The sequence below is a fragment of the Pongo abelii genome, chromosome 20 (genome assembly GCF_028885655.2).
Source record: "Pongo abelii isolate AG06213 chromosome 20, NHGRI_mPonAbe1-v2.0_pri, whole genome shotgun sequence".
NCBI classification, from domain to species: Eukaryota; Metazoa; Chordata; class Mammalia; order Primates; family Hominidae; genus Pongo; species Pongo abelii.
Window position 1 is genome coordinate 37,852,751 of NC_072005.2, and position 121,896 is coordinate 37,974,646.

General features: G+C 47.0%; 3 protein-coding genes and 1 non-coding gene across 13 annotated transcripts; 2 read left to right on the top strand and 2 right to left on the bottom strand.

The window, feature by feature from the left end:
- The first annotated feature begins 29,854 nt into the window (after positions 1–29,854).
- PDCD5 (programmed cell death 5) lies at positions 29,855–36,175 on the top strand. 2 transcript variants are annotated; one of them, NM_001131967.1, is given in 6 exon segments: positions 29,970–30,056; positions 30,949–30,986; positions 33,708–33,769; positions 34,549–34,640; positions 35,607–35,678; positions 36,002–36,175. In NM_001131967.1, coding segments are annotated over 6 exon segments (378 nt in total). In that variant the 5' UTR covers positions 29,970–29,990; the 3' UTR covers positions 36,050–36,175.
- A 3,444-nt stretch (positions 36,176–39,619) lies between these two features.
- On the bottom strand, positions 39,620–118,007 carry ANKRD27 (ankyrin repeat domain 27). 9 transcript variants are annotated; one of them, NM_001131293.1, is given in 29 exon segments: positions 39,620–40,982; positions 42,317–42,389; positions 42,585–42,663; positions 44,621–44,732; positions 46,917–47,078; positions 48,498–48,617; positions 50,274–50,471; positions 58,220–58,342; positions 60,141–60,185; positions 62,735–62,854; positions 62,969–63,028; positions 65,900–66,097; positions 69,366–69,458; positions 70,197–70,312; positions 71,535–71,617; positions 72,181–72,308; positions 74,874–74,966; positions 82,781–82,913; positions 83,741–83,819; positions 85,461–85,582; positions 86,578–86,654; positions 86,742–86,807; positions 86,886–86,939; positions 87,027–87,086; positions 87,766–87,920; positions 89,882–90,038; positions 93,305–93,415; positions 102,882–103,013; positions 117,858–117,955. In NM_001131293.1, coding segments are annotated over 28 exon segments (3,153 nt in total). In that variant the 5' UTR covers positions 102,984–103,013; positions 117,858–117,955; the 3' UTR covers positions 39,620–40,748.
- Positions 50,971–51,103, bottom strand: LOC112130292 (small nucleolar RNA SNORA68). The gene has a single exon (XR_002912558.1). It is a non-coding gene; the product is annotated as a small nucleolar RNA SNORA68 (small nucleolar RNA).
- A 963-nt stretch (positions 118,008–118,970) lies between the features above and the next one.
- RGS9BP (regulator of G protein signaling 9 binding protein) lies at positions 118,971–120,972 on the top strand. The gene has a single exon (XM_002829018.5). The coding sequence runs from the start codon at positions 119,051–119,053 to the stop codon at positions 119,756–119,758; it is 708 nt and encodes a 235-aa protein (XP_002829064.3). The 5' UTR covers positions 118,971–119,050; the 3' UTR covers positions 119,759–120,972.
- Positions 120,973–121,896: the final 924 nt, after the last annotated feature.

Consider the following 121,896-nt stretch of genomic DNA (forward strand, 5'->3'; position numbering starts at 1 on the left):
TTTATTTTTATTTTTTTTAGACGAAGTCTCGCTCCATCACCCAGGCTGGAGTGCAGTGGCACAATCTCGGCTCACTGCAACCTCCGCCTCCCAGGTTCAAGCAATGCTCCTGCCTCAGCCTCCCAAGTAGCTTGGATTATAGGCACGCACCACCACCCCGGCTAGTTTTTGTATTTTTAGTAGAGACGGGGTTTCACCATGATAGCCATGCTGGACTCAAACTCCTGGCCTCAAGTGATCTGCCCAACTCGGCCTCCCACAGTGTTGGGATTATAGTCACAAGCCAATGCGCCTGGACTATACTTGTTTTTTTTGTTTGTTTGTTTTGTTTTGTTTTTGAGACAGAGTCTCTCTCTATCACAGGCTGGAGTGCTGAGCAATCTCAGCTCACTGCAACCTCCGACTCTGTGGTTCAGACAATTCTCTTATCTCAGCCTCCCGAATAGCTGGGATTACAGGCACACGCCACCACGCCCAACTAATTTTTGTATTTTTAGTAGAGACGGGGTTTCACCATGTTGGCCAGGATAGTCTCGATCTCCTGACCTCATGATCCACCCGCTTCGGCCTCCCAAAGTGCTGGGATTACAGGTGTGAGCCACTGCGCCCGGCCTGTTTTTTTTCTGATTGACAATCTGGTCAATGATCACATTGCCTTTAATTGTTACACCTCTTTAGGCTGTTTTAATACACAGCAGTTCCCCAAACCTCTCTTGGTCATTCTCGATATTGACATGTTTATCTGGGCCTGTTGTTTTCAGAACGTCCCTAAAATGTGGATTTTCCAAGGTGATTTCTCACAACTAGTCTTAGGTTAAACATTTTTGGCAAAGGTACTTATAGGTATTGTGCTTTCCACCAGGATGCCAAATGGCCCCATTGTTGGCGGAGAAGCTTGATTATTTGGTTAAGGTTGGTATCTACCAGGTTTCTCCATTGTAAACCCTCTTTCCTCTTGGTAATTAACAAGTCTTTTAAGGTGATACTTTGAGACCACACACGTGTCTTGTTCCAACAACATATCACTCAATGGTTCAGCATCCACTGGTAAATTTTGCCTAAATCCAATTACAGCAAAAGTTTTTGCAAAAAGTGGTTTTCTAGTTTTATCATTTCTTCTACATATATTAATTGCCATTTTCTTTTTGTGTGTGAGGGGTAAGGGGCACTATTACTATAATTCAAAAATATATATAAATATATATTTTATATGTAAATATGTATAAAGAGTATAGTAATAATTATAAATGTATAACTCAAAATGTATATAAATAATATATATAATATATAAATATAAATAATATATATAAATAATATATATTACATATAAATAATATATAAAAATAATATATTATATATTATATAAAAATAATATATATAATATATATTATATAAAAATAATATATATAATATATATTATATAAAAATAATATATATAATATATATAATATAAAAATAATATATATAATATATATTATATAAAAATAATATATATAATATATATTATATAAAAATAATATATATAATATATAATATAAAAATAATATATATAATATATATTATATAAAAATAATATATATAATATATATTATATAAAAATAATATATATAATATATATTATATAAAAATAATATATATAATATATATTATATAAAAATAATATATATAATATATAATATAAAAATAATATATATAATATATGTTATATAAAAATAATATATATAATATATGTTATATAAAAATAATATATAATATATAAAAATAATATATATAATATATATTATATAAAAATAATATATATAATATTATATAAAAATAATATATATAATATTATATAAAAATAATATATATAATATAATATAAAAATAATATATATAATATATATTATATAAATAATATATATAATATATATTATATATAAATAATATATATAATATATAAATTATATATAATATATAATATATAAATTATATAAATAATATATAATATATAAATTATATAAATAATATATAATATATATAATATATAAATTATATAAATAATATATAATATATAAATTATATATAAATAATATATATAATATATAAATAATATATAAATAATATATATTATATATAAATAATATATATATTATATAAATAATATATATAATATATAATATATAAATAATATATATAATATATATTATATATAAATAATATATATAATATATATAAATAATATATATTATATATATAAATAATATATGTAATATATATATATATTTGGAAACAGATCTTGCTCTGTCACCCAGGCTGAAGTGCAGTGGCACAATCACGGCTCACTGCAATGTCCAACTCCTGGGCTCAAGCGATCCTCACACCTCAGTCTCCCAAAGTGCTGGGATTACAGGTGCACACCACCATGCCCAGCCTCGAACTATTTTTTATTTAATGTGTTATAATTCATTACTGTCATAATTCCTCATGCTCAACGTGTCCCAGTGGGAATACCTCCGAGCTAGCTCCTGTGTCCCTCAGACATATTCCCATCAATCGTGGGGCATGTCCTTGCATTTAGAAATAATATGTTGCAGGCTCAGTGTGTACATTTCTTGCTCCAGACCTGGAATCCACCATTTTCCATGAAGCCTTGGTTTCTTCTAGTAGGGAATGGTACTTAGAGACCACAGTGTGGGTACCCCAGGGTTTTATGGCTTCCAGGCCCTTTTTACTTACTCATTCTGATAAAGAACTGGTCTTTGCTCTTCAAACATCTCTCAACCATTTCTCTACCCCACCTTCATTTTCCTTTCCTCTTCCTTTGGGCATCAAATTTTTGACAAAACGTTGGAAGCTCTGAAGACTAGAAACCGTGAACCTTAATGGTACAACATTTGAAATGAGACAACTTCATTTATTTCCCAGCACTCCCCACCCCCAAGTTGAAATGGGTTGCAACCAAGCTATTTTAAGGACTACTTATAAAGAAAGGAGCCACAGGCAGTAGTCTCACATTCAGATCTTTTTCTGGGAAGGGAGGGGAGAAGAGGAGGAATTTCATCTAATACAAATATCATTTGCATTTTAAAAGTCTATGTCTAATTGCTACTTACAGCTATAGTAAAAATTGATTTAATACACTGTAATTGTATGGTTTGAATATGTAATCAGAAATGCAAAGCTTGATGTCTTCGATTTTAATTTTCATAACTAAAACCTCTCCGTTCACATATTTCAGTAGTTTCTGGGCTTGAAACACATTTTCTAATTAATGATCAAGATGTGTGCAATAGTTCAAGACCTTTTCAGGATTTGGACCACCCTGAATAATGCATTTTATTCCACATCATAATTAAGCTTGTCCCTTTATTGAACTGGTCATTACCTTGGCCATAGGGAGATATCCCCCAGAGAGTCAGTTCGTGAATTATTAAGTGGCCTAAGATTTGCATCATCCTGACAGGTTAAAGGGCCAAATTTACTTGACTATCAAACAGTTATAGAAGATTTAAAAAAATTACAGTTTGCGACAACTGGAGCTGTACTCCTATGTTTTAATAAAAGCTCTTTCCTCAAGAACAGAGTCTCAGAACAGCACAAAACTCAATGCATGACGCTGTAAGACGAAGGACAAGCCAGTGGGTACCTGACCTGTGAAATCCAAACTCTGGCCACCTCAACACTTTCCTGTTCAAGATCAGCCTTGGTCAACACTGTATGTCAAAGTACATAAGGTGTATCAGCAGCCACCAAAACTCAAAGCAAATGGTTCAACCAAAAATGGGAACCTTCTGGTTAATTGAGAAGCCTATAGGCGACTCTAACTTAAACTGCTTACGTGGTTTTAAAAAGTAATAATAATGATATTTGCAAATCCAAGAAAAAATATTGTATGGTTTTAATTGAACAAAACAAACTCAAGGGGCCTTATATGGTTAAATAACACATTCGGTGCACCTATATAAATGATCAGCTTTTGGGTGGTAAATAATTTTTGACATGACTATCAATGTAAAATAATGGTGACATTATTCTCACCATGAGAATAGAGATATTGCCAGAAAAAAAGTTAATGATTTTGAAATGGCCCCAAAGAGTTTTGAATGTCCTGTGTAGTGAACCATTCAAGTCACCTGCACTTTTTCTTACCTTTGAGTTATTTTATAACTTTGTAAATTGTTGGAAACTGGTAGTAATGAAAATGATTCCTTGCTATAGATCTGCAAAGGAATTTTGTTTGGTGGAATGTAACTGATTATGGCCCTGTGGATATTCACCATTTTTGCACTTATTTCAGCATTCCTGGAAAAAAAATTAAAAAAAAATAAAACCTCTTTATGTGCTTTTTTAAGTACTCAAGGAGCAACTCCTTCCCTTCAGGCAAAAGGCAACCTGCTTCAAGCCAGCTCTGTAAACCTCTGTCTGCCCCAGTCCAGAGGCTCCTCATCCTGAAGCGTTCTTACAGCTCTCAGCTCTGTTATGCTCCTTGGTTCACAACACTTTTTGATTATTTCCATATATTTCCTTATGCTTTGCTGTTTCTTTAGTCTCCCCAAGTCAATTATGAAAGTCCATCCACCAACAAAGAAGTACTTCACATTGTCTTCAATATTCCTATGGCATTCTTTGAAAATAAACTCTCCTGTTGCTGTTGTGATCATTGTTAGGGGTATGAAATACAGAAAGTTTGTGTTTGCATTTTTCATATACCTTCCATCAAATCAAGAGTTACCCTCCACCCCCAAGATCAGCGATGGTTACTATGAAAATCATCATCGTTTGATTTATTTCAGCTCCTCTTCACCCACCCTACCTAATGACCCCCAATTCTGACTGCCACAAGGATTCTGTAGGAAAGCACCACAACAACCTAGAGAAGTAGAGAACACAACAGATGTGGATATAGAACATTTGAATAATATAAACTGATATCTCTGTCAATTTCTGTACTTTTTCAACAGAAAAAAAGACACAACCTTTTCGAATGTTCACAGTATATTTACAAAGGTCATCATATCCTGAGCTACAAAATTTAAAAAAAACCTAAATTAATGTCCAAAATAACAAAACGAGGTGGGAGGCAGGACTCCACTCCAGAAGTGGGGCTCAGACACAGGACCAGACTGAGGACAAAAGTAAAACAAGGAAGAGATGAAAGCGCCTCTCCGTAAGACACGCCCACCAGTGTGCCATGTCAGTTTACCATTGCCATGGCAACACCCAGAATTTACCATGCCTTTCTGTGGCAACAACCCGGAAGTGCCACCCGTTTTTCTAGAAAATTCTGAATGGCCTGCCCCTTAATTTGCATGTAATTAAAAGTAGGCATAAATATGACTGCCAAACTGCCCCTGAGCTGCCACCTCCATGCACTGCCTAGCGGGCAGCACTGCTCTGCTACCCTCATGAAGCACTAACACTACCGCCTCAGTAAAGCTGTTTCTTCCACCCCTGACTCGCTCTTGAATTCTTTCCTGAGGGCAGCCACGAACCTTCCCAGGGTAAGCTCCAGCTTTGGGGCTCTCCTGCCCTACATAGAAAGCACATACCCTTACCACCATGGAAACAAAATAGCAAAGTGATCCAGTAAGCCCCCCAAAATTGAATATCTTGTAAACTGAAAATCACTCTCTTGGTCAAACTAGAAATCAACAAAAATCACCACCTATAAATAGATGACAGCAAGAGTGATACATGTCAAATGTCAGAAAAAAATAGCTGTCTAGACTGAAAAATAAAGCCACAATGTTGTATAGCTCCATCCATTGAAAGGTGGAGTTTTTTGTTGTTGTGGTTGTTGTTGTTTTGAGATGGAGTCTCGCTCTGTCGCCCAGGCTGGAGTGCAGTGGTACAATCTCGGCATGAGTCATGGTGCCTGGCCTGAAAGGTAGAGTTTGTTACTCGGCCCTTGAACCTGGGCTATCCCCTGACTTGCTCTGGCCAACAGAACCTGTGGGAGTGACATTGCATGAATTCCTGAGCCTAATAGTCTGTTTTGTTTCGTTTTTTGAGATGGACTGTCGCTCTCTCGCCCAGGCTGGAGTACAGTGGTGCGATCTCGGCTCACTGCAACCTCCACCTCTCAGGTTCAAGCGATTCTCCTGCCTCAGCCTCCCGAGTAGCTGGGATTACAGGCACCCACCACCATTCTCAGCTCATCTTTGTATTTTTAGTAGAGACAGGGTTTCACCATGTTGGCCAGGCTGGTCTCGAACTCCTGATCTCAGGTGATCCACCCACCTCGGCCTCCCAAAGTGCTGAGATTACAGGCATGAGCCACTGCGCCCGGCCAACAGTCTGTTTTTGCTCTCTGGGAATGTTGTCCTGGCACCGCCACTTAAGGAAGCCAGTCTAGCCCACTGAGGATGAGTGGCCAGGTGAAGAAGAACACAGGGCCAGCACGCACTACAGGACACATGAGTGAGGCCCTTGGACCTTCCAGCCCAGCTGGCCCAGCAGCCAAATGCCACGCATCAATGACCCCGGGTAAGCAGAGGAACCACGCAGCCAACCCAAAATATTATCAGACATAAACTGTTGACAGATTAAGCCGACGTGTTAGGGTGGTTTGTCATGCAGCATTAGTTAACAAACAATAACTTTAATTGTTTTCATTATTTATCATGGTTTTTTTTTTTTTTTTTTGAGACAGAGTTTCACTCTGTCGCCCAGGCTGGGGTGCAGTGACACGATCTCGGGTCATTGCCACCTCCACCTCCCAGGTTCAAGCGATTCTTCTGCCTCAGCCTCCCGAGTAGCTGGGACTACAGGCACCTGCCACCAGGCCTGGCTAATTTTTGTATTTTAAGTAGAGACAGGGTTTCACCATCTTGGTCAGGCTGGTCTGGTCTTGAACTCCTGACCTCCTGATCTGCCCGTCTCAGCCTCCCAAAGTGCTGGGATTACAGGCGTGAGCCATCGTGCCCGGCCAATCATGACATTTTTAACACATCACACACACGCGCGCGTGCACACACACACACACACACACACACATTGCAGAGGACGTCTGCTGTTTTGGCCCACCCAGGATCCAGGTCCCTTTCCTCTGGTCACAGGTCTTCTCTGGAGGATTGTGGGTCTCCGGGAGTTGGGTGAGACTCAGGTGAAGTCAATCCGTGTTGTTAAGTTTTGAAGAGAAGGCAACGGTTAAAGAAAGACAGAGGAGAGAGAGAGAGGTGGCTCTACAACAATGCAGGCTTTAGGTCCAGAACAAGATCTGCAGGGAGGTGGGGGACCAGCTTAATGCCAGAGCCCACTGCCAGTTACAGGCTGGGGTAATTTACAAGTCTGGCCGGGGAGAAGGGGGATCTGGACAGTACGGCTTGCTGCCCAGGAGGATATCGATAAATTGTTTCTGTGATCAGGTGGTTTGGCTCTTTTTCTGGTGGGATGTTTTCCACGCCCGTCCTGGAAAACGAATTTTTTTAATGCCATTTAAATTAGGATCAAAGAGGCCAGGCACAGTGGCTCACGCCTGTAATCCCAGCACTTTGGGAGGCCGAGGCAGGTGGATCACGAGGTCAGGAGATCGAGACCATCCTGGCTAACACGGTGAAACCCCGTCTGTACTAAAAATACAAAAAATTAGCTGGGCGTGGTGGCGGGCGTCTGTAGTCTCAGCTACTCAGGAGGCTGAGGCAGGAAAATGGCGTGAACCCGGGAGGCGGAGCTTGCACTAAGCAGAGATCATGCCACTGCACTCCAGCCTGGGAGACAGAGCGAGACTCCATCTCAAAAAAAAAAAAAAAAAAAAATTAGAATCAAAGATAATCTACAGGCCAGATGCAGTGGCTCATGCCTGTAATCCCAGTAGTTTGGGAGGCCAAGGCAGTAGGATCGTTTGAGGCCAGGAGTTCAAAACTAGCCTGGGCAACATAGTGAGACCCCGTCTCTACAAAAAATGAAAAAATTAGCTGGGTGTGATGGTGCACACCTGTAGTCCCAGCTACTTAGGAAGCTGAGTTGAGAGGATTGCTTGAGCCCAGAAGTTCAGAGGCTGCAGTGAGCTGTGATTGCACCACTGCACTCCAGCCTGGGAGAAAGAGCAAGACCCTGCCTCTATACAGAAATTTAATTAGATAAACTTACAACTAAATATGTTAAAAACAAACATAAACATAATAAATACTCAGATCTTCTTTTCCCCATCATCTATCATGTTTTGACTTTGAGGTTACTTGCAGCTATTGTGTCTGTACGGTAGAAACGCTATAAAATGGTGCCATCTCTTCCTAGATCCACATTAGGTGACTACATGTTGTAGCTGAAAATCTGCCTTGGTGTGAGTTTTGGAAATTGATAAACGCTACAAATCAGGCTTGAAAATATTTTTTTTAATTGCATAGATCTCTGTTATCATAGCATTTTGGGAGGCCGAGGCGGGTGGATTGCCTGAGCTCAGGAGTTTGAGACCGGCCTGGGCAACATGGTGAAACCCGTCTCTACTAAAATATAAAATATTAACTGGACATGGCGGCGCGCGCCTGTAGTCCCAGCTTCTGGAGGCTGAGACAGGAGAATTGCTTGAACCTGGGAGGTGGAGGTTGCAGTGAGCTGAGATTGGGCCACTGCACTCCAGCCTGGGTGACAGAGTGAGACTTCGTCCCCCCACCTAAAAAAAAAAAATTGCGTGGATCTAAGAAAGTGGTGGGAAAAAATGTTAATGCCAATTAAACTTAAAAGTGAGTAGTATTTATAGCTGTCACATTATGCATAGCACAGACAACTGAGAAAATAGTCTTCTGATATTCAAAAATTATTATCTGATTCAGCAAAGAAGTTGCTTATGTCATTGACAAACAAGTGATATACCGACATATGTCTTATTTCACTTTCATCTTACTCCTTAAATAAAAATAGCAATCAGCATTTATGTCATAAGTATACTAGTTGATTGCAATCATTGGTTGGCTGTAGATATAAGACGTCAGCAAAAATTAACGTAAACCTTTTGTTATAACCAACTGGCTATATGAAATTTACAATAAAGAATACCATATACCATATATTTTATTACTATTTATAAGTTATATAATGGATTCTTTTTTTTTTTTTTTTCTGACACAGTTTCATTCTTGTTGCTCAGGCTGGAGTGCAATGGTGTGGTCTCCGCTCACTGCAACCTCCGCCTCCCGGGTTCAAGTGATTCTCCTGCCTCCGCCTCCCAAGTAGCTGGGATTACAGGCATGAGCCACTGTGCCCAGGCTAATGCATTCTTTAGTATCAGTAAAATTTATAAAATGTTGATATATTAAATAATACTTCTCTACCCATGTCCAGAAATAAAGGTAAAAGCCAAAAATAATTAGATAAATAAATGTTAAATATACAACATTTTCTCCAGTCTCCTGATAAATATTTACCAGCATCCAGCATACTAAGTGGGCACAAGGCAAACTTTTGGGTGATGGAAATGATCTGTATATTGACTGGACTGATGGTTTCATGGTATATACATTTGTTAAAATTCATCAAACTATGCACTTAAAATGTATGCATTTTATTATATGTAAATTATACCTCAGTAAATTTGATTTTTAAAAAAACATAAAATTGGCTAGGTGCGGTGGCTCACTCCTGTAATCCTAGCACTTTGGGAGGCCGAGGTGGGTGGATCACAAGGTCAGGAGTTCAAGACCAGCCTGACCAACATGCTGAAACCCCATCTCTACTAAAAATACAAAAATTAGCCGGGTGTTGGGGTAGGCGGTTGTAACCCCAGCTACTCAGGAGGCTGAGGCAGGAGAATCTCTTGAACCTGGGAGGCGGAGGGTGCAGTGGGCCAAGATCACGCCACTGCACTCCAGCCTGGGCGACAAAGCGAGACTCCATCTCAAAAAAAAAAAAAAAAGCATGAGAAAACGACAACAAAAAAACATAAAAGTGGAGACAAAGGATAAGATGATGAAGACTCCACAGTACTTGAAAAATTATTTGGGGTCCAGGCATGGTGGCTCACGCCTGTAACCCCAGCACTTTGGGAGGCTGAGGCGGGCAGATCGCTTGAGTTTAAGAGTTCAAGACCAGCCTGGACAACATGGTGAAAACCCGTTTCTACCAAAAGTACAAAAATTAGCCGGGCATGGTCTCACGAGCCTGTAATCCTGCTACTCGGGAGGCTGAGGCAGAAGAATCGCTTGAACCTGGGAGGCAGAGGTTGCAGTGAACCAAGATCATGCCACTGCATTCCAGCCTGGGCAACCCAGCGGGACTCTGACTCAAAAAAAAAGGCGGAGGGTGGGGGATTACAGTATTTTGTTTGTTTGTGTATTTATTTTGAACTTCATTTAAGCCTAGAGAAGGCAAAAGTCACAGACGCCTCCCCGACAAACTGCCAGCTCCACAGCCGATGCATGGCTGATGCTCTGGGCCCTTGGTCCTGGCGCCAGCACGCCTCTGTCTCTCATCTTCTGCAAATACCCAGGAGATCTTTCCTCTGTTAAAATAACAGCTGAGATTAATAGCTTTTGCAGTAATTATTGGTGACAGTAAAGGAAATGTGTGATTTGCACTTTTTTTTTTTGTGAGACAGGATCTCACTCTGTCACCTAGGCAAGAGTGCAGTGACACAACCATGGCTCACTGCAGCCTCGACCTCCCAGGGCTCAAGGGATCCTCCTGCCTCAGCCTCCCAAGTAGCTGAGATTACAGGTGTGCACCACCATGCCCGGATAATTTTTGTATTTTATTTATTTTGTAGAGGCAGGGTCTTGCACAGTCACCCAGGCTGGAATGTAGTGGTGCAACCACTGCTCACTGCAGCTTTGACCTCCCCAAACTCAAGCCATCCACCCACCTCAGCCCCTCCGAGAAGCTGGGATTGACTACAGGCATGCACCACTATGCCTGGCTAATTTTTGTATAATTTTTGTATTTTTATTTACTTAGTTTTTTTCTGTAGAGACAGTGGTCAGTGGTCCCACTATGTTGCCCAGGCTGGTCTTGAACTCCTGGGCTCAAGTGATCCTCCTACCTCATCCTCCCAAAGTGCTCGGACTACAGGCATGAGCCATCACACCTGGCCTGAATTTGTGCTTTTAAAAGCCTCTCTAAGTATTTGGTGAATTTTCCACAGAGATATCCTTCTGCCCTTAGCTCTTCTGTGCGGGAGGTGGACAGGAATGAGCCCATTCACTCTGGAGTCATGTCTTCGCCACTGTCTGAGAACAAAAGCCAAGTCTGAAAGTCAAAGTCACGAATATAGAGGGAAAGTCACATATCTGGACATTCTGTCTGAATGAAGATCGGCATTCACAGAGCATTCGGAAACACTAAAACCTTTATTTTTTCATCCAGATATGTTACAATATGTTATAATATGTTACAATCACATCATTCTCTTTATTTACGTACACATCTGTATATGATATATATGTCATATTCATATTGACCTATATGATATATATCATATATACATGCTTTTATAGCAAGACAAATGCTTGTTAAGGACAAATTGGTTTTACTTATTTTTGTGAATTAAAATCCTACCACTAGACTTGCCTTTAGCACCCTAAGCCAAGTGGCTTATGAGTTATCAGTTAACACCAGTTACCAATCAGTAGGCACTTATGGAGTAGTGACTACGTGTTTATAACGCCCGCCTTTCTGTAAAGATGGGCATTTATTGCTTTGTGTTTCTTTAATTGATGTAATTAATCCTGGCTCATTGTTTCCAACCTATTCCTCTTCTTGGCCCAGCTGAAGAAGTATTAAGTTGGTACAAAACCAATTGCAGTCTTTGTCATTACTTTTTTTTTTTTTTTTTTTTTTTTTTTTTTGAGATAGAGTCTCATTCTGTCGCCCAGGCGGGAGTGCAACAGTGCGATCACGGCTCACTGCGACCTCTGCCTCCCAGGTTCAAGCAATTCTCCTTCCTCAGCCTCCTGAGTAGCTGGGATTACAGGCACCTGCCACCACCTCTAGCTAATTTTTGTATTTTTAGTAGAGACAGGGTTTTGACATGTTGGCCAGGCTGGTCTTGAACTCCTGACCTCAAGTGATCCACCCGCCTCAGCCTCCCAAAGTGCTGGAATTACAGGCGTGAGCCACTCGCCCAGCCTTTGTCATTACTTCTGATGGCAAAAACTGCAATTAATTTGCACCAAGCGAATACATGTCTTGACGTATCTTCATTATCAGTTGACCTTTGGATTTTCACTCTGAAATGATTCTATCACAAAGAGAATCTTTAAGTTTGTAATTAATAATTTAATTGAGCTGGGAATGGTGGCTCACATCTGTAATCCCAGCACTTTGGGAGGCTGAGGTGAAAGGATTGCTTGAGGCCAGGAGTTCGAGACCAGCCTGGGCAACATAGTGAGGTCTTGTCTCTACAAAAAAATTTTAAAATTAGCCAGCCATGGTGGCATGCACCTGCAGTCCCAGCTACTCGGGAGGCTGAGGTGGGAGAATCGATCGAGCCCAAGAGTTCAAGGTTACAGTGAGCTATGATCGCACCACTGCCCTCCAGTCTGGGTGACAGAGTAAGACTCTGTCTCTAAAATAATAATAATAATAATAATTTAATTAATCTTATATTAATTGAGAATTTGGGTGATAGTAGTCCATTGTAGCAAATACACTATTATTTAAGGAGTAAGGGTTAACTTTCTCATCAATCAAAACATTTCAGTACAACCCCAGGAAGAAACAGATCTGTGTAAACTGCAGGGAAGACGATTGAGCCCAGGAGGGTACTTAGCTCAGTGCCGTCACACAGGAGAGGTATAGACACTCTGACACAGAGTTTTGCTGCTCTTTCTTTCCAAAATCAGCCCTGGTCACACCGCTCCATGCTCCTTGAGCCCAGAAAGTCACTTGGGCTCCCAAAGACAGCCAGGGCACTTTAGAATGCCGTAGCCCACAGGCCAGCCCATGGCTATCTGCATGCACCCAGAAAGCCCACCTAGAACCACTCAGTAAAATGCACAGTAAGGGCACGGAGACAAGGCTTAGGGTTGTCTAAGAATCAGAGTGCAGCTGTGGAATACATGGGAACTGTTTCATGGCTCTGGCGCGGTTTGCTCACTCATTCCCATGGGAGGATTCCAGATGGTTAGTGTGTGTATCCCCAGCCCACATGGCCTCCCAGGCGAGGGTCATTTGCTCACCACATTTACCACTTTTGCTGTATCCATATACCATCCTATTCTACCCAGAGGATTTTTACCCTCACTGTGTGCTGGATCCAATTCCTACTGGATTGCAAGAGTCAATTGTTAAATTTTCAGAAAATGTGCAAGCTGTATTTTGTTTTGTTTTGTTTTGTTTTGTTTTCTTTAATTTTTGAGACAAGGTCTCACTCTGTCACCCACGCTGGAGTGCAGTGGCGCAACCTCAGCTCACTGCAACCTCCACCTTCTGGGCTCGAGTTATCCTCCTACCTCAGCCTCCTGAGTAGCTGGGACTACAGGTGCATGCCACCATGCCCAGCTAATGTTTTGTATTTTGGTAGAGATGGGGTTTTGCTATGTTGCCCAGGCTGGTCTTGAGCTCCTGAGCTCAAGCAATCCACCCGCCTCAGCCTCCCAAAGTGCTGGGATTACAGGCATGAGCCACAGCACCTGGCCCATAAGCTGGTTTTTAAACATAGTCATTATTTAAAAAAAAAAAAAAAAAGAGCTTATAATTAAGTATTGTGTTAAAATATGAAGGTACTAAATACCTAAAGCGTCATTCCTGACTATTTTACTGTGTTCTACTCCCACATTTGCTCTGATGTTAGTTACATCTGTTGCCTCTATGGTGGGAATACAATATAATGATGTGCTACTGTGCCCAACTCAGCTCCCTGTTCAGTGACCTCACATTGGCAACCTGAAATTGGCCATGGTGGAAGAGTTTACACCACAGAAAGCAGCAAATGTGACAAATCAGGGTTTCTTTTGTTTTGTTTTGTTTGTTCCAAGAAACTTTGTTACGCATTTCCCAACGCACTGCCAGATATTGGCATATCCCTTGTGGGGCTGGAGTGGGATGAATAGCAGTTAGTCTGGTGAATAGCAGGAGACCTTCCTAGCAGAGTGGATGGTCTGCACAGACACCTGGAGATAGCAAAGGGCATGAGCCAGGGCCAGCCTGAGACTGTTAAGAGGACCTGGGTACTGCCCAGGTGTCAAAGAAAATGAGGACCGAGGGCAGGCGCCATGGTCCGTACCTATAATCCCAACACTTTGGGAGGTCGAGGTGGGAGGATCGCTTGAAGCCAGGAGTTCGAGACCAGCCTGGGCAACAAAGCGAGACCCCCATCTCTACAAAAGTTAAAATAGGTCACAGTGGCTCACACCTGTAATCCCAGCACTTTAAGAGGCTGAGGTGGAAGGATCACTTGAGGCCAGGAGTTCAAGACAAGCCTGGGTAACACAGCAAGACCCCATCTCTAAAAAGTAAAAATATCTCTTGAATGAATGAGTGAGTGAGTAATGTTACTAGATGAGACCAAAGAATTGCCTTCTCAGGACGTTTTTTGTTTTTTTGTTTGTTTGTTTTGGTTTGGTTTGGTTTGTTTTTTTTGAGACAGAGTCTCAGTCTGTCACCCAGGCTAGTGTGCAGTGGCGCGATCTCAGCTCACTGCAACCTCTGCCTCCTGAGTTCACGCCATTCTCCTGCCTCAGCCCCCCAAGTAGCTGAGACTACAGGCGCCCGCCACCACGCCCGGCTAATTTTTTGTATTTTTAGTAGAGACAGGGTTTCATCACATTAGCCAGGATGGTCTCGATCTCCTGACCTTGTGATCCACCCGCCTCAGCCTCCCAAAGTGCTGGGATTACAGGCATGAGCCACTGCGTCCGGCCAGGATGTTTTTAAGGACAGGTGAGTGTCCTTCTAATTTTATTTGAGGAGAGGAAGGTCTTCCTCATCTCCTTTGAGGTTGGTTCTCTTTGGATGAGGCAGGTGGAGGCTACGATCAAATTTCATCTTGGCCCCCAATCATACAATACCCCTGTCTGCATCAAGTTCCCCAGAATTAAGACCCAGAACTGAGAGTTATCCAAAGGCCCATGGGGGCATAAACAGCCAGGAATGAAAAAAAAATTATTGGTGCCAAACTGTAGAGAAAAAAATGCAAAATCAAGATGAATACACTTGATGAAACTCAAATCCAAGCCCTTGCGTTGTCATTTATTATTTTTATATATGCATTATATTGGATGTGGAATGGGGTGCATTTCCGTATATTTAACATTTTATGTAATGGGTGCTCCAAAACTAAAGGAGCCCAGGAGGCTCTTAAAATAGCCCGCTTCCTGTTAGCCAGCAAACTTTCATTTCTTTTCCTTTCTTTTTTTTTTTTTTTTTCTGAGACAGGATGTCACTCTGTCTCCCAGGCTGGAGTGCAGTGGCACAATCATAGCTCACTGCAGCCTTGAACTCCTGGGCACACCACAATTCCTGGCTTATTTTTTAATTTTTTTGCAGAGACGGGGGGGTCTCATTATGTTGCCCAGGCTGGTCTCGAACTCTTGGCCTCAAGCAATCCTCCTGCTTCAGCCCCCAAAGTGCTGGGATTACAGGTGTGAGCCACCATGCACAGCCAGTCTGTGGCTTTCTAGCCATGACAAGGAAGTCCTGACGAGGTAATATAGCCATCTCCTCACCCTCCTGTATGGCCATCTCATGGTAAAGAAAGCTGTTATCCCAGAAGTGGCCACAAAAGCTTGGACGGAGCTCCTTCTCAAGTGAAAGACTATAACTAGTTTTCAATAAGAAGCTTTCTTTTTTTTGAGACAGAGTCTTGCTCTGTCGCCCAGGCTGGAGTGTGCAGTGGCGCGATCTTGGCTCACTGCAACCTCCCCGCTTCCAGGTTCAAGTGATCCTCCTGCCTCAGCCTCCCGAGTAGCTGGGGCTACAGGCACCCACCACCACACTCTGCTATTTTTGTATTTTTTTTTAGTAGAGATGGGGTTTCACCATGTTGACCAGGCTGGTCTCGAACTCCTGATCTCAGGTCATCCGCCCACCTCGGCCTCCCAAAGAGCTGGGTTTATAAGCGTGAGCCACTGCACCCGGCCAGGTTTATTTTTTAATGGACCAAACTCTGCTTCTGCTCCTTGCATTTCAGTGAGTTCCACGGCACAGTTTCCATGATATCACGACTGATCCATGCAGGATCACGGCTAATAAACGGCTCTAAAACAACCTGTGAAGACATAACCTTCAAGTGTGCCAGGTACCAATCTGCAATTCCACATGCTGCACACACAGCTCTGAAGCCCACGCTCCCCGCAAGCCCGCCGTGGCTTTCTCAGAGAGAATCGGGCATATGGAACCATAATGGAGCATAAATTTACAGCAACAGAGATGGACGAGGGAGATTAAAGCTTCATCTGTAAGGACATACTGCATGGCAAAAAAAGAAAAAGAAAAAGAAAAAAGAAAACAACAGTTATTGTAGTTTCTGCTTTGTAGTATAATGAGAAACTCAATCGCTTTTGATAGAGTGTGGGCTCCCTCTGCTGCTTGCAGGAGACACCAGGACTCCAGGCATTTGGGGTTCCTTGGAGATCAGCGCAGAGGAGGTGGCCTGACGTGGGAAGAGAAAGATGGGGCTGAGCGTTGCAGACGGACCGACTTGTTCTGCAGGCGCTGACCCTGTGGGCTTCTCAGAGTACTTGTGCTGCTGCTGCACCAAGAAGCAAGAAATGGAAATAAGAGAAAAACGCAAAGAAACTGTAAGATGCACTGGCCACATCACCTGTGTGCACAGTGGAATGCATCACGGAGCAATGCAGCCTGCCCAGAGCAGCTTCTCCTTCCCTCCCTCCCTCCTTCCCTCCCTCCCTTCCTGTTTAAATTTTTGCAGAGATGGGGTCTCGTTATGTTGCCCAGGCTGGTCTGGAACTCCTGGCTTAAAGCAATCCTCCCGCCTCAGCCTCCCGAGTAGCTGGGACTACAAGTGCAAGCCACTGCTCTTCCTTCCTTCCTTCTTTCCTTCTTTCCCTTCCTCCCTTCCTTCCTGCCTTCTCCTTTCGTCCCTCCCTCCCTTCCTTCCTTTTCCCTCCAACCCTGCCTCCCTCCTTCCCTCCCTTCCTACCTACCAACCTTCTTTCCTTCCTCCTTCCTCGTTTCCTCCCTCCTTCCTCGTTTCCTCCCTCCTTCCCTCCCTCCCTCATTCATTTCCCAGTCACAGGGTAGGACTGCACTTCCCCACCCGCTTTGATGTTAGGCATAGTCACATGATTCACTTTGGCCAACACAATATAAAGAGAAATGATGGGTATCATCTCTGGCTGGAAACTTAAAGGGACTGGTCGGGCATGATGGCTCATGCCTGTAATCCTAGCACTTTGGGAGGCCGAGGCAGGCGGATGACTTGAGGTCAGGAGTTCGAGACCAGCCTGGCCAACATGGTGAAACCCCATCTCTACTAAAAATATAAAAATTAGCCGGGTGCAGTGGCATGTGCCTGTAATCCCAGCTACTCAGGAGGCTGAGGCAGGAGAATCACTTGAACCCAGGAGGCACAGGATGCAGTGAGCCAAGATCACACCACTGCACTCCAGCCTGGGTGACAGAGCAAGACTCCATCTCCAAAAAAAAAATTTAAAGGGACAGTGTGCAGGTCACTAGGTTATCTCTTCCATGGTACTTGGTAGCACTGAGATGACAGCTGCTCTGTCAGCCTAGGTCTCAGAGTGAGAAAACGAGGTAGGAGGCAGAACAGATTCCAGAGTCGGGGCTTGGACACCGGACCTGATTGAAGACTAGCTAAAACAGGGACGTGCTGGAAGCTTCTTTCCATAAGACGCGTCCACCAGTGCGTCATGTCAGTTTACCATTTCCGTGGCAACACCCAAAAGTTACTGCCCCTTTCCATGGCCATGACTCAACAACCCGGAAGTTACCACCCCTTTTCTAGAAATTTCTGCATAATCTGCCCCTTGATTTATATATAATTAAAAGTGGGTCTAAATGTGGCTGCAGCACTGCTTCTGAGCTGCTCCTCCAGGCGCACTGCCTGTGGGGTGGCCCTGCTCTGCAAGGAACAGCCCCTCTGCTGCTGCTGCTGCGCATGACCGCTTCAAGAAAAGTTGCTATCCAACACCACCAGCTTGTCCTGGAATTCTCTCCTGGGCAAAGCCAAGAAACACTCCCGGGCTTAGCCCCAATTCTGGGGCCTGTCCTGCTAAGGAAGGAGGGAGGGTGAAAGAAAGAAATAAATGTGTAATTAGTTTGCTAGGGATACCATATAAAACTACCACAAACTGAGTGGCTTAGAACAAAAGAAAATTGCTGGCCATGCAGAAAGAAGTACTGCAGTACCTGATGGTAATAATTTTCCTTTCTGAAAAAATCAGGCTGGGCATGCTGGCTTGTGCCTGTAATCCCAGCAGGGATTTGGGAGGGATTTGGGAAGCCGAAGTGGGAGGAATGTTTGAGGCCAGGAGTTTGAGAGCAGCCTGGGCAACATAACAAGACCCCATCTGCAAAATGTTTAAAGAGCTGGACATGACGGTGCGCACCTGTAGTCCCAACTCCTAGGGAGGCCAAGGCAGGAGGATCACTTGAGCCCAGGAGTTTAGAGTTCAGCCTGGGCAACAGAGTGAGACCCCGTCTCTTTTTTTAAAGAAAAAAATTGTCTCACAGTTCTGGAAGCTAGAAATGCTCTTTACTCTGTTTATGCAACATTATCGTGCTGTTTGAGTACTATCTTGTTCTTGATTTTTGAATGTAATAACTCCGTAAATATTGTTATAATAATACTTGGAAAACATTTAAACATCCTCTTTCATTTCCTGAGTTAGTCCTCTTTCTTTTGAGGTTGTTTTTATTCCTGATTATTTTTCTTGGCCTCTGTTGTAAGGGTACCCAGGATTTGTTTAAATTAGATATGGGAAGACATACAGGCACGGAAATGACTGTCAAGGTGTCAGCGGGGCCACACTCCCTCTGAAACCTGCAGGAAGAGGCTCCTTCCCCATCTCTTCCTAGCTACTTGTGGTTTGCTGGTAATCTCTGGCACTCCTTGGCTTATAGATACATCATTCCAATCATGGTCATCTTCCCCTGTGCATGTCTGTCTCTGTGTCCAAATTTTCCAATTTCCCTCCCTCCCCCCACCTCTCACCTTTCTTTCTTTTTTTTTTTTTTTTTTTTGGTTTGAGACAGAGTCTTACTCTGTTGCCCAGGCTGGAGTGCAGTGGCACGATCTCAGCTCACTGCAACCTCTGCCTCCTGAGTTCAAGAGAATCTCCTGCCTCAGCCTCCCGAGTAGCTGGGATTACAGGTGTCGCCACCACACCTGGCTAATTTTTGTATTTTTAGTAGAGACAGGGTTTCACCATGTTGGCCAGGCTGGTCTCGAACTCCTGACCTCAGGTGATCCGCCCTCCTTGGCCTCCCAAAGTACTGGGATTACAGGCGTGAGCCACCGTGCTTGGACCAAATATCCACTTTTTATAAGGACACCAGTCATATTGGATTATGGCCCGCCCCCAATGACCTCATTCTAACTTGATTACTTTTGTAAAGACCCTATTTCCAAGGTCACATTCTAAGATACTGAGGGTTAGGACTTCAACGTATCTTTTTGCAGGGACATAATTCCACCTATAACAGCAAGTTCACATAGCTCAGCCTTTCAGCTGGCTTCTTACCAGTCAATAAACCCACCCATATACTTGGAGCTCCTAATCAAATCTTTCTTACTTTCTCCTTAAAAATGAACAGGTTAGGCCAGGCGTGGTGGTTCACACCTGTAATCCCAGGACTTTGGGAGGCCAAGGCGGGTGGATCACCTGAGGCCAGGAGTTCAAGACCAGCCTGGCCAATCTGGTGAAACCCATCTCTACTAAAGATACAAAAATTAGCCGACAGTGGTGGCACCCACCTATTGTCCCAGCTACTCGTGAGGCTGAGGCAGGAAGGCAGAGGTTGCAGTGAGCCAAGATTGCACCACTGCACTCCAGCTTGGGCAACAGAGCGAGACTCCATTCCCCACCCCCAGCGCAAAAAAAAATGAACAGGCTAATCAAGGACCACCAACTATCTAATGAGAGCCTATGGCATGTGGGAGAGACTGTAATAACCATGTTTTCTTTTTTTTTTTTTTTAATTTTAGATACAGGGGTCCATGTGCAGGTTTGTTACACGGATATATTGCATGATGCTGAGGTTTGGGCTTCTATTGATCCTGTTACCTACATAATGAACATAGTACCCAATAGAGAGTTTTTCAGCTCTTCCCCTCCTCCCTCCCTCCCACTTTCAGAGTCCCCAGTGTTGGTTGTTTCCATCTTTATGTCCATGTACACCTGAGATTTAGCTCCCACTTATAAGTGAGAACATGCAATTTTTGGTTTTCTGTTCTGTGTTAATTTGCCTAGGATAAAGGCCTCCAGCTGCATCCATGTTGCTCCAAAGAACATAATTTCTTTCTTTTTCATGGCTGCATAGTATTCCATGGTATCTATGTACCATGCATTTTCTAGTTTCTGTTTTTGATGCTCTGACATCTTGGGGCCTTACTGACCCTGAAGGGATGGTCCCTCCCAGGGCTAGCCAAATCCTAAAGATAGTAAATGACTCTCCTGTAAGCACAGCTTTCAGATGCACACCAGCCAATCCAGAGGTCATTCCCCAACCACCTCCACTTCAGGGCCCTCACAGGGCTGTTACACTCAGGGCAACTATTTCTCTGCCCTAGTCACCCCAGGGCCCAGTACCAGACAATTAGAGGCAGAGCCCACAAAAATTACTCAAACTAGCCAATCCTGAGCCTGCGTATCTGCCTCACCTGTTCCTTCTCACAGAACTCACAAAAAAGGCTCTCATCCACTTTTACCCTCTTCCCTCTGCCTCGTGACTGCCCCTGGCACCTGTGTGGTGTGCCCTGCCTCCTGTTTCTGGCGGTCTGTGAATCTAAGCTTTTTCCTTCATGACAGTCATTTCCGTGCCTGTATGTCTTCCCATATCTAATTTAAACAAATCCTGGGTACCCTTACAACAGAGGCCAAGAAAAATAATCAGGAATAAAAACAACCTCAAAAGAAAGAGGACTAACTCAGGAAATGAAAGAGGATGTTTAAATGTTTTCCAAGTATTATTATAACAATATTTAAGATATTACATTCAAAAATCAAGAACAAGATAGTACTCAAACAGCACGATAATGTTGCATAAACAGAGTAAAGAGAATAAGTAAATAAATAAATTTTTAAATGGTGCAATAAGGGAACAAGAAAGTGTTCTTATAAAATAAAAATATAATGGCTTAAATAAATTCAGGAGAAAGGTCAGATGATAAAACAGAAGAAGGCTTCCATAAAGTAGGACAAAAAGACAGAGATGGAAGACATGAAAGAAAAGGGATGTGAAAGATTTATCCAGGAGGTCCAGTTTACAGCTGTCCCAGATAGAGAAAGATAGAAATCAAAGAGGAAAAAAGTGTCAAATGGACAACAAAACAAAATTGCCCAAAAGTTAAAGATAGAAGTTTCCAGATCAAAAGAATCTACCAACAAACAGGACAAGGGCTTTTAAAAGACCCAAACCTTTGCAAAATTTCAGAATCCTGGGAGGAAAAGGAAAGATTCTACAACCTTTCTTTCTCTTCTTTTTCTTTCTCTTTCTTTCCTTCCCTCCTTCCTTCTTCCTTTCCCATTCCCCTTCCCCTTCCCCTTTTCTTCCCCTCCCTCCCTCCCTCTGTCTCTCCCTCCCTCCCTCCCTCTGTCTCTCTCTCTCTCTCTCTCTCTCTCTCTCTCTCTCTCTCTCTCTTTCTCTCTTTCGGGGCTCACTCTGTCACCCAGGAAAATTCCTAGGCTCAAGCAATTCCCACCTCAGCTTCCCAAGTGGCTGGGACTACAGGTATGCACCACCATGCCCTAATTTATAAGTTGTTGTAGAGACAGGGTTCTCACTAGGCTCATCATGTTGCCCAGGCTGGTCTCTAACTCCCAGCCTCAAGCGATCCTCCCACCTCGGCCTCCCAAAGTCCTGGGATTACAGCTGTGAGTCACCACACTTGGCCAAAAGCTTTCAGAAAGAAGAAGAAAAAAAACACCACTCACGAAGGAATAGGAATCAGACTTTTGTATCATGAACACCAAATGCCAGAAGACAGATGAGATGTACCTTTATACTCCAAAGGGAGTGGACACTAAACACAACTGGATCACGAACTGACAAGAAAACAAACAGTGGTGGTGAAGGTTATTTGAATAACTGGAGAGACAAATGTGGGCTACATCAAGCAGATGATACTATTTTATCTATATTAATGTATTGGGTACAATAATTGTATTATATATAAGTATATCTTTGTTCTTAGGATATACACGTAGGAGTGAACTGACATGATATTTGAAACTTTCAAATGGTTCAAAAAAACTGTGTGTGTGTGTGTGTGTGTGTGTGTGCATATGCACACACGTATGTATGTGTGTGTAGACAGATACAAAGTCAATGTGGCAAACTTAACGATTAATGAATGTATGGGAAAGATATATACACGTTCTTTGTACTATTCCTCCAATTTTTATAGATTTGATGGTTTTCACAATGAAAAGTAAGGAATTTTACAAATTACCAATATATAACAAAGTTAGAAGGGTAAATTAAAAATGACATTTTGTATTATATTTTAATTTGAAGTAATTCTGAGGGGAAAATATTTTATCCAAAAGTCTATGACCAACCATGAATTAGTCAAGTGTTACGGTCAGTTAAATATTTAGACATATGAGAATATAGAAAATTTGTCTATCACAGACTTTTTAAAGACAATTACTTGAAAATGTGTTTCAACAAACTTAAGGGTTAAACCAAGAAAGAACATAAGGAATCCAAGAAATAGAGGATGAAACTCAAGATGGCAATGAAGGAAACTCTAGGATAAGAGGTATGCAACAGGCCTAGTGAGAAACCTGTCTAGAATAAAGAGAGAGAATGAAAACCTTTATAAGAGAGTTTTCTGATGATAACAGTAGGGACTGCCAGAATACATAATATGACAGAGAGTTTAAAAAAGAAATGTTCAAACTTTTTTTATAAAGAAAAACAAAAGCAAGCAGAAACCCTAGGAAACACAAGAAGTTGTACAAGAAAAGAGATAGCCTTGGTGTTGAACAATATTGAAAAATCAGCACTGATGAGTAATGACTATGAAACATGTCATTACAAAAAAAATCAACTAAACATAAAGAAAAGAAATAATGGAGGAAATTAAAAACAAAAAAGCTTTCAGATATACAGAAAGAAAATAGAAAAATGGGAAAAGTCAGTGCTAAATCAAAAACAAGATCCAACTACATGCCATCTGCAAGAGACTCATTATTAGCTCTAAGGACATAAATAGGTTGATAGTGAAAGGATGAAAAAAAGATACTCCATATGCAATAGTAACTGAAAGAGAGTAAGGATGGCTATACTAATACCAATATGGATTTTAAGTCAAAAACTGTTACAAGACACAAAGAAGGACATTATATAAAAAGGGTCAATTTGCCAAGAGGATATAACACTCATAAACATATTACGCACCAAACATCAGTGTTTCTATGTATGTGAAGAAAACATCAACAGAATTGAAGGGAGAAATAGACAAGTCTATGATACAGTAGGAGATTTTAATGCCCCACCTTTAATAATGGATAGAATAAAAAGAGAGAGAGATCAATAGGAAGGAAGGGCTTAAACAACAGATGATAGAACAATCGAACCTAACAGACATACACAGAATACTCCATTCAACAACAGAAGAATAAACATTTTTGACAAGTGTACATGGAACATTCTTCAGAATACACTATTTGTTAATTCAGAAAAAAATCTTAGTAAATTTAAAATATTGAAATCATACAAAGTATCTTTTCTGATCACAGTAGAATGAAGCTAGAAATCCATAGGAGAAGGAAAACTTGAAAGTTTACCAATACACATGAATTAAGCAACATGCTCTTCAACAACCAATGGATCAAAGAAGAAATCACAAGGAAAATTAGAAAATATCTTCAGATACATAAAAATGAAATATAACACACCAAATTTATGGGCTGCAGCAAATGCAGAACTAAGAAGAAAATTTATAGCTATAAATGCTTACATTAAAAGAGAAGAAAGATCTCAAATCAAAACCTAACTTTACACCTTAAGAAACTAGAAAAGAAAGAACAACTAAACCGAGAGTAACAGGAGGGAAATAATAAAGATTACAGCAAATACAAATAAAACTTAGAATAGAAAGACAATAAAGAAAATAAAAAACGCGACAATTTGTTTTTCAAAAAGATCACCAAAATTCACAAACCTTCAGCTAGATTGATTATAAAAAGAGAGAAGACTCAAATAAATGAAATCAGAAATGAAAGAGGGGACAATTTACAGAAATAAGAAGGATTATAAGAGCACTACAAACAATTATTTACAATAAATTGGAGAACTTAATGAAACGGACAAATTCCTAGAAACACACAAGCTATCAAGACTGAATCATAAAGAAATAGAAAATCTGAATAAGCCTATAACTGGTAAGGAGATTAAACCAGTAATTTTAAAAAAAACCTCCCAACAAAGAAAGGTACAGGACCAGATGGTTTCACTGATGCATTCTGCCAAATGGCTGGGTGCGGTGGCTCACACCTGTAATCCTAGCACTTTGGGAGGCCAAGGCAGGTGGATCACCTGAGGTCAGGAGTTGAAGACCAGCCTGGCAAACATGGTGAAACCCTGTCTCTACTAAAAATACAAAAAAAAAAAATTTAGCCAGGTGTGGTGGTGGGCACCTGTAATCCCAGATGCTCGGGAGGCTGAGGCAGGAGAATCGCTTGAACCCAGGAGGCAGAGGTCGCAGTGAGCTGAGATCACACCACTGCACTCCAGCCTGGGCAACAAGAGCGAAACTCCATCTCAAATAAATAAATAAATAAAATTCTACCAAACATTTAAAAAAGAATTAACATCAATTCTTCTCAAACTTTTCCAAAAAATAGAAGAGGAAGAATGTGTATCCTAAGTCATTCTATGAGGCCAAAATTACCCTGATACCAAAGCCAGACAAAAACACTATAAGAAACTACAGACTGATGCACCTTACGAGCATAGATGCAAAAATCCTCAACAAAATACTAGCAAACTGCATTCAACAGCACACTAAAAGGAGTATAGACCATGACCAAGTGAGATATATTCCTAGAATGCAAGAAATGTTCAACATATGAAAATCAATGTGGCTGGGCGTGGTGGCTCACGCCTGTAATCCCAGCACTTTGGAAGGCCAAGGCGGGCGGAGCACTTGAGGTCAGGAGTTTGAGACCAGCCTGGCCTACATGGTGAAACCTCATCTCTACTAAAAGTACAAAAACTTAGCCAAGTGTGGTGGCACACACCTGTAATCCCAGCTACTTGGGAGGCTGAGGCGGAGAATTGCTTGAACCTGGGAGGTGGAGGTTGGAGGTTGCAGTGGGCCAAGATCTCACCACTGCACTCCAGCCTGGGCGATAAAGCGAGACTCTGTCTCCAAAAAAAAAAAAAAGAAAAGAAAAAAGAAAATCAATCAATCAATGAATGTAATATAACACATTAACAGAATGAAGGGGGAAACTACATAATTATCTCAACACAGAAAAAGCAGGTGATAAAATTCAATATGACTTCATCATAAAAACACTAAAAAAATTAGAAACAGAAGGAAACTACCTCAACATAATAAAAGCCATATATGAAGAAACCACAGGGAATATCATACTCAATAGTAAAAGACTGAAAGATTTTCCTCTAAGATCAGGAACAAGACAAGAATGCCTGCTTTCACCACTTCTGTTCAACATAGTGATGAAAATCCTCGCCAGAGCAATTAGGGAAGAAGAAATAAAAAGCATCCAAATTGGAAAGGAAGAAGTAAAATGATCTCTGTTCAGAGAGGATATGACTTTATATGTAGAAAACTCTAAAGATTCCACCAAAAAACTGTTAGCACAAGTAAACAAAATTTAGCAAAGTAGTAGGATATAAAGCCAACACACAAAAATTGCATTTCTATATATTAACATGCACAATCTAAAAAAAAAAAACTTCATTTATAATAGCATCAAAAAGAATAAAATACTTAGGACTTAACCAAGGAAGTGAAAGATTTGTACAATGAAAATTCCAAATCGCTGCTAAAAGAAATTAAAGAAGACATAAATAAATGGAAAGACATGCCCTGTTCATGGATTAGAAAACTTAATATTGTTAAGATGCCAATCCCGCTCAAAGCAATTTACAGTTTCACTTCCATCTCTACCAAAATCTAAATGACATTTTTTGCAGAAATTGAAAATCCCATCCTGCAAATTATACAGAATCTCAAGGGACCCTGCATAGTCAAAACAACCTTGAAAGAGAAGAACAAGGCTGGGTGTGGTGTCTCATGCCTGTAATTCCAGCACTTTGGGAGGCTGAGGCAAGCAGATAACCTGAGGTCAGGAGTTTGAGACCAGCCTGGCCAACATGGTGAAACCCAGACTCTACTAAAAATACAAAAATTAGCCAGGCATGGTGTTGCATGCCTGTAGTCCCAGCTACTAAAGAGGCTGAGGTAGGAGTATTGCTTGAACCCGGGAGGCAGAGGTTGCAGTGAACTGAGATCGTACCACGGCACTCCAGCCTGGGTAACAGAGTGAGACTCTGTCAAAAAAAAAAGAGGAACAAAGTTGGATGACTCATACCTCCTGATTTCAAAACTTACTACCAAGCTACAGTACTCAAAACAGTGTGGCACTGGCATAAAGAAAGACATATAGGGCTAGATATGGTGGCTCACACCTGTAATCCCAGAGCTTTGGGAGACTGAGGCAGGAGAATCGCTAGAGCCCAGGAGTTCAAGTTTACAGTGAACTATGATCTCACTACTGTGTTCCAGCCTAGGCAAGAGACTCTGTCTCTTAAAAAAGAGAAAAGAGAGAAAGAAAGACACATAGACAAAAGAATAGAATACAGAGCCAGAAATAAACTCTCCAACATGTGGTCAAATTATTTTTGACAAGGGTACCATGACCATTCAGTGGGGAAAGGACAATCTTTTCAACAAATGGTGCTCGGAAAACTGCATAGCCACATGCAAAAACATGAAGTGGGACCCTTACCTAATGCCATATTAACTCAAAATGGACCACAGACCTGAACATAATGAGCTAAAACTATAGAACTTCTAGAAGGAAACAGGAGAATAGCTTCATAACATTAGATTTGGCAGTTATTTCTTGGGTATGACACCAAAAGCAAAGGCAACAAAAGAAAAAATAGGTAAGTTGGACTTTATGAAAATTAAAATATTTTGTGCATTGAAGGACACAATCAACAGAATGTAAATCCCATAGAATGGGAGAAAATAGTTGCAAATCATATACCTTGATAAGGGATTATCTAAAATATGTAAAGAACTACTACAACTCAACAACAAAAAAGAAAAGCAAATTTTAAAATGGGCAAAGGGCTAGAGTAGACATTTTTCTTTTCTTTTCTTTTCTTTTTTTTCTTGAGACAGAGTCTCGCTCTGTCACCAGGCTGGAGTCCAGTGGCGCGATCTCGACTCACTGCAACTTCTGCCTCCCGGGTTCAAGTGATTCTCCTGCCTCAGCCTCCTGAGTAGCTGGGACTACAGGTGCGTGCCACCACACCAAGCTAATTTTTGTATTTTTAGTAGAGACGGGGTTTCGCCATGTTGGCCAGGATAGTCTCAATCTCTTGACCTCATGATCTGCCCACCTCAGCCTCCCAAAGTGCTGGGATTACAGGAGTAAGCCATCGCACCCGGCCTAGAGTAGACATTTTTCTAAAGAAGATATACAAATGGCCAACAAGCACATGAAAAGATGCTCAACATCACTAATCATTAGAGAAATGCATATCAAAACCACAATACCCCACCTCATACCCATTAGGATGGTTACTATCAAAAACAAGCAAAAAACAAACAAAAAACAGAGCACAACAAATATTGGTGAGGAGATGGTGAAATTGGAACCTTCATTCACTGTTGGTGGGAATGTAAAATAGTGCAGTTGCTGTGGAAAATGGTATGGCCATTCCTCAACATAGAATTATCACATGATCCAACAATTTCTCTTCTGGGTATGTATCCAAAAGTGAAAGCACGGACCTGAACAGATGTTTGTACACCCATGTTCATAGCTGCATTATTAATAATAGCCAAAGGTGGACGCAACCGAAGTGTCCATTGTCAGATGAATGGATAAACAAACTGTGCTAGGTATATCCATACAATGGAATATATTCAGCCTAAAGAGGGAAAGAAATTCTGCCACATGCTACAACATGAATGAACCGTTAAGACATATGCTAGGTGGAGTAAGCCAGTCACAAAAGGACAAATATTGTATGATTCCACATATACAAGATACCTAGAATAGGCAAATTCATAGAAACTAGAATGGGAACGGGTGGAGACTGATTATTATTCTCAGACCCCCTCCCACCTCCACCCATTCCCATTAGAGGCCCCTCGCACCAACCTAAATCTTTACTGGGTAAAGTTCCAGTTCAGGATGATAAAAAAAAGTTGTAGAGATTGATGGTGGGCACAGTGGTTCACGCCTGTAATCCCAGCACTCTGGGAGACCGAGGCAGGTGGATCAGTTTAGGTCAGAAGTTCGAGACCAGCTTGACCAACATGGTGAAACCCCACCTCTACTAAAAAATATAAAATTAGCCGGGCACAGTGGTGCACGCCTGTGGTCCCAGCTACTTGGGAGACTGAGGCAGGAGAATCGCTTGGACCCGGGAGGTGGAGGTTGCAGTGAGCTGAGATTGAGTGACAACTGCACAATAATGTATTTCATACCACTGAAAAGTACACCTAAAAATGGTGAAAATGGTAAATTTTGTATTGTGTATATTTTGCCACAATTAAAACACACAGGCCAGGTGTGGTGGCTCATGCCTGTAATGTTAGCACTTTGGGAGGCTGAGGCAAAAGGATTGCTTGAGCTCAGGAGACAGAGGCCAGCCTAGGCAACATAGCGAGACCCCATCTGTATTTTTTTTAATGTATAAAATAAAATAACACACACACAAACAAACAAACAGAATCTGTATGAGTTACACGTTTAGGTAGCTGAATATCCTCTCTGCCCCCAATTCCCCCAAGTCAAAGGCAAAAGGGATTTGTTCCACCAAAGAGTTTACACCAGCCACAGCTGCCCACTGCAGTATCCTCCCAGGAAAAGCCCTTTTGTGTGTGGAGGAGGCAGATGGCGAGGGTATGTGCACATTTTTTATTTTTATTTTTTATTTTAGAGACAGGGTCTGGCTCTGTCTCCTAGGCTGGAGTGCAGCGGCGCGATCACGGCTCACTGCAGCCTCGAAATTCCGGGCTCCAGCGATCTTCCTGACACAGCCTCCTGAGTAGCTGGGACTACAGGTGCACATCACCGCGCCCAACTAGTTTTTTAAAATTTTAGTAGAGATAGGCTCTTGCCATATTGTCCAGGCTGGTCTCTAACTCCTGACCTCAAATGACCCTGCTGCCTCCCGAAGCGCCGGGACCACAGGCGGCGAGCCACCGGCCGGCTTCTGTGTGCAGCGAGGAGCCGGGCAGCCACCGCCACGATCCAGCTTTAGGACATTTCCATCACCCCACTCAGCCTTCCTGCGTCCCTGGTTCCTCATCTATAAATAGAGATAATATGCGCCTAACCCTCCAGGCTACCAGCACATTGTACGCATAATTATTATACTCGTTGATGCCACACTTTCAGGTTTTAACCTTTCCAAAGCGCAGCCCCGCCCCAGCGCAGCCCAAGTCCCCGCACGCAGAGGCGCAGATCACGAGTCGGAGGTGGATCCCGGAGGCCCCGCCCCAGGCCCCGCCCCCCCGTGCGCCCAAACTCGACCGCCTGAAATCGGGGAATCGGGCCTCTCCTGGCGCCCTGGCAGCGGCGCGGGGCGTGGCTCCGGGCTGGATTGGTGACGCCTGGGCCCCGCGGGCGCCTGCGCAGTGGTCAAGGCCGCGCTCGCGCGGAGGGGCTGCGAGAGTGACCGCGGCTGCTCCACCGCTGACGCCGCGCCATGGCGGATGAGGAGCTTGAGGCGCTGAGGAGACAGAGGCTGGCCGAGCTGCAGGCCAAACACGGGGTGAGCGCGCCAGCCCCCGCCAGGCCTGGCCCCCGCGGGGCGCCGCCCTCGCCCGGAGTGTAGGGCGCGCCTCCGGGGCGGAGGCTCTGGGCGCCTCCCCGGGGGCCTGGTCCCTGGCGCTGCCCTGGCGGCCTCGTGGCCGGCTCAGAGGTGGCCTCGTCGCTTTCCCCATCGCGAGGGGCCCAGGAGGCTGGCGGCGGGGGCCTCCACGTGCGGGACCTGCCCGGGCGTTGGGGTGTGGGGTCCCCTAGCCTGGAGTGGGCTCGTCCTGGCGGGCCTGGATCCAAGCACAATCTCAGCTTTTGGAGCTAGTATCCGGACGGAATTCAGTTTTTCTGGAATTCAGTTGTTATGAACCAAGTTTAGCCGACAGGTATTGAGGGTCCGCTGTGTTCCCGGTGCTGAGAGTGCGGCAGGGTCGGAGGAACGCTTGCCCCGCCGGGATGACAGGGAGGGGCCGCCCGGGAAGCTTGGATGGATCAGACGCCCGGAGAGGCGTTTCTGATAAGGGACCGGGACCTTAGGGATGGAGGGCGCAGTCTTTGAGTTATCGTTGTCCCTAATACCGAGGTCCGTTTTATTTTCCAGAAATTATTCCTACACGTGAAACACGATTTCGTAATACAGGGATTCCCCTCCCCAGGGTGCTCTGTATTCCAAAGCGTTCTGTGAGGTTGTGATTTTAGACGTTCATCAAAACGTTGTAAGTGGGAACTAGTTCATTGATTTCTGTGAGGCCCAGTTTCTTATTCGGGGAGTTGTTTCTACCACTGCAAGAGACTGTTATGTATAGGAAACAACAGAACCGTTCCTTTTTCCCGCCCCCCCCGCCCCGTGAAATTTCTCTATTAAATTTCTCTGTTAAATTTAATTTTTTTTTTTTTTCCCCCAGGATCCTGGTGATGCGGCCCAACAGGAAGCAAAGCACAGGTATGGGCTGGAAACGTGAACTTTTTGAAGGGTGGTTTCACCAGATGGATTTCTTTTGCTGTAGTTATTTTAAGCAGGTGTGTGACTCAGATTTTTTTGTTTTGCTGGAATGGTGATTTGGCCAAAATCATCCGCAGGGTATCTTCATTATTGTTATATAAACACGTGTGCAGCTCCACATCAGACCTTGTATTGCAATTACTGGTTGATGTTTCTCTGCTGAAATGTGAATACCTTAAAAATGAGCCTGATAATAGGCAGCTCTGGCAGTTTCATCGGATGTGGGGGTGACATGAGTCCGGTGCCTCACTTAGTAAGTGCTCAATAATTGTTAACTGTTAAGCTATTCTGACTGTTTTTTCCCAACACAGCGCACAGCACCTGAGACAGATGCAGGTAATTGATTCGGTGGCAGGTTTATTGAATGAGTATGTGATTACCCTGTCATGCTATCATTTTTTTAAAATTGTGGTTAAAATTTCACCATCACAACCATTTTTAAGTGTGCTCTTCAGTAGTGTTCACACACTAGAATGTTTTCATCTTGCAAAACTGAAACCCTTTAGCTACTGGACAATTCTCTATTTCCCCTTCCTCACCTTCTTACTCCTCCTCTCCAGCAAATATTTATAGAGCACCTGCTCTGGGTCAGGCACTGTGCTGGGTCTACAGAAATAGGAAGGGAGGGTTTGGGAGAAGACAAATGGTAAGAAGCATCTGGAGTAGTGATAGGAAGTAAAATGACATGAATTTCATTGATTCTGCCGTGTACATCTTTTCATTGTCACATATCTAAAATCAGGATGCCTTTTATAACGGATTGCTCTTGCCCCAGATTCTTCCAGAGGGTATTTACTTTTGACTCTGCCATCACTTGAGTACATTTCTGAGACTACTGAAAGTTAAATTCGCTGCTTGAGGTTTTCCCCGCCTTCTGCCTAGTAGTGTGAATTCAGACAGCAACCCTGTAAGACTGGACTTTTTTCTTCTTTACGTCAGGGCCAGGTGCATGCAAGCTTTTTTACTGCCCCTTACTGCATGGCAGATTTATTTCTTCTTTACCTTGTACTGAGAATGTTGCTCTTTGATACCTCAGTGGTGGGATCAGAACTCACTGCAGCCTCAAACTCCTGCTGGGCTCAAGTGATCCTCCCACCTCAGCCTTCTGAGGAGCTGAGACTACAGGTGTGCACCACCATGCCTGGCTAATTTTTTTAAACTTTTTTTTTTTTTTTTTAATAGCCTCGCTATATCACCCAGGCTGGTCTCAAACTCCTGGCTTCGAGTGATCCTCCCACCTCGGCCTCCCAAGATACCCGTTTTGAATGGAGATCTCTATTAGACCTCTCATTTTAGGGTTTTTCATTTTTAGAGATACGTAAAACTATGGTGTATCTTATAATTGATGGCATCTTAGGGTTCTGTGATATAATAGTTTGTGGCAGGCCAGGTGTGGTGACTGAAGCCTGTAGACCCAGCTACTCAGGAGGCTGAGGTGGAAGAATCACTTGAGCACAGGAGCTTGAGCTGATCATGGCTGCAGTGAGCTGTGATTGCACCACTGTACTCCAGCATGAACGATAGAGTGAGACCCCATCTTTTTTTTTTTTTTTTTTGAGATGGAGTCTCGCTCCGTCACCCAGGCTGGAGTGCAGTGGCACAATCTTCGCTCACTGTAACCTCCGCCTCCGAGCTTCAAGCGATTCTCCTGCCTCTGCCTCCCAAGTAGCTGGGATTACAGGCACCCACCACCATGCCCGGCTAATTTTTGTATTTTTAGTAGAGACGGGGTTTCACCATGTTGGCCAGGCTGGTCTCAAACTCCTGACCTCAAGTGATGCACCCACCTCGGCCTCCCAAAGTGCTGAGATTACAGGCGTGAGCCACTGTGCCCGGCCTAGACCCCATCTCTTAAAAAAAAGTTTGTGGCAGGGCTGCAGTACTCAAACCATAAAGAAGTGGCCTATGGAAATGAGCTTTAAGCCACATTCCATGAACCCAAGGGCCTCTGAGCTGGGAGTGGATAGTGGGCACAGCCAGCCCCAGCTCTCCCTCTCAGTTGAGCCAAAGCGTCTGTGCTCATTTATTTTTAGATTTCTTAAAGGATTTCATTTGAAAGAAAAAACTTACAAGTCCACGAGACCACTGTCCTGTAAACATGAACTACTTTCTATTTGGGTAGGTAGGAAGAAGTGAGGATAGTTGCAAAGTTATAATTTCATCCCCCTCCCCCACCCAGAAAAATAGAACTGAGAGTCTTAAAACATGGAATCTGGCTGCAGCTTGGCCACAGTTACCTGTGTCTCTTTAGCATAGCCTCCTGGATCTCAGCTTTATCTCTAAGAAAATGATATAGATTAGTCACATGGTCCTTCTAATTGCCTGAAATCCCACTATAAATTTCTAGCACCTGTCACGCAATAGGTACTTAAGAAACATTGGTGATGGTGTTTGAACTGAGGCTCCACTCTGATGAAACTGTAAAGCTCACCTTCCAGCCTGGTAGGTTCTCACCTGTGTAATATAAAGCTGGTTCTTTGAGGGCAAAAGGGGATTCTACTTGAATGTAGCTGCAGCCTTATGTACAGCAACTACCATAACGCAGTGTATATCCTGCAGGCCCCATGTGGAGACACATACTGGATGGGTTCTTTCTCGTATGTTACATGGGAATGCCGACAGCTCTGTTTTAATTGTGTTTGACCTACGTTTTTGTTGTAGGGAAGCAGAAATGAGAAACAGTATCTTAGCCCAAGTTCTGGATCAGTCGGCCCGGGCCAGGTGTAAGTATCTTTGATTTCTTTTCTATAACGTTAGCTTGAGTTAGTTGAATGGGGTGATTAGATACCATTATTGCTATCACTAGATGAAATATTTGCTTAGGCTGAAAACACTTGAGATGTGGAAGAAGTGTGAAGTTTATAAATCTAGAGAACTGTACTTTAATCCCTAGTAAAAGTACCAGGTCACTTCTTTTACCAAGATGTTCTCCAGGTGCGTATTAGGTAAGATTTATAGGAAACAACTCATAGGGCCAATCACAAAATGTTGCTGGTAGTTGACATAGGTGATGGGGACTTAGGGGCTTTTTATATGTATTGTCAGTTTTAGTGTACATTCAGAGTTGTTCATCATAAAAACCAAAACCTGTAGAAAGAAAAAATGAGCCAATCAGAATGAACTGGTATTTTCTGTATTTTAACTGGAAGCCCAGTTTGAGTGTAGAAAAGGCGGCCACAGGTGGATCACCACCATTATGTGTAATAGATAAACCGCTTTCCAGAGGGCAGTCATATATTTTAAGAAACAGGAAGCATGGTGCTTAGAATCTGAGAACCCAACTTTAATCTTGGCTGGGCCACTACCCCCACGTGCCCATGTGGAGATTGGCATGGCTGAACTTTAGTTTTCTCATTTTTAAGAGGAGTAACAATACTGTCTTGCTCTACACTGAGAGACAAGCTTGTGAAGTGCTTTGGAAAGGTCAGTGCATAGTTTTAAGGTATAACATAAGTGCATTTGATTTTAATGGCTGTTTTGCATATGTATTTTTTCTTTTTAGTAAGTAACTTAGCACTTGTAAAGCCTGAAAAAACTAAAGCAGTAGAGAATTACCTTATACAGATGGCAAGATATGGACAACTAAGTGAGAAGGTAAGCTTAGACAGCCTTGAGGAACTTTACTGTTACCTGCTTTATCAAAACATGGCTTCAAAAGGTCAGCTGCAGCATCTTCACTGGATTACAGACTTCTTGCTGACTCTTAGAAGAAATTGTTGGAGAGAATAGTCATACCTACCGTAAAAGAGAATAAATTGCCTCTCCTAAATTCCTCTGCTTCGCTCCTTTCCTGGCGTTGCTCTGGAACCTTGTTGGTGTCTGTGACCCAGTGACTGTTAGGGAAAGCTAGCTTCAATTGCCCCTGCACTGGAAACAAGGTTTGTCAGTAACACCAATTAAAATACTACCAGTGTAAGTAGGTGTGTTTTGCAGATGAGAAGGTGCTAAGATGCCTTGCTTATGTTCTCTGTGCTGCTGTAATGCCATGAGGAGTATGTTCTGGCAAACCTGGCCTTTGAGATCAAGACGAACCCCATCTGCCCTGAGAAGCCCTCTGCCACCACCACAGCCTACCCAAATTGGTCCTGTCCCTTAAACCCCTCACACTGAGAACTGCTTGTGTGGGACAGAGCTGGTTGGGTTGATCTTTTCCAAGTGTGACTTACCTCCTTCAAGGGGATGTTTAAGCTTCTCGGGCAGAAGTGGTGTGTCTGTATTCCTGACACCAAACACAGTGGTACAGTGGTATATGTGGTTGTCACACTCAGCTAGTGATGATAAAGGTGTTCTTAAATATGTTAGCTTTCAGTTTTCCTGAGGAAGCAATTTTATGGATACTTTCCCCTCCTTCTCAAGTGAGGAATAGCAGAGCAAATTTTATTTGGAACTTAAACCAATAGTTATAACCAATAGTTTCAACCTCCTGCCTCACCACTCCTTCCCTCCTGAGCTCTTTCCCCACACCTCAAAAAGAGTACAAAGTGATTCCATCTGCAGAGGTTAATTCTTTGTTTAAAAAAGTACTGTTTTTCTTTCTTTTATCTTTTCTGGTTCTCCTAGGTATCAGAACAAGGTTTAATAGAAATCCTTAAAAAAGTAAGCCAACAAACAGACAAGACAACAACAGTGAAAGTAAGTGTCCCCAGATGCTCGTGGCAAATGAAAAGATGGATACTTTAAAGATTAATGTTGAATATACATCTACCACACATATTTTTCAGCCCAGAGACATTTTCCTTTTGTCAAACACGTGAAAGTTTGGGGAGAAAGGCTGAATCTATTGGGGGAGGGTTCTAATTTTTATAGGCTCTTGACTCCATTCCCACCCTTTTAGTTCACGCTAAGTTGCTTTAAAGACACAAATGTCTTGCTAAAATTGGTAGAAATCTTTTCTCGGAAAATTTGAGTTACGCTTTATTAGAAATGTTCTGACACTCATTTAATTTTCCTCCCAGTTCAACAGAAGAAAAGTAATGGACTCTGATGAAGATGACGATTATTGAACTACAAGTACTCACAGACTAGAACTTAACAGAACAATTCTAGGACAGAAGTTAAGATCTGATTATTTACTTTGTTTATTGTCTATATGCCTTTTAAAAAAAATAAACTTGTTATGCAAAATAAAACATTTGGGTAAGTTGTTTTAGTATAGCCAAGTGGCCACATCTGTGTTTTGAATTTTTCCCCTTCCTACCAAAAGCTTTTAAGCACATGTACCAGCATGACTCTATCCTTTGCAATGGTGCCGTGAATATTAGATAGGGAAAGTGTCCGTGGCGGAAACAGAAGCTGCTCCAGCACTCTTCAGGAAGAAAACCACAGCAGCAGCAGCAGCCGCCAATAACATGAGGGGAATTAAAACCTGTGCATCAGACTGAATCAGGTTCAACATTTGAGCACATCTAATATTCTAAGACGTAGATTCTAAAAGCAGGTAAGCTCTTTCTCTTCCTGCAGATACTACTTCCACTTAATGTAAGAAAATTCCTAGCTTTGCCAGGCACAGTGGCTCACACCTGTGATCCCAGCACTTTGGGAGGCTGAGGCTGGCAGATCATTTGAGGTCGGGAGTTCAAGACCAGCCTGGCCAACATGGTGAAACCCTGTCTCTACTAAAAATATAAAAATTAGCTGGGTGTGGTGGCACACACCTGTAATCCCAGCTATCTGGGAGGCTTGAGCCTGGTAGGCAGAGGTTGCAGTGAGCTGAGATCAGGCCGTTGCACTCTAACCTGGGTGATTCCATTTCAAAAACAAAAATGCTAGCTTTGATCTCATTTATAATCTGTTTTTCAGAGGTACTGATATTAACAAATACCATGCCCTCCAAAATAACTAGTGATAATGACTGAAAAAAAAAATGACCAAAATAGACATGTTGGTAATGCTACTACAGTAATAAACATGTTTGTAAGAGAAATGACTTCTAATGATTTCAAATCCAGTTGAGACAGTTCAGCGTTTAAACATTTTGGTAACATATCACTGGTAATGTTGCAGGTGACTTAAATGTTATCTCTTCTGTTGTGCTTTCTTTCCACTAGGTTATGAAAACCTGCACTCATAAGTTACGGTTTTCAGAGATGGAGACTTGCTGTGTTGCTGAGGCTGGCCTCAAACTCCTGAGCTTAAGTGATCTTCCCACCTCAGCCTCCCTCGTAGCTGAGATTGTAGGTGCAAGCCACTGCTCATATATTTAAATCATAAACTTAACCATCAACCAGCTGTTTGGTGTAACCTTTTAAATGTCGTAGTCCTGTGAGACCCAGCACAGGATTAAATTCATAAATTTAACAAGGTGAATAGGATTAGTAAAAAAGCGAAGGGAAATGTGGTTTGCAAACCCCAGTCTCTGCGTTAGCCAGCATACTACTGATACATGTTTAAACTGGAGATTCTACTAGTATTTGAAATTTGCAACTATTGTCAGTGAAGAAATAGAACAATATCTAACATTATAAATAAGTAGAACCGTTAAGAACATCAACATATTTTTAAAAGAATGATCATAAGATGAAATCTGGCTGGGGATTTTCTGTCAGGGTAAACTGGTAAGTTAAAAATTTGGTCGGGGATTTTGAAAAAATCCCAGTTACAGGTAAATTTTGCTTTAGGCCTCATTTACATACAAATGCTAGGGGGACAGGAGGCAGTTCACAAGTTCTGTGTTTTCTCACAGGATAACCACTGTCCTAATGGCAACTGCTGTGAATGTGTTTAAAGATGGTCAGACTCTCAGACACCTACCTGAGAGTGAAAAGTGGTTCCGTGTACAAGGAGAGAGGTTCCTGATGGCAACAAGAGGCTGGAGTACATTTTAGGGAGTGGAGAGTTAGTTATTCTAAACTTTCTAATTTAAATCAGTGAACTCACGTTACTTTGAATTCAAAACTTTTTTTTACAAAAATGGAAATTAGGGGCATTAATTTCTCAACTGTCACATCAAGTTTTGAGTAGGGAAAGCAATTGGAAAAAACACAACTGGTTGTTTGCTTTTTTTGAGATGGAGTATTGCTCTGTTGCCAGGCTGGAGTGCAGTAGCATGATTTTGGCTCACTGCAACCTCCATCTCCCAGGTTCAAGCAATTCTCCTGCCTCAGCCTCCCAAGTAGCTGGGATTACAAGCGCACGCCACCACACCCAGCTAATTTTTGTATTTTTAGTATAGACAGGGTTTCACCATGTTGGCCAGGATGACAACTTTTTAAAAAATAATCGAGGGAGTCACTTAAGATGGAAAACATTACTGATGACCAGAATAGCTCAAAAAGAAACAGCACTTACCTCTCCAGAGGAAGGGTACACCAAGCTTGCAGCTGCCACTGCCAACCAGGCCTTGATCCTGGCTGTGAGATCCCTCACAGCCCCCTTATTTTTCTGAACCTGTTTCCTCATTTGACAATTCTGCCATTCACAGCGATTGTTGAAATTAAACGGGTATGTGTGAAAATGTTTTCGGCTGGGTGCGGTGGCTCATGCCTGCAATCCCAGCACTTTGGGAGGCCAATGTGGGCAGATCACTTGAGGTCAGGAGTTCGAGACCAGCCTGGCCAACATGGTGAAACCCCATCTCTACCAAAGATATAAAAATTAGCCAGGCATGGTGGCAGGTGCCTGTAATCCCAGCTACTTGGGAGGCTGAGGCAGGAGAATTGCTTGAATCTGGGAGGCGGAGGCTGCAGTGGGCTGAGATGGTGCCACTGCACTCCAGCCTGGGTGACAGAGCGAGATTCCATCTCAAGAAAATGTTTTCAAAATTATATTGCACTACCCCAAAATATTAGGTGGTATCAAATGTGTGTATTTGTATCTTGAGAATACCTGTGCTGATAAACTATATAGGATGTATTAATTAGGATGGTTTAGAACCACAGCAGCTTCAGTCTATAAGGTGGTTTTGTTTAAAAGAAGTAGGGAAGGCTGGGCATGGTGGCTCACACCTGTAATCCCAGCACTTTGGGAGGCCGAGGCAGGCGGATCACGAGGTCAGGAGATTGAGACCATCCTGGCTAACACGGTGAAAAACCCTGTCTCTACTTAAAAAAAAAAAACAAAAAAACAACTAGCCGGGCGTGGTGGTAGGTTCCTGTAGTCCCAGCTACTCGGGAGGCTGTGGCAGAAGAATTGCTTGAACCTGGGAAGCGGAGGCTGCAGTGAGCCGAGATCGTGCCACTGCACTCCAGCCTGGGTGAGAGCGAGACTCCGTCTCAAAAAAAAAAAAAAAAAGTAGGGAAAAGGAAAAATCAGAACAAAGAAATTAGCAAAGCAACAGGGCTCATTTCCTGTTTGGGGTAGGAAGCTGTATTCATTTTATTCTTCTGATTTCCAAAGAAAAACATTTTTGTGGGCCCTGGACACTGTGCCTACTGGGTTAAGTAGGCCTTGGTCAGTAGATGAATAATGAGCTAAGTGATCAAGTTCCCATGTTTCAATCTCACATCTATAACTGAAAAATGTATATCCATTCAATGGGGACCATTTTTCCCACACACAAAGCACATGTTTACAGCAGACAGGCTGAGAAACATATTTGCAGCCAAACAACTAAAAAAACATACCATGACACAGTCAAGAATCATAAAGTTTACTGTTTCTTTTCCATCATTTGGCACATATCCAAGGCACATTAGAAAATTAGAAATCATAAATTACTTTGTAGAAAAATAATCCCTCCCTTCTGTACATACACAAGTATTTCCAAGAACATGGACAAAACCATTTCCCTATTACAAGGTCATTTGAAAACGGACTCAGGACAAACCCATATACGTGTAGCTCTAGGCCAATAACATAAAAATAACAGTATAATCTATAGAAAGTTGTTATAAAAAGGAATAAATGGCAATAAATTCTAACCGAAAGTAACTCTGACCTGGTTTGTGCTGTTAAGTTTTGAATTTGAATCAAAAGACTAAGAAAAGATGTGCCAAATCTACTCTCTAATCCAGTAACCATCCCGTCAGGTGTGAGTGTGACATTCAAGGGAGGTTCTCAACAAAAAGGGATGTTTCTAGAAATACTGCTACAGGTGCACGTGTAGTAACCGAATATCTGTACCTACTTGTTAGAAGGAAAATGATAACCACCCTTTCCCCTGTGCATGATGTGGAACAGGTCTGATGCATCCTTTCACTAAAATGAACATCAAAATGGGATTGAGGCATCTTTTGGTTCAAGTGTTGCTTTGCAAAGAAACATTGTCCAGCTGCTGCTTTCTTCCTTCAGATACGAAATTTCAGCCTGGCCTCTACAGTACCATGAAACCTAAATTACTTACTTCTCTCCAGCTTAATCCCAGGTGGAGGAATTCTAGCTGTGGTTTGTGAATGTACACAGGTCAGAGAGGTTTAGCACCTTTTGGGAGGAGGAGGTCAAAATGTGGTGAAACCTCTCCCACTGTGACCAACAAACCCTCATACTTAAAAAGAAGCATGCACCTCTGGCTTAAGGATCTGGATGCTGCTGGAATTTTTGTCTGTTTCAAGTGTATTCATTAGCTTTGAAGAGGAGAGAGATGGTGGTGGTCAACTTTTTTGTTGCATTCTTTCCTGCCACATAAAAGCTTTCAGGAACTTGGTGCTGAAGACTTCTCAAGCCAGTTTCATGGAAGCACATTTAGTCCTCAGATGTGTTCATGCTCAGCATCTTCTTGTTGCATCCTTGCTTCCTGGCAGTGGGTTCAACAACTCCTCATTCCTGTTAGGACCGGGAAGCACTAACCTCTTGGGGAGTGGAGAGGGGGCCAGCAGCCTCCGGGCCCTGGGACACGACCGCATCCTCTACCGTGTGTCTCCGCAGCATCCGTCTGTGTCCAGGGCCAGTCTGTGTCACTCGAGGCCTCTCCGGCCAGTCGCTGTTGCCTTTCTCAGCAGCATGAGATCCACTCTGAGCTGGCAGGTTATTCTGTCTCAGTGTGACGCTTTGCCTCCCTGGCTAAAAAAAAAGTACATTTTGAACCGTTGACGTCCTCACTGTACTGGAAGCCGCAACCATGACAGTGACAGCTGCCCCTCAGCGCCTAGTGTCACACAATGTGCTCAGTGCTTGACAGGCATAATTTCAATTCTCACATCCCTGTCGTGGTAACATGGCATGTGCATGCTACATGTGTCAGATACAGAGTAAATGTTTCACTTGTTTTCACAATCTTTATGACTCTAGGAGGCATGTACTACTATTGTTATCCCCGTTTTACACCTGAGGAAACAGGATCAGCAAAGTTAGGCCACCTGCCTAAAGTCCCACAGCTAGCAAGGGAAAAGCTAGCACTTGATGGAACTCAGGCAGATTTCAACGATTCTGGCTTTCCCACAAAGCAGCAGGTCTCCTAGCAACACCACGTAAGACTAAATATGATATCAAAATTAGTCATGTTAATTAAAATCATTTTAATTATCTAAAACAATTTAGAACTTTTCTGTATTTGTTCCAACAAGCCTATGCTGCATATGCTATAAATTCTCATCAGCAATAAGGAAAGCTGTGGTTCTGAGAAGAATCACTGTCTCCGATCACAGGTTTTCAATCAAGCTTCTGAGTGATTTAAAAATGCAGTAGGGTCCGGGCACGGTGGCTCACACTTGTAATCCCAGCACACTGGGAGGCCAAAGCGGGCAGATCACTTGAGGTCAGGAGTTCAAGACCAGCCTGGCCAACGTGGTGAAACTGAGTCTCTACTAAAAATATTAAAAAATTAGCCGGGAATAGTGGCACATGCCTGTAATCCCAGCTACTCAGGAGGCTGAGGCAGGAGAATGCTTGAACCCGGGAGGTGGAGATTGCAGTGAGCCGAGATCGCGCCACTGCACTCCAGCCTGGGCCACAGAGCAAGACTCTGTCTCAAATAAATAAATAAAATTAAAATGCAGTGGGAAGATGGCCACATAAAGAATTGTCTGAGCAACTGTACACCATACATGGAGACATCGTTTACCCATCTATATACAAACTGTCGTTTTCTTTCTTTGGTGATTAAAACCATAGTGAAATGTGGGATGTTTCATCTCCTATAAGCACCAAGACCTGTGGTTTCCCACACATGTAACACTTTCCACTCCTCTGCTCAGAAATGTACTTTTAGTTATAACAATCAGTGAAGTCTGTACTCTACACTGTCCCATGAAATAATTCCAGTTTTAACTGTTGCTAACTCATACGGCGCAGGGAATAATGAAGATGACGATCAAGGAGACGTGTTTACCATGGATTACTTTTGACAAAGCCAGGCTTTAGAAAATATGATTAAAAGCCAGTGTTTAATAACTTACCTCATGCAAAGAACCTTCGGTTAAATTAGGGACACTTCTATCTCTTGCCATAATCTCCCTTGAAGTCTTTCCCCTAAAACCCAAAATAAACTAAAATAAATATTTGGGACAGTGGCATGAAACACTCTGGTTGGCCACAAGGTGGCAGCATTTTTGACATTAGTAGGTGCAGATTTGTCCATAACCAATTACAATTGAAGCAGCTTACGTGCAGCTTGGAGTAAACTAGGGGCAAAAGCACAGAAATCAACTTGATTTTCATACTCACTTGAACTGACCAGCTGAGTGGACAAAGTAAAACTGTCTTGTAAAAGGCTCATCTGGTAGATCATACAGTTTTGAGTTCCCTGTAGATAAAAAGACAAACATCTAAAAACTTCAAAAACAGTTGTAAAGATTATTTTAAAATTACAGCACAGACACAATCTTTCTATTCTCAGATTTACAAAATTTAGAAACTGAAGCACTGAATTTGCTTAAAGAAACACAGCTAGTACCTATTTATAACAGCTTGAGTATCTCCAATCCAAAAATCTAAAGCCTAAAATGCTACAGGCTGGGTGCAGTGGCTCATGCCTGTAATCCCAGCAGTTTGGGAGGCCGAGGTGGGCATATCACTTGAGGTCAGGAGTTCAAGACCAGCCTGGGCAACATGGAGAAACCCCATCTCTACCAAAAATACAAAAAACTTAGCCAGGCGTAGTGGCGCGCACCTATAATCCCAGCTACTCAAGAGGCTGAGGCAGGAGACTCGCTTGAACCCAGGAGGCAGAGGTTGCAGTGAGCCGAGATTGCACCACCACACTCCAGCCTGGGCGACAGAGCAAGACTCCATCTCAAAAAAAAGCTACAAAATCCGAGACATTTTGAACTCTTTGACGTCATGCTCAGAACAATCTGATTTCCTGATTTGGATCCCCAACCAATGAGTATAATGCAAATATTCCAAAACCCAAAACACTGCTGGTCCCAAGCATTTGAGATAGGGGGTAGTCAGCCTGTATTATGAGAACCCCCATGAAACAGAAAAATAAAACCTTAACTCCCTTAACTCCCCCAGCCACAACCAATTACGGTGAGACAGTCTCAGGGTTATCCAGATATGTGAATGGGTTTATCCATATTATTGTATTGCATTATTGCATACCTCACTGGATGAGATGATAATATTTCATATTGTAAATTAAAAAAAAAAAGTGGAACAAGGACCCCTTGTAAACTTTTTAAAAAGAAGAAAATACTTCAGTCCCACTACTGTTCGGCAACTGCTGTTCTAATTATAATCAACCTCTGTACACGTACAAACTTAAAAAAAACAATCTTGAGGCCAGGCGCGGTGGCTCACACCTGTAACTCCAGCACTTTGGGAGGCCAAGGCGGGCGGATCACTTGAGGTCAGGAGTTTGAGACCAGCCTGGCCAACACTGTGAAACCCCATCTCTACCAAAAATACAAAAATTAGCCAGGCATGGTGGCATGTGCCTGTAATCCCAGCAACTCGGGAGGCTGAGGAAGGGGAATCGCTTGAACCCAGGAGGCAGAGGTTGCAGTGAGCTGAGATTGCACCACTGCACTCCAGCCTCGGTGACAGAGTGAGACTCTGTCTCAAAAAAACTAAATAAAAAATCTTGGTGCTCACACCTGTAATCCCAGCACTTTGAGAGGCCAAGGCGGGCGGATCACGAGGTCAGGAGATGGAGACCATCCTGGCTAACACGGTGAAGCCCCTCTCTACTAAAAATACAAAAACAAAATTAGCTGGGCGTTGTGGCTGGCACGTGTAGTTCCAGCTACTCGAGAGGCTGAGGCAGGAGAATGGCGTGAACCCAGGAGGCAGAGCTGGCAGTGAGCTGAGATCACGCCACTGCACTCCAGCCTGGGTGACAAAGCGAGACTGTCTCAAAAAAAAAAAAAAAAAAAAAATCTTGAAAGGTAGCATTTACCCTGGATGTCCAGGAAATGACCAGAACACCTGACTTTGGAACATGAGGCATGAAAGAAACTATCCCAGAGACTGTTCCCCATCTCCATAGGCAGATGCCTGAAACTTCAAGGTAGTTTTGACAGTTTCTATCTTATTTCCTCAGGAAACATCATTACCATCAACCAGAAAACTAGTAACAAAAAAAGCTTACCCATAGTCTGATAAATTGGGAGGTAACATACATTTCTTTGGTGCCTGTATCTCCTCCAGGCATGATTATAATTACACTTTACATATACAATTAAATGAACACCAGCAACTACTCATGAACGTCTAAATATACCCAAGTTGAGCGTGACAGAAAGAACGTAAACTCTTACATTTTTTCCTGATCTTAACAGTGACATACTCCTTGCGGTCGGTTTCAGCCACATCATCTAATGAAGCAACACAGCTTGGTACCACCTGAAGCAATTCCATTATTTTTGAATTCTGCAATTCGAAAGGGAAAAGGAACAATAATGTTTTTATTCTTTTTTAATAGGTTATTGTTTGGTTTTGATCTAAATGTCAGTATTAGTGTGACTGGGCAGAAAAAGCTCAGAAATAATTACAAACGGAGCTTGGAGGCCATAAAGTCCAGTGGTAAAAGCAGGCCTGCGTGGGGAGCCCGGCTCTGCCCTCTCCGTGGCCTCCATGCTGGGGATTCAACCACTCCATGCAACCAGCTCAACCATAATAAGATCTACTATCATATGCTTATCGTGAGGCTGTTGAGGGCCCCCATATAGTGAGTACTCATTGAAACACATTAACCGGACACAGTGGCTCACACGTGCAATCCCACCACTTTGGGAGACTGAGGTGGGAGGATCGCTTGAGCCCAGGAGTTCAAGACTAGCCTGGGCAACATAGCAAGACCCTGTCTCTATTTAAAAATAATAAAAGGCCATGCACGATGGCTCACGCCTGTAATCTCAGCACTTTTGAGAGGCCAAGGTAGGTGGATTGCTTGAGCCCAGGCAGTCGAGACCAGCCTGGCCAACATGGCGAAACTCTGTCTCTATTAAAAAAAAATTAGCTGGGCATGGTGGCACATGCCTATAGTCCAGCTACTTGGGAGGCTGAGGTTGGAGGATCATCTGCGCCCAGAGGTCAAGGCTGCAGTGAGCCAAGACTGCACCATTATACTCCAGCCTGGGCAACAGAGTGAGACCCTGTCTCAAAAAATAATAATAATAAAATTATTATTTTTATATTTTATATTTATATTTATATTATATTTATATAAAATATTTTATATTTTAATAAAATTAAAAATTTTTAAAACCAAAAACACATTCAACATAATCATTTAAGAAAGTACTGAACTGAGAGTTTAAAATATTTCAATTCTGTCACTGAAAATTAATAGAAGGAGGCCAGGCACAGTGGCTCACGTCTGTAATCCCAGCACTTCGGGAGGCCAAGGGAGGGGGATCAGTTAGGTCAGGTGTTAAGACAAGCCTGAGCAATATGGTGAAACTCGTCTCTACAAAAAAATTCAAAAAAAATTTAGCCAAGCGTGGTGCCATGTGCCTGTAATCCCAGCTACTCAGGAGGCTGAGGCATGAGAATCGCTTGAACCCAGGAGGCAGAGGTTGCAGTGAGCCAAGATCACGCCACAACAGAGCAAGACTCTGTCTTAAGAAACAAAAAATTACTCTAAGAAGCCTATTCATGGAGTGGATTGATGGTGATGTTAGCTTCTCAGCTGCGTCACTTAACAGCCTACTCACTGTCTGTCTTGAGTAGAAAACAAAAGAAAGACTCAGCAGGAAAACAGGAACAGAAACAGCTGCCGCTCGCCAGAGGAAAAGGACCCTTCCCCACCGCTCTCCGCGCAAGCATCCACAGCACTGGAGAAGGCAGTAGGCCAATAATCACGATTCCTACAGGACTCAAGGACTTCTACTTTCATTTTTTTGAGACAAAGTCTCTGTCAACCAGGCTGGAGTGCAGTGGCACAATCTGAGCTCACTACAGCCTTGACCTCCTGGGCTCAAGAGATCCTCCCACCTCAGCCTCCTGAGTAGCTGGGACTACAGGCATGCACCACTATGCTCGGCTAATTTTTTGATTTTTTGTAGATTGGGGGTCTCACTATGTTGCCCAGGCTGGTCTTGAGCTCCTGCACTCAAGTGATCCTCCTTCCTTGGCCTCCCAAAGTGCTGGGATTACAGGCATGAGCCACTGTGCCTGGCCTCAAGGAGTTTTAAATCCACTAACGAAACAAACCTTCTCCATCGTGCTGCTAAGACAACGGCTGTGTTCACACTGCGAGGTGAGACCAGAACATCATGACTTGCTCCTTCCTGAGTGCCTGACTCTACCTAACTTCTGGATTAACTACTGGACCACAGCCCTACTGCTGGCTGGGGGGAGCCCCTCCACTCAGGCCTTTGAAAACTGCCCGTGAAAAGAATGATTCCTGGTTCCCAGAGCACCACCTCTGACCAGGAGGCCGAGGACTAGCCATCTACCCACGCTGCGGACTTCTGACACACCAACTACGTCCAGCCCAGCAGTGCCAAGGGCTGGGTGTTGCTCTTTCAGATCCAGCTTTAAACACAAGAGATCCAGAGGGAGCTGTGAAGAGCTCAGGATTCCCTCGGCTCTTCGACCCTCTCCACCTACCTGTTCAGCACAGTCTACAGCCGTGCGCTGCCGCTTGTTCAGCACCTGAACTGACGCTCCGTGGAGCAGAAGCAGCTCTACCACGAAGACGTGCTTTTCAATCACAGCCTCGTGCAGCGCTGTGTTGCCCTTATTGTTAGAAGTGTTAATGGAGGCCCCATGCTGGAAAGAGAAACCACACGATCAAAAGGAACGCTACGAAACGTCAGCATGGAATCTCACTGTGGGTATACCACGTATTCGCTGTAAAACACATTCAACTTTTCTTATGTCTGAAAGTTTTCTTAAAATTTGGGGGGGGGAAAAGTAATACTGAGAAAAAAAGATTTATAGACAAAGAGTTCACTGCAGCATTTATCCTAATAGCAGAGAAAACAGAAGCCACTTAAATGTACAGAGCAGAAACAGGTTAAAAAAAAAAATCACTATGGTATATCCATAGTTATGCAACCATTAAAAATCAAAGTTTGAGTAAATAAGTTTCTACATTAAATAACATTAAGACAGAAAACAATACTTGGGGCCAGGCGCAGTGGCTCATGCCTATAATCCCAGCACTTTGGGAGGCAGAGGCAGGTGGATCATCTGAGGTCAGGAGTTCAAGACCGGCCTGGCCAACATAGTGAAATCCCATCTCTACTAAAACAAAAAACAAAAAACAAAAAAATTAGCTGGACATGGTGGTGGGCACCTGTAGTCCCAGCTATTCCAGAGGCTGAGGCAGGAGAATCGCTTGAACCCTGGAGGCAGAGGCTGCAGTGAGCTGAGAGTAAGCCATTGCATTCCAGCCTAGGTGACAGAGCGAGACTCCATCTCGGAAAAAGAGAAAACAATACTTGGCAAGGCGCCGTGGCTTACACCTGTAATCCAGCACTTTAGGACGCCAAGGCAAGAGGATTGTTTGAGCTCAGGAGTTTGAGACCAGCCTGGGCAACACAGTAAGACCCCCATGTCTACTAAAAACAAACAGCAAAAACTAGCCAGGTGCAGTGGTGTGTACCTGTAGTCCCAGTTACCTGGGAGGCTGAGGCACCTGAGCCTGGGAGACTGAGGCTGCAGTGAGCTGTGAGGGTGCCACTGCATTCCAGCCTGGGCCACAGAGCAAGACCTTGTCTCAAAAAAAAAAAACAAATAACACTGAAACTATACACATTTTTTAAAAGTCCACCAAAATGAGTTTCCCTTGAGTAGCAGAGTCATGGACAGGTTGGTTTTTCCCTACTTTTTTAAGAAATTCTAATCCATTCGCATAACCTTTTTCAAGAGCAGCAGGGACAGAGGTGGCCACTCAGCCCATGCTCAGGTAACAGCGTGACACATTCCCGGTCAGTGAGGTGAGACCCAAACCCTTGGCAAAAGCAGCGTCGGAGCTCTTGAGACTGCATCCCGGATGCTGAGGCACCGTCCGTTCCCATCGGAGAACCCCGTGTGGGAAGGCACACGCCCTGCTCCTTTCCCCAGAGGCCTGGGGCTGATGGGTGGCCCGGCCTCTCCACCCCCCGTGCGCTGCGGGGGTCGCTGGGTGGAGGCGCCCTGTTAACTGGCGCAGGCGTGTAGACCGGGGGCAGGGAGGGGCCTCACCTGTAGCAGCAGTGCCACAACCTCGTGATGGCCACCGGAGCAGGCGTAAATGAGGGGCGTGTTTCCGCTGAGGTCCTTCTTATTGGGTTTTGCATTAGAATCTAATAGACACTTCACCACCTGGGCCAGAGAAGGAAAACGTGCAAACTTAATCAAAATTTCTGTCATTTCCTGCCGGAGAAAAATTATGAAAAAAAATAAATAAATAAATAAATAAAATAAGAAAACAAAGTTTCTGGAGAGAAATCCTCAAGTTTGATATTCTTTTGACTTGTCTCTGAGCTTATTATTTTTTTGTTGTTGTTTTTGGTTTTTATTTTTATTTTTTTAGACAGAGTCTCGCTCTGTCACCCAGGCTGGAGTGCAGTGGCGTGATCTTGGCTTACTCCAGCCTCCGCCTCCCAGGTTCAACTGATTCTCATGCCTCAGCCTCCTGAGCAGCTGGGACTACAGGCGCCTGCCACCATGCTTGGCTAATTTTCTGTATTTTTAGTAGAGACGGGGTTTCACCATGTTGGCAGGGCTGGCCTCGAACTCTTGACCTTAGGTGATCCACCCGTCTCAGCCTCCCAAAGTGCTGGGATTACAGGCATGAGCCACCATGCCCAGCCATCTCTGAGCTTACTGAGAAGACTTTAGACCCTCAGGAGAAAAGGGACCAGGTGAAGAGGGGAGGGCTACCGTCTGCTGCGGGGCTGCTCTGTGCGGGTGAAGTGCAGGGTGACGGTGATCTCACTTCACCCGACATGCTGGGCGACGGTGATCTCACTTCACCTTTCTATCCTTTCTACCTCAGGGAGAGCTGCAATCGCCACTCCGAATTTACAGGTTAGGAAAGCAATGCCTGAAGCTCTATGCTAGGTGTTGGCGAGAGAGATGCAAGACCTGAAATATGGCTCCTGTCTTTAAAAAGTTAACAGTAGAACTGATAAAGGAAAATGAAAAAATACACACACAGTTTTCCTTAAAGAAAAGCAGGGCCTAGTGCTGTGGCTCATCCCTGTAATCCCAGCACTTTGGGAAGGCAAGGTGGGAGGATCGCTTGAGTTCAGGAGTTCAACACCAGCTGGACAACGTGGTGAAACCCCGTCTCCACAAAAAAAAAAAAAAAAAAAAAAAAAATTATCTGGATGTGGTGGTGCACGCCTGTGGTCCCAGCTACTAGGGAGGGAGGCTGAGATGGGAGGATTGTTTGAGCCCAGGAGATTGAGGCTGCAATGTGAGCTGAGATTGCACCACTGCACTCCCACACTCCAGTCTGGGAGACAGAGCAAGGCGATGTCTTAAAAAAAAAAAAAGAAAAAAAAAAGCAAAACACCCCAGCACTTTCAAAAAGTTAATCACTCCAAAATTCAAAATTCTTCCTTGAGCCCCTCTATGGGGCCCTGACTGTGCTTTATGAAGTGCTGAACTGTTTGGCCCAGAGCAAGGCACTGTCGGGGTGTAAAGGTGGTAAGATGACCATGGGGACAGTGCTCGGTGGCCACCACACAAGCTCAAGAGCCAGATCCTGCTGGGGGCAAGAATCAGAATGACAACCTCGGTACCATCCAGATGGGAGTGGCAGTGGGGTGGGGACTGGCTCCACCCTCAGGGAGCACCAGGGCTCTGTGCTTTGAGGCTGAGTGGCCTACCGTGTGCACGTCAGAATCCCAGGGCTCGGAGGAGCAGTGTCCTCTGGGGTAGCCACCAAACCCCTGCAGCATCCCTACCAAGCACAAGGTCCTAGCCCAAAGTGGACACCCTGCTCCACTGTCCCTGACACACAGCCCGAACCTGAAAGTGGCCCTGCTGGCAGGCCAGGTGGAGCGGGACGGCTTGGTCTGCATTCCTGGCACCTGCGTTGGCCCCGTGCTTCAGCAGGAGGGGGATGAGGTCCGCCCGGCCGTGCAGGGCGGCGACGTGCAGCGGGGAGGAGCCGTCCTGGCTGGTCACGTTCACACCAAGCCCACTGGCAGGAACCTTCGCCAGCCTCTGGGAAGCACAGAAGATGGAAACAGAAACCTCATCAGTATTGAAGAAACTGGGCTGAAGTGATTGGCGCTATGTGCCCCCCACAACTCCCACACACAATGCGGGATCATGGTGGGATCCAGGATGGATTCCAATTCGTTTAGAAGTACGTAGCATGCCAAAGAACAACTTCCTTTTTTTTTGAGACAGGGTCTCACCCTGTTGCCCAGGCTGGAGTGCAGTGGCACCACCACAGCTCACTGCAGCCTCGACCTCCTGGGCTCAAGTGATCCTCCCGCCTCAGCCTCCCAAGTAGCTAGCTCCACAGGTGCAAGCCATTGTGCCCAGCTAATTTTTTTATTTTTATTTTTTGTAGAGATGGGGTCTCTCACCAAGTGGCCCAGGGTGGTCTTGAACTCCCAGGCTCATGTGGTCCTCCCACCTCAGCCTCCCAAAGTACTGAGACTACAGGTGTATGCCACTGTGCCTGGCTAATTTCACTTTCTTTTTTTTTCACCAGGGCTGTAGAGCCTCCAAATTCACTTTGAGGGACATGGCCACAGCCCCGCAAAGGCGACGAGATTCACTTGCTGTTTGCACCTCTGTTTAAACCACCGCTACAAGAAACAGTGATTCTTGGGTTTAGGTGAGAGTAATTTTACTTTTTGATGATTAAAAATGTTACCTCTCTTTTAAAAAAAAAAAAACTGTATGCTAAATTAAAGGCTGAATTTTACTATATGTAAATTATATCTCAAAAATCAAAAACGAAGCTGGAAAACACACACGTGCACATACACACACACGCTAAATGAAATACCCTGCATATTTATCAGAATGGCTGAAGTTAAAATGTCAAGGCTGGGCACAGTGGCTCACGCCTGTAATCCCAACACTTTGAGAGGCTGAGGTGGGCGGATCACCTGGGGTCAGGAGTCCTGGCCAACATGGTGAAAACCCGCCTCTACCAAAAATACAAAAATTAGCTGGGTGTGGCAGTGCCTGCCTGTAATCCCAGCTACATTATAGGTGTGCATTGAGGCTGCAGAATCGCTTGAACCCAGGAGGTGAAGGTTGCAGTGAGCCAAGATCGCACCACTGCACTCCAGCCTGGCTCACTGCAACCTCTGCCTCTCGGGTTCAAGCGAATTCTCCCGCCTCAGCCTCCCGAGTAGCTGGGATTACAGGCGTGTACCACCACACCCAGCTGATTTTTGTATTTGTAGTAGAGACAGGGTTTTGCCATGTTGGCTAGGCTGGGCAACAGAGCGAGACTCCATCTCCAAAAAAAAAAAAAAAAAGTCAAAATACTAAACGTTGGCAGGGATGTGGAGCAACTAGTAGGCTCACACCCTGCTGGAGGGAACAGAAACTACTTCACCCACTTTGGAAAACTGGCAGTTTCTTATAAGGTTAAGCATATCCTTACCACATAATCCGGCAATTATACTCCTAGGTGTTTACCCAAAAACGTACATATCCACACAAAGGCCTGTACACAAATGTTCACAATGGCTTTATTTACAAATCCAGAAGCAGGAAAACTACTCAGATGTCCATCAACAGGCGAATGAAACAACAAATTCTGGTGTGTCCACCCAATCAACTACTATCCAGCAATGAACTCCCGATCCAACGTGGGTCTCAAAAATACCTTGAGTCAAAGAAGCCAGACACAAAAAGGGACATGTGTTACAATTCCACTTACAAAAGAGTCTAGAAAGTGTTAACTAATCCATGATGATGAAAAGCAGGTCAGGGGTTGCCTGGGAGAGGCGATGGGGGAATGGGGGGCGGTCAGAGGAGGGGACGGCAAAATCTCACAGGAAACTCTTGCAAGTGAGGGAAACGTTGTGTATCTTGATGGTGGTGATGGTTTCACAGGTTTATGTATCTGTAAAACTTGCCAAATTGTATACTTTAAATACATATGCTTTATGTAAATATAAATTATATAAATTATAATTTATATAATTACATTTCAATAAAAGATTTAAAAACAAATTCTAAAACACCACTGGAGGCCGGGTGTGGTGGCTCACGCCTCTAATCCCAGCACTTTGGGAGGCTGAGGCAGGAGGATCGCTTGGGCCCAGGAGTTCGAAACCAGCCTGGACAACACAGCCAAGACCCTGTCTCTACAAAAATAAAAAAATAGGCCAGCGAGGTAGCTTATGCCTGTAATCCCAGCACTTTCGGGAGGCCGAGGCGGGCGGATCATGAGGTCAAGAGATCGAGACCATCCTGGCCAACATGGTGAAACCCCGTCTCTACTGAAAATACAAAAATTAGCTGGGCATGGTGGCAGGCACCTGTAGTCCCAGCTACTCAGGAAGCTGAGGCAGGAGAATTGCTTGAACCCAGGAGGCAGAGGTTGCAGTGAGCCGAGATGGTGCCACTGCACTCCAGCCTGTCAACAGAGCAAGACTCCGTCTCAAAAAATAAATAAATTAATTAAATAGCCCGGCATGGTAGTACGTGCCTGTAGTCCCATCCATTTGGGAGGCTGAGGCAAAAGGATCCCTTGGGCCCAGCAGTTTGAGGCTTCAGTGAGCTATGATTGCACTACTGCACTCTGGCCTTGGTGATAGACCAAGACTGTCTCTAAAAAAAAAAAAAAGTTTAGGCCAGGCGCAGTGGCTCATGCCTATAATACCAGCACTTTGGGAGGCCAAGGCAGGCGGATCACTTGAGGTCAAGAGTTTGAGAGCAGCCTGGCCAACATGGCAAAACCCTGTCTCTACTAAAAATACAAAAATTAGCCAGGTGTGGCAGCAGGTGCCTGTAGTCCCAGCTACTCGAGAGGTTGAGGCAGAAGAATGTCTTGAACCCGAGAGGCAGAGGTTGCAGTGAGCTAATATTGCACCACTGTACTCCAGCCTGGGCGACAGAGGGAGACTCCGTCTCAAAAAAGAAAAAAAAAGTAATACATAAAACACCACTGGAGGCCTGGTGCAGTGCCTCATGCCTGTAATTCCAGGACTTTGGGAGGCTGGGGCAGGAGGATCACTTGGGCCCAGGAGTCCCAAGCTGTAAGTGAGCTATGATTGTGCCACTGCACTCCAGCCTGGGTGACAGAGTGAAACCCCAAAATAAAATAAAATAAAATAAAATAAATCACTGGGCTAGAAGAGGATGGGGGGAGTGGATTTTCATTTAACCACAGACATGAAGCAGTCTAGTGGTGTGTCTTTTTGAGAAATTACAAAAAGAGAATAAGAGGTTTTAAAAGTACAGGGAACCTAAGACTCCACCCAATTGAGTTCCATAGTATTTTACTGTGTAATTAAAGTGGGAAAACACAGGGAGGAGGAAAATGGCAAAAACAGCAGCAGCAGAGACGCAGCGATCTCGCCACACACAGGTACTGAGGGCCCGAGGGCTTCATCACTTCCCACCAGATGCTAGGGAACACCATCTGCCTTTCTTATCCTGTGTTTTCATAGCTGCCCACCTCGGGGAAATTATGTTCTGGACCATGTGCATCCAGCAGCAGGGGGCCAGGTCAAAAGGTGCACATCTCCAATGTACAGGTTACCTCACAGCTGAAAAACGTGTGAGGGAAAACTTTAGTCATTTTCAATATCCTTAGAGTCACCCACGCTGAAGTTCTTTTCAGAAATGGTAAAATTATCCTACAATATAAAGGCTAACACCACTCTTTATTTTGTAAAGCCAAATCCATTTTCTTTTTTTTTGAGACGGAGTTTCACTCTTGTTCCCCAGGCTGGAATGCAATGGCACGATCTCGGCTCACTGCAACCTCCGCGTCTTGGGTTCAAGCAATCCTCCTGCCTCAGCCTCCCGAGTAGCTGGGATTACAGGCATGCACCACCACGGCCGGCTAATTTTGTATTTTAGTAGGGATGGGGTTTCTCCATGTTGGTCAGGCTGGTCTCGAACTCCTGACCTCAGGTGATCTACCCACCTCAGCCTCCCAAAGTGCTGGGATTGCAGGCGTGAGCCACCGTGCCCGGCCGAATTCATTTTCTTTTTTATTTTATATTTTATATTTTTAGTTTTTTAGAGACAGGGTCTTACTCTGTTGGCCGGGCTGGTCTCAAACTCCTGGCCTCAAGTGATCCTCTAGCCTTGGCCTCCCAAAGTGTTGGGATTACAGGTGTATGACACTGAGCCCACCCTAATTCTCTTAGTATGGGACCTACATATCTATAATTAGATAGCTAACACATGAATGCATGCTATGTATGCAATACCATTTACAACTGCTTAAAAGAAGATGAAATACTGAGGTGTACACTTAACACGACACAGGCAGGATCTGTATGCTGAAAAAAAATCACAAAATGTTGATGAAAGAAGTCAAAGAAGGTCTAAATACTTCGAGAGATGTACCATGTTCATGAAGACTCAACATACGTTGAGTCATATGATGTTATTTCTCCCCAGTTCATCTATAGGTTTAATGTAATTCCTATCAAAATCCGAGCAAGGTATTTTGTAGACATAAAAAGCTAATTCTAAAATTGATATAGCTCAGACCAGTCTGGGTAGTATAAGAGTGAGTAAGTAAGTAAGTAAACCAGTAGGTAAATAGATAAAATTTACATGGCAAGGCACAGGCCATAGAATAGCCAAAATATTCCTGGCAAAGAAGAATAAATTAGGAAGAATCATTCAATCCAATACTGAGGCTTACTACACAGCATCAGTCATCAAGACAGCGCGGTACTGGTAGGATGGGCCCATAGATCAATGCAGCAGAACAGAGAACCCAGAAATAGATCCACACAATCTATAGCCAACCGAGGTCCAAAGGCAAGTCACGGGAGGAAGGAGACACTCTTCAACAAATGGTGCTGGTGCAAGTGGACATTTGCAGGCAAGAAAAAAAAGAAGAACCTCAACCTAAATCTCACACTTTGAGTAAAAATTAACACAAATTGGATCATGGACTTAACTATAAAATATAAAATTATAACTTAAAAAAACAGGAGAAAGTTGAAAATCTAGAGCAAGGCAAAGAATTCTCAGACTTGACACCAAAAGTATAATCCATAAAAGGAAATACTGACAAACGAGATGTCTAAAAACCTTTTTCTCTGTGAAAGCCCATGTGAGGAGATTATAGACAAGCTACAGACTGAAAGAAAATGTCTGCAAAGCACGTATCTGACAAATATCCACATATCTAGAATATATCAACAACCCTCAAAATTCAACGATAAAGCCAAAAACAAACCAATTAGAAAATGGGCAAAACAAATGAACAGATGTTTCACTGAAGAACATATACAGATGGCAAATAAGCACGTGAAAAGCTGTTCAACAGCATCAGCCATTAGAGAAATGCAAATTAAAGCCACACTGAGATAGTACTACACACCTGCCTGAATGGCTAAAACAGAAAATAATGACCACACCCAGTGCTGGGGAGGACGAGGAGAAACTGGATCACTCATACATCGCTGGTGGGCATGTAAAATGATACAGCCTGCTTGGGAAAAGACTGTCAGTTCCTTATAAAAAGGAACCATGGAATTACCATGCAATGGCCACACGACTCCGCAATTGCACTCTTGGGCACTTATCTTAAAAAAATGAAAACTTGTGTTCTTACTGAAACGTCTACTTGAATGTTTGTTCATGGCAGTTTTATTGATAACATTCCCCAAAGCAGCAACAAACTACATGTCTTTGGAAATTCCACAGTGAGTATATGCCACCATTAGACAAATGGAATGCCACCCTGCCATGGAGAAACAGACCTGATTCTATGCAACAATGTGGAATCAAACGGAGCGAAGAAAGCCAATCCCAAAAGGTCATATGTATACTGTGTGATTACATTTATGTAACTTTTTTTTTTTTTTTTTTTTTGAGACGGAGTCTCGCTCTGTCGCCCAGGCTGGAGTGCGGTGGCTCGATCTCGGCTCACTGCAAGCCCCGCCTCCCGGGTTCACGCCATTCTCTTGCCTCAGCCTCCTGAGCAGCTGGGACTATAAGCGCCTCCCACCATGCCCAGCTAATTTTTTGTATTTTTAGTAGAGACGGGGTTTCACCATGTTAGCCAGGATGGTCTTGATCTTCTGACTTCGTGATCCGCCCGCCTCGGCCTCCCAAAGTGCTGGGATTACAGGCATGAACCACTTACGTAACGTTTTTGAAGTGACAGGATGAGAGAAATGGAGAACAGGTGAGTGGTTGCCAGGGGTTGGGGATGGTGGGGTGGGTGTGGCAGGGAGAGAGGTGGGTGTGGCTGTAAGAGGGCAGCTTGAGTGATTGGTCTTGTGGTGAGAGAACTGTGCTTGCAGGTGACAGTCACGTGCTGCGTCTTGATGGTGGTGACGGCTTCACAGGTTTTACATCTGTAAAAGCTCACCAAATTGTATAAATACATAGACTTTATTGTCTGTGAATTATACTTCAATAAAGGATTTAAATACCAATTCTAAAACACTGGGCTAGAAAAGAATGGCGGGGTAGGTTTTAATTTAATCAAGGACATAAAGCAGTTTAGTGTTCTGTCTTTTTGAGACATTACAAAACAAGAATAAGAGGCTGTAAAAGAACAAGGAGGCCAGGCGCAGTGGCTCACGCCTGTAATCCCAGCACTTTGGGAGGCTGAGGTGGGCGGATCTCTTGAGATCAGGAGTTTGAGACCAGCCTGGCCAACATGGTGAAAGCCCGTCTCCACTAAAAATACAAAAAATTAGCCGGGCATGGTGGTGGGTGCTATAGTCCCAGCTACTCAGGAGGCTGAGGCAGGAGAATCGCTTCAACCTGGGAGGCAGAGGTTGCAGTGAGCCGAGATCGCCTGACAGAGCAAGACTCTATCTCAAAAAATAAAAAATAATTTAAAAAAAAGAACAAGGAGTATAAAAAAGTATCTGTCACAGAAAATATCTTGAATGTGACAGTGGATACATAAACCTACACATGTGGCACAACTGTACAGAACTAAATACACACACACACACACGAGAACAAGCAGAACTGGGGAAATCTGAACTAAGATCCACGGATTGCATCAATGTCGATATCCTGGCTGTGATTCTGCACCATAGTTTTGCAAGGATGTTACCCCTGGGGAAAGCTGGGAGAGGGTTTGGGGATTTCTCTGCACTTCAAGGGAGAGTCCCTACAAAGACTGAACTCACCTGAGTAAAAGCAGCAGCAGAACACGCGTGCAGCTTCCCTGGGGGGCTTTAGGTACCTGGAAGGAGACCCTCGAGCATCTGTTCATAAGCTCCTGCCACAGGACTCAGGGGCCCAGATAGCAGCCAAAACGCTAATCACGGGACACATCTCTGCTCACTTACCTGCCACGCAGGGAGCTGGCACCTGCCCTAGGCTAATGAGTCCCACCATATCTTGGGGAATACCTATTCACAGACACGCAGTACAGTAATTATCTGGCTGAGAAATCGAGAACTTTCCTGAGGGAAAAAGAAAGAATTTGCTGGCCAGGAGCAGTGGCTCACGTCTGTAATCCCAGCACCGTGGGAGGCTGAGGCAGGAGGATCGCTTGAGCCTGGGAGGTCAAGACCAGCGTGGGCAACACAGAAAGGCCGAGTCACTACAAAAAGAAACAAATTAGCCAGGTGTGGTGCTGCATGCCTGTGGTCCCAGCTAGTCAGGAGACTGAGGTGGGAGGATCATTTGAGCCCAGGTGGCTGAGGCTGCAGTGGGCCATGACTGTACCACTGCACTCCGGCCTGGGTGACAGAACGACACCCTGTCTCAAAAAAAAAAAAAAAAAAATTGCCTACATTCCCCGACCTCCACCAACAGAAACAAAGCCGAACCTTCTGAGCTGGGGCACACTTGGGGCACTGGCACAACGGGTGACAGAATTCGGGGTCCGCTGCACTGACAGTGTCCTCCGCATCCTCCAGGTCCTCCTCTGTCCACTCCAACAGGTAACGCACCTGGTGATGGAGAGTAAGGGAAACAGGAACACATCCTCAGCGTCTTCGCATGCACAGTATCTTAAACACACACCGTCAACCGTTCCCAATCAGGGCCCACGCTTCCTTCCCCAACCCCACAGCCATTTATAACCGGCTTCTGCTCCCTCATGAAGCCTTCCTCAGTCCTTCCACTTCACAACTTATGCCAGAGATTATTTTCTTCTATCATAAAAAAGGGCAGGCAGATCGGTGCTGCCTCAGGGTGATGGCTTTAAAACTCTAGTCCTAGGGCTGGGCGCAGTGGCTTATAGGTGTAATCCCAGCATTCTGGGAGGCAGAGGCCAGAGAATCGCCTGAGCCCAGGAGTTCAAGGCTACTGTGAGCCGTGATCACACCATAGCACTCCAGCCTGGGCAACAGAGCAAAACTCTCAAAAAAATAAACCCATCCTGGTCCTAGGGCACTCAGTGAGCACCTCAGTCCCTCCTCCATTAAAAGTGGAAGATACGGGCAGGCATTGTGGCTCACACCTGTAATCCCAGCACTTCGGGAGGCCTAGGCAGGCAGATCACCTGAGGTCAGGAGTTCGAGCCCTGCCTGGCCAACATGGTGAAACCTCGTCTCTGCTAAAAATACAAAAATCAGCCGGGTGTGGTGGTGCATGCCTGTAATTCCACCTTCTCAGGAGGCTGAAGCAGGAGAATTGCTTGAACCCAGGAGGTGGAGGTTGCAGTGAGCTGAGATCATGCCACTGCACTCCTGGATGACAAAGCAAGACTCTGTCTCAAAAAAAAAAGAGGGGAAGACACAGTCCTTTCAAGGGGCCAAAGGCAAGCCAGAGGAACCTGTCCATCAGAATCTAAGGAAAGCTGTCTCCACTGTCCACTCATTTCACTGTCAGATGTACCTAATGGTTAGGACAGATGCCTTCCTTCAAGCCACGACATTCTCTCCAGGTGCCAGCCCAGGGCCGGCGGCTCCATCTTATCCAGATACCTGCTTATGACTCCTCGGAGCCCCAAGCTTCAGGCCCCCTCTCGTGGCCCAGGAATCCCAGCCAACCACAGCTTCTGCAGAGCCTCACAAACACCACTGGGCTCTGCCTTTGCCTCTCTACTTCCTCCTCTCCTCAAAACGGTGCCCTCTCTTAAAACCAGGCTGCCCTCCTTGCATACTGGCTAGTGGGCCTAGGCTCTGAGCCCACACTCTGTGCCCCGGACATGGTCTCTGGTCTTGGCAATGCCTCACCACACTCCTGGAATATGAACATCTGAAAGGCAGGGCCCACGCTCGCTATGTGCCTGTATGTTGATCTCCCTCATTACTTGTCGGGAAAACATAACATCGCCATTACCAAATATGCATTAAACACACCGCCCTCTGCACAAAATCAAAGAGTCCACATGGCCTGAAACTGAACTGGAGACAAGAAACACAGGTGGGTGGCTGCTTTAAGCTAGAACAAGCTTTTTATAATAAAAAGCACTTCTAAAGCTGGACATGGTGGCTCACACCTGTAATCCAAGCACTTTGGGAGGCCAAGGCAGGAGAATCGCTTGAGGCCCAGAGTTCATCAGACTGGGCAATATAGCGAGACCCTACCTCTACAAAAAATTTGTTTATGATTAGCCAGGCATGGCTGCGCACAACTATGGTCCCAGCTATTCAAGAGGCTGAGGCAAGAGGTTCGCTTGAGTCCAGGAGTTCAAGGCTGCAGTGAGCCATGATCACGCCACTGCACTCCAGCCTGGGTGACAGAACAAGACCCTGTCTCTAAAAAATAAAAATGAAATAAAAAGCACTTCTAAAAACTCACCATTTCTAGATCTCCATCAGCAACTGCTCTCAAAAGTTTTTCTACCTTAATAAAAGGAACAAGAATGTTAGAAAAATGATTTCAATAATAAAATAATAATAGAAATAATATAAACATTCTGAAAACCTATTGGCTTGATTTGTGGAGTTTTAACGTCTGACTTAGTATCTTTTTTTTGAGATGGAGTTTTGCTCTTATTGCTCAGGCTGGAGTGCAATGGCGTGATCTCAGCTCACCACAACCTCCGCCTCCCAGGTTCAAGCAATTCTCCTGCTTCAGCCTCCCTAGTAGCTGGGATTATAGGCATGCGCCACCACGCCCGGCTAATTTTTTTTGTATTTTTAGTAGAGACAGGGTTTCTCCATGTTGGTCAGGCTGGTCTCGAACTCCCAACCTCAGGTGATCCACCCACCTCGGCCCAAAGTGCTGGGATTACAGGCGTGAGCCACCACGCCCGGCTGATTTAGTATCCTGTAAACGTGTCCCTAAAACTGCTCAGACAGGGCATCCTAGGAAGTTGCTGGTGTGCGCAGAACCCACTGCCATTTAGGGAATATAAACTGTAACTTTATCCACGTGGAAAGGTGAGGCCATGGTTGCCTTGGAGCACAAGTTCTTCCTAAGACGCCAGCCACCCCTATGATTTAGAAAAATACACTTAGCTAAGTGCAGTGGCTCAGCCTGTAATCCCAGCACTCTGGAGGTCATCCCCAGGAGTTTGAGGTTGCAGGGAGCTATGACTGTACCACTGCACTCCAGCCTGGGTGACACAGTGAGACCCTGTCTCAAAAAAAAAAAAAAAAAAAAAAACTGAACTCAGGTCTCAATATCTGCTAGCTGAGGCACCTTGAGGGTGGACACCCCTCCCAGGGACAACAGGTCTCTGTTAGACTTTGGACCATGTCTCTTGGCTTTCTCTGCTGTGGTTTTGCACGGAGCTAAGCTTACTTGGTCCTCCAAGAGCATGTCACGGCTTGCGGGTAGTGGGACACTACGGTAGGGTCAGTGAGGGTTCAGCACCCACGGGAGGGCCATCAAAGGTGGTACATCCATTCAACAGTCCACTCCTCAGCTAAAGAATGAGGCAGATCTAGCCAGGCATGGTGGCTCACGCCTGTAATCCCAGCACTTTGGAAGGCCGAGGTGGGCGGATCACCTGAGGTCAGGAGTTCGTGACCAGCCTGGCCAACACGGCGAAACCCCATCTCTACTAAAAAAAAACCAAAAATTAGCCAGGCATGGTGGCGGGTGCCTGTAATCCCCACTACTCAGGAGACTGAGACTGGAGAATTGCTTGAACCCAGGAGGTGGAGGGTGCAGTGAGCCAAAATCACGCCACCACACTCCAGCCTGGGTGACAGAGCAAGACTCTGTCTCAAAAAAAAAAAGAATGAGGCAGATCTATTGTGCTGACACTGAACAAGCTCTAAGGTAAGTTAAATGAAACAACAACAACAACAACAACAAAACAGGCCATCAATGAGCTTCTGCAAAATGCAAGGTGGACATGTATGTGAATGTCTACATAAACTTTGCAAGAAGTCAGGAACAATGACATCAGGTTCTCAACAGAGGTGCTTATGGGGTGGGGACAGAAGGCAGAGAATGCTATGCAGATACCTTCTAAAATGATCTGAAAACAGGCAGGGCATGGTGGCTCGTGCCTGTAATCCCAGCACTTTGGGAGGCCCAGGCGGGCGGATCACTTGAGGTCAGGAGTTCGAAACCAGCCTGGCCAACACGGTGAAACTACATCTCTACTAAAAATACAAAAAAATTAGCCGGCCATGGTGGCATGCGCCTGTAATCTCAGCTAGTTGGGAGACTGCGGCAGGAGAATTGCTTGAACCCAGGAGGTGGAGGTTGCGGTGAGCCGAGATCGCGCCACTGCACTCCGGCATGGGCGACAGAGCGAGACTCCATCTCAAAAAAGTAAAAATAAAAATAAAAAAATAAAAACAAGCCAGGTGCAGTGGCTCACACCTGTAATCCCAACACTTTGGGAGGCCGCGGTGGGCGGATCACCTGAGGTCAGGAGTTCGAGACCAGCCTGGCCAACATGGTGAAACCCCATCTCTACTAAAAATACAAAAAAATTAGCCTGGTATGGTGGCACACCCCTGTAATCCCAGCTACTTGGGAGGCTGAGGCAGGAGAATTGCTTGAACCCGGGAGGCGGAGCTTGCAGTGAGCCGAGACTGCGCCACTGCACTCCAGCCTGGGCAACAGAGCGAGACTCTATCTCAAAAAAATAAAAAATCAAAATAAAATGATCTGAAATCAGCGGACCTCTACATGACCTGACTTGTCTTTTTCTTAGCCTATCCTCTCTCTAATACACAAACGCACTCTACCACACTAACTGCTGCTCAGGGACTGGTCTATGAAGGGCACACCAAAGTATACAGCACCACGAGATGCCGCTGGGCCAAGCTCGAAGGCACCGACCTTGGCCACCGCAGAGCAGCAGCGGCCCCAGCACAGGCAAGCAGGCTAAGAGGGCGGCCCTCGTCAGGCCATGGCTCTTCAGCTGGACACCACTGCCCAGGGCCACCAAGGCCTCCCCTCCCCCGCCCTCCCTCTGGAAGCCTCACCTCTCTGTAGTCCTTCTTGGTCTCCTCCTGCCTTGAGCCGGCTGACATGGAGGAGAAGCTGGAAGTGGAGGACTCTTGGCTGATGGAGTCCACGGAGCGCTGCAGGGACTGCACAGGAGGCTGCAGCCAGGGAGCCCCGACGAGAGAGAAGACAGGGCACATGGACACGTGAGGACCAGAGAAGGCGCCCTTGGTCTCCAAGGTAACCCGACCCGCTCAGCCCGGCTGACTTACCTCGGACGACTTCTGCCTCCTCTCGAAGGACAGGTGATAGGCTTCCATTACCGACAGAATCTAGGGGCACAAGGGGGATGCCAACAGTACCCAGTGAGATGGGGGTTGTCTCAGCACAGCGCCATCACCCACACACCCCACTGCCGGCCTAGCTCCTCGGAATGTCAGTGCAGTGAGCCTTAAGTCACGTGGCCCAGTCGCACCCTTGGATGGCCAGAAAAACCAAGACCCGGAGTGGGTGGGAACTTACGCACGATCACCCCAAAGTTGGGGCTTCCTCCCATCACGGCCTCTCCTGTCCCGTGGGAGGGCTCAGGGCTTCCCATGCATGGACGCAAGGGATAAGAGAAGCCAGACCCTCAAGGAGCCTGAAAGGTGACTGCATTCAGCCCCCAGGCCTGTCTGTCCACAGGCATGAGGTGCGGCCTTTCCTCCAGCACCCACAGGTCTCAAGCAGGAACAGCTCAGAGCCAAGCTGAGAAGGCAGCCTCTCCTTTCCTCTGCAGATCTCCCTCTGGAAGGGCCTTTGGTAAAAACACCACAGCAATAGAACCCTCCTCCCAAGGCGTCCCAGCAGCCCAGGCCATGGTACACTGCTCAGCCCAGTCAGCTCTGCCTGCCAGAAAGCTGCGACCTTTGCAGTATTCAGGGGGTATAGCCGGAGGCCCCTGAAGCCAGAAACAGGGATCTAACCCTTCACAAACTGTGCTTTACTGTAGATCTTACACTGTGTCCCTGCCACACACCAAAACAATAATTTAAAAAAAAAAAAGAGGGAAGCTGGGCGAGATGACCCATACCTGTAATCCCAGCACTTTGGGAGGCCAGGGCGGGCAGATCACTTGAGGTCAGGAGTTCAAGATCAGCCTGGCCAACATGATGAAACCCCATCTCTACTAAAAATACAAAAAAAAAAAAAAGTAGCTGGGCTTGGTGACGCACACCTATACCTCCCAGCTACAACGGAGGCTGAGGCAGGAGAATCGCTTGAACCCGGGAGGCAGAGATTGCAGTGAGCCAAGATCATGCCACTTCACTCCAGCCTGGGCAACAGAGTGAGACTCCGTCTCAAAAAAAAACACAAAAAAACGAAACAATAAAAAAGAAAGATGAAGGCCAGGGGCAGTAATTACACCTGTAATCTCAGCACTGTAGGAGGCCAAGGCGAGCAGATCACTTGAGGTCAGGAGTTTCAGACCAGCCTGGCCAACGTGGTGAAACTCCATCTGTATAAAAAATACAAAAATTAGCCGGGTGTGGTGGCGCATGCCTGTAGTCCCAGCTACTCCAGAGCTGAGGTGGGAGGATGGCTTGAGCCCAGGAGGCAGAGGTTGCAGTAAGCTGAGATCGCACCACTGTACTCCAGTTTGGGCAATACAGCCAAGCCTTGTCTCAAAAAAAAAAAAAGAACAGAAGTAAACTTTTGGAGGTAATGGATATGTTTATGGCATAGATGGTGGTGATGGTTTCATGGATGTCCACTTATCTCTAAACTCATCAAGTTGTATACACTGACTACGTACAGCTTTCTGTATGTATGCCAATCATGCCTCAATAAAGAGGTTTAGAGAAAACAAAAATAAAAACAAATTCAAACTGTGCTACTCCCAGAATAAGATATGAACAAACTGAAAGAACAACCTAGAAGAGCTGGAAATTATAAAAGGGAGCCAGTAAAACATCAAAAGGCAGAAAGCTGGCCAGGCGCAGTGGCTCACGCCTGTAATGCCAGCACGAGGCCAAGGCAAGAGGATCACCTGAGGCCAGAAATTTAAGACAAGCCTGGGCAACACACTAAGATCTCATCTCTATTACTTTTATAAAATCATATATTTGGGGGCTGGGCACAACGACTCATGCCTGTAATCCCAGCATTTTGGGAGGCCAAGGTGGGTGGATCACCTGAGGTCAGGAGTTCAAGACCAGCCAAGCCAACACGGTGAAACCCAATCTCTACTAAAAATACAAAAAATTAACCAGGCGTGGTGGCAGGCGCCTATAATCCCAGCTACTCGGGAGGCTGAGGCGGGAGAATCACTTGAACCTGGGAGGTGGAGACTGCAGCGAGCCAAGATTGCGCCACTGCACTCCAGCCTGGGCAACAGAGCGAGACTCTGTTTCAAAACAACAAAAAAATTAAATATTTTTGTAAAAAGGCAGAAAGGGTCTGTACAAAGGGGGCCTGTACAAAGGGGGCTCCCCTAGAGACCTGGATTGGAACAGAATCCCTCAGGGGAGCCTCAGCTTGCAGATATTCTGGACACCCATGCTAGGGTCTCCATTTCCCAGGGCCCTGTGCTCCCCACGGTAAGCGTGCCACATGCCTCTCTTACGACGCCATTCACCAGCTCTGCTGCCGGGAGACGAAAGTGCAGAGAACTGGCCTCTGTGAGCCACCCCCAATCCCCACCGACTCGCAAGAGGGGAGCACTTCACAACATGCTCCCCAAACTATGTCTCCAGAAATTACTACCAGAAAAAGGTGAGCTCATTAACAAATTATGTATGAAAGAAATCATACTCAATGATGTCCAGAACTGGCCGAGTCTCAATAAAGATTCTAGGCATTGAAGGTGAAGCACCGGGAAAAGAGAGTTCCAACACATCCTGCTCCCTCCCCAGTTCCTGCCCCTGTGGGGCCTCATTTCTACCCACTCCATTTGCCAATAAATCAATAGCACTCGGCAGCCAGAACAAACTCTGCCTGCAGCAGTTCCTGGAACAACCCTGAGAAAAACGCCCACTCAAACCAAAAATACTATAAATCAGTAAAACCCATTAATGATGACGTCCCACATGCGGCAGAAAGGGTGCAAGCCAAGTTCTGCCCTCAGGCAATAATGCACAATTTGTCTAGGAGGCCAAGACCTAAGCTACGGACATCGATCTTCTTTCAAAGTCATCTTGCCCCTCAGAGATGGGAAGAGCTACCTTTGAGTTTAATGCACACTTGAGGGGCGTCTCCTTCAGTCTGTTCTGGATCTCGGGGGATGCTCCGTTCTGCAGCAGTGTCTCTATGATGGCTTGGTAGCCCCAGCGGGCAGCAATGTGTAGAGGGGTGTCTCCTTTCTCATTGCCAATGTCAAGTCTGCACGACTCCACGTTGTAGTAAACCAGAGCCTTCACACACTGCAAAGAGATGGGGAAATGGCATTGCTCATGGATGGAGCAAGCCTCGACAAGGTCTGTGCTCTCCTCGACCTCCTCACCAAACAAATGTGCAGCAACAGACAGAACTCGGAGGTGTCACAGTATCTGATCAGGACACCTCATTCTCATTTTTTTTTTTTCTTTTTCTTTTTTGAGACAGGATCTCTCTCTGTTATCCAGGCTGCAGTGCAGTGATGCAATAATAGCTCACTGCAGCCTTGAACTCCTGGGCTTAAGCGATCCTCCCGCCTCAGCCTCCCGAGCAGCTGGGACTACAAGCATGCACCACCATGCCTGGATGTTTTTTCTTTTTAATTTTTGTTTTTTTTTTTTTTTTTGTAGAGACGGGGTCTCGCTCTGTTGCCCAGGCAGGCCTCAAACTCCTGGGCTCAAAAAATCCTCCCACGTTGACCTCCCACAGTGCTGGAATTATAGATGTGAGCCACTCAGCCAGGACACCTCATGCTTTCAAAAGGATGCAACTGCCAATCAATAAGAAGTGGCTGCAAAAACTGTGATGTCTCCATGTACAGAACAGAGTTACTACAGCAGGCCTGAGACTGCTAACCACTGAGAGGCCTGCTTGCAAGACTGCCTATCGGCCTGAAACATTCTATGGGTGCCTGGATGTGGGGAGTGTTCCCAAAATTCCCTAACTGATTAGGTGGCTCACACTGGGCCTGAATTGTTTTATACAATGTGGTTTATGCTGAACGCCCGAATTTCTTCTGGGAGTATGGCATTTTGGTACATGCTGTCCAGAAGGTGCTTACAGGACTAGCCTTCATTAACTCTTGGGGACTGAGTTCCTAATGAGCTTCCCGAGTGGACTACACTTCCTTTGTGTTGTTCCAACTCACTGCTGGAAGAACTGAGCCCATCCTGTGTGGCTCCATGAAAAGAGACCTGTTTGTTTTTTTTGTTTTTTGTTTTGAGACACAGTCTCACTCTGTCGCCTAGCCTGGAGTACAGCGGTGCAATCTCAGCTCATTGCAACCTCCGCCTCCTAGTTCAAGTGATTCTCCCACCTCAACCTCCTGAGTAGCTGGGATTATAGGTGTGTACCACCACACACAGCTAATTTTTGTTATTTTTTTGGTAGAGATGGGGTTTCACCATGTTGGCCAGGCTGGTCTTGAACTCCTGATCTCAGGCAATTTGCCGGCCTTGGTCTCCCAAAGTGCTGGGATTACAGGTGCCAGCCACTGTGCCCAGCCGAGAGAGACTGTTTGAAGCTCACCCCTGCTCTCCTCTGGACTCCACCACGTGCCTGTTCCCTTTGCTGATGTTCTGTGTCCTTCTGCTGTAACAAACCACAGCTGGGAGTACGACTATATGCTGAGTTCTGTGAGTCCTCCCAGCAAATCGCTGAGCCCAGGGGTGGTCTTGGAGACCACTGATACAACACACGATAGATCACTGCAGCTATTAAAGAATGTGCTAGATGGCCAGGCACGGTGGCTCATGCCTGTAATCCCAACACTTTGGGAGGCTGAGGCAGGCGGATCACTTGAGGTCAGGAGTTCAAGACCAGCCTGGTCAACATGGTGAAACCCCGTCTCTACTAAAAATACAAAAATTAGCTGGGTGTGGTGGTATGTGTCTGCAGTCCCAGCTACTCGGGAGGCTGAGGCAGGAGAATCGCTTGAACCCGGGAGGCAGAGGTTGCAGTGAGCCGAGATCACACCACTGCACTCCAGCCTGGGCAACAGAGCAAGACACCGTCTCAAAAAAAAAAAAAAAAAAAAAAAAAAGAATGTGCTAGATCAACAGGGACTGACCTAGAGGATTTCTGTAACGTAGAGCTAAGTTAGGAAAGCAAGTAGCATAAAAGCAGACAGGGCATGGTGTCATCTTCATACATCAACCACCTGGCCAGGCCTGAGCCCCACACACGTGTGTAAATCTATCCATATATCACTATGGAGAGAAGCCAGAGGGAGGGCACGTAGGAAAAAATAAACACATAGTGGTGAAACAGGACGTGAAAATGGAAATTACGCAATTCTTGGATATTATTATAAAAGTGAACCGGGAGTGGTGGCTCATGCCTGTATTCCCAGAACTTTGGAAGGCTGAGGTGGGAGGATTACTTGAGTTCAGGAATGTAAGACCAGCCTGGGCAACATGGCGAAACCCCTTCTCTACAAAAACATAAAAATTAGCCAGGCATGGTGGTGTGTACCCTTAGTCCCAGGGGAAGCTGAGGTGGGAGGATGGCTTGAGCCAGGAGGCTAAGGCTGCAGTGAGCCAAAATCATGCCACTGCACTCCAGCCTGGGCAACAGAACAAGACCTTGTCTCAAAAAAAATTTGTTTTTCTAATTTTAAAAAGTAAAAAATAGAGGCCAAGTGTGGTGGCTCACTCCTGTAATCCTAACACTTTGGGAGGCTGAGGTGGGCAGATCACCTGGGGCCAGGAGATCCAGACCAGCCTGGCCAACATGGTGAAACCCCAACTTTACTAAAAATACAAAAATTAGCTGGGTGTGGTGGCACACACCTGTAATCCCAGCTACTCGGGAGGCTGACGTGGGAGAATCGCTTGAACCCGGAAGGAGGAGGTTGCAGTGAGCCAAGATCCCATCACTGCACTCCAGCCTGGGTGCCAGAGTGAGGCCCTGTCTCAAAAATAAATAAATAATAAGTAAATAATAAAAATAGAAAATGTAAAAATTGAATATGTACACAAGTAAGAACCAGATGGTGGCAAGGATAAATGAAAATGATTTGACTACAGGATAAGATAATGAGTGGCTCGTTTTAAACTTTGTTATTTCAATATGGCATCTGTAATATATTAAACTTTTTTTTTTTTTTTTTTTGAGATGGAGTCTCACTGTCACCCAGGATGGAGTACAACGGTGCGATCTTGGCTCACTGCAACCTCCGCCTCCCAGGTTCAACTGATTCTCATGCCTCAGACTCCCGAGTCGCTGGGATTACAGGTGCCCGCCACCACGCCCAGCTAATTTTTGTATTTTTAGTTGAGATGGGATTTCACCATGTTGGTCAGGCTGGTCTCGAACTCCTGACCTCAGATGATCTGCCCACCTCAGCCTCCCAAAGTGCTGGGATTACAGGCGTGAGCCACCGTGCCTGGCCTAACATTCTTTCATATTAAAAAAATTTACACACCCAATGTTCCAATAATTATCGACACAAAATACATTAATGAGAAATCCCGACTTCTCTACGAGTGGGAAAGGGTGAACGCAGCCCCCCCGGGAACAGCAAGAGCCACTCACGTCCTCGTGACCGTAGGTGCAGGCCAGGTGGAGTGGCGTATTCCCATTGTTGTCCTGCACTTCCGCGCTGGCCTTGTAGTGCAGCAGCAGCAGCTGCGGAGATAAAGGAAAGCGATGAGCAGGGCACAGGCAGCTCCCTGGGAGGCCCAGCCTCCAGTCTTAGCAGGCGGAGGTCATTTGCTCCCATCTTCAATCTTATTTATGCTACTATTCAAATTAAACCAACACCCATCCTTCCTGACACTTTAGAGACTGAAGAAAAAAGTCTAAAGCCCCACCTTTTCTTCCCCCAGATGATCAGGAAGTTTTTCTTTTCAGAGAGAGGGTCTCATTCTGTCTCCCAGGCTGAAGTGCAGTGGCACGATCATTGCTCACTACAGCCTCAACCTGCTGGGCTCTGGCAAACCTCCCGCCTCAGCCTCTCAAGTTGCTGGGACTATAGGCACACACCACCATGCCCAAATAATTTAAAAAAAATTTTTTTTTGGTAGAGACAGGGTCTCCCTAGGTTGCCCCGGCTGGTCTTGAACTCCTGGACTCAAGCGATCCTCCTGCTTTGGGAGGATTACAGGCGTGAGCTACCACATCTGGCCAGGAAGTTTCAAATCTAAACCTAACGATCTTGTCCAGGAGACCCAGAAAGTCTTCCCAAGAGACCCCGGGAGTCCTTGGACTCCCTGACTACTACTGCAGCAGAGCTGGTGTGGAACGAGCGGGGCACAGCACCAGGAGACGGGGGTGCAGGGTAGCCAGCATGACCGTACAGTCACCATGCAGAACCAAGCTCACAGGAGCAAAGCGACAGCCCACCACAAAGGCACCACTGCTCACCGTCACGCTCTGGTAGCCCTTCTGACAGGCCAGGTGGAGCGGAGTGGCCCCGTGGTAGTCTGTGGCATTTACCACGGCGCCCTTGGAAACCAGGAGGTCGATGAGGGATGCCTGCCCTGCAGAGCAGAAGGACGTCACGATGGAGAAGGAAGGCGCAGAGGCCTTCCACACCTTAACTGTAAAACCACAACACTATTGCACCCTCCTAGTCCTGGGCATGAAACACACGGTAGATACTTTTTCTGCTAGAGAGGAACTACAGCTAATATTAAGTCAGGCTCTGCAGACTCCGGACACGTTGGGTGGGCCTTGGAGGCGACCCAGCGAAAGCCCACCACTCAGCAATAAAAAATAATGGAAAAGAGCCTTAGACTTCCAGAGGCTCCATGACTCATCAGTTCACAAGATGGAATATTATGCAGCCATTAAAAAATACTGACAAGTAAACATATTCTTGCATAGTGTTAAGAGAAAAACAGCACACAACAGAATATTATGAGCCCTAGAGCACCACATACTTTATGCATCCACACATCCACACAAGCATGCAGACACCCCAGACACTCATCAATCACAACGATCTCTGAGAGACAGGGATGGCCGGGGACTCTGGAGGACCTTATGTTTTCTATCTTGAATGTGCACTTCATTTTATTTATTTATTTATTTTTTTTTTGAGACAGAGTCTCACTCAGCCACCCAGGCTGGAGTGCAGTGGTGCTATCTCAGCCCACTGCAACCTCCACCTTCCAGGTTCAAGCGATTCTTCTGACTCAGCCTCCCAAGAAGCGGGGATTATAGGCGTGCGCCACCACGACAGGCTCATTTTTGTATATTTTGTAGAGACAGGGTTTCTCCATGTTGGCCAGGTTGGTCTCGAATGTCTGACCTCAAGTGATCTGCCTGCCTCGGCCTCCCAAAGTGCTGGGATTACAGGCAGGAGCCACCATGCCCAGCCAAATGTATACTTTAAAAGACAATAATAATATTTTTAAAAGGCAGGGCCACAAGAACTGCAAGCTGACGATTCTGAGACCGTTCTCATAGTTCAGATTCAAGCCTTCCCTTGCTGGGCCCCCAGCCTGGGGCAGCGTTAAGCAGTGTTTCCATGCCGTGGGAACCACGCAGGGGGGCTCACCCAGCGCAGGAGGCAGCAGGCTGGCCGTCGAGGCCTGTGGAACATTTGCTCCTCTTCTCCTTCCGGCCCTTGGAGGGTGGACCCACGATGCAGCCCCAACTGCCAACCCCCAGCCCATCAGCCAGGCCTCTCTGCTGGGTTACCTTAGGCACCATCCCTTTGCTGTGACAGCCCCTAGGGGCCAGCCCAGGACCACATACCACAGAGAGCAGCCACATGGAGAGGGGTGTGCCCCCTGTCGTCTCTGGAGAATGGAGTGACAACTGAGGGATCATTCAACCTCCTAAAATACAGAAAGAGACAGAAAACTACACAGGGGAATGGCACAGCAAAGCCTCTCCCTGACCAGGTAGATAGGCAGGTACCACGGACAGAAGGCGGCTCACAGGATGCCACCCAAGAGATGTGTGTCTCCGGCACTGTCCCAGGGCTCGCTCACCCAGCATGAGGAACAGAGGCACCTGGCCCTGGAGTCTCTCCCCCACCAACCCTTTAGGCCTCCACACCCAGCAAAATAGCCTGACAAGGATAATGGGAAACCAAAAATGTTACTAGGAAAAACTGACATTCCTCCCATCCTAAAAACCCCTTTCTGAGGCTGGGGCAGGCCCTATAACCAGCCTACCCTGGCAGCCAGCCCGCCGGTGAGCAAGTCCTTTGACAACCTCTAACCTATCTGATTCTCCAAAGGGACAGCTATTCTCATCTCCACTGTACAGCAGAGGCAGCTGGGGGGCAGGGAGGACAGTCCTTATCTGCAGTCACACAGCGCACAGTGGAGAAGGTCCAGGAGGCCTCCTGTCTCCTGCTTCCTGGCACACCGAGCCTCCACCAGCACCCTCTTACCCAGAGACAAGTTTCTCGCAGTCATCGCAGAAGCAAAGAGGATGACACATCTTTTGGACGGCATCTTTATCGTGGTCCTCTTGGCTCAGAAGTCTCTCCACTTCTTTCTGGTTACCTGATGCAATGTGCTGAAAAGTGACATCCAAGATGCTATCCACATGCAGGAATTACTCAATTATTAGGAGTAAATTTTTTGAGAGTCCTTTTTGGTTTTTTTGAGATGGAGTCTCGTCCTGTTGCCCAGGCTGGAGTGCAGTGGCGTGATCTCAGCTCGCTGCAACCTCTGCCTCCTGGGTTCAAGCCATTCTCCTGCCTCAGCCTCCCGAGTAGCTGGGATTACAAGCATCTGCCACCACACCCAGCTAATTTTTGTATTTTTAGTAGACATGGGGTTTTGCCATGTCGGCCAGGCTGGTCTCAAACTCCTGACCACAAGTGATCCACCCATCTCGGCCTCCCGAAGTGCTGGGATTACAGGCATGAGCCACCGAGCCTGGCCAAGAGTCCTTTTAGAAATGCTTATCTACGTGTTTATGGATGAAATGATTTGCTCTCTGGCATTTCCTTCGTAATCACCTTGGTGGTGGAGAAAGCAGGTGAGGAGAGATGAAACAATTGCACAATGGTGGCCTGCTCATTCTACTACTCTCTTCATTTCTGGAAATGTTAAAAGTTTTCCATAATTAAAAAAACAATAACATGCCTGGAGTGGTGGCTCACGCCTATAATCCCAGCACTTTGGGAGGCCAAGGCAGGTGGCTCATTTGAGGTCAGGAGTTCGACACTAGCCTGGCCAACATGGTAAAACCTTGTCTCTACTAAAAATACAAAACTTAGCCAGATGTGGTGGCGGACGCCTGTAATCCCAGCGACTCGGGAGGCTGAGGCAGGAGAATCGCTTGAACCTGGGAGGTGGAGGTTGCAGTGAACCAAGATGGCACCATTGCACTCCAGCCTGGATGACAGAGTGAGACTCTGTCTCAAAAAATAAAAACAAAACAAAACAAAAGTGACAAAATTCATAAAGCAATAGGAATGGCGGGCAGACAACACATCTCTGAATATCAGTGTGGATTTTGCCACCTCACTAGAAAAAACCTCAGTCCTGTTCCTCTTGTATTCTTTTTTTTTTTTTTCAGTGAATCCCTACAGGATGATAAATAACAGAACTTATTTATTTATTTTTTTTTAGAAACAAGGTCTTACTATGTTGCCCAGGCTGGAGTGCAGTGGCACGATCAGAGCTCACTGCAGCCTCAACCTCCCGGGCTCAAGTGATCCTCCCACCTTGGCCTCCCATATGGGACTACAAGTGCACACCACCATGCCCAGCTTCATCTTGTATTTTATTTATTTATTATTATTATTTTTATACTTGCTATGGACTAGGGGATCCTCTTTTATTCTAATAGAGCCTCAGCCTGCAAAGGAAAGAGAATAGCTGCAATGAACAGGAAACCCCATCAACACACAAACCTGCACAGCTTCACCTGGTACTTCCCAGACGTGCTCATTCCCCAGGACCCACTCTGGCTCCAGGTCACCTGGAAGCACAGCAGCCTCCCCCAGGGAGATCTGCCCTCGCCCAGCGCTCACGGACTGCCCTGTGGGCACCTCAGCAGCCTGCCTGTGGCCAGTGTCTGAGCAGGGAGCTGCCCCCATGTGCCAGGTGACCAGACCACCAGGAAGTCAGGCACCGTGTTCCCAACCCAGTGCACACACCCACAAACATCTGACAACAGGCTCCTTGAGCCCAGCGGAGGCATCGGCTCTGCCAGGGCTGCCAGTGGAGGGGCCACTGAGCTGGCCTGGAAGAATGAGTAGTATTTCGAGGAACTGAGAAAGCAAGAGGCCTGGCCTGTGCCCACAGTGTGCCGCCCAGCACAGCTACAGCACAGCACGCTGGGGGAGGTGGGAAAACGTGCTGGTCTCACTCTGCCACCCAGGCTGGAGTGCAACGGCACAATCATAGCTCACGGCAGCCTCCAACTCCTGGCCTCAACTGATCCTTCCACCTCAGCCTCCTGAGCAGCTAGGACTACAGGTCCCTGCCACCACACCTGGCTAATTTTTGTCTTGTTTTGTAGAGACGGGTACTCATGATGTTACCCAGGCTGGTCTCGGGCTTCTGGCCTCAAGTGATCCTCCCACTTCGGCCTCCCAAAGTGCTGGGATTACAGAAGTAAGCCACCCCACCCGACCTTGATTCCAAATTTAAAACCTCAGCATTCCTACTGCCCATTCTGAGCACAAAATGGAACTTCAGGGTTTATGCAGACCACCACCCTGATCATTTCTTTTTTCTTTTTCTTTTTTTTTTTTTTTTGAGACAGAGTCTCTCTGTCGCCCAGGCTAGAGTGCAATGAATGGCACGATCTCGGCTCACTGCAACCTCCACCTTCTGGGTTCAAATGATTCTCCTGCCTCAGCCTCTCGAATAGTGAGACTACAGGCATGCGCCACCACACCCAGCTAATTTTTGTATTTTTAGTAGAAGCGGGGGTTTCACCATGTTGGCCATACTTGGTCTTGAACTCCTGACCTCAGGTTATCACCCACCTCGGCCTCCCAAAGTGCTGTGATTACAGGCATGAGCCACCATGCCTGGCCAACCCTGATGGATTTTATAGAGACACCAAGAGATGCAGCGTTCCTCACCCACCTTTACCCACAGAGACGTCTTGGTATCTCACCTTAAACAGGCAGTCGGTGGGAGACGAAGTCATCTGAGAGAGTAAGCTCATTCTCTGCTTAAGGAACAGCCTGTCTCCAAATCCCTCAGACTCCTGCAAGGAAAAAACCAAACATACCATGAGATGTCAGTGCAGATCCTTCAAAACCCAGCGCCTCAGCAACAACCCCGGCTGTCTCTTCAGACCAGTATTGGCTGCGCCTCTCTCCCGTCTCATATGGGACCTGCTAGCTGAGATGGAGGACGGGCTGACGTCAGGCGGGGAGAAGGGCTTCCTGGAAGTGGAGGCTTTGACGGTTGCTCCGTGGGGGACGGGGATGGCGGCGGCACCCTGACTGCAGGTATATGTGGAATGTGCAATCTCCAGCGTGGAATGCAGCGCACACACACCATCGTCCTCCAGATGGAAACTCACATTGCCGTGGCCTCCCTTCCTCCTCAAGCCTCTGACCAAATGCCTGCACAGCCCAATTCCCTGCTGTCTTATCTGGGGCCTTTGGGCAGGAAAGCCACTTCACAAGCTGGTCTCGATTTCCCACTGTCAACCAGCAGGAGAGAGAGGGGTCTTGCTTTTTGGACGTGCCTATTAAATAATATGGCCACATGGCCAGGCGCGGTGGCTCACACCTATACTCCCAGCACTTTGGGAGGCTGAGGTGAACAGATCACCTGAGGTCAGGAGTTCGACACGAGCCTGGCCAACATGGTGAAACCAATCTCTACTAATAACATAAAAAATTAGCCGGGCGTGGTGGTACATGCCTGTAGTCCCAGCTACTTGGGAGGCTGAGGCAGAAGAATCACTTAAACCCAGGAGGCAGAGGTTACAGTGAGCTGAGATCACACCACTGCACTCTAGTCTGGGCAAGAGAGTGAGACTCCATCTCAAAAATAAACAAACAGGCCAGGCGTGGTGGCTCATGCCTGTAACCCCAGCACTTTGGGGGGCCGAGGCGGGTGGATCACTTGAGGTCAGGAGTTTGAGACCAGCCTGGCCAACATGGTGAAACCCCTCTCTAATAAAAATACAAAAATTAGCCGGGTGTGGTGGTGGTTGCCTATAATCCCAACTACTCAGGAGACTGAGGCAGGAGAATCACTTGAACCCGGCAGGTGGAGGTTGCGGTGAGCCAAGATTGTGCCACTACACTCCAGCCTGGGTGACAGAGCAAGACTCCATCTCAAATAAAAAGGCAAAACTCTAGATACTTTTCATAATACTTATTGAAATCATTTCTCGCAAGACAGTTCAATGCTTCCTTGAGCACCTGCAACCAAACCATGTAATGACAAATTCGCTTCCTGAAAAAGGGTCTTGGTGGGAAGTAAAGGGAATTTTTTCCAGCCAGCGGCTGTCAGAAGACTCCCCAAACCCTGACAAATTTGTGGAATAAGGATGTCTCTTCACAGCCCTCTAAGTTTTGACTTGGAGGTCCACCTAAAGATAGAGCCGACAGCACCTCTGGGGATAGGCCATTCCTGGGGTCCTCTGCCAAGCAGGGTCCTCCCAGCAGTCCCCCAGGAGGGTTAATTCAGCAAATGAATACCAGCACCTGTGAGAGGCGCTTCTGCCCCCAGCTGCTGTGTGCTATATAAAGCTCTAACAATCCACTTTACACCACAATTCACAGCTGAGCAGCTTAGGGTCACAGAAACATCACACATTGTTATCCGGGTAAATCCAGCACTCTTTCCGCAACTCTGGTTAATGATTTAGACAGTAGTGATGAAGAGAGGTAGGTCTCCCAAGACTGAATCTTCAGGGAAGAATGAGCTATTGGAAGAGATGGGGTATCAGCAAGGACTTACTAAAGAAATGGGTAAATCCTTTTTATGAGAAACCCAGTAACGTAAGGAAGGCCAGAAGCATGCAAAGCTGCAGACAAGAATGGTACAGGTTCTTTCTTGTTTATCTTTTTTTTTTTTTTTTTTTGAGATGGGGTCTTGCTCTGTCTCTCAAGCTGGACTGCAGTGGTATAATCACAGCTCACTGCAGCCTTGAACTACCAGGCTCAAGTGATCCTCCCACCTTAGCTTCCCAAGTAGCTGGGACTAAAGGTGTGCCACCATGCACAGCTAATTTTTTGTAAAGATGGCGGTCTCGCTACGTTGCCCAGGCTAGTCTCGAACTCCTGGCCTCAGGTGATCCTCCTGCCTCAGCCTCCCAAAGTGCTGGGATTACAGGCATGAGTGACCAGGCCCAACCCAGATTCTTCCAAAGTTCTCTTTTTTTTTCATTCACAAAGGTAACTCTAGAGTCATCCCAGTAATTTATTTTCAGAAAGCTGAAGTCTTCATTTATGAACATGCTTAAAGAATGTTGAGTAGGTGTGGTGGCTCATGCCTGTAATCCCAGCACTTTGGGAAGCTGAGGTGGGAGGATCACATGAGCCCAGGAGTTCAAGCCCAGCCTGGGCAAAATAGCGAGACCTCGTCTCTACAAAAAATTTAAGAATTAAAAAATTAGCCGGGTGTGGTGGCGTACACCTGTAGTCCCAGCTACCCAGGAGGCTGAGGCGGGAGGATCCCTTTGAGCGCAGGAGTTGGAGGCTGCAGTGAGCTAGGATCACACCACTGCACTCTGGGTGACAGAGTGAGATCTTGTCTCAAAAATAAAATGCTTATGGTCATTTCAAGTGTATCTTGCAGAGAAAATGTCCGTGAAACTACATTATATAAAATCAATAGTAAAATCTAACTCGATGTCCTCATATTTAGTCATTAATACTTTTCAGAAACCTCTTCTGCTGTGAGGAGATACACTTGGGATTTTTCCCTAGGAAACACCATCAATACATAGCAATGACTCTCTACATTCGTAAAGGGAACTTCATTACTTAAACCAGTGAGCAGCTAAGACAGACACCACGATACAGACAGAATCACAACAACAAGGATGCCACGATGCCTGCTCCATCAATTACAGGCCACAGTAAATATACGAGCATCTCTCAATACCTGCATTGTGGGCTTCACAGCCAGCCGTGAGGATGATGCATACCTGTCTCAAGGTTTCACCAGAACCAACCATACTCCATCCAGGAGGGCAGAATCAGGGTCCAACACCCTGACAACAAGAGGGGTGCCTTGGGCTGTGACCCTCCTTTGCCCATTCAAACTAAACACTATCCTTAGGGGCATCCTTACACCCCAGATGCAGAGACAAACAGACATGCCCAAGACATCCGAGCCTATAGAAGGAGTGGACTCAGGCTGGGCGCAGTGGCTGGTACCTGTAATCCCAGCACTTTGGGAGGCTGAGGCAGGCGGATCACTTGAGGTCAGGGGTTCAAGACGAGCCCAGTCAACATGGCAAAATCCCATCTCCACAAAAATACAAAAATTAGCCGTGCGTAGTGGTGCGTGCCTGTAGTCCCAGGTACTTGGGAGGCTGAGGCAGGAGAATCGCTTGAACCCGGGAGGTGGAAGTTGCATTAAGCCGAGATTGCAGCACTGCACTCCGGTCTGGATGACAGAGCAAGACTCAGTTTCAAAAAAAAAAAAAAAAAAGACTGGACTCAAACCCTCAAACCAACACCAGCACAAGAGAAGCAACCTCTCAAATACTATTCCCAATGTGCCTGCAATATTTTCTGAAATAAAAGGAGGTGTGAGAAGCCGACGGATACTGTTTGGTCAGCCACCTCCTTACAACCTGGCGAAGGCCTCCACAGAAAATGAGAAAGCAGAAGACAGCCATGCTATGGGGGCAGCAAGGGGATGGGAGCATCTTCGAGAGGTGGACACCTCCTTCCAGGTGACCAGAGACACCCTGGGCCCAGCAAGGCACAGCAGAGTGATTCCTCTGCAGGGCAGGAAAGCCGGCCAGGGAGTGAACTCTCAGACCAATCAGAGCGCAAGAACCAGAGGGCAGGGCAGAAACCACTGCAGGCACGGTGAGAGAAACACAGGCTCCCAGAGCCTCATAGAAAACAAGTCAAACTCACAACTCTTACTCCCCAGCCATGGAAATGAACAGAAATTCTGATGCTGCACACACTCATAGGTAGAGACACAAGAGCACACACATACACATTCTTTTTTATTTGTAGAGACATGGTCTCATTATGTTGCCCACACTGGTCTCCAACTCCTGGCCTCGGGTGATCCACCCGCCTCAGCCTCCCAGAGTGCTGGGATTATAGGCATGAGCCACTGCACCCAGCCCACATACATACTCTAGAATCTTGCTGATTTCCCCCTAAATATGGAAACAAGGCAGAAGAAAGTAACTTTTCAGAAGAGCCACAGCCAGCCACATCTGAGATGCGATGGATGACCCCCAATTTCACTGGCAGCCGAGTGGGGGAATTAAATCAGACTTTAGAGAAGAGCAGAGATTAATTCTTCATCAAGTACCTGAATACTATCAACGAGTACAGAGAGATCATGATCTAAAATTTTGGTTAAAAAGATAACTGTGTTCATTCCTTGCTACCGCCAAGTCATGTGGAGGCAGAGGCTCAGGTGTGTTCAAGATTCAGCTGCACCCGTGACCCACCGCCATAGCCAAGGAAGGCATTGTACTGCTGCACCCGTGACCCACTGCCACGGCTGAGGAAGGTCTTGCACTGCTGCACCCATGACCCACAACCGTGGCCAAGGAAGACATTGCACTGCTGCACCCATGACCCACTGCCGTGGCCGAGGAAGACATTGCTGCTGGCGGTGTAATGGACGTTAACACTGATTTACAAGGGGTGCTGAAGGACACCTTCATCCACGGTGGCCTAGCACATGGAATTCGCCAAGCTGCCAAAGCCTCAGACGAGTGCTGAGCCCATCTTGGTGTGCTTGCATCCAACTATGATGAGCCTGCATGTGCCACATTGGGGAGGCCCTAGGTGAACACCAGGTCAAACTAATTAAGATTGATGACAATGAGAAACAAAGAGAATGGGTAAGGCCTCTGTAAAACTGACAGAGAGGGGAGACCCTATGAAGAGGCTAGCTGCAGCTATGTAGCAGTTAAGGACTATAGAAAAGAATCTCAGGCCAAGGATGTCATCAAGGAGTGCTTCACATGTAAGAAATGAACGAATAAAATGCTGGCTCACATGCCTCAAAAAAAAAAAAAAAAAGATACAATTGTGTATGCACAGAAAAAAAGACAAATGCTGAAATATTAATAAGTGTCACCCCTGGCTAGTAAGCTTATGGGAAGTTTTTGTTGTCTTCACTGCCATTTTATAGACTGCAAATATTATTTGTAAGCAAATATTAGTCTTCTAATTAGGAAAAAATTAAGCTATTCTTTTGGGGAAAAAAACAGTACTCTCTCTCTCTCTCTCTCTCTCTCTATATATATATATATATATTTGAGACAGAGTCTTGCTGTGTCGCTCAGGCTAGACTGCAGTGGCGTAACCTCAGCTCACTGCAACCTCTGCCACCTGGATTAAAGCAATTCTCCTGCCTCAGCCTCCCAAGTAGCTGGGATGACAGGCACCTGCCACCACGCCCAGCTAATTCTTGTATTTTTAGTAGAGACAGGGTTTCACCATGTTGGCCAGGCTGGTCTCGAACTCCTGACCTCAGATGATCCACCTGCCTTGGCCTCCCAAAGTGCTGGGATTACAGGCGTGAGCCACTGTACCTGGCCCAGCACACAATATAATTTCAATTATGTAAAATATACATGGGTAGGAAAAAGACTGAAAATGCAAGAACGTGTTAATAATGAATGAATGTGGTGGAACTGCCTGCACCTGAGGGCGCCTGGACAGGCTGATGCTGTCTCCCAGACACTTTAGCTCATTATTTTGGGAGATTCTACATCAAAGTCTGACAAAGATGAATGTTCAGTCCTTGGCACTCTCACCTTGTAATACAGAGATCTTTTCATTTTATTGATTTCAACTTTGTGATTTCTGTATGATCACGTTTTACTCACTGGTATGTGGTAAAACAGGCCAGCAGGACAACTATGGTTCAAGATTCTCACGATTCACGTAGAAATATAATCACACCCCCCCGCCGACCCCAGCCAATGCTCAATAACAACCAAGGAAACAATGGCAAGGCCACTGAGTCCTCAAATTGCACACATTAATGGTCTCACAGATGGCAGTGGCGGCCCATCGGGAGCGGCTGCTGCAAAGATGTAAGCTGCAGTGGAGGAGGCGCGGCCAGGGTTGTGCACTCTGCAGGGCCAACAGGAGCCAGGAATAGACGGGAGCCCCCATCTCCTACTGAGTTGGCAGGGCGGGAGCCCTGCACTCCCAGGCGCAGCTGCAGCCGCCCAGCCGCAGCTCTGGATCCAGGCATCTCTGCGCTGTCAGCGGCCCAGGAAGCACCCCTGCCGCCGCAGGCTCGTAAGTGCCTGCTCCCGCTCCTCCCGACTCCTTGCACTGACTTCAATTTCAGAGCAAAGCTGAGGCCAAGCTCAGGTACTGTTGCAACCCAGCCATGTGTGCACATGCTTGGGGTGACAGTGACATGCCAGCCTCCTGATGCCTCAGACCCCTCCAAGATTTTGGGCGCTGATGAGCATAGGAGAGCAGTCGAGGTAGGGGGCTGAGGGGAGCTCAGCACAGGCCTGCAGATGCCCCTTGGCACAAACAGCCTGGGTGCACTGGCCAGCATGTTGATGGTGGCAGAAGGCAGACAGGCTCCTGGGCGGAAAGGGGCAGGTCCCCAGTGAAGCCCCACCTTCAAGACAGGGACAGCCTGAAGCCTGGGGGCCAGGCTGTCCGTTCCAAGTGGAGTCCATGGCCCAGAGTGAGAACTCATGGTGCTTTTTCCAGGCCCACCCATGGACCAATCAGCACATACTCCCTCCCTTCTGAGCCATAAAAAACCCCGGACTCTGCCAGACTCAGACAGATGTCGGGACTACCAACTGCGGGAAGGAGCTACCTACGTCAGGCCTCTTTGACTCGTCAGGACGACCTGCCTGTGGAAAGAAGCTGCCCACTGTGGGTCTCCTGAGAGCTATTCTGCCGTTCAGTGAAGCTCCTCTCTGCCTTGCTCACCCTCCACTAGTCTACGTACCTCATTCTTCCTGGACATGGTACAAGAACTCAGGACCCACCAAATGGCAGGACTGAAAGAGCTATAACATAAAGAGAGCTAAAACATGCTCCCAACTCACTACATTGCAGGTGACGAGAAGAGAGAAGAGCTCTGGCCCTTCAGGGAGCCCAACCTAGGAGTTCCCTGAGCCAGGGCTATGACACCCTCTTTGGGGCTCTGCAGTTCCTGGTGTCTCCAAGCTTCCAGGCGCCACTATGTTCCCCAGTGCCCACCGTGGAAGCGGCCTACAGTACGTCTGCTCTAGCTGCAGCCTTGCATGGAGCAGGACCCTGTACAAGCAACTTGGAGCTGCCCACCCCACCTCAGTCGGCACACCTGGTTGTGCGCAGTGGCCAGACCCTGCACTTGCTCACATACCCCCCGCCACTCCACACCTGACTCGCCCTCGGCAGGCGTGGGATCCAGGCCAGTAGCGCAAGCCGAGCACAGCCTGCCAGGCCAAGAGGGTGAAATGAGCCCAGCAGGCCCGAACAAAACTCAGGCAAAGGAGCCACCAGCCACAGAGGTTTCCTGCTGGAAAAGCGACAGTCCAGGGATCCCGTGACATCACTTCTTGACTATCAAGGTCAAAAAATCCAAATTCCCTACTTCTGGCTTCCCTTTGCACCCACATGTTTTTGGAGAAGATGGGGACTAATGAAGTAGGATATTAACAATGTAAATCCCAATGATAACCCACCAACTTTTACCACCAATTGGGGGCTTGGTGTTCTCTTCACTGAGTGATTTTCAAGACTCACAGCCCTCAAACAGCTGAGGCCCCATTCCTGGGAGGCAATTTAAGAATCCCTCCGCCCACATACCAACCCCAGCACCCTATCAAGGGAACCATGATGCCCACAAAAGAAGGCCAGGGCAGGGGTGAGATCTTACGGGGGGTTTAGCAGAGAGGCTTCCTTGCCGAATATATTCAATGGCAGCTTCGAATGAGGTCAGGCAGTATCCCAGTTCATCCTTTGCCGAGCTGCTAAACCTGAAGTTTTTGATGTAACTCAAATTTGCCATCCTAATGAAAGGAAGAAAAAAGTTATGTTGTTGTCTATCCAAGTCACACTTCTGCAAAAAAAAATATTATTGGCTTGGGCGACTGATCAAATATCTAGTCAGTCGGTTCCCTCAGGAAGCTATGACCACCGTCTCCTGGGTCTCTCTGCAGAGTGTGTGCGATTAGGAACACAAGTAAAATGACTAGCTAGTTCCCTGAAATAGTCTTTAGCAAGCTGATTACTGTAAATTGAGCTGTGGGTTCCGGGGGAGAGATTATGGGTTCTGGGGCCAGAAAGAATGGCAATCAGCTTTCTGCTCAACCACTGTCTAGACACTCATTCCAGAACAAGAAACGTAAGCTCTCTGGGCCTTGGTTTCCCCATCTGTAAGTGGATGGATGAAGCAGGGGGAGGCCCCACTCCTAGCTCATAACAGGTGTCCAACTGAAGGTGGGCTTTTCCTAGAGTTACATTAGAACTACCACAGTGCAGCGCTGCCATTTTTTTTTTTTTTTTTTTGAGACGGAGTCTCGCTCTGTTGCTCAGGCTGGAGTGCAGTGGTGTGATCTCGGCTCACTGCAAGCTCCACCTCCAGGGTTCATGCCATTCTCCTGCCTCAGCCTCCCGAGCAGCTGGGACTAGAGGTGCCCGCCACCACACCCAGCTAATTTTTTTTGTATTTTTTAGTAGAGACGGGGTTTCACCGTGTTAGCCAGGATGGTCTCAATCTCCTGACCTCGTGATCCGCCCACCTTGGCCTCCCAAAGCGCTGGGATTACAGGCGTGAGCCACCGCGCCCAGCCAAACACTGGCATTTTTAAAAGAGTATCTTAACAGAAAATGTTACCAATTAGGGATCTCCGTTTTCACAAGCAAGTATAACAGGACTGACAGCAGATCATCAGCACACATGGTCTCCAGGTTCACTGCGAAGGGGAAACACACATTCAATGCCATCATGAGATTCAAATGGACTGACAAGCCTATCAACTCCCTACCACTGCACACCTTGTGAAACTACATATCAGGGAGATCATACATTGGGGGAGAAATGTCATTGCACAAGCTCCTTTACAGAGTCCTGATCAGATGTCAGGTCCAGGGGGAAAAGAATGCCCAGCATTTTCAGAACATGACCAAAACAAGGTATTAGTAACTCAGGCCAGATATGGCGGCATGCGCCTGTAATCCCAGTGCTTTGGGAGGCCGAGACAGGAGAATTGCTTGAGGCCAGGAGTCTGAGGTCAGCCTGGGCAATATAGCAAGACCCCCACCTCTACAAAAAAATATGAAAATTAGCCAAGGGTGGTGGTGCATGCCTGTAATCCCAGGTACTTGGGAGGCTGAGGCAAGAGGATCACTTGAGCCCAGGAGTTCAAGGATGTAGTGATCTACAAATGCACCCAGCCTGGGTGACAGAGTGAGACCCTGTCTCTTTTTTTTGTTTTTTTGAAAGGGAGTCTCGCTCTGTCGCCCAGGCTGGAGAGCAGTGGCACAATCTCAGCTCACTGCAAGCTCCACCTCCTGGGTTCACGCCATTCTCCTGCCTCAGCCTCCCGAGCAGCTGGGACTACAGGTGCCCGCTACCATACCCAGCTAATTTTTTTTTGTATTTTTAGTAGAGACAGGGTTTCACCATGCTAGCCAGGATGGTCTCGATCTCCTGACCTCGTGATCTGCCCACCTCAGCCTCCCAAAGTGCTGGGATTACAGGCGTGAGCCACCACGCCCAGCCAACCCTGTCTCTTAAGAAAAAAAAAATATATGTTAACTCCAAGCAGCCCATGCCTTGCCACTCCCTTGGACACTGAAAGAGCCCAGGGAGGTGGCTGCAGTGATACAAAATGAAGATGAGCCCAGAGCCATCACCAAAAGTCTCTTTCTTCCTAAAGTCACTAAGGTCCTTCCTCAGGTCACTTCCATTTTATAGACATGGAGTCTACTGCCCATGTAGAGTTTCACTTTTTTTCCATTTTGGAATTTTAAGTAATTCATTCACGTTTAAAAATTCAAACAATGGAAAAGAGCAAACTGTGAATGTTTCTCCCATCCCTGCCAGCCAGTCTCTTTTCCCAGAGGCTCCTGCTGTTGCTTCCTGCACATCTGTCCAGGACAGCTATGAGCTCACCATCATGTCGTGGCTAAACAGCTATCCCCCTTTCTTTGATGCTGTTGGCTGGAAGTCTACCATATCCATTCCTGTTTATTTCATTCAATACACTCAGGATCATCCCTTATCTATACATCTAGCTATGTCTCTTCCTTCCTGACTTTTTCTTGACTTGTTTTCTTTTACTTTTTGTTGTTTTTTTTTTGTTGTTGTTTTTTTTGATAACGGGTCTCACTCTGTCACCCAGGCTGTAGTGACTGGTGTGATCATAGCTCACTGCAACCTCCAATTCCTGGCCTCAAGTGATCCTCCCACCTTGGCCTCCCAAAGCACTGGGGTTACAGAGGTGAGCCACCGTGCCTAGCACCATAAAAATCCCTTAAGATAGCATCACTCTTTGCTTTTTCATCTGGATGTAGCAGCTACCCCTTGGCCAGGCCCCTTCCCAAACACAAACCTCTCTGGCTTGGAGACTGTGTAATGAGCTGCACCACTTTTCGCAAGCAGACAAGCTTCTGCTGTGGGGAGGTGCATTTGTTCAGCTGAGCCAGCTCTCTTTTGGCACGAGGTATGTTAAAGCTGTAAAATAATTTGGAAAGTGACAACTTCAGAGCACGGTAAGAGAACCCTCCGGCCTGGATCTAAGAACACATCTCAGGGTCTACACTTCTCACAACAAACCAGAAGGAATGAAACACAAAAACAGATACTGAGAAGTCATCTGACTCAAGTCATCAGCAAAACAGAAGAGTCTTCAATCCCATTCAGGCTGCCAGGTGATAGAGCTGTACAAGAAAGTTGAAAAAAAAAAAAAAAATCCTATTCCTAGAGGGAAACAACCCAAAAAGGGTTGTGGGAGGTGAAACATTTTTGTGTCCTAATGAAACTTAAATTAGGCTGGGCACAGTGGCTCACGCCTGTAATCCCAGCACTTGTAAACCAAGGTGGGCAGATCACTTGAGGTCAGGAGTTCAAGACCAGCCTGGCCAACACGGTGAAACCCTGTCTCTACTAAAAATACAAAAATTAGCAAAGCATGGTAGTGTGCACCTGTAATCCCAGCTACTTGGGAGGCTGAGGCAGGAGAATCACTTGAACTCAGGAGGCAGAGGTTGCAGTGAGCCGAGATCACGCCACTGCACTCCAGCCTGGGCAATAGAGTGCGACTTTGTCTCAAAAAGAATAAAAATTAAAATTAAATAAATGAAACTTAAATTAACTCTTAAGTAGGTACCTCTATGGCAAGGTTCCCTTGGGTGGGCAGATGGGATGTCCCCTGCACGCAGAACCCACGTGGGCAAATTACATGCCAACTTGGGGACCAGCTGCACAAAACCCCGTGCCCAGCGGCTCCCATCCAGCCGGCATGCTGGTGCAGTGTGGGAGGGGGACGGCCACACACAGTCACTTGTAAAGGGCAGCCCTTTATCTTTGGTCGCAAGTAACTGCACTGCTCCTCAGAACTAACCACGTCAAACCAGTGTGTCACCTCTGCCACCAAGAGGGCCTGCTTCCGGGAGAAGACAGCACCCCTGCCTCCGAGGACACCAAGCCGCTGTGGCACAAACCCTTACCTGAACTCCGGTTTCACACCAATATCTTTCTGCTGAAGATCTTGAAGGCTTCTTGTGATTTTGTTAAAGGCGGCATCCTAACAACAGATTTTAACAAACCTTCAAATTTCTCAAAAAGCACAGAAGAAGGCTTCCATCTTGGGTGATAATAACTGAGAACCTACCTCGCTTGCCTCCATGGTCCCCACGTATTTAAATATCAGGTCGTAAATTTCATGATGGACGTATATCTGTGGAATCAAGAGAACCCATTCAGGGTGTGAGCGGGCAACAGGGTGTGCCTCCCAGCCATTCCGCCCCACCCTCACCTCCACTGCCTGCTTCATCAGGTTCATCTGGGCCTCCTGCTTGGCGAGCATTTTCTAGAGGGCAAGAAAAACACAGTGAAAGGGCTTGGATTTGCATGGGGGTGCACCGCAATTCTCCCTCTCGGAAGTCTTGCTGCTTACCAGGTGAGAGTCCCTCAGAAGCTGCTGGAGGCATTTGGTGTAGAGAGCATTCGCTGAGTCCTAAACCACATAGAGCAGAGGGACAGGCCACCCTTACCAGCGAGGCCATAATGGGGGAGCCGGAGCGGGTAACGCGCCCAGAGCTTCAAGTGTTAACGCAAGCTTTAACAAGTCAATTACGTGATTTTTCTCAACTTTTTTTTTAGGTGTATATGCATTAAGCAGGAGAAACTTCCCCTTGCGGTTAACACAGAGGATAATAATACTCATTTTTATACTTCCCCATGACTTTACCACTTGGTTTTTTTTTTTTAAGAGACAGGGTCTCACATTGTCGCCCAGAGTAGAGTGCAGTGGTATGACTATAGCATGCTGCGGTCTCAAACTCCTGGGCTAAAATCATCCTCCCACCTCGGCCTCCCAAGTAGCTGGGAGCATGCCACCACGCCTGGCTAATTTTTGTATTTTCTGTAGCAGTGGGGTCTTTTTATGTTCCCCAGGCTGGTCTTGAACTCCCAGCCTCAAGAGATCCTCCCATCTCGGCTTCCCAAAGTGCTGGGAAGACAGGCTTGTACCACCATGCCCGGTTAAATTACTTTTATAGTTAGAGAGAAACATTTTTAAAAGACTTCAAACAGTGAGGCAGCACCAGGCAGTTCCAGAGGAAACTGAGGGCTCCCGGCGCCCTGCACTGAACCAAGACGGGGCACGCCAGGCAGAGGACAGCACGGCTACTGACTATGTGGTGACGGAGGCTCTTTCTCTCGCATTCTCGGAATGTTCGGTGGAAAGAGGCGATGTTCCTGTCAAATCGCTCGCAGTGTCTTCCCAAGAACTCTCTCACATCTTCAATGGTTTTCAGGGAAAAGGGATCTGAGGGTGCCAAAGGCTCTTCTGAAAAAGAAACAGGTCAGGCCGGCTGAAGCCTCTGCTGGTTCCTGACTCTGTCCTATCCTACAGGGTCTAGGCCCTCTGGGGAGGAGGGCAAATGTCCTTATTTCAAGACACTGCACAAGAACAGCCCAGTTACAGGACACCCTGGAGTCCAGAGAGCCTGGTCCTCTCAAGGCCTCTTCCTGGGACAAAACCACACTATCTGGGACCATGGGCAAGACCCCAATTCCTGACAATAAGAGCATCAGTGTGCATCCAGCACATTATTATCTCAATTTTCTGGGGCAAATGAAGAATTATTATTTATTAAAAATAACAAAATCTCAAAGAGGCACAATGCTGGGGCGGGGCGCTATAAGAGACAGCCCTGAAGCTGACAGCCAGAGACAAAGCTGGGGCTACTGCTTTGCACAACTCATGGGGAAACAGTCACATCCCAGGTTGATCACAGGTAGGCTGTCTATGTGAATGCTGCCTCCTGGAATTGTGCAATGCCCGACCTGTGCAATAGCAGCCCCGATCCACACCTCCTTAGCCCAGTGACTTTAAGTTCTAGGAGGAACCACTGGAAACAATTACATAGGTCTCCATGTGGCTCTTGAATATTTTCCAGGATGTTTAACCTTTTTTAAAAAAATAATTTATTGGCCGGGCGCAGTGGCTCATGCCTGCAATCCCAGCACTTCGGGAGGCTGAGGCAGGCAGATCATGAGGTCAAGAGATCAAGACCATCCTGGCCAACATGGTGAAACCCTGTCTCTATTAAAAATAAAAAAATCAGCTGGGTGTGGTGGCGGGCACCTGTAATCCCAGCTAGTCAGGAGGCTGAGACAGGAGAATCACTTGAACCCGGGAGCTGGAGGCTGCAGTGAGCCAAGATTACGCCACTGCACTCCAGCCTGGCAACAGAGCAAGACTCCATCTCAAAAATAATTAAATAATAATAATAATAATTTACTTTATTGTTTTTGGAGATAGGGTCTTGTTTTGTAGCCCATGCTAGAGTGCAGTGGTGTGATCATGGCTCAGTGCAGCCTTGAATTCCTAGGCTCGAGTGACCCTCCCACCTCAGCCTCTTGAGTAACTGAGACTACAGGCATGCACCACCATGCCCGGCTAATTTTTTTATTTTTTTACTTTTTATTTTTATCTTTTTTTTGAGGCGAAGTCTTACTCTGTAGCCCAGGCTGGAGTGCAGTGGTGCGATCTCGGCTCACCACAATCTCTGCCTCCCGGGTTCAAGTGATTCTCCTGCCTCAGCCTCCTGAGTAGCTGGGATTACAAGCACGCACCACTGCACGTGGCTAATTTTTTTTGTATTTTTAGTAGAGACGGGGTTTCCCCATGTTGGTCAGGCTGGTCTTGAACTCCTGACCTCAGGTAATCCGCCCACCTCGGCCTCCCAAAGTGCTAGGATTACAGGTGTGAGCCACCACGCCTGGCCTACTTTTTGAGACAGAGTCTCACTCTGTCACCCAGGATAGAGTACAGCGGCATGATCTCAGCTTACTGCAACCTCTGCCTTCTGGGTTCAAGCAATTCTCCTACCTCAGCCTCCCGTGTGGCTGGGATTACAGGTGCACGCCACCATACCTAGCTAATTTTTGTATTTTTTGTAGAAATGGGGTTTCCCCATGTTGGCCAGGCTGATCTTGAACTCCTGACCTCAAGTAATCTGCCTGCCTCAGCCTCCCAAAGTGCTGGGATTACAGGCATGAGCCACCACGCCCAGCTTGATTTTTTTAATTTTTTTATAGAGACAGGGTCTCACTATGTTTCCAGGCTAGTTTTGAACTCCTGGCCTCAAGTGATCCTTGCGCCTCGGCCTCCCAAAGTGCAGGGATCACAGGCACGAGCCACCATACCCAGCCTTGTTTAACCTTTCGACAGCTAAGTCAGGAACAAGTTCAACAAACGCATTTTTCTAAAACAGGAGAAAAGGGTTTTTTCTCCCAGAATACCTGAACTCTCTCTCTTTTCCAAAGGATGGGCTATACACAGGATGCTGAAACTCTCTTCTTTTTCATTGTAGAAAGTTTCTTCAAAGAGAATGGGCACTGAGAGAAGACAGGTAAAACCAGCTCCTAATTTAATCCTGTTCCCTTGTATAAAGACATCCTGGAAACAAGAAAGCCATCACTGCACCAGCAGCCGGGGCAACCACATCCCACTCTCAGCCTGGCCCCCGATGCAGCACTTAACCAGCCCCTACGGCCTTCACCCCAATGTGGGTTTGCTGGGGCACAAATACTCTCCTGTTCTGCTCATTTTAATACTAAAATGTTTCCTCTTTGTTGGCCTAGTAGCTATGGCTGCAAGATACCTGAATCATTGCTATTTTCTTTTGAGACAGTCTTACTCCATCACCCAGGCTGGAGTGCAGTGGTGCAACCTCGGCTCACTGCAACCTCCACCTCCCAGGGTCAAGCAATTCTCCTGACTCAGCCTCCTGAGTACCTGGCACTACAGGCACCCACCACCACGCCCAGCCAGTTTTTGTATTTTTAGTAGAGACACGGTTTCGCCATGTTGGCCAGGCTGGCCTTGAACTCCCGGCCTCAGGTGACCCGCCCGCCTTGGCCTCCCAGAGTGCTGGGATTACAGGCGTGAGCCACCACACCTGGCCCACACGATGCATTTGTTCATCTTTTTAGTTTCCTTCATTGGGAACAGTACCTCGGTCTTTCTTTGCCTTTCACGATATTGACATTTTTGTTGTGTATTGCAGACTCTCCCTCCGTGTGTTTGGGAGGGTTTGTCTGATGTTTCCTGACAATTAGATTACAGTTTTACAGTTACATGTTTCTGATAGGAATACCCTGAGAGGGATGTTTTATCTCCCTCTGTGTATCCTGTTGGAAGGCACATGATGTCAGCTTTTTTCACTGTTGATGTTAACCATGGGGTATGTGTTGTTTTGTTTTGTTTTGCTTCTAAAGCGGAAGCAGGTAGGTTCTGAGAGAGGGAGATTTTATTCCCATTCAGGAATGGCCGTTTTTCCCGGCATCCCCATAGTCAGGGAAGCCCGGCCACAGTGTCCTCACTGGGGCAGGGGCTGTGTTCAGATGTGGCAGCTGAGGCTTGTGGCGCTGTGACAGGGAGAGGAAACACGGGGTTGTCAGTGCATCTGCTCTGCCCTGTGGCTCACAAGACACACTGCTGTTTTCCTGCTAGAGATCTGCTCACCCCAGCTGTCAGTCAGCTTGGCTGATTTGTTCTCTTTTGGACACCCAGATCTACAAAAAGGACAGGAGTCGGGCTTTGCGCGGCTGGTCTGCCCCCAGCACCCGGCCATGACCACAGTGAGCCGTGCAGGGAGTAGCAGGTGGGATTCAGCCCTGGCCACACTGCAGCACAAGATTACTTCCATCTCTTAGATAGGGAGAGCTTTCTTACTTTTTCTTTTCACAAAGAACACAGGATTTCCTCTACTAAAGAAATAGCTCAATGTTTTTTCTGTTGCAACATTTAAAAAGGATCCAGGCCGTGTGCAGTGGCTCATGCCTGTAATCCAAGCACTTTGGGAGACCAAGGTGGGTGGATCATTTGAGGTCAGGAGTTTGAGACCAGCCTGGCTAATATGGTGAAACCCCGTCTCTATTAGAAATACAAAAATGAGCTGGGCATGGTGGCGAGTGCTTACAGTCCCAGCTACTCAGGAGGCTGAGGCAGGAGAATCACTTGAACCCGGGAGGCGCAGGTTGCAGTGAGCTGAGATCGAGCTACTGCACTCCAGCCTGGGCAACAGAGTGAGACTCTGCCTCAAAAGAAAAAAAAAAATGCAGTGTGTGATTCTAGAGCTAAGAAGAAGAAAAATTTTTTTTTGCTATGAAAGATATAATTGGTATAATCAGCACAGTCTGTATGAGGACAATATGTTGGAGGACATTCTATCGATGCTAAATTATCTGAGTGTGATCACTATGTTGTGGTTACATAAGAGAATGCCTGTTCTTGGGAAATACACACTGAACCGTCTTGGGCTAAAGGGCACAGTGCCTGCAACTTACTCTCAAAAGATTCAGGTTGGGCGCGGTGGCGCACGCCTGTAATCCCAGCACTTTGGGAGGCCGAGGCGGGTGGATCATAAGGTCAGGAGATCGAGACCATACTGGCTAACATGGTGAAACCTCGTCTCTACTAAAAATACAAAAAATTAGCTGGGCACAGTGGTGGGCGCCTGTAGTCCCAGCTACTCGGGAGACTAAGGCAGGAGAATGGCGTGAACCCAGGAGGCGGAGCTTGCAGTGAGCCGTGATAGCACCACTGCACTCCAGCCTGGGCAACAGAGCGAGACTCCGCCTCAAAAAAAAAAAAAAAAAAAAGATTACCTGGGCATGGTGGCACACGCCTGTAGTCCCAGCTACTCGGGAGACTGAGGCAGGAGAATCACTTGAACCCAGGAGGTGGAGGTTGCAGTGAGCCGAGATCACACCACTGCACTCCAGCCTGGTGACAGAGCGAGATTCCATGTCAAAAAAAAAAAAAAAAAAAAGATTCAAAATAATAATAATAATAATAATAATATGTGTTAAGAGACAGTGATAAAACCAATGTGGCAAGAATGTTAACAGCTTGGGGGGAAGCACATTTAAGAGTTTTTTCAACTTTACTAAAACATTTGAAATTATTTCAAAACAAAAAGATTGTTTTTTGCGTTTTTTTTTTTTTTTTTTTTTTTTTTTTTGAGACAGGGTCTCGCTCTGTTGCCCAGGCTACAGTGCAGTGGCACAATCATGGCTTACTGCAAGCTCAAACTCCTCGGCTTAAGCAATTCTCCCACCTCTGCCTTCCAAGTAGCTGGGACTAGAAGCACGCACCATCACGCCTGGCTAATTTTTTACTTTTATTTTTGGCAGAGATGGGGTCTCGTTATGTTTTCCAGGCTGGTCTCAAACTCCTGGCCTCAAGTGATTCTCCTGCTTCGGCCTCCCAAAGTGCTAGAATTATAGGCGTGAGCCACCATGCCCAGCTGAAACAAAACGCTTTTAAAAACTAAAATATTCATCCCTGATGTCCTATTCGGGGCCAAGAAACTGACAAGCTTTTCATGGCACTGGGATAAAACAACTTCCTCTGGCTCGGACATCAGCAAGGAGGAGGTGTTCCAGCGACACACGGCAGAAACCCCATCACGGGCTCAAGGAGAGATGCTCAGCACCTCCCGGCCTCCAAGGCAGCAGCTGGGGTCCAGCTTACTGTCACCACCTCCCTTTCCTCCACCACAAAGGCAGGGTCCCTCCAGCCCCCCACGGGGCTGCAGTGGGTGTCAAATGCCACCATTGCCAGTAGCTGCGAAAGGCTGAGAACGGGACTCTCTTCCCTCCCCTCTGGTCCCAAACACCAAGTAGATGACCCTAGCTGATCCACCAAGAAATGAATACCTTTCCATTTAAGGTCTGAAAATGCTCTTCCACAGGTATCAAAATGTAGGACTCAAACTGACAAGTAGACTGGATGCTGCTCGACAGGCTTCCTTTGCAGGGTACTAAGACCTGGAAAAAACAATTCAGGGGAAACTCAGACGTGCCATTTACCACCTCAGCAGAACAGGGTGTCCCCAAAGGCGCTCCAGCTGGACACACAGTGGGACCTGCTGGCAGAGAGAACGCCCGAGGTCCCTTGCCAACGTGGCCACAGTGGCTGCCAGCTGAGGTGATCTGCCGCTGCTGTTGTTGTTGTTGCTGTTGTGATGGAATCAGCCTCACCCCACCACAGGCAGAACAGTACAAATCCTTCTTCACCTTCAGATGTGGAGGCTGACAGCTCCTTACTACACTCTACTACACTCGCTGGGTACCCGCCCAAGCTAGTGGCCCCAGGCTCCCTCTGTATTCTTAACAGTACAGTTATAAGGACCCAGGGGCTCAGGGACAAGTCCAGATGAAGAGAGGAGCACTTGGAAAGTACAGAAAAGGGAAGCTAAAAAATCACACTTTCTCCCACCATTCAAAAAAGAAACACGGCCGGGCGTGGTGGCTCATGCCTATAATTGTAGCACTTTGAGAGGCCAAGGCAGGCGGATCACTTGAGGTCAGGAGTTCAAGACCAGCCTGGCCAACATGGCAAAACCCTGGCTCTACTAAAAATACAAAAATTAGCCGGGGGTGGTGGCGCACGCCTGTAATGCCAGCACTTTGGGAGGCTGAGGCAGGCAGATCACTTGAGGTCAGGAGTTTGAGACCAGCCTGGTCAACATGGTGAAACTCCGTCTCTACTACAAACACAAAAATTAGCCAGGTATGGTGGCATGTGCCTGTAATCCCAGCTACTTGGGAGGTTGTGCTTCAGCCCAGGAGGCAGAGGTTGCAGTGAGTTGCGATCACACCATTGCACTACTCCAGCCTGGGCTGCAGAGCAAGACTCTGTCTTTAAAAAAAAAAAAAAAAAAAAAAGAACACTTCACATGAATGATGGTTTCCTTCTATTCTTTTCTTTACGCTTTTTTTTTTTTTTTGGAGACAGGGTCTTGCTCTCTCACCCAGGCTGGAGTGCAGTGGCACGATCTCAGCTCACTGCAACCTCCGCCTCCCAGGCCCAGGTGATCCTCCCACCTCAGCCTCCCAAGTAGCTGGGACTATAGGCGCGCACCACCACACCCAGCTAATTTTTTTGTTCTGTTCTTGTTTTCGTTTTTCGTTTCTTTAGTAGAGACAGGGTTTTACGATGTTGCCTAGGCTGGTCGCGAACTCCTGGATTCCAGCGATCTGCCCGCTTCAGCCTTCCAAAGTGCTGGGATTACAGGTGTGAGCCACTGTGCCCGGCCAAAAGATGCATTATTATATGCTATACAGTTAGATCACAGAGTGATTTATCCCACAGTTTCTTGAACATGATATCTTTACATCTTAGACCGTGGTCAGCTGTGCTATTATTATTATTATAGCTATTTTTCTTTCTTTTTTTTTTTAGAGGCAGCGTCTCACTCTGTCACCCAGGCTGGAGTGCAGTGGCGCAATCATAGCTCACTGCACCCTCAACCTCTGGGCTCAAGCCATCCTCCTGCCTCAGCCTCGTAAGTAACTGGGTCAACAGGTGCACACCACCATGACCAGCATTTTTTTTTTTTTTTTAAGTAGAGATGAGATCTCACTATGTTGTCCAAGCTGGTCTTGAATCCCTGGCCTCAAGCGATCCTTCCACCTTGGCCTCCCAAAGTGCTGGGATGACAGTCATGAGCCACTGTGCCTGGTCCATTGTATTATTCTTTGTTTGAAATTAAACATAATAATCTGAAATTTTAATAAAAAATTAAAATAAAGGGAGGCCCTTAGATATTAGGCTAGAAGAAATGACCTCAAGGCTCCCAAGTGGCCTCACCACTGCAGTTGGCAGATAAAGAAAGAAGATCCTAGAAGCCAAAGTGGGCCACAGGCAATGGGATCTAAAGAGCCAGTCCTCGGGTGTTTAATGCTTGAAGTCGGAGATGGCCCCCCTCCAGCTGCAGCACGAAGGACTCACACCATCCCATTCAAGGAAGGGCTGTGGCTGGAGGGCCTTCATGTGGCCTCTGGGAAGCAGGAACTTTTTTTTTTTTTGAGATGGAGTCTCGCTCTGTTGCCTAGGCTGGAGTGCAGTGGCGCGATCTCAGCTCACTGCAAGCTCCGCCTCCTGGGTTCACATGATTCTCCTGCCTCAGTCTCCCAAGTAGCTGGGACTACAGGCATCCGCCACCACGCCCGGCTAATTTTTTTGTATTTTTAGTAGAGACGGAGTTTCACTGTGTTCACCAGGATGGTCTCGATCTCCTGACCTCGTGATCCACCCACCTCAGCCTCCCAAAGTGCTGGGATTACAGGCGTGAGCCACCGCGCCTGGCCTTGGAAGCAGGAACTTCTAAGGGCTCTGCCCCACTGTGCCCACATGCTGCCTGCTTGTTCGCGTCACCTTCTCCGCCTCCCTGACTTATATAACGCACGTCTGGCCCCATTCACTGCATCCCCACTGTCAAGCACACTGCTGGACACGAGGCAGGTGCCCAGTGCAAGTTTGCTGGGTAAATCGGGGGCCCTCAGGACCAACCCTTCCCCCAACCAGTTTTCTGGCAGACATAAAAAGGAGCTCTAGTTCCTCCTATGCCAAGAAAGAGAGAGGCCCCTGCTGCCCAGAGCATTTCATAGCAACCAGAAGCCAACGCTGGGCTCTCTGGCTCCACCCATCCCCACAGCAATCCCGCTGAGACCAGGGAGGAGTTGCCTGGGATGGGGGGTAGGCAGCTAGGCCAACGGCCTCCAGGCTATCCCTTAGGGGGCTTCAGACTACTTCTGGAGTAGCTGTGGAGTTTTTACTGCCGGCAAAGACTTTTCAGAGTTACCAGCATAGACAAAGTTCAGAGTTACTGCGTTGACCAGAAGGTGGGGACCTAGAAATTTCAAGCCTTAACCAAAAAATGGTTTATTCTAGCCCCTTTAGAAACAATTTTTAAAATAACAGTAATTAAAGAAAGGCCATGTGTGGTGGCTCACACCTGTAATTCCAACACTTTGGGGGGCTGAGGCAGGTGGATCACCTGAGGTCAGGAGTTTGAGACCAGCCTGGCCAACATGGCGAAACCATGTCTCTACTACTAAAAATACAAAAATTAGCCGGGTGCAGTGGCGACCGCTTGTAATCCCAGTTACTCAGGAGGCTGAGGCAGGAGAATTACTTGAACCCGGGAGGCGGAGGCTGCAGTGAGCTGAGATCGCACCACTGCATTCTAGCCTGGGCCACAAGAGTGAAACTCCATCCCGGGGGTGGGGCGTGGGGTTGGGGGAAAGAAAGTCCTGCAGGAGCTGCATTTTATGGGGAAAAACAAAAGGAGACAGGTGTGGTGGCTCACACCTGTAATCACAGCACTTTGGGAGGCTGAGGCGGGTGGATCACTTGAGTCCAGGAGTTCGAGACCAGCCTGGGTGACAGGGCAAAACCCCGTCTCTACAAAAAATACAAAAATTAGCCAGGCGTGGTGGTCCACGCCTGTAGTCCCAGCTACCTAGGAGACTAAGACAGGAGGATCACTTGAGTCCAGGAGGTGGAGGTTGCAGTGAGCCAAGATCACGCCACTATACTCCAGCGTGGGTGACAGAGCAAGACCCCATTTCAAAAGAAAGAAAGAAGGAAAGAAAAGTCAAATAAAGGGCAAGAATCTGCCTGAGTGGCACCTACTCCAGGGCGCCCTCCTGCCTCCTCCCCAGGCTGGATTAAGCACTCTAGAACTGCCCACGCTGCCTTCTGTCCTGACACTCATTCCTCTGGCCTGCAAATGGCCTGTTTCTGGAATTCCCTGAAGGCGTGCCAAGTTCCCCACTGATCGTGTAACCCTGAAACCTGGCACGGTGCCTGGCGTGGAGTGGATGGCCACGGCTTGTTGGAAGCATCTATACTAAATAAATCCTGAGAACTGGAGCAGGGGTCTCAGCGCCCTTAGCTTGGATGAAAGTCAGTTCCTGGGGCTTAGAAGACATGCCGCTAGGCTCCCAGACTAGGCCCCCGGAGTCTACTTACCCCATTAAATCAGACACCTCAATAAAAGGACCAAGTTCAATCTCCTTTGAAATTTTTGTTTTTCTTATAGGCAAAGGGGACGGTCTCCTGGTGCACCTGGGAAACCTGGAGGACTTCCAACCCTGCACTAAAGCCCCAGGGACGCAGACCTGCCCAGCCTGCTCTGAGGACGCCGCAGGTGTGTAATTAGCCGGATAGTTGTAAGCACAGCGGCGACTTTTAGAAGCAGTGGGGGTGTCACGGGCCTCTGAGATTTAAATTTGAAATCTGGGTGAGCACAGGAGAAGGCGCTTCCACTGTCCAATCAGTTAGCAGAGGAGGGCAGGAAGGAGACACCTGCCTGGATGTGGGGGCATCCCCACAAAAGGAGCACCTGGGAAGGAAGGCGCCTCGAGGTGTGGCGGGGCAGGGGCGGGGACAAGGGTGGGGGTGAGGAGGGAAGGAGCAGTCAAGCTACACCCTCAGCTGCCCCACACACACTGCTGCACAGCCACACGGAGATGAGGTGGCCCAGCAGCGTGCACGAAGCGAGAAGCGTGGTGCAGTTCACTCTGCAGGAGATACATGTTTTTTTTGTTTGTTTTGTTTGTTTTTGGTTTTTTGAGACGGAGTCTCGTTCTGTTGCCCAGGCTGGAGTGCAGTGGCGTGATCTCAGCTCACTGCAACCTCCGCCTCCCGGGTTCACGCGATTCTCCTGCCTCAGCCTCCCCAGTAGCTGAGATTATAGGCGTCCGCCACCACGCCCGGCTAATTTTTTGTATTTTTAGTAGAGACGGGGTTTCACTATGTTGGCCAGACTAGTCTCGAACTCCTGACCTAGTGATCCGCCTGCCTTGGCCTCCCAAAGTGCTGGGATTACAGGTGTAAGCCACCATGCCTGGCCGAGACACGTTTTTAAGTGATTTCACATTTTTTGGAGCCTGATAAAGGACTCTGATCTCCAGGGCAGACTCAAGGGCAGTCAAACTTGGTACAAGGTTACGACCAGCCTGGGCAACATAGTGAGACCCCATCTCTACCAAAATATTAAAAATGAAATAAAGTTGGTACAATGTCCAAACTTCATGGAAAGATATTTGGTATTCAACTGCTGAGGCCACAGAGATCCCTTAGAGGTGACAGAAAGGATGGCATTTCCCTGGAGACCATCAAGATATTCGACTTTTTCTTTCAATCCATAAACATAGGTAGAGCACAACTGCGGAGTGGACGGGTGTGGGTCCATGCCCCTCATCACACAGACAAGGGGCCGGCATGGGCCAGCAAACCTGACCAGTGTGACAGTGATGGCAGCTCCTGCACTCTGCTGATTTCTGCTGAGAAGCTGGCCTCCCTGATTCTTTTTTTTCTTTTTTTTTTAGAGATGGGGTCTCACTATGTTGCCCAGGCTGGAGTGCAGTGGCTATTTAGAGGTGCAATCCCACTACGGATCGGCACGGGAGGTTTTTTTTGTTTGTTTTTTGTTTTTTGAGATAGAGTCTTGCTCTGTTGCCTGGGCTGGAGTGCAGTGGTGCAATCTCGGCTCATTGCAACCTCCGCCTCCAGGGTTCAGTAGATTCTCATGCCTCAGCCATCCAAGCATCTGGTATTACAGGTGTGCACCACCACACCTGGCTAATTTGTGTATTTTTAGTAGATATGCGGTATCACCATGTTGGCCAGGCTGGTCTTGAACTCCTGACCTCAAATGATCCACCTGCCTTGGCCTCCCAAAGTGCTGAGATTACAGGCGTGAGCCACTGCGCCCAGCAAAGCACAGGAGTTTTGACCTGCTCCATTTCCAACATGGCAGTGTTCACCCCTGCTTGGGCAACATGGTGGTCCCCCACTCCTGGGAGGTCACCATATTGATGCCAAACTTAGTGTGGCGATGCAATCAGCATAGCTCACGACATCCCAGAGCTCCCGGGCTAGTGATCCTGCTGCCTCAGCCTCCTGAGTAGCTGGGACTACAGGCCTGCACCAACAACCTGGCAACCTCACTGATTCAAGTCCACCAAACAAGGCTGAGGAAGACCAGAGGCTCACTCTTGCCCCATGTGGACCCCAGCAGTTCCTTGTGGATGCCTTGGATCTCAGGAGGAGCTGGACTGAGGGTCCCTGTGGGGGAACCCCGGATGGCACAGCCTAGGAAGAATCTCCATTCTCCGGTGTCCCTGAAAGGAAGGTGACAAGGCAGAAAAGTTCATTCAAAATCTCCCTTTTGCCAAAGCGGGCTTGAGTGGGATCCCATGACTTGTAGCTGAAAAGCACTTAGTTGGCCAGGCATGGTGGCTAACACCTGTAATCCCAGCACTTTGGGAGGCCAAGGCAGGAAGATTGCCTGAGGTCAGGAGTTCAAGGCCAGCCTGGGCAAGAAATTGAGAACCCCATCTCTACAAAAATTACAAAAAGTTAGGCCGGACACAGTGGTTCACGCCTGTAATTCCAGCACTTTGGGAGGCCGAGGCAGGTGGATCACTTGAGATCAGGAGTTCGAGACAAGCCCAGTCAACATGGTGAAACCCCATCTCTACTAAAAATACAAACATCAGTCAGGCATGGTGGTGGGTGCCTGTAATCCCAGCTACTTGGTAGGCTGAGGCAGGAGAATCGCTTGAACCCAGGAAGCAGAGGTTGCAGCAAGCCCAGATAGAGTCACTATACTCCAGCCTGGGCAACACAGTGACACTCTTTCTCAAAAAAAAAAGAAAAGAAGAGAAAGAAAAAGAAAATCCCGAAGTCGCAGCCACTGGGCTCAGTAACACCATGCTGAGCAAGATAGAGCTTCCCCAAAGAGCTTCCACAGAAATAACTACGCCACAGTGTGACGCTTCTAAAAAGCTGGATAAAGATATATATGAAAATATGCACTTGTCTAGACAGTAGTTTAAAATATCATACAACGAAGACAGGAAAGGAGGAAATATTCCCGCAGTACGGCCAGGCCCTCCCTGATCCATGCCTGCCTTGCGTCCCGTACTTTTCCTCTGCGACACTCACCACTACCGTAATTAGTATGCACTCGCTCAGTGAATGACCATCTCTCGCACTAGAATTTAAGCTCCATGAGGGTAAAGATGGTGATCTAGGGCCGGGCGTGACAGCTCACGCCTGTAATCCCAGCACTGTGGGAGGCCAAAGCAGGAGGATCCCTTGAGGCCAGGAGTTCAAGAACAACCTGGGCAACATAGTGAGACCCACCTCCACAAAAAATAAAAACCAGCCAGGCGTGGTGGCACATGCTTGTAGTCTCAGCTACTCGGGAGGCTGAGGCAGAAGGACTGCTTGAGTCTAGAAGTTTGAGGCTGCAGTGAGCCGTGTTCATGTCACTGTACTCTAGCCCAGCCTGGGGGACAAAGCAAGACCTTATCTCAAAAAAAAAAAAAAAGAGTGATGTGTATTTCTGTTTCTTGGTGAATCCTCACCATCAAGCAAAGTATCTTGTATACAGCAGCTTTTAATAACTGCTGTGAAATGAAGAGATGACAATGAATGTCTTTGGTGAATTTTACGAGATTTTTATTTGGAAAGAGCTATATATTCTGTAATTTTTAAAATAATGAACTTTTTGGCTTCTAAAATCTAAAGTAAGAAGATTGTGGTGAAGAAATATGAATCACAAAACTAATCATAAAAACTGGAAAAGATGTCAAGAAACCTAGCTTCTCTTTGGGAGACGGAGGGGGGTGGATCACTTGAGGCCAGGAGTTCTAGACCATCCGGGACAACATGGTGAAACCCTGTCCCTACTAAAAATACAAAAATTAGGCCGGGTATGGTGGCTCACACCTGTAATCCCAGCACGCTGGGGGGTCGAGGCAGGTGGATCATGAGGTCAAGAGATCAAGACCATCCTGGCCAACATGGTGAAACCCCGTCTCCACTAAAAATACAAAAATTAGTTGGATGTGGTGGCACACGCCTGTAGTCCCAGCTACTCGGGAGACTGAGGCAGGAAAATCACCTGAACCCGGGAGGCGGAGGTTGCAGTGAGCTGAGATTGCGCCACTGCACTCTAGCCTGGGTGACAGAGCAAGGCTCTGTCTCAAAAAAAGAAAAAAAATTAGCCAGGCATGGTGGATTGTGCCTGTAATCCCAGCTACTCAGGAGGCTGAGGCAAATCGCTTGAACCCAGGAGGCAGAGGTTGCAGAGAGTCAAGATCGCGCCACTGCACTCCAGCCTGAGCAACAGAGTGAGACTCTCTCAAAAAAAAAAAAAAAAGAAACCCAGTTTCTGATGGCAGAGCTCGGCCTGGGTAAAATGAAAGTCAAGTCCAGGCCAGGCATGGTGGCTCATGCCTGTAATCCCAGCACTTTGGGAGGCCAAGGTGGGCAGATCACCTGAGGTCGGGAGTTCAAGACCAGCCTGGCCAACATGGGTGAAACTCCATCTCTAGTAAAAACACAAAAATTAGCCGGGCGTGGTTGCACACACCTGCAATCCCAGCTACTTGGGAGGCCAAGGCAGGAGAATCACTTGAACCTGGGAGGCAGAGGTTGCTGTGAGCTGAGATCTCGCCACCACACTCCAGCCTGGGTGAAAGAGCAAGACTCTGTCTCAAAAAAAATTAATAAATAAAAATAAAAATAAATGAAAGTCAATTCCAGCGTTCCTGAGAGGCCGCTGAGAACCTGAAGCCACACTCAGCTAACCTGACTTCTCCTTCAGTTCAAACCCTCAGGCACCTCACATACCTGAGTAAAGTTGCCCCACGGGATAAGAGAAGTGGACATCCTTTTGAGAGAGTAGGGGACAACAGACAAAAAGAAGACGGAAGACTCCTCAAGCAGAGGCCACAGATGACACAAATGCACTCGGGACACTGTGTCCCCCAGTGCTAAGTAGGATGCCCGCCAAGTTCACTGACCTGAGAACTGGAAAGACCCACAACGTGGGGCCCGCCCTCCATCCAGGCAGATGCCCCCACCGTGACAGGTGACAGCGTCTCCTGCCTGCTTCTCATTCCTGTTACCTGGCTGCCCCTGAAGGCTTCTGAGGTTGTGGCCTCTACCAGAAAAGTTCTTTCATTATGGTGCTTTCCCTTTGGAAAAGCCTTTCAAAGCAGTGTATGAATGCATTTACTCGGTCCCTTATTCTATGAGGTGAGCACCCACCTCCCAGACAGACCAGGACTCGTGAGGCCCCAGGGAGCACAACTCATTTTAGCCCTGGAGAAGAAACAAGAGAGAAACAAGAGAGCACTGCAGCATGAGACCAAGTGTCACTGGGGGTGCTCCACGAAAGGGCACAGTTAGCCACAGGCAGGGGCCAGGAGTTCTGAGAAAGTATTACAGCCTGGACTGCAGTCCCAGGAGGCTTCCTGGAGGTAGCGGCTCACGGGGGGGCACCCGCTGCTCACTCACAGACCAAGTACACTGCTGGGAGCTTGCTAAGCCGGGTTTATAACGAACTCCCTCCAAACTGAGCTTCAGTCTACCACGTGTCTGGAACCATTCATGCCTCAGGACAACCCTGAGGCTCAGCGCACTTACAATGCCATGGATTTGGGCCACTTTGCTGCACAAGTCCGGGCGCCACTTTTGCAAAGCCAGATAGAAAGGATTTTTCAGGAGGTCTTCATCATACAGAGCCATATGGACTTCGGATGGGTCAGAGCAAATCTCCTGCAATAAGGGAGGGAAAAGGAGTGAATGGCCATTTTCGAGTTTACGTAAACACATGAAAGTCTGCATCTGATGCATCTGGCATTTTCTTTTTTTTTTCTTTTTTTTTGACACGAAGTCTCACTCTGTCGCCCAGGCTGGAGCTCGGCTCAGCCTCGGGAGTAGCTGGGACTACAGGCGCCCACCACCACACCCACGAATTTTTGTATTTTTAGTAAAGACAGGGTTTTGCCATGTTGGCCAGAATGGTCTTGAACTCCTGACCAGCAGGTGATCTGCCCACCTCGGCCTCCCAAAGTGCTGGGATTACAGGCGTGAGCTGTCACACCCGACCTGCATCTGGCAATTTCTAAAGAGCATCCTCCAAATAAAAAAGGATTCATGACATGCAATTTTCTTCTCCCACAGACTCACTCCACCAGGAAATCTCAAACATAACCCACCAATTCCAAGATGACCCGTTTATTGGCTAATGTATAAATTATATTCAGAAAATCTTGTTAAACTCCAAGTCTTGGCTAAAGTATAAATGGCTATTTTTAGAACATCCTACATGACCAAAATTATGACATTCTCAAGATACTCATGTATTTTTAATGAAATATTTTAGCACACAGAAAAGTATTGAGTAATAATGCAAACCTAGCACCAGAATTAAGGAATCGTCACATTTTGCCATGTTTGCCTCAGATTTTCTTTTAAGAAATAAAGCGGAAGCCAGGTGTGGTGGTTCATGCCTGTCATCCCAGCACTTTGGGAGCCTGAGGCAGGAGGATCCCGTGAGCCCAGGAGTTCAAGACCAGTCTGGGCAATACAGCAAAACCCTCATCTCTACAAAAATAAACAATTATCTGGGTATGGTGGCATGTGCCTGTAGTTCCAGCCACTCGGGAGGCTAAGGCAGGAGGATCCACTTGAGACCAGGAGTTGGAGACGAGCCTGGACAATATAGCAAAACACTATCTCCCCAAAAATTAAAATAATAAAATAATAAAATTTCTGTTAGTCTGCGCTATGGTCTAAATGTTTATGTCCTCCGAAAACTCATATGTTAAAATACTAACCCGCTAGGTGGGGCCTTTAGGGGTGATTAGGTTACAAAGGCAGAGCCTTCACGAATGAGATCAGTGCCTTTCATGAATGAGATCAGTGCCCTTATGCAGCCAGGCACAGTGGCTCACACCTGTAATCCCAGCACTTTGGGAGGCCAAGTCAGGGGGATCACCTGAGGTCAGGAGTTCAAGAACAGCCTGGTCAACATGGTGAAACCCCGTCTCTACTAAAAATACAAAAATTAGCTGGGCGTGGTGGCGCATGCCTGTAGTCCCAGCTACTTGGGAGGCTGAGGCAGGAGAATAGCTTGAACCCAGGAGGCAGAGGTTGCAGTGAGCCGAGATCACGCCACTGCACTCCAGCCTGGGCAACAAAGCGAGACTCAGTCTCAAAAAACAGAAAAAGAAAGAGGCCTGAGAGAGCTCCTTTGCTCCTCCGGCCACGTGAGGTTACAGAGAACAGACAGCTGTCTATGAGGCAGGCCCTCCCCAGACATCCAACCTGCAGGATCTTCACCTTGTACTTCCCAGCCTCCAGAACTGTGAGAAACACATTTCTGTCATTTTCAAGCCTTCTGTTACAGCAGCCTGCATGGGCTGAGATAGTCTATGAGTATAAAGTCATATCCCACTGTTTTTAATTTTCATTGGTTCATTAATTAAATGAACTAAATTTCTTTCTGTTATGTAAACTGCCTGATCATGTCTTTTGCTCACTTTCCCGCTGGGTTGTTGGCCTTTTTCTTAGGATTTACAGTTCTTTAAACATCTGTATACTAAAGTAAGTTTTAAATATCATCTCCCAGGCTGGCTGTAATCACAGCACCTGGGGAGGATGAGGTAGGAGGATCACTTGAGGTCAAGAGGTCAAGACCAGCCTGGGCAACATAGCGAGACCCCATCTCTACAAAAAAAGTTTTAAAAATTAGCCATGTGTGGTGGTGCGTGCCTATAGTCCTAGCTACTAAGGAGGCTGGGGCAGGAGAATCACTTCGGCCCAGGAGGTTAAGGCCACTATCAGCCATGATCATACCACTGCACTCCACCCTGTGTGATGGAGCAAGATGCTGTCTAAAAAAAAAAAAAAATATATATATATATATATATAGAGAGAGAGAGAGAGAGAGAGAGAGACAGAGAGAGAGAGACGCACACACACACACACCCCCACACATACTCACACCATCTCCTAGTCTGTAACTTGCTTTTTCATTCTGTCAATGGGTGTGTTCAGAAATAGAACTTCAGATGTTATTTATTTTGAGACAGGGTTTCACACTGTCGCCCAGGCTAGAGCTGGAGTCCAGTGGCATGATCGTAGCTCACCATAACCTTGAACTCCTGGGCGCAAGTGATCTCCCACCTCCCACCTCAGCCTCCAAAACAGCTGGGACTGCAGGCATGCACCACCACGTCCAGCCTTTTTTTTAATTTTTCACTTTCTGTAGAGATGAGATTTTGCTGTGTTGCCCACGCTGAACTTGAACTCCTGGCCTGATGCAATCCTCCCACCTCAGCCTCCCAAAACACTGGGATTAAAGGTGTGAGTCACTGTGCCTGGCCAGAAGTTTTGACGTGAATGGACAGTCATCCCTCAGTATACTTGGGGGATTTGTTCTGGGACCCTCTTGTATACCCAAGTCCACACATACTCAAATCCCATGGTCGGCCCTGTGGAACTCACGTCTGTGTCAGCCCTCCATATACAGAAATTTGCAACCTGTGAATATGGTATTTTCAACCTGAATTTGGTTGAAAAAAATACAATGTAAGTGGACCCATACAGTTCAAATCTGTATTGTTCAAGGGTCAACAATAATTGGATTTGCCACTCTTTGCTTTTAAGGTCAGTGCTTTTTGAGCCTTAGGAAATCTGTAATTGGCATGTCTATAATCTGGCAGGTCTTCTTGCAAAGTGACTTCACTATTCCCCCATCAGAAGATAGAGTAGGCCAGGCACGGTGGCTCACGCCTATAATCCCAGCACTTTGGAAGGCCGAGGTGGGCAGATCACTTGAGGTCAGGAGTTCGAGATCAGCCTGACCAATATGGCAAAACCCCATCTCTACAAAAATACAAAAACTAGTGGGGCGTGGTGGCGTGCGCCTGTTATCCCAGCTACCTGGGAGGCTGAGGCAAAGAACTGCTTGAACTCAGGAGGCAGAGGCTGCAGTGACCCCAGATCCTGCCACTGCACTCCAGCTTGGGCAAAAGAGAAAGACTCAGTCTCCAAAAAAAAAACAAACAAACAAACAAACAAAAAAGGAAGTAGACTCATTTCCGCAGCCCCTGAATCAGAGCCAGCCCTGTGACTTGCTTCAACCAACAGGCAGAATCGATGCTGTACAATTTGTGAGTGTCAGCTTCAAGAGGTCTTACAGGAGCTGGACACAATGGCTCACTCCTGTAATCCCAGCACTTTGGGAGGCCAAGGCAGGAAGATCACTTCAGGCCAGGAGTTCAAGATCGAGACCAGCCTGGGCAAAATAGCAAGACCTTGTCTCTACAAATGATAAAATACAAAAATTATCCAGGTGTGCTGGCACATGCCTGTAGTCCCAACTACTCAGGAGGCTGAGATGGGAGGATCGCTTGAGCCCAGGAGTTTGAGGCCGCAATGAACTATGATTGAAACACTGCACTCCAGCCTAGGGAACAGAGTGAGACCCCATCTCTTTAAAAAACAAAAAAAAAAGGCTAGGCACGGTGGCTTACGCCTCTAATCTCAACACTTTGGGAGGCCTAGGCAGGTGGGTCACTTGAGGTCAGGAGTTTGAGACCAGCCTGGACAACATGCTGAAACCCTGTCTCTACTAAAATACAAAAATTAGCCGGGCATGATGGCATGTGCCTGTAATCCCAGGTACTCGGGAGGCTGAGGCAGGAGAATTACTTGAACCCAGGAGGCAGAGGTTGCAGTGAGCCGAGATCACGCCACTTCACTCTAGCCTGGGTGACAGAGTGAGACTCTGTCTCAAAGACAAAACAAAACAAGAAGTCTTAGTACATTCAAGAAATAAGAAAAGTAAATGTATATACATACTTACACACTTACAAAAGGCCTTGCGGATTCCATTCTCATTCTCTTGGTACCCCAAGATCCCAATGCTATGAAGAAGCCCACATGATGAAAGGCCATGGGGGGAGAGCGAGGCCTAGGTGGCCCAGCGAGCACAGCCAACCCACCAGCAGAATACAGCCCCTTGAGGGAGCCCAGCTGAGACCAACAGAGGAACCACCCACCCAACTCACACAACGTAGGAAGTAATAAATTGTGGCAGTTTCAAGTCACTACATTTTGAGCGGGTTTGTTACATAGCAAAGACTACCTGAAACCACGTCCTTTCCAATTTCAAAGCCATAAAGATAGTCCTTATGATTTCTAAAAAGATTAAAGTTTTCTATTTTTAGGTCTTCAATCCATCTGGATTTTTGTACATGCTATAAATCGAGTGTCTATATTTCTCCATATAGTAAGCCAATTGTCCCATCATCATTTTTTGAATATTCTACCCGTTTCACACTGGTTGATAATGCTACGGCTGTCACACTTCAAGATCCCACATATGTTTAGCCTGTTTCCAGGCTCTACTCTGTTTCAAGGGTCTCACTATCACATGTGAGAAATACAATTATGTATATATTATATAGAAATACACAATGTCATTTTAAATTTTCTAGTAGCACATTAAAAAAGAAGTAGGGTGCAATTAATTTTAATAATATATTTTATCTTAAAATATCCAAAATATGATATTTTCAACATGTGACCATTATTTAGTTTTTTAGAGACGGGTCTTGCTATGTTGCAGTGGCTATTCACAGGCACGATCTCGGTTCACCACAGCCCTGAACTCCCAGCCTCAAGCAATCCTCCCATTTCAGCCTCCCAAGTAGCTGGGACCACAGGTACATGTCACTGCACTTGACTTGATCATTATTTAAAAGTTATTGGCTGGGCACAGTGGCTCACACCTGTAATCCCAGCACTCTGGGAAGCTGAGGTGGGTGGATCACCTGAGGTCAGGAGTTCAAGACCCTGGCCAACATCATGAAACTCCATCTCTATAAAAATACAAAAATTAGCTGGGTATGATGGCGGGTGACTGTAATTCCAGCTACTTGGGAGGCTGAGGCAGAAGAATTGCTTGAACCCAGGAGGCAGTGGTTGCAGTGAGCCAAGATTGTGCCATTGCACTCCAGCCTGGGCAACAGAGCAAGACTCCATCCCCAAATAATAATAATAATAATGATAAGTTCTTCATGATGGCCAGGCACAGTGGCTCATGCCTGTAATCCCACCACTTTGGAAGGTCAAAGCAGGTGGACTGCTTGAGTCCACGAGTTCGAGACCAGCCTGGGCAACCCCATCTTTACAAAATACAAAAATTAGCCAGGCTACTCGGGAGGCTGAGGCAGGAGAATTGCTTGAGCCCAGGAGGCAGAGACTCCAGTGAGCTGAGATTGCACCACTGCACACCAGCCTGGGTGACAGAGTGACACTCTGTCTCAAAAAAAAAAAAAAAAAAAACTATTATTAATGATATATTTTACATCCTTTTTTATTCTTAAGTCTTTAAAATCTAGTGTGCATTTTACATTTACAGCACTTCTCAATTCACACTAGCCACATTTCATGTGCTCAATAGCCACTAGCAGCTATTACACTGGACAGGGCAGGGAGAGACCACATATGAACATTTATTTTACATGACTACAGTTTCATAATAAGTCTTACTAACTCACAGAGAAAGGCTTCCCTCCCGCTTGTTCTCCAAAGGTTATTCCTTGTCCTTTACAATATCAAATGAATCAGAATCAGCTTGTCAATTACATGAAAAATCCTATTAGGATTTTTATTGGACCTGCACTAAATTCATGAATTTTTTTTTTTTTTTTTTGAGACAGAGTCTCACTCTCTCACCCACACTAAAGTGCAGTGGTGTGATCTCAGCTCACTGCAACCTTTGCCTCCCGGGTTCAAGCAATTCTCCTGCCTCAGCCTCCCAAGTAGCTGGGATTACAGGTACTCGCCACCACACCAGGCTAATTTTTTTTTTTTTTTTTTTTTTGAGACAGAGTCTTGCTCTGTCACCCAGGCTGGAGTACAGTGGCATGATCTTGGCTCACAGCAAGCTCTGCCTCCAGGGTTCACGCCATTCTCCTGCCTCAGCCTCTCAGGTAGCTGGGACTACAGGTGCCCATCACCACACCCGGCTAATTTTTTGTATTTTTAGTAGAGACGGGGTTTCGCTGTGTTAGCCAGGATGGTCTCGATCTCCTGACCTTGTGATCCACCCGCCTCAGCCTCCCAAAGTGCTGGGATTACAGGCGTGAGCGACCGCGCCCGGCCTAATTTTTGTACTTTTAGTAGAGACGAGGTTTCACCATGTTGGCCAGGCTGGTCTTGAACTACTGACCTTAGGTGATCCGCCTGCCTCGGCCTCGCAAAGTGCTGGGATTACAGGCATGAGCCACCACGCCTAGCCTGCAGTTTTTTTTTTTCGAGACAGAGATCTTGCTCTGCTGCCCAGGCTGGAGCACAGTGGCGCAATCTTGGCTCACTGCAACCTCTGCTTCCCGGGTTCAAGCAATTCTCGTACCTCGGCCTCCCAAGTAGCTCAGACTACAGACTACACGCCACAACACCAGCTAACTTTTTGTGTGTATTTTTTGGTAGAGACGGGGTTTCGCCATGTTGGCCAGGCTGGTCTTGAACTCCTGGCTTCAAGTGATCTTCCTACCTTGGCCTCCCAAAGTGTTGGGATTACAGGCGTGAGCCACCACACTCAGCCCTATAATTATGAATTTTATCATCCACATATATGGTATATCTTTCCATGAATGTCTTCTTCGATGTCCTCCAACTTTTCCATAAGGATCATATACGACTTTTATTAGACTATTTATATACTCTGTATAGACTTTGCTGCTGTTGTGAAAGGGGTTGCTAAAATTAGATTGCTTATTTTAGGTAAGGTTCTAAAAGCAAAAGCCAAATGGACTTACATCAGAGTCACGCTGTACAGATAAAATAAGAATCAGTATGGAACACACCTACCACTACCATCAGAACTAGGACTTCTGAAGCCAGAGTAGACCCTTCCATGATTCATGACTGAAAGGTCTGTGAATGGCCAAAAGAAGATTACAGGTCAGTGTTCAACTCACTTTAGGAAGTAAGCTGTTTGAAGGATGTTGCTATCTGCAGACTGCTCCATGCTGCTAACGTGAACCAGTGCTTTGTGTGTTTCATGAAACATTCTACAGCTGCTCCTCATAGTCCCTGGTCTGCTCCTGTGAGCCAATGAGCTCTCAGAGGGGGTGCCTACAAAATGGGCACAGAAAAGGAAATCAGATTTCCTCTTTTTTTTTGAGACAGAGTCTCACTCTGTTGCCCAGGCTGGAGTGCAGTGGTGCAATCTCGGCTCACTGCAACCTTCACCCCTGTGATCAAGCAATTCTCCTGCTGCCTCAGCCTCCCTCGTAGCTGGGATTACAGGTGTGCACTACCACTCCCGGCTAATTTTTTTATTTTTAGTAAAGACGGGGTTTCACCATGATGGCCACGCTGGTCTCAAACTCCTGACCTCAAGTGATCCACCCACCTCGGCCTCCCAAAGTGCTGGGATTACAGGCGTGAGCCACTGCACCCGGCCAGGAGATCAGATTTCTAACCACACCATCCCACCTCTCTGAGCCTCCATCTGGGCCTGCACCACAGAGAATGCTAATACTTGTCTGCAGGACTCTTATGAGGGTCATTTACATGCCACCGTATCTATCTGTGACGTGCAGTACTGCATATCAACATAGCACCAGTTACTGCAAGCTCACATGGGACCTTTGTGAGAATTAGAAACAGGCACCCGACTTCCCAGGGGACGCAGCCCTGTGCAAGGGCACTAGGCTAGTGAGCAGCTCCTAGGCCACGTGCTGCACGGCCCCTGCTGCTGGGCAGTGAACAACCTGCCCACAATGTGAGCACAATTTTGCCCAACAATTACACATAATGGCTCTCTTGCTAGTGTTTGACATTTTCCTTCAATAACTTATTGTCTTTATAAAAATGTATTTTCTTTTCTGTTTTATTTTATTTTTGTTTACTTTTGTAGAAATGGAGTCTTGCTGTGTTGCCCAGGGTGGTCTTGAACTCCTGGCTCAACAGGCATATGCCACCATCCTTGGCCTAAAATTTATTTTAAAAAGAAATCTTATTACTACTTTAAATAGACAAATGGTATCACTTCCAACAAAGAGAAGATCATCTTACAGTTAAAAATTATAAAGGTAATTACTGTTATTTAAAATCTCATAATCCCAGCACTTTCGGAGGCTGAGGTGGGCGGATCCAGCCTGGCCAATGTGGTGAAACCCCGTTGTGAATCTCTATTAAAAATACAAAAATTAGCCGGTGTGGTGGCACACACTTGTCATCTCAGCTACTCAGGAGGCTGAAGCAGGAAAATCGCTTGAATCCAGGAGGTGGAGGTTGCTGTAAGCCGAGATCATGCCATTGCACTCCAGCCTGGGTGACAAGAGTGAAACTCCGTCTCAAAAAAAAAAAAACTCATTAGATGCTAAGCTTGAGCCTGGGGCCTTCTCTCTTCATTAAAATGAGAAAATCAGCAACTATTAAAAAAGCGCAAAGTGAATTTATCCTTGATACAATTAAATGAATGAAATATGAAATAGGAGCTACTCTCTCACTATGTAACAGGGATCCAGAGTGCCTCCCTGGGAAAACACTATGCACACATAACTGCATGATGAATTCTATTCCTTGGGACTAATGGTAAAAATAGCCACCATTTGGGAGAGTCCTTGTCCCAGGCACTGTAACAACTTCTATACATCCTCATCTTTACTTACTTTACCTTCATTTATTTATGAGTTGGGGTCTCACTCTACTGACCAGGCTGGAGTACAGTGACACAATCATAGCTCACTGCACCCCCAAACTCCTGGCCTCAAGCAATCCTCCCACCTTAGCCTCCCAAAGTGCCACAATTACGGGCATGAGCCACCTGGCCTAGCCTAACTTTCTTGTTTTGTTTTGTTTTTGGTAGAAACAGGGTCTCACTATGTTGCCCAGGCTGGTCTCAAAACTCCTGACCTCAAGTGATCCTTCTGCCCTGGCCTCCCAATGTGCTGGGGTTACAAGGCATGAGCCACTGTGCCCAGTCTTCATCTTCATCCTTTTTTTTTTTTTTTTTTTTTTGAGACGGGTCTTGCTCTATCATTCACGCTGGAGTACACTGGTACAATCACAGCTCACTACAGCCTTGACCTCCCAGGCTGAAGTGATCCTCCTGCCTCAGCCTCCCAAGTAGTTGGGACTACAGGCATGAGCCACCATGCCCAGCTAATTTTTTTTTTATTCTTCGTAGAGATGGGGTCTCACTAAGTTACTTAAGCAATCCTCCTGTCTCGGACTCCAAGGTGCTGAGATTACAGGTGTGAGCCACCATGCCCAGCTAATTTTTTTATTTTCAGTACAGATGGGGTCTTGCTATGTTGCCCAAGTGATCCTCCTGCCTCAGCTCCCCAAAAGTGCTGGGATTATAAGTGTGAGCCACCACACCTAGCCCTCATCCTATTTTAATGCTCACAGTAACTCTAGGCAAGTAGGTATCACTAGCCTGTGTCACAGATGAAGAAACTGAGATTCAGCTGGCTGACTCAAGGCTAAATAAGAACCATTCATTCATTCATTCATTCATTCAGTAGAGATGGCGTCTCTTGATGTGGCCCAGGCTGGTCTCAAACTCCTGGCCTCAAGTAATCCTCCCGCCTCAGCCTCTCACAGCGCTGGGATTACAAGAGTGAGCAACCATGCCCAGCCTGAGTCATACTTTATTTCAACAGAAGAAAAGTCCACAAGACAGACAGCCACACAGGCCCCTCACCTAATTCCCCAGGTCCAGCCAGAACTGTCTTGGCTGCAGGTGCCCGGGGTTCTGCTTGAAAAAGACCTGTGAGCTCCCGGCCAGTCCTCCTAGGGAGAAGAGACTAACATAAAAATGGTCACATATAATCCCTGCCTGGGCCCCAGGGGTGCCTCTGCAACAACTCAGCTATTTGAATCGTTAAATTCACTCATTACTGGAGCCCAGATAATCCTTTTATGAGTCTCCACCACAATGAGATAATGCAATTTTGCTGGGACAGAGTCACAAGAAAACAAAACTCTTTCTAGTTCCTGACGTAGTTGGTTCTATGTGGCACACTGCAAAAGTAAAGATGCTCTGGATGAAAGCCATGTGTGAAACAGGATGCAATATGGTCAGACTCAAGCTGGGAAAAGGCGCTCCTTCTGCTTCAGAAAAGATGCTGGAAGAACACCAATACTTCCATCCCACAAGATGAGGCAACAAGGACAGGCTTCCATGGATGAACTAAAAACAGAGCTGGGAGGTAAGGACCAGAGACAGAAGAAAACAGTAGTGGTCGGGCGTGATGGCTCACACCTATAATCTGAACACTTTGGGAGGCCAAGGCAGTGGATCACCTGAGGTCAGGAGTTCAAGACCACCCTGGCCAAAATGGTGAAACCCTGCCTCTGCTAAAAATACAAAAATTAGCTGGGCGTGGACATGGGCACCTGTAGTCCCAGCTACTTGGAGGCTGAGGCAGAAGAACTGCTTGAACCCGAGAAGTGGAGGTTGCAGCGAGCCGAGACAGCGCCACTGCACTCCAGCCTGGGTGACAGGCTGAGACCCCATCACAAAAAAAAAAAAAGAAAGAAAATGAAAGAAAGCAGAAGGGAAGGGGATGAAGTAGAGGATGGGAAAGTAATAAGACTCCAAGCAGAGGCCAGAAAGGGGCAGAACAGCAAGAGAAGGGAAGGCCACTGAGTGCCACATCAAAACATACAGGTCACATGCAACAACTGTGTAAACACACCACGCCCTTAACAAGCACTGCTGCGTGGACAGAGCCTGCTGTTATCTAGCCCCAAGTCATCTGCTTTATCTTGGACCTCAGTCTTCTTGGTCACTAAAGACTGAACCCTCTGTCCAGGAGTAGGGATTCAAAGAGCTCTGTCCTTTCATCCGTGCTGTCACATGAAAAAAAAAGAAGAAAAAGGACCTCTGTCCAACACTGTTCTCAACCTTTCTGTCCTAGTGTTAAAAATACGTAACATGCAGGGGTGCAGTGACTCACACCTGTAATCCCAGCACTTTGGGAGGCCGAGGTGGGTGGATCACTTGAGGTCAGGAGTTTGAGACCAGCCCGGCCAACATGGTAAAACCCCATCTCTACTAAAAATACAATTAGCTGGGTGCGGTGACCCACGCCTACAATCCCAGCTACTTGGGAGGCTGAGGCACGAGAATCTCTTGAACCTGGGAGGTGGAGGTTGCAGTGAGCCAAGATCGGGCCACTGCACTCCAGCCTGGGCAACAGAGTGAGACCCTGTCTCAAAAACAAAACAAACAAAAAAAAGAATTAGTTTGCTATTTTAAAATAACATGCAAAGAAAATGGACTTTTTCTTGTAAAACTGGAAAGATAAGTGAATCTTCTTATAAAACTTCTTTTAAAAAATTCCATCCCTGCCTGGGCTCAAATGATGGGAAAATGTACAGAAAATCCAGTTGAGTTAGCTGGAGATACCAAATACCCCTAAATGTGAGTTATCTGCAGTTATTCTATGAACAGGACAGCCATGTGAGGCCTCAAACTAGTATTTCAGGCGGCAGTGTGCTCACTCGTGGTTTTGTGGTCTTCAACCGTCCTGCTAGCCCAGATAAGTCTGGGTGGTCAGGAACCGTCTGGTGACAGCGTGCAGCCCAGCTCAGCAGAATTCAGCATGGGGAATTCAGCCTCCTTAAAGATGCACTCCCTGCTGAAATCTCACTGAGATGGCTGTTCCCGCCCTTCCGGGGCTCTGACCAAACACTCTGACCAGGAACACTTCCCAACAGATGAGCAGTATTCTCCATTTGGTCTAATTTATGATTCAGAAGGAAAAGGCGAAAAATGAAAACTTTCTATTCATCTATTTTTCATACCAATGGAAGCAATGTGGTGATGTAACATATGCTGTTACAGTCACTTGTGTCCTCCTGACCTGTAACATTTAGAGATCCTGTCCATATTCTTCTCAAAGCTTCTCATTAAAGCACCCACCCTGCGCCTGGTTCCCTGCAGAGATGGAGTAACTGCTCACCCCCTTGAACAAAATGATAGTGGGGCATTAAGAGGAAGCCCCAGCTCCCAGGGAGAGGTCATCTCTCACAAGAGCTGGAACTCCACTGTCCATATCCAGGGTAGGTGAGGGGCTAGCCACAGGTCACAGCCAAGCAAGCACAAAGGCAAAAAGCCCAAAACAATCAGGATGCTCAGTGCCAGCCCAACACAGTGATAGCTGGAATGCGCAGGGTTAGAGAGAAGCCAGCACCGGAACCAGGGAGGGACCATGCAGGGAGCAGGAAAGTTTGGAAGAGCACAACAGCCCCTCCAAATGCCACTGCATCACCCTGTTCCCGGACCACAGGGAGAAGAACCACCATGCACCCTCCACCAGTATCTTGGGCAGATGGGCAGGAGCTCTAGGGCCACTTCTCAGTGTTCCTCAGATGGAGAATCAACCTCAGGACAAATCAAGTCTGGATCCTTCTGGACTGAATCCTTTCTAGGATTGGTACCTATCATGATGTGGTCACATTCCTCCACTCCTCTATGAGAGGATGGAGTCACTGGACACCAGCCTAATGCTGGCAAATGACAGACAGGAAGAGCCCCAGCAGGGCAGATGCCGCAGAAACCCTAACCGGGACACAGAAACATCACTAACAAAGACCCAGCAGCTGCCTTGGTGAAGGAGACACAGTCTAACAGTCACAAAGAGGCACAACGGAGACCCTAACCCCCGGCCCTCTACAGACACCTCTGCCTGCCCTCCCAGGGAAGCTGCCGGCCAAGATTATTTCAGGTCACCAGGCAAGGCTGAGTGTAAGTTGGGAATGAAGTCTATCCAACGTCAGAGCCCCAGGTGCATTCCTGTCCCTATGGCTGGTCAGAAGAAGTCTCTGCTCCTGCTCCCATCCTGCATCCCCTCCTTCCAAGGCCTACCGGCTGTGCCTCCTGGATCTGCCCCCTGGATTTCACGCACACCTGTCCACCAGCAACACAACAAAGTGATCTTTCCAACGCCAAGCTCTGCAGGATTCCTCAAAGGCTTCCCCTCCACTCCCCACCAGATGAGCCCTCAACTTCTCTGCTAGGTGCTCAGGACCTGGCACATCTGGCCTCTGGCCACCTTTGCAGCTTCCTCACCCTCTGCTGTCTCCAAAGCTCTCCCCGAAGGGAAAGAGGATTTTCCCTCTTTCCACCCATTTTGTCCTGAAAACTACTATTCCCCTGGGAACGACCCTACGTAGCGTGTGGGTGGCTGAGAACCCCCCTTCCACACAATGGTCAAGGCCAGGAGTACCCAAGCCCTGGCAGCAAACGCCCAGCCTACTGCTCACCCAGTTAAAGGATGGACCCCTGGGTGACAGCAGGCCCCGGGGCTCAGTATACCTGACCCTCAGGCCACCTCAACACCAGACCTCATGCCAGGCTGATCTCGAAACAATAATAGCTACTGCTCAGCAAAACGTGGTGGCTAGTGCCTGTAATCCCAACACCTTGGGAGGCCAAGACAAGAGCATGGCTTGAATCCAGGAGTTCAAGACCAGCCTAGGCAACCTGCTAGACTCCATCTCTACAAAAAATAAAAATTAAAATTAAAAATTAACCGTGCATAGTGGCATGCGCCTGTAGTCCCAGCTACTACAGAGGCTGAGGTGAAAGGATTGTTTGAGTCCAGGAGTTTGAGGCTGCAATGAGCTATGATGGCATCATTGCACTCCAGACTGGCCAACAGAGCCAGACCCTGTCTCAAAAAGAAAAAAAACGAAAAGAAAGAAAAGAAAAAAATTATCCACTGCTCTAGTTTTCGGCCAGTGGGAAGAGTGCATTTTTTAATCAAAATAGGGGCCTCTATCCATGAAACCCATCAACTTGTAAAATCCGAGCTCTCTGCAGCCTCACAGTCTCTCCAGCACTGCCAGCAGCCCTCGTTCCCTGCATGCTCTAAATCCTCAGCCAAGACCCGTCCCTTGCTCCCTCGCCCAGCACAGGCCGCGAGTGCCCACGTCCCCTGCACCTCGTGGGGCAGCCAAGGGGGCACCGCGTGGCTCGTGCGCTCCTGGGCAGTCCATTTGCAACCACAAGACAGAACAGACTCAGAATCCGGAACATCTCTCGGTGCTTAAGAGTTTTCCTTTAACAATCTTTACCTGTGGGAACGCAGAGACCCCGCCCCGCGAGAGGCCGGCAGCCAGGGATTCCCCGCTCCGCGCCCTCATCACCCCCCGGAAACCACAACCGCTGCGCGCGTGGCTCGGACCCCCACCCGCCGCCTCCCCTCCAGCAGCCCCTAGGCCTCCGCGAAACCGCGCAGCGACTGCCCCGCGCCCCGCCAGACCCGGGACCCCGGCCCCACCCGCCGGTGTCGACGCAGCGGGGCTCGGAGGGCGCATTCTCCGCGCCGACCGCTCCCTCTCCTCCAGACCCGAGGGGCGGAGTGGGCAGGGCGCGCCGGCTGCGCACCGGGCACCCACCTGGGGACGCGGGGGCTGGGGCGGCGCGGGGCCACCTGGCGGACCCGGGAGCGGACTCCGGAGAGCAGGGAGCCCCTCCCCCCTCACCCTCCGGGCCCCGCCCGGCCGCCGCGCCCCGAGGCGCAGCCATCCCGCGGGAGGGGAGGAGCAGGAGGAGGCCAGCGCGAGGACACTTACTTAAAAGGCTACATCGCTTCATTCCCAGCCCATCCTGGGCGACGGCGGCACCTCCCTCGTCCGCTGCTGGGACCTCGATGCCCACCACCCTCGCGCAGCGATCTGGCCCTACAGCCCAGCCCTTACTCCGCCGTGGGGCGGAGCCGCGCCACAGCTGACCCAATGAGAAACCGTCGTTTCCCAGAGTGACGTGAGCGCAGAGCAGTCATGGAGTCCAGCCCAGCCGGGGGCGGGGCTCAGGCGGCTCCCTGCGCTTCCTACTCCAGCTGGTCCCGCCCCGCGCCCGCAACTGCGCGTGCCCAGAACGTGAGGGGCGGGGCTGGGAGCCCAGCTGACACTAGAGGTGGGGTTAGCGCTTGGAAGCACGGACCAGCGTGAGCGCGACGCGGCAGGGACAGCCGACCCCAGCAGCGCCCAGCCCCTCGGATTGCCAGTCACTGCTCGCTTTGGGGCACGGAGGTGCCCAGTCCTGCGGGGCATCCCACGTCCTGTCGCCAACAGGGTCCGGGAGTCAGTATAGCTGGGTTCTAGTCCCATCACTGGCAAGAACTCCGCGGGAGCCTGGCCCGCTTTTTACCTGGGCCTCAGTTTCCCCATCCGTAAAATAGAACGGGTTGGATCTCCCGAGCTCTAACATTCCAGAACTAGGATGGGGTGAAGGGGAGGGAGGGATGGGCCGCCCACACGTGACTTCCCCGCGTGGAGCCCCGCCTACCACTGATCCAGGGGGTGGCAGCTCCGGCCAGGACGAGCTGGGTGGGCGGGTTCTAGGAAACCCTACCCGGCCGCCCTTGGCAGCGCCTAAGGCGGAGCGCGCGGCTCCGCAGCCTGCTCGCCCCGGAGTTGGCACCCACGGAGGATGGGGACCGCACCCTCAGCTTCGCAGGGAGCCACCGTGGAGGCCAGGGCGGCGCAAAGACAGGGCGTGTGACTCGGAGTGCCCCTGGGGAGGATGGACGAGGGAGCGGCGGACCGCTAACAGGGCTCCCTCTCCGCGCCCCGTCCGCAGAGGCGCACGTCGAGGGTCCCGGGCGGGCTCGGTGGACGTTGGCTGTAGCGCCGAGCGAGTCATGGACCATGAGGAGCGTTCGTGCCGCGCGGCCCAAGGCCGGGATAGGGGTTAGCCACGTCCTGCCGCGCTGAGGGGGAGGCTAACGGGCGCGGGCGGCCGGGCCCAGCCGGAGCGCACCGCGATGGCGAGGGAGGAGTGCAAGGCGCTGCTGGACGGGCTCAACAAGACGACTGCGTGCTACCACCACCTGGTGCTGACCGTCGGCGGCTCGGCGGACTCGCAGAACCTGCGGCAGGAGCTACAAAAGACGCGCCAGAAGGCGCAGGAGCTGGCGGTGTCCACCTGCGCCCGGCTGACTGCCGTGCTGCGCGACCGGGGCCTGGCCGCCGACGAGCGTGCCGAGTTCGAGCGGCTCTGGGTGGCCTTCTCGGGCTGCCTGGACCTGCTGGAAGCGGACATGCGACGCGCGCTGGAGCTGGGCGCCGCGTTCCCGCTGCACGCGCCGCGGCGGCCGCTGGTGCGGACAGGTGTGGCTGGCGCCTCCTCCGGCGTGGCGGCGCGCGCGCTGAGCACCCGCAACCTGCGGCTCGAGGCGGAGGGCGACTTCGACGTCGCGGACCTGCGGGAGCTGGAGCTCGAGGTCCTTCAGGTGGGCGAGATGATCGACAACATGGAGATGAAGGTCAACGTGCCCCGCTGGACCGTGCAAGCCCGGCAGGCGGCGGGCGCCGAGCTCCTGTCCACGGTCAGCGCCGGCCCCTCCTCGGTCGTGTCCGTGCAGGAGCGCGGGGGGGGTTGCGACCCCAGGAAGGCCCTGGCCGCCATCCTTTTCGGCGCCGTGCTGCTGGCGGCTGTGGCCCTAGCCGTGTGCGTGGCGAAGCTGAGCTGACACCCGACGGCCGCCTGCTGCTGCCGCTCCCTCCCCGGAGAAAAGACTCGGGATGGGTGTGGGGTCTGGCCTGTGCAAGGGGAGTGGTCCTAAAACCCCGTGTGTGCATGGGTACACGCGCGTTTCCAGTGTACATCTGCCTGGGCAGGACGCGGTTTCCTCTTGCTGGCCCGGGAGGAGTTAACTTTGCGCCGGCCGTCAGGGCATTACCACTAACGTCTGCAGGAGCTTTATTCCCTATTAATAGAAAACTGTCACAGTGACCCCAGATCCCTCAGAGTTAATGAGTTAACACATGTGCTGTTGGGGCGTCTTTACAGGGAGTCCGAGTTCGGTGCCCACCCCTGCCAGCGTCGCCCCCTCTCCGCGTGGGACAGTTTGTAAAGGTGTATGGGGTGGAGTGAAGTTTGGAGAGGGACGCTGTTTGGTTCTATGTGGTTGGTCTGTTTCCTGGACAAGAAAAATTGCAATCAAATGTCAGCAGCTTTTATTACCTTAATCTTTCAGGGCCTAAATTTAGGAGAGTGTCCTGAGAGCAGTTCATACAAAGGGCTTTCTCTAAGACGCGCTACAGCGCTTCCTAACAGAGTTTATCCATTCGTCCCCAAGAGCAGCTAGAAGAGATTTGAGGCCATGACCTCCCACTGCCGCTCAGGGGCTGACCCTATTTAGGAAACCAAAGAGGGTGGATTGAACCCACTCTCATGGACTTGGATCCAGTGCGCACACTTGCCTGCGGAAAAGGGCTCTCCCCAGCCACCCAGAGATGGGGGTAAGAGGAAGAGCGGAGGCTTGGGGTAGGGCCACTTGGTGTTTAAACAGGCACTTTCTCCTTCTCTGGGGCTTATTTGTGTTCAGAACTAGACCAGAGTGTTTGAACCTCCTTTGCAGGAGGGCTGGGAATCCTCTTTAGAGCACTTAATCCTATTTATCCCCTGGAATGTGCGTGCTGGCCAGTAGGAGGGCTGGCTTTGGCAGCTCCCTGACCCCCGTGCTGCCCGCCCCTCCGGGATAATGTGGCATTACTGGCCCACAGAGGTTTTGAGCCAATCAGCTCTGAGACTGGGTTAGAATGTAACAGCTTTAACTTGGGATTTAAGAAGCTTTTTAAGAAGCTTTTAAAAAGTAATAATCCTCTGAAAGAAAAATGACGTAACCACAGCGTGTACTATGAAAGCTGTTATTTTAATAAAGAACGCTGGGCCATGAACTCATACCTGACAATGAGTCAAACATAGCATCTTTACATAGATACTTAGATTACTAAATATACATTGCATCTACTTCTGAAGTTGATAGTCTTTCTCCCCGCCGCCCCTTTTTCTTTTTTGAGACAGGGTCTCCCTCTGTCACCCAGGCTGGAGTGCAATGGTGTGATTGTGGCTCCCTGCAGCCTCCAAATCTTGGGCTCAAGCTATCCTCCTACCTCAGCCTCCTGAGTAGCTGGAACTACAGATGTGTGCCACCGCACCTGGCTAATGTTTTTTAAGGCAGTTTATTTATTTATTTATTTATTTTTATTTTTCTTCAGAGATAGATCTTGTGGTGTCCCCCAGGCTGGAGTGCAGTGGCACAATCAGCAAACCACAGCCTTGAATTCCTGGGCTCAAGCTGTCCTCCCACCTCACCCTCCCAGGTAGCTGGGACTAAAGGTGTGCGCCACTGCACTCAACTAATTTTTTGTAGAGATAGAGTCGGGCTATGTTGCCCAGGCTGGTCTCAAACTCCTGGCCTCAAGTGGTCCTCCCACCTAGGCCTCCCAAAGTACTGGGACTACAGGCATAAGCTACCATGCTCAGTCTAAAATCAATATTCTTTATTTTTTTCTATAATTTCACTGCAAAATAAAATCTATATTCTTGAGTAGCCACACAGGTGTAAATGACAGAACGTTAAGTGGTCTTTAATTCTTTTGATCAACAAGTAAGAAAACGCTTGGTCCTTGGTCCCAGGATGACATCTGCCTGAGTAGTGCTGCCAAATCCTGCCTATAGTCCAGAGAGAGCTCGGTCCCATTCTTGGGTAAGTTAGGCTGTAAAAACAGATGCATTTAACTTTCTTTTCTGTTTTTTTTTTTTTTTTTTTTTGAGATGGAATTTCACTCTTGTTGCCCAGACTGGAGTGCAGTGGCGTGATCT

What these genes read in the sequence shown, in the direction of transcription:
- PDCD5 (XM_009253118.4), top strand. Translation starts at nt 29,991, where the DNA reads ATGGCGGATGAGGAGCTTGAGGCGCTGAGGAGACAGAGGCTGGCCGAG. An exon ending in AGCTGCAGGCCAAACACGGG is followed by an intron (nt 30,057 to 30,948) that starts GTGAGCGCGCCA and finishes TTTTTCCCCCAG; the next exon opens with GATCCTGGTGATGCGGCCCA. An exon ending in CAACAGGAAGCAAAGCACAG is followed by an intron (nt 30,987 to 33,707) that starts GTATGGGCTGGA and finishes TTTTTGTTGTAG; the next exon opens with GGAAGCAGAAATGAGAAACA.
- RGS9BP (XM_002829018.5), top strand. Translation starts at nt 119,051, where the DNA reads ATGGCGAGGGAGGAGTGCAAGGCGCTGCTGGACGGGCTCAACAAGACG.
- ANKRD27 (XM_054538251.2), bottom strand. Translation starts at nt 102,983, where the DNA reads ATGGCTCTGTATGATGAAGACCTCCTGAAAAATCCTTTCTATCTGGCT. An exon ending in TTCAGACCTTAAATGGAAAG is followed by an intron (nt 90,039 to 93,304) that starts GTATTCATTTCT and finishes TCTTGTTTCCAG; the next exon opens with GATGTCTTTATACAAGGGAA. An exon ending in GCACCTACGGTCACGAGGAC is followed by an intron (nt 66,098 to 69,365) that starts GTGAGTGGCTCT and finishes ATCTCTTTGCAG; the next exon opens with TGTGTGAAGGCTCTGGTTTA.